The 144179-nt window shown below is 45.7% G+C and overlaps 1 protein-coding gene across 1 annotated transcript; it reads right to left on the minus strand.

Moving 5' to 3' along the window:
* Positions 1-1099: 1099 nt before the first annotated feature.
* On the minus strand, positions 1100-91948 carry LOC119963277 (probable ATP-dependent RNA helicase DDX60). The gene is given in 43 exon segments (XM_038792134.1): positions 1100-2331; positions 3969-4031; positions 4133-4284; positions 10103-10254; positions 12023-12170; positions 14204-14328; positions 14935-15088; positions 19316-19420; positions 21138-21338; positions 26298-26402; positions 33832-33984; positions 36426-36564; positions 39368-39526; positions 43539-43666; positions 44756-44884; positions 46320-46355; positions 46357-46425; positions 48490-48501; positions 48503-48570; positions 48573-48599; positions 50166-50223; positions 50226-50298; positions 51410-51525; positions 53124-53188; positions 53191-53218; positions 55156-55242; positions 55245-55277; positions 60683-60832; positions 61918-62076; positions 63707-63876; positions 65937-66192; positions 67344-67537; positions 67854-67960; positions 68813-68915; positions 72124-72279; positions 76368-76509; positions 77791-77940; positions 81618-81776; positions 81954-82067; positions 84923-85276; positions 88902-89091; positions 91447-91516; positions 91620-91948. Coding segments are annotated over 43 exon segments (5388 nt in total). The 5' UTR covers positions 91843-91948; the 3' UTR covers positions 1100-2225.
* Positions 91949-144179: the final 52231 nt, after the last annotated feature.

The raw sequence follows: 144179 nt of genomic DNA on the forward strand, positions 1-144179 counted from the left end.
AAGCTTTATAGAATGAATGAGTAGCAAAGAGCAAAAATACACTTAACTCTCCAGTCAAGAAACCTATTGATCGGAAACACTAGTTGTCTGGAAATTCTTTTTTGAGTGGAAGCACCTACCCCCACAACATCACTTTGGGGGCGGAAACTTGGAAAATAACAGTATTTGGATAAGTAAAACACATTTCATTACTCCTTTGTAGTGTTTACCCTGGGCCCAGTAGCTCAGTTGGCTGGACAGCTAGTTCATGATGCAGAGCAAGGCCAATAGCGTGGGTTCAATTCCTGTACTGGTTCAGGTTATTCATGAAGGCCCTGCCTTCTTAACCATACCCCTCGCCTGAGGTATGGTGATCCTCAGGTGAAATCACCATCCGTCAGCTCTCCCCCTCAAAGGGGAAAGCAGTCTATGGTCATCTAGGACTATGGCGACTTTACTACAATGCTCCTCAATGTTTCAGGTGAATATTTTGTCTGTGGTGCCTTCCAACTCACATTCTTGGTCATTCCAGAAAATTCAAAAATCCAGAAAGACTTGATTGCAAGCATTTCACACTGGAGGGGTTACAATGTGCATACATTTGCACCCGTTACTGATTCCATGGCTTGGAAAATGTAATTAGAAGTCACAAGGTTATTTCTCCATTTTCCAATGTTATCGCTCCATCAGTTTAACTTCAACAATTGACAACTTTTTTTCGAATGAATGTATGTTGTTCCAGGAGTTCAAATTTTGTTCACTGAATAGGGGTCAAGCAATAGTACTTTTTCATAACTAAAAGTGCATATAACTGAACACAAGTGCTTCACATTCAATCTCAGCATATAGCACCATCTGAATACGTAGTTATTTTGACACCTTGGTAAAACACGTTGTTCTCTTGGGCATAGTGGATATAAACTGGGCTAAAATGAAATAAGTTCACCATAACCCAGTAAGCACTACCCATACTGCAATTTTGACTGGTATCCTGTTAAACTCATATTGGGGTCAATGGACGTTCGTGGAAGGATCTCATTTATTAGCAATTTTTTTTTACGTTGGTTTGAAATAAGCAAAAGACAAATCAAATGTTACAATTAAGCAAATATATCATAAGTCTTTTTGAAACATCTTTATTTGAGCAAAATATTGTTTCAAAAAAGATGCTTTGCTTTTTTTTTAAAAAAAGCTGAAGATGTTTTGCAATTACTCAGTCCTTACTATTTAAATCACTTTAAAACATTAAAAACAAATACCAGAAACTCAAATCATGATAACAAGGTGTAAAATCCCTCTTAAAAGAATGGTTTTGACATTGCTTGTTTTCTCCGAATGGAAGTAGCAGCCAACTCCATGTAACCTTTCTACCCACATAGAACATAGGAATTTAAGACCTGATTATTTGAGACTTGACAGGCTTCTGCCATTGCTGCTCTAGTTCCGGCTATATGTTGAGAGCAGTTAAAGGCCATTTGCCTTCAGGTTCTTTTTAAATAATGTCTGCGTTGTCGAGGACCTGGCTTTCAAGCACAGATCCATCACCCATGTCATGGAAATTGTAGAATTCGAAGTGCAGAGAATTACAAGGATGAAACACAATTGTGCGTGTCAGTACACCAGGTAGCCTTATTACAATGCCTAGATTTGACAAAGAGGAAACACTCTCAACGTCATTGACACTGGTGAATGGAAGATGGGCCAAGGAAGACTCTTCCCCAATTATCTTCCCCTGTGAGATCTGATTGGTTTATGTTCACGGTCAGGAATTCTGCATGTGGGAAATCTTAAGTGCAGACTCAAGTCTCATCACATTGTGGTAGAGTATATTGGCAATTCCAGGTGCTACCAAGTAATACCCAATTTCCCAGATGTTTCAACTGGCAATGATCGTGATAGGCACCTCCCGTAAAGCAGCAAAGCTTTAATCAAAACATTTCCAAGAGAAGGGGGTAAATGTTATGATTAATTCGACTGCAGAGGTTGCATGTTTTGCATTGAAAGTTATTTCCCTATAATGCTGGCCACATTTAATAGTTTGTACATAGTGCAATTAAAGTTCAACGCAATACATTAAATTATCTACTTTTAAATTTTATTTTTCTTTACATCATTGGGCTATACGTTTTCTAAATTTTTCATATGCCCTTCACAACTTGTTTTTGTCATGTATTCAGTCTCCTACATTCAGGAGCAAGAATCCACAAAACATTTGTGGATGAGTTTTTTTTATAATTGCATTGATATTAACTTTTAATCTTTTCGAACTTCTGATAAAATGTATCTTTCAGTTGTTCAAAAGCCAAAACAACAGCATCTTCCTTGTTGTCACACAGTTCCTTGAGAGAGGTGCTAGGAAAAGAGAAAAAGTAGTTTGAAAACAGCAGTGTAACTAACTTTTAAGCCAGCTTTTTAAATTTTGTAAATGGGTGTGACAGGTTTGGATAGTCTCATTAAAAAGGGATTAAATACAGACTTACGCACAACTTTAAAATTTTTTTTTAGAGTACCCAATTATTTTTTTCTCCAATTGAGGGGTAATTTAGCGTGGCCAATCCACCTAACCTGCACATCTTTTGGGTTGTGGGGGTGAAACCCACGGAGACATGGGGAGAATGTGCAAACTCCACATGGACAGTGACCCAGGGCTGGGATTCGAACCCGGGTCCTCAGCGCCGCAGTCCCAGTGCTAACCACTGCGCCACATGCCGCCCGCGCACATCTTCTAAATAAAATCAAAATGCTCTCTGAGCTCCCTCGCTATTGGTTCCAAAGAATGTATTTCAACAAATCCACGAGAATGACAACTGTATTTGGTGCCATTTCCTGCTCCTACCATGAACTAGAAAACTTCATCCACTTTACTTCCAATTTCCACCCTTCTCTCGCCTTCACATTGTCCATCTCTGGACAGCTCCCTCCCCTTCCTCAATTTCGCTGCTGCCATTTTCTGGACATAGCCTAGACTATTCACTCCAAGCCCATTGATTCCCATTGCTTCTCGATACCCTTTTTCCAGGTTCACCTTTGCACGTTTCCTGATAATGTAACCCTCTATAGCAATGCTTCTGACACATCTTCCTTTTGCCTCAACCAAGGATTCGTCCTTTGGTGATGGACAGTACCCTCAATCTTGCCCATACTATTTTGCACACCTGTTCTCACCCCATACCCACTCCCTCCCAGAACCATCATAGGGTTCTGCTTGTCCTCACACTGGCACGACAGCAGGTTGTTTCGAAGTAGATTATTGGCAAATGTTGATTTTTTTTTTATTCTAAAAGGTAACGCTAATGCTGCAAACATGGCACAATATTATATTTTCAGCTGTGTCAGGTTTTAGGCCAAAAGTTGTGTTAGAAATCCTTGAGCAGAACCACACATCTGTCACTACCTCATCCTTAATAATAAGAAAAATAAATTGTTCATCACAATCAAATTATTTTGAAGCAAAGAATGCCACTTGATCACTTTTCTTCCGTGAGATAAATATACCAGAACATGTATAAGCTCCAAAATGCCTGGCAATCACGCAATAAGAGATCAAATTAAGGATTGACAAGTCAGCCCATCATTCAAATTAAGGATTGACAAGTCAGCCCATCGTTCAAATTCAGGATTGACAAGTCAGCCCATCCAATGTGCTATTTTACAGAATTTCCAGCTATTTAGATTAACAGTCAGAAAACAGGAAGCACCATTAATCATGGGCATGAATATGTTCCTTACTTGCATCAAATAACATTTCAAGTGTTGTTTTATCAGAATCATTTTCTAATATGCCTAATGGAGAACCTCTCAAAATCGGCAACACATTCTGGATCAGTGTGCACAACAAAGACACAATCTCTTAAACATTAAAACGACTCATTAGAAATCAACATGCAATGTGACTGCATGAATGACCAAACTGGCAACATGGACTTATATTACCCCTGTAATGTGCCAAAACATCGTACAACATATTAAATGCAGATTCTCCTTCATACCTGATTGAACTAAGAGTTATTTGGAACTCATTAAGGACATTATAGGCTTCTCCCAAGTGCAACCTAAACAGAAAAAATATAATAAGAATTAAACATTAAGTGGGTTGAATTATTTTTTCCATGTTGGCATCATTTGATGCAAATTGTATTGCGGCTCAACTTACATGTTGTCGTTTAACAAAGCCTTTAAAGAACCGTGTCTGTAGAAGTCCAGGGCATAAGCATTCAGTGGCATTCTCCTGCCTTGCTGGTCATACTTCATCAAATTTAACACAGGAATGTTGCTTGAGCTAAGTTCGAGAGTGCGTAAAGCAATCTGCAATGATACATGTCAACAGGTTATGGGACACTGGTTGTTTTCTAACTGACAACTGGATATTTGGGCTCAATTTGATTCAAAAGTGGAACTGAAAGACAAGATATTCACAAAACACAAAAATATTTTCCATCACAATTATCACCTGAACATAAATGGCTTTGCTTTCTCTTCTTCCCCTCCAACTCCATGAAAAGAAATTGCCAAATAACAGTTACAGGCCTGATCAATTCTCTTTTAATATTCTATTAACATCCTTCTGGATTTTATTTTAAAGTAAATTTGTCAATATTTCAACCTCAATTCTCAGTTTCTAGACTGCACCCTTTCCAAAAATTGAAGGAATTTCCATTTATTTTCAATTTGCGCGGTCTTCAGCAGCTATCCACAATACATGCAAATCACTGACAATAGAGCAAACTTGGATCATTAACATGATCATTAACATAATCAGGTACAGTATTATAAAAGCAAATTACTGCGGATGCTGGAAAATCTCAGCAGGTCTGACAGCACCTGTGGAGAGAGAACAGAGCTGATTTAAGTCGGGATGACTTTTCGTCAGGGCTAAATGATATTGATGTCTATATGGTTTGCCACTCGAATCTGAGCCACCTCAAGGATCTTCTGGGAATTTCCTCAGAACCAGTGCTAGAATTTCTGAACTGTGAGCTGTTTTAGCGAGTCAAGTATGTTCCTTTTCACCAGCACTTTAGATGCTCTTATGTTGAAAATGTTTACAGTGCAGGAAGCTTTATCGCTTCTGATGGGTAGAAGTGTGTCGAACTACAGATAACTGTTGGACAATGCTAATTATGAAGCAAAGTTGTTATTCACTCAGAACCCTGCAGCCAGCAAAGATTCAAGAGCTGAAAAGCAGCATGCCCTCCTATCCACACTTAAAGAATCGTTAATAGTAATAAATCAGGTCAAGGGCAATAAATAATGCATATGGACAGTTAAAGAAACAAGTTCACACTACTCCTTGCCCCAGCAGAAACACTCTGTTGCCCAGCCTCACAACCTCCATACATTTTAGTTAATCCAAAACTCAATGTATTTTATTACAAACATGCATAAAAACAAGTTACAGCAAATATGTTCATCCAAATATCTGCACCTAATCTATTTTCTCACAATACTGCTCAGTGCTCCCTGGATGACACCGGCTATCATTCTCATAACATCTCAAATTTAAAATTCTTACCTTCATGTTCAAAACCTTCCCTATGTCTGTAACTCCCTCCAGCCACAAAACCCTCAGAACTGTGCACTCCTCCAACTCTGGTCCCTTAAGTGTTCCCACTTGCTTTACCACCATAGGCAGCTGTGCTTTCAGCCATCGAGGAACATAGGAACATCAGAACTCTATTCAGCTCCTCTCGGTCTGTTACTATTCAACGAGAGAACTTTAAACCAAGTCCATTCACTGCCTTGACCCCAGTGACAAGAATTTGGTTTGCACCATTTTTTGACACGAGTGCCCTGATTATGACCCGCTTGTGCTTGCTGGGGTAAAGGTAGGCAGCATGCCACTTGGTTTACCCGATTGTAATATTGGGACAGGAGGGCTGCATGCTGCTGGCTGCCTCAGCACTGTCTTAAAGACAGTCTGCTGGTGCTAATAAGGAATTGAAAACAAGGAAAATGGAATGCTAAGGCAGAGAGATACCTCTGGGATCACAAATGTTGGACTGGAAGCCCAAGGAGTGCACACAATTAGCAGATGTGTCATAGTGCCACGGGGATATAACAGGAGGCCCTCAAGGACCACCCTCACAAGAGTTTGTGAGCAGGTGCCCAGAGTGGTCAGTTCCCAGTCTGGACCCAAGAGACTGGCAGCAGATCCACAAGAAATCTAATGACTTCACACAGGTTTCCACGGTCAGTGAATGTATCTTCACATATCTATCCATCCACAGCCACAGTCTTCTCACTCCTCAATGCCACACCCCATTCCCTCATTAGTAGTCCCTGAAACTCAAGAAATGCCTAACACCCAGATACAGAACCTCACACAAAGCTTCTGTTGCTTCCATATCCCTCCAGCTATCCAGATTTGGCAAGTATATTGCCCAAACACATCCTGTCACAATTACAATTCCCCAGTCTTCCAGGTCAGGGTGCATATTATCGGTGAGCAGAGCTGAACAGGGACGTGGATGGATGGGAATGAGGCGGGGTGTCTACATCTCCTGAGCCCTATGGAGATTATCTCCACATCATAGAGCTAGCTGAAAAAGAACCTATAGCACTCAACATTGCTGAGAACATCGATCATGATCCATGTTTTGCTTACAGACATGCAAGAACTACCAGCTGTCCAGCCACTGGAGTCCCAGGACCAAAGTAATGCCACAGCACTGATGAAGAAGTTCCCATCACGTCATCTGACACTCACTCAAAACACTGGCTCAATAATGTCTACCAGGGAAGGAAATCTGCCGTCCTTACCTGGCCTGGTCTTCATGTAGCTTCACACCCACAGCAACATGACTGACTCTTAAATGCCCTCTGAAATAGCCTAGCAAATCACCCATTTGTATCAAACTGCTACAGAAATATCAAACTGAAATTGGATGAACCATCCAGCACTGACTGAGGCACTGGAAAGGAGAACGGTGCACCCTGTCCAGTAGAACCTCCAAACTCCTCCCTATTAATATCTAGGGACTCGTGCCAGTACAAGATCTGTCCCACAGATTAGTCAACCAACAACCTGATAGTCATACTCACCAAATCATATCTTATCGCCAATGACCCAGATTCCCCCGTCACCATATCCAGGTATATCCTGTCCAATTGGTAGGGCATCAGAGATGGTGGAACAGTGGTGTACAGTCAGGGGAAAGAAGCTCTAGGAGTCTCAAGGCTTCCGGTCAAAGTTGGGCAAGGAAACTTCCTGCTGATTATAACCAGCCACCCCTCATAAGCTGAATCAGAATCTCTCCCATGTTGAACACCAATTGGAAGAAGCAATGCGGGTGGCAAGGGCACAGAACGTACACTGGATTGTGAACTTCAATGTCTATCACCAAGAGTGGTCAGTAGCTCCACTATTGAAGTCTGTAATGTCACATTTGCTTGGCTCGGCCTGCAGCACGTGGTGAGAGAACAAACAAGAGGAGAAAGACCATCTTGACCTCATCCTCACCAATCAAATTATTGCACATGACAGCATTTGTAGGAGAACCATGGCAGTCATTGTGCAAAGATAAGACTTGGGTACTCTCCATCATGTTGTGTGGCACCAGCACTGTGCTAAATGGGATAGATTCAGAACAGATCAAAACTCTAATCTGCTCGTCCATGAGGTGCTTGGCCATTAGCAGCAGAATTATATTCAGCCAGAATCCGCAATATAATGGCTGTCTATCCCTCGCTTTACCATCAAGCCAGGAGACCAAAATTTCAAAACAGCAGGAGGGCATACAAGAAACGGTAACAGACATACCTACAAATGAGCTGCTAACCTGGTGAAGCTATAACACATGACTGACTACATGCATGGGAATCAGAGGATGAAACATGCATTAGACAGAGGCTGGGATATTCTGGCCATGTTGTTGCGGGACCTGCCATGGGAGATTTGACGGCCTGACAAGTCCATGAACTTACAGCAGGACTGGAAAATCCAGTCCAGTGCAAAATGATCCCACAACCAACAGATTAGATAAAAGCGATGGTCCTGCCACTCCTAGTCATGAATGGCAGTGGCCAATTTAACTAACCAGAGGAGGCAGTTTCACAAACATCCCAATCCTCAATGCTGCATGAGCCCAGCACATCGGTGTGAAAGACAAGGTTGATGCATTTTTGCCTATCTTCAGCCAGCAGCGCCAAGTGCATCATCCATCTCAACATCCTCTCCCAGATCTCCAGCGTCACAAATATCAGTCTTCACCCGATTCGATTCACTCCACATGACATCCGGAAATGGCTGATGGCACTGAATACAGTAATGGTTATAGGCCCTGACAATATCCTGGTGATACTGATTTGTGCTCAAAAACTAGCCATGTCCCTAGCCAAGCTGCTTCAGTACAGTTACAACACTTGCATCTAACCAACAATGTGGAAAATTGTCCACGTATATACTGTCCACAAAATGCAGGACAAATCCAATTCAGCCAATTGCTAAGTCACTGTGTACCCTCAATCACCAGCAAAATTCTGGAAGGTGTCATCAACAACGTCAAGTGGAACTACTCAGCAATAACCTGCTCACTGATTCTCAGGTTGGATTCTGTAAGGGCCTTTGGGCTCCTGCCCTCATTATAGCCTTGGTCCAAACATGGAGAGAAGAGCTAAATTACAGAGGTATAGGGAGAGTGATTGCCCTCGACATCAAGAAAGCATTTGGCTGGATACAGCATCAAGGAGCCCCCACAAGATTGGAAGTCAATGGCAATCAGGGAAAAACACTCCACAAGCTGGAGTTATACCTCACACAAAGAAAAATGGTTATGGTTGTTGGGAGCCCAATCCCCTGAGACATGACTGGAATTTCTTAGGGCACTATCCTAGGCTCAGCCATCTTCAGCTGCTTCAATTTTCTGGTGAAACTGATGCATTCCTTCCAAGCCAATATATCCTAAGGTGGGGCAACTAGAGTTGTACACACTACTCCAAGAGGCGTCCAACCCGGGCTTTATCATATTATAACAAAACTTCCTCTGCTTGTCTTGCAACATCCATAGATACAAAAATAGATCCATAGATACAGAAAGTTTCAGAGTCATTAAAGCAAAGGAGATAGCCATTCAGCCCAATGTGTCCCTGCAAGCTCTCTGTGGAGCAATCCAATTCCCTGCTCAACCTCTGTGGCCCTGAAAGTTTATTTTCAAGTCCCATTCACTTTTTATTTGGAATTACTGACTATCTTCATTTCCACCACCCTTGTAGGGATAAAATTCAATATTACCACTCACTGCGCAAAAACATTCCTCCAATGTACCTTTACTTTTGCAAACCTGGCGGTGTTTGCAGCAATTTCTTGACCTCTAGCGGAAACCCACACCTTCATGTTTTACAATAGCATAATTCAACTTCAAACATTAAACTAAAGGTACATACTTTTAAACTTAGGAGAAAAACAAACTGGCAGCTGGTTTTCTTTCTGTAAGGTGTCAACCACCATGGAAAATTGCACCATCAGTTTACTGTCGAATTCACATTACTTCCTAATTTCAGACTGACTTTCCATAGCCTGATTTTTCTGTTTCAACATTTCATTAGCCTTTTTGATCACTTTTCGTACCTGACTAAATTTTAGCAATGTGTGCCTGGATCTCAAAATCTGTTTGCGCTAACCTTTGACTATTTCACCATTTCATTGATCATTTATTTGGTTGGGATAACCTGACACTTATCAACGTTGAAATTAATTTGCTAGGTTTTCTTTTCAATCTACCAACGTCTCAGCAATTTTATTTTCCAGTCTAAACTACTCACTCTTCAACCAATCCCCCTGCCATCAGCAAATTGGATATGTGGCTCTCCATTGTTAGCCAAGTCACTAGTATAGTAAGTAGCAGAGGACACAGCACAGATCCTGGAGACACCGCTAGTCACCTCCTTTCAATTAGTCTCAGTCTTAATTAAACTCTGGGAATAAATCCCTAAACCTTCTCTGTACTTCTCAGTCCCTCCTTAAACTTTACCTCTGATTAAATTTATGATTACAAGTCCCAAAATCTCCTTTTTGTCTTGGTGTCAAAGCACTTCTGTTGAGTGCCTGGAGTCATTTTACTATGTCAAAGGTTCAAGTTGGTGCAGTTGTAAATATTGCTTCATATGTAACAAAGGAGGAACTTACATTGTCCACATTGTATGTCTTGAACAGATCCAGATTGGTAATCCCAGACAAACATGTAAATGGAGATACAGCTGTTGTTGGATGATCTCCAGAGGCAGTCAATTTAGTTACAAATTCAGTGCAAGTTTGAAGAGATTGAGCATTTTCAAAAGCTGTGGAGAAGGAAAGCCAATGAGTGTTAGTATTGGTCAGGTGTTAGGTTTTCATGCTGTTTATAAATTGCACAGTATTACGCTGCAAGTCAAATAATTGAATTACCAAGTTTATATCTCCAGTATGCTGTTATGTACAGCCAGTATTTAATTTTCAAACAATGGGATTAAGTGTTTGTGTAGTTTTGTTTGAAACAGTAGGATGGTGCGGAAAGGTATAGTTCCACCAATCCCCTCTAAAATGAATCACAAACAATACATTTAAGAAGCGTTATATATTTTTGAAGGCAGGATCAAAAGTGGCAATATAAACTAAATGGTACAAAACTTAAGAGACGCAAGGCTGCACATATACAAATCTTTGAAGGTGGCAGAATAAATTGATACGGCTGTTAAGAAAGCATATAGAATCTTGGCTTCAACAATAAAAGAATAGAGGCTAAATCAAGGAAGTTATTCTAAACCTTTGTAAATTATTGGCCAGGCCTCAGCTGGAAGATTGTACCCAATTCTGAATATTACACTTTATGAAAGATGTTATAAGAGTGCAGAAGATAATTGCTAAAATGGTATCAGTGATGAAGAATTTCAGTTATATTGAGGACTGGAGAAACTGGGATTATTCTCTCTTTAGCAGAGATGATGAAGGCAAGATTTAGTAGGAGCGTTTAAAGTTATGAATGGTTTTATATTAAACAAGGAGTTAGTGCTTCTAGTGGCAGCATAGTCAAGTAGCCAAGAGACAGATTTAAGCTAATTAGGAAAAGAACCAAATTGAGGATTACAAAAAAACCCCAGCTAGTTAGAATATGGAATGCAATGCCTGAAAGGATACAGAAAGCAGATTCAATGTTAACTTTCAAAAGGAATTTGGGTATATAATAGAAAAGGAAACATTTTCAGGGCCATCAGGCAAGAGCAGGAGAGTGAAGTTAAGATAGCTCTTTCAAAAAGCTGGCAGACACAGTTGGGCAAATGGCCAGTTTCTGTGCTGTATAATTTAATGACGTCAAACACACCGTCAACACCCACTCAATAAATTTTACTTTGGCCAATAACTGATTCAGCCACCCATTATAATTCCCTCCCCATTTTCAAAAAAAGCTTCAGGAGAAATCACATAATATGCTACAGAATCGATAATGCCAGCTTTGCGCTATCAACCCAAAGTCAAAATTATCTTCACTTACGGCGATCCACGTAAATTAAAGACATTTTATGTTTTTCTTGTTTTCCAAACACGGTTTCAGCTAAGAGACTAACAGAGCAACTTGTTTCCAGATCTTTCAGCTGTTGCTGTTTATCTCTGATCCATTTATTCAATTGTGGATAGAAGAAATTGAGTTGCTTCTTTCAAAAAACGTCCTTGGGATGTGGACAATGTTGACATTTATTGCTCATAAATGGTGGTGGGCCTTTCTGGAACCAAACAAAGAGGTTTGTTTGCGAGGTTACTTGAAAGTGCATCAAGAGTCAACCTTGCAGTGTTCACGTGCAAGCCAGACAATTGAAGGGGAGAAAGTTCCAGTCCTTGAAGCACTGAAGAACCTATTGCATTGTGTGTGGTTGTGATAATTATTTTTCCCGGCTTTAACCTATAATTTACCAGACTTCTGATGGTGTTTCAATTTCGCTCGGCCAGTACCCAAACCACTAGACTAAATTCAACTGTTTTGTTTGTTTAGAGACTCAATATTACACTCCAATTTGAAACTTAACTGTAGTTAACCCTACAATATAGATAAGGAAAGCTAAATTGTTTCTTTACATGTTTTTGAAAGAGGAAGATGGCATTCTTCCACCATATCAGCTTGACTTGAAGCAGAAAGAAGAAAGCATCCAAATATCTCCTGGATAGTTCTGTTGTATTCATTTACTGTGTCTGCAAACTCTTCTGGAAGATCCTCCAAGAACACCTAAAATATAAAGTTTGCTGTTAGATATTTTCAACAATAATCAAAAGGTGTTTTTGCATTTGGTGTTTGGCTCCTTAGAAGAGTGAAATCTGTGTACATTGCTATCGAACCCAGGATCCCAGGTTAGATTCCCAGCTTGGGTTACTGTCTATGCGGAGTCTGCACCTTCTCCACATGTCTGCGTGGGTTTCCTCTGGGTACTCCGGTTTCCTCCCACAAGTCCCGAAAGACATGCTTGTTAGGTGAATTGGACATTCTGAATTCTCCCTCTGTGTACCCGAACAGGTGCCGGAGTGTGGCGACGAGAGGATTTTCACAGTAATTCATTGCAGTTAATGTAACTCTACTTGTCACACTAATAAAGATTATTATTAATATTTATTATCCTGATGAACTTCACATACACGCTGAAATGTGGGTCTACGAAGCACAAGGGTTGAAACAGGTTCACTTTAGGATTATATATTAGGAAGGATCAAGTCCAAGAGTTTTTGTTTCTTACTTTAACCAATCCCTCTTTCGAAGAAAGTAACTTTATCAAATGCATTTTCCAGAATGCAATTACTTTTGCTTATTTGCACTTAGTTTGTACGAGTTTGCAAACTGAGCTCATTAATGCCAGATGGGAAAATTGTAAGGCAACTTCAAAACATCTAATACACAAAGGGAATCCTAAACTCCTATTAAACCTATGCTTTATTTTATGTAACTGACTTCTTTTGCATTTAGAATTACATAAGCAGAATCTGTGTTGTAATAAAATGCAAAATTTATTGTTGCTAAAATTTACCACAGTCCATGATTTGTTTTTAAAAGTGATAATGGTACTTTCTATTTTGACATACAACGGCAGTATCAAGCAGTCCGAAATCAAGAACAGCTCAGTTAAATGCTCAGTAAGGATTCCTCATTTCCACCGACCAATAACATTCCTTTATCCAAATTCAGCAAAATACTCTTTTGTGTGCCAGTTCCGTATCAATCTGACATTAATTTGTCAAACTGGCCATTTGATGAATTGCCATTATGTAAATCAGAGCAGCCTAGTGTTTTCAACACATGCCTATTAGGTGCTGAAGTTAATCACAATGGAATGGGCCCCCAAACACGGGGGCAAACCGGCCATGACGTACAGGACCCCCGGCCGCATTAGTTGCCATCAGGGCTCCAGTCCCTTTAAAAGATGGGAACTCAGTCAGGAGTGATGATGGCCACTGCTGGGACTGCACTCAGCTAAACTCATGTCGGGATGGACACATCAAGGTGAGTGGGGTCAGAGACCATCATGGCCAGTCAGGCAAGCCCCAGAAAGGGGGCTGGATATTGGATAAAGCCATTGCTGCCAGAGGCCCCTCTACATGCCACTGATGCCTCATTAGGTGGACCACCACAACCCAATCCAAAGCACACAGGAAAGCCACCAGGGTTGGTCAAGTGGTCTTATCAAATGGAGGACCACTCATCCACCACTTGTAAATATCCAGGCAATGGGGGGGTACCTAGGCACTCCAAACCCCACCCTCCAGTGTCATTTTATGAGCCCTCAGGACACGGACCGAAGGAATTGGTAAAATCCAGTGTTAGTAGTTGGTTTATGATGGCAGAAAACAGCCAACAGCAGAGACCTTTGTCTTATTAGAGCTATATTTAAATACAAGGCGGAGAGATAAACGGCCAGTGCAATAAACCACAGCACCAAACCGCCCCTTTCAAATCAATTAATACCAAAAAGAAAATAGAAAAATACTTTTCACTGTACCTCGGCACACGTGACAATAAACAAATCCAATCTAACAAGATACCAGGACAACCTTGGAAGTACTATGGGATGACCACAGATTCCACAGTAGAAATACAGATAAAGCAAACAGATACCCTAGATTGTACACAGGCTGAAAAGCCATAAATAGATTGGTGGAACTGTAAACCATTTAATTCTATTCATAAATTGAGTCTCTTGATTTTTGTCTTTCATATTTAGCTTTAAAAATCATAACCCTCAGAAAACCCTGAATCGTATCACTCTTGCATACCTTTGACTGGCGGAGCATAGACCAGTCTTTTTCAGTGGAACATGCTGGAAGATGTATCCTTCCAAAGAGATTCGCTAACACCAGAAGTAAAGACTCCATTGTTTCATCAGAAAAGCGTTCTGAACCTGTCGAAATATTAACACATACATACAAATTATCAACATTCTGACAGGTTAACAAAACCCTCTGTTCTCACTAGTTGCCATATGTTACCAGGTCCTGCGAAAATAACAAACTTTTAGACACTGCTAATAAATAAACCCAAATAGCAACAATTATTTCTACTATGTCTGTCAAACTATCAAACATGACTATCACTGCTGTCCTCCTGGGGCATGCACCTATTTTGTCCAAGAGGATTGATGTGGGACCCGTTTCTGAACCTTTTGCAACGGTGGTGCTGCATTGACCACCTGGTAGAACACAACAGCAGCGTGGGAATGATTCACCATCTGATTTTCACTTCATCTTATGGTCAGGTACTTCATGAAACAAACAATAAAATATGAAAGACTGACCATCTATTTCAATTGCTATAGTGCAGTACATTGTTGATCATACTTTCTCAATCACTGAGCCAACAATTTAAATCATGGCAACAGCATTGTCAAAGAGTTTGAGAGAAGTGATCATCTTAAAATCGATGTTATTTGCATAAGACATGATCAAAGTTATTAGTGTTCCAATCACATACGTTTCATACTCTGTTGCCGTAAAAGTTGAGATTTTACCTTTTCCTGCTGGTTTCTCGGGCTGACCGCATATCTTGTGAAATAGGCCTTTTACCAGTAAATTGACAAAGACAAAATTTGCTGGTTCGTGATAATGCAACTGGGTCACCAGCTCTGCAAATCCTCGTGGTATGCCATCTACATCCACAAAACCCTACAAAAATCAAGTAATTGTTCATTTTAACTATATTGTAGTTAAGTCACAGGAGTATAGCATCATAATGATGAGAACTAATAATATAATCTTGAATCAATGGAAATATAACAAAAATGAAATGGATAGCATTTTAATATACTTCAGATTCTTTATTTTACATATGAACTAATTTTAAAAGTTGCTAATTTTAGAATTATTCTTCATTAGCTTTTAATGACCTTAAGCAGAGAACTAACAATACAGCTCTTGACATTCTGCTACTTTTGAGTCGCGAAATATTTGGTCCAACATGGTACTGCTACACAAGATGGGGTCCAGTGTGGTCTGCAGTCTTTTCCCGAGCTGCCTTCTCATTAAACAGCAACTTCTATTTATATAGCACCGTAAATATAAAACATCCCAAGGCATTTCACACGAGTATTATAAACCAAAATTTGGCACGAGCCACAAGATTACATTACAGCAGAAAGAAAATTTGGTCAGAGACATCTTAAAAAGAGAGAGAGAGAGAGAGAGAGGGAGAGAAGAGATTTATGGAAGGAATTTCAGAGTTTAAGGCTGAGGCAGCTGAAGGCATAGATGTCAGATATGTCCAAGTTTGTCAGAGTTCAGATATTTCAGACGGTTCAAATAAATTAACGGAATGTGGGTGTCACTGGCTAGGTTAGCATTTATTGCCCATTCCTAGTTTCCCTAAAAGTGAGGACAAGTTGCCTTCTTCAACCGCTGCGGTGTAGGTGCTGTCAGGGTTTTGGGGCTGCAGAAGATTTCGGAAATAGGGAGGGCCAAGGTCATTGAGGGACGTGAAAACAAAAAAGGAGAAAAGACATGCATTTGTATTGTGCATTTCATGACCACGGATGCCACAAAGTACTTACAGTAAATTAAACATTTTTCAACTGTGATTTCTGTTGCAAGGATGAGAATTTTAAAATTCAAGTGTTGCTTAAATGGGACATTGGTAACAGGCAAATGGAATTTGATGCAAGTAAGAACTTGGGCAGCAGAGTTTTAGATGACTATAAGTTTATGGAAGACAGAATGTGAGACCAGGCGTGCATGGGAATAGTCAAGTCGAGAGGTAATGAAGACATGGATGAGGGTTTCAGCAAAGCCGATGAGAGGCATGAACAAGTCAGGTGATGTTATGGAGGTGGAACCAGGTGGCTGTGATGGTGTTGGTGTTGCTATGGGATCAAATCTGACACGAAGATCATGAACAACCTGGGATTCATCTCCAGCTGCCAGGGAGAGTGATGGAATCGGTCGTGAAGCAACTGAGTTTGTAGTGGGTTTCTTCCTTCCATATATTTGAAGGAAATTAGTGCTAGATGTGGGGCAAGCACTCTGATAATCTAACAATAGTACGAGTTCAATGAGATTGTGGAGAGGTAGAACTGGGTATCAATGTACTTACAAACCGTTAAAATATGTCAAGATAATTTCTATAGCTTAGATAAGGACAAGGAAATAAAACTGAACCAAAAACAATGTTGAATAATGGCTACGAAGTTGGAACGATATACTTAAAAAAAGGAAGCTTTGAGGTAATGTACCTACGGTTTTTAGGATTACAGAAAAATTAACAAATTTGATATTCGTTAATATAACAGCAAAGCAATTAGACATGCTTTCAGTGAAATAAGGAATCAAAGGATATGTTGAAATGGCCAGTAAATGTAGTCTTTTCCTACATATAATTTTTTTATTTTCTAAAGAAAAAATTAACTAATTAGACAAAGACAAATTGAACAAGAGTGCCAAATCTTTTTGTGGCAGTAATTTCCCTTTCCATTTTCATCCGAAAAATGGGTCAAAGATAAAGGATACATTTTAGGGGCAGCACGGTGGCCTAGTGGTTAGCACAACCGCCTCACGGCGCTGAGGTCCCAGGTTCGATCCCGGCTCTGGGTCACTGTCCGTGTGGAGTTTGCACATTCTCCCCGTGTCTGCGTGGCTTTCGCCCCCACAACCCAAAAATGTGCAGAGTAGGTGGATTGGCCACGCTAAATTGCCCCTTAATTGGAAAAAATAATTGGGTAATCTAAATTTTAAAAAAAAGATAAAGGATACATTTTATATTCTCCTTGATGAGGGAAAAAATATTATATTGGAATTAATTTGAAACTATAGTAATCCATTTAGAACTGAAGGGGTTTGACTCTCCTATGTCGACCTGTATCACACAAGCTTTTAGCTGAAGTTACTAATTGTAAGACATAATCAGCCTGGGGCTTGTTCTCAGGCAGGAACTCCACAGGCATTAGCTCTCAAGGCCTGGAATAACAATGTGGGTAATTCTACCATTTGCTATGGGCCATGGTGTCTGGAGATATTGGAAGGGAAGCAAGGATCATATAGAGCTGTCCGTCTATTAGAACATAGAACAGTACAGCACAGAACAGGCCCTTCGGCCCTCAATGTTGTGCCGAGCCATGATCACCCTACTCAAACCCACGTATCCACCCTATACCCGTAACCCAACAACCCCCCCCTTAACCTTACTTTTATTAGGACACTACGGGCAATTTAGCATGGCCAATCCACCTAACCCGCACATCTTTGGACTGTGGGAGGAAACCGGAGCACCTGGAGGAAACCCACGCACACAGGGGGAGGACGTGCAGACTCCACACAGACAGTGACCCAGCCGGGAATCGAACCTGGGACCCTGGAGCTGTGAAGCATTTATGCTAACCACCATGCTACCCTGCTGCTGAGGTAGGGATATTGCATCATCCCTACCTCGAGAGGAGGCATTAAACAGTGATTCCTGACAGGAAGGGTGATTGATGGGCACAAACCAGATAACGGACCACCGATATAAATATTAGGATTCAGCATGCATCATCTTTGTGCTGATTGGATGTTAATTAAAGAGGCGCCCACATGTTGTAATTGGTCAACTATACCGATATAACCTAATCAATAGTCATGACTGGATAGATAACAAATGATTAGTATCTGAATTTTGTTTTATAACCGAATCAGAGGTATATCTGTCTGTAAAATTCTTTAATCACTGCTTTTTGGCCTTCCAGTTTGGAACAGCCCAGTAACAGCTGCAATAAAAGCCTGTTCATGACTCCCAAGAGTCTTCTCCTGGTCCATCATGAGCATGAGGGTGAAGTACACTATAGTTGAATAGCTGTATAATTTCCTCACAACACTTGCCCTCACTCTGACCTCCACCTTTACCATTGAACTTCATCAGAACACCACGAGCTTGAGAAAAAGCTCACTCAAGAGCCTTGCGGTCTCAACACGGAGTTCAACAATTTCAGGTAATAATCTCTGCCACCATTTTTATGGATGACAGCTGTTGGGAGAGGATTCTGCACTTCCCATTTAGACCATCTCTAGACCTTTCTTTCATTTATTTATCTGCTCCATTACAGTAAAAGTTTACTTCCCCATCATTACTTTTGTCATTTAATCTCTCCTGCCTTCCACCCTCTTAGTGACCTTCCCATTTGTTCTTTCACCCCTGTGCACTTTCCCCACCTCTGAACTTGTTTAAAACCTGGTACATGCCTAATTTTGCTCATTTCAGACAGAAGTCCTTAATCTGGAACATTAATTCTGTTTCTCTCTACACAAATGCTGCTCGACCTGCTGTGTAATCCCAGTTTTTCAGTGGATCAGGATATCACGGAGAGAATGGTCTCTATAGAATGCCGAAAGGGGAGAGGAAGTAGTGTTTGGCCGTGGCATCGTGCAGGAGGTGGTGGAAATGCCAAAATGATCTGTTGATGGTGAAGGCTGATGAAATGAAAGGCAAGGGCAGGGGTAACCATACCAAATGTCAAACTTTGTAGCACGACTGGCTTCACAACAAATACAACACAAACTCAAACATGGAAACATTTTGAGAATGGAACCCTTTTTTGTGCTATTCCATTATGGGGTGACTGGAATTGACAGCAAAGCCCATATGCCATTAACCCAGGTTTTCTTTAAAAGCACACAAGATTTTTTTTCATTTGGAAAAGATCTAAAAACATTTAGTTAATTTCTTATTTTGAAGATAAAAATTGCTGAAAATATATTTTAAGAGTTATTATAAAAAGATCCCTCAATGATAAGTTCCTCTTAAATGAGAAGCTGAGTCATACAAGCAAGAATGGTTTTTGATTCAATCCTTGGCCTCTGTTGGGTTTGTATAATCTCAACTGCTGGAATCTCATCTGTCGACACTTTTGACAAGACAGCATTAAATCTTACCCCCTTGAGAAGAAACTGCAAACAGGACAGGAAGTACAGCTTCAATACCAATTGTTTCTTCTTGTTATCATAACACAACATAGAGTGCTGCAGCAACGACAAAGCCTAAGGGAAAAAATAAGTGTTTCCAGTTATTGTCAAAATGCATTCACTACAAAAGTATATATCTTTTTTTCTTTTTCTTTAAATTGAGAGCACCCAATTCATTTTTTCCAATTCAGGGGCAATTTAGCATTTCCAATCCACCTACCCTGCACATCTTTGGGTTGTGGGGGTGAAATCCACTCAAACACAGGGAGTGTGCAAACTCCACACGGACAGTGACCCAGAGCGAGGATCGAACCTCGGACCACGGTGCAGTGAGGCAGCAGTGCTAACCACTGTGCCGTGCTGCTCTACAAAAGTATATTTAATGGGTTTAGATGAGCTAAATGTTTTTCTGCGCAGTTCCCTGGTGAATGTGTTGCAAATGTGATTAAATACATTGGAGTAAAAGTTTTATTTCAGCAGCTGATAGTCTGAGACTCATTTAAATTACAGTAAGAAGTCTTACAACACCAGGTTAAAGTCCAATAGGTTTGTTTCAAATCACTAGCTTTCGGAGCACTGCTCCTTCCTCAGATGAATGGAAAGGTGGGTTCCAGAAACATTTATATAGACAATAACCTTGTTGGACTTTAACCTGGTGTTGTGGTGTTGTAAGACTTCTTACTGTGCTCACCCCAGTCCAACTCCGGCATCTCCACATCATTTCAATTAGTAATTGAAAGCCAAAATTATGGGGAAGGAGAGAATCATAGATCATAGAATTTACAGCACAGAAGGAGGCCATTTGGCCGATCGAGTCTGCACCTGCCCTTACAAAGAGCACCCTACTCAAGCCCACGTATCTATCCTATCCCCGTAACCCTGTAACCCCCCACTTAGCCTTTTTGGACAGTAAGGGCAATTTAGCATGGCCAATCCACCTGACCTGCACATCTTTGGACTGTGGGAGGAAACCGGAGCACCCAGAGGAAACCCACGCAGACACGGGAGAACGTGCAGACTCTGCACAGTGACCCAGCCGGGAATCAAACCTGGGACCCTGGAGCTGTGAAGCAACTGTGCTAACCACTATGCTACCATGCTGCCGTGAATCAAGGAAGTGATATTGTATGCCTGCACAGCAGTGCAAGCAACTTTTTCCTGCTAATGAAATATAACACCGCAGTCGTTTCTGTAACTTTGAATGTGACAGCAGCAGGATTCGATTGGATTAGATTTGTTTGTCACATGTACCAAGGTACAGTGAAAAGTACGTTTCTGCGAGCAGCTCAAACAGATCACTTAGTACATGGAAAAGAAAAGAAAATACAAATAAAATACATAATAGGGCAACACAAGGTACACAATGTAAATACATAGATACCGGCCTCGGGTGAAGCATACAAGAGTGTAGCATTAATCAGGACAGTCCATAAGAGGGTCATTTAGGAATCTCTCATAACAGTGGGGAAGCTGCTTTTGCATCTGTTTGTGCGTGTTCTCAGACAGCAACATGCCAAATTTCAGTTATTTAATCATTTTTATCTTGCCCGTGCTTCCCGTTTATTAATTCTGTAACACGTCATGCCCACAAGAGGACACATTCCTTCTGCACCACTCTATCAAAACCATTCATAATTTTAAAGGCTGGGTTTCCCTTTAAGGTATTGCAAACCTGTGGCACAAGTTAGTGATAGATGTATTTGTACCCTAAGAATGCTGCTGTAAAGTTAAAATACAACTTTATATTTCCAAATAATATTGCAATGACAAAAATTCTCCGATAATTAAATACCTTGGCTTTTGCATCCATTGGGTCCTCAGCTTTAGCAACCAGCAGCATAAGACGAAGCACAAGAGAGACAGATAGAGGAAACTGGCCATTAAGTTGGGGAACACTTGCTTTGAGAAGTCTCTGTACTTTGGGCATTGGGACACTGTAAAAGACCACATTACCAATCAAATCGAAACCTCGTCTTCCAGCTCGCCCAGACATCTGAAAAGAGAATATTGGTGTTACAGTGTTATTATTATGCATCTACTTGTTTAAATTCATTGCTGATGTCATTGGTAAGTGCTGTAACGTTATTAGTTGTTGTCACCTATGTATACTGGCGTTAGTTCTAATTCTATTCTGTTACTGTGATTTTGATGTTTAGCTAGCTGCTCCCGTTTTAGAGTCTATATTGTATTTTAAACTTCGTTATTTTTATATATTAAAGAAGATTTACTTTATTAACATGTTTGGACTACCTTTTTGTGGTCAAGTTACCATAATAGGCAAGGTTAGCTGTTACAAATTTAGACTTTATACAGGTATCCCAGTATGATTTTTGAAGTCCCGAAAAGACATGCTGAAGTGAATTGGACATTCTGAATTCTCCCTGAATGTACCCGAACAGGCTCCGTAGTGTGGCGACGAGGGGATTTTTCACAGCAACTTAATTGCAGTGTTAATGTAATCCTACTTGTGACACTAATCGAGATTATTATTCTTTGTTACATAGATTGTTTCAACAGATTAAACACAGCAATTTTCTGGTTTAGTCCATTTAATGTGTTTAGGAATAGGAACTTACCTGGTTCGGATGGAGACTGAAGACTCCATTTCAAGTCAGGCTTCAGGGCATGCTTAGAGCTCAGCAGGGTGATAGGCCATGCAAGCTCTGTTCTGAGTTTTTAAAAACTTAATAAATCGGCCTTCTGGGACATCAGCAGTGAGCCTGTGCGGTGCGAAAAACAAGGATCACAGGACCCAGGTTTGGCGCCATAACTAGGGGAGTCCCGGGACCAAGAGAGGGAACTCAGAAGGAGAATACCCAGGGCAATGTCACAAAAAGAGAGGACCCAGGGAGCAGACCTGTGGTAGGAACCCCTGCGGAGATGGCCCATGGAGTTGTTTGTCTTGCGAGGATGAAGAAAAGCATCCAGGCAGCAAATGTCTTGCTGTTGGCAGGCTCCAAATAGCGAGGGCTCAGAGAAGCCTTGAAGAGCTAAAAGATAGCAGACAGTCATGACTCCACGCTTCAGGGGCATAACGAGGGTGCAGTGGTTAGCACTGCTGCCTCATGGCACTGAGGTCCCAGGTTCGATCCCAGCTCTGGGTCACTGACCATGTAGAGTTTGCACATTCTTCCAGTGTTTGCGTGGATTCGCCCCCACAACCCAAAGATGTGCAGGGTTCAGAACCGGAGTTCTGCCAATGAGTTGGTACTGGAGTGCAACTTCGCTAAGCTAGTGGAACCTAGTCTCACGAGGAGATTAAACCATCAGGGGGTGAGCAGTCGCTGAAGCATTACGAGCCAAATGAGACTGCGGGAAAACCCTCCAGAGGGCTTTTAACAAAATTGTGTATTTCTGAGTGGACACCAACATCTGGGTGGGTTGCTGAAATAACTAAGATTGGGGCGGCACGGTGGGGCAGTGGTTAGCACTGCTGCCTACAGCACTGAGGACCCAGGTTCAATCCTGGCCCTGGTTCACTGTCCGTGTGGAGTTTGCACATTCGCCCTGTGTCTGTGTGGGGTTCACCCCCACAACCTAAAGATGCGCAGGGTAGGTAGCTAAATTGCCCCTTAATTGGAAAAGAAAAAGAATTGGGTATTCTAAATTTATTTTTAAAAAGAATTAACTGTGATTTATATCTTGGTCACATCTGCCATTTATTGTGCAATGCAGCTTGTTCGACCACAGCTTGCCTATTAATTCACATATACCTCATGTTAATTCTGTATGTTAGAGTATAAAAAGTATATTGTAAATTGTTTCATTTTTTAAACTGTGTACAGTAGTTTATTTTGTTTTTTTTTAAAAACTGTGGAATCTCATGGCTTTATTCTCGAAGTACCTTGGATTCTAATTTTGTCTACTTTAACAAAATGTTATCGGTCCCTAACTAGACTGTACCAAAACTTGGGGTTTTGCAGATTGTACCAAAACAGGATAATAACAAGTGGTACAGTTCTGCATTTACTGATCTCTCCCCTCTTTTTAAAAAAAAAGATTATTTTCCATCCTACAACAATTCTCCAACCTGACCACACATAATGCTTGTCCAAATGAAGGATAAACTGCTAATTTCAGGGCCCCTGCCAAATTCACTCCTGAACTCGGGCTTTAAGAACTGCCTCAGAACAACCAAGATTGAAGCTATTTCTAGCTTTCCATCCCTTCATGAAAGATAGACCCGTGGCTCCGTTTAGCACCTCCAGTAATCCAGACCCATCACATCAGAGTCAATTAGTACCATTTGCATTGTAACGGCAGTTATCTTTATGTAGTTGTTCTCGGAAATAAAATCAGGCTTTCCTGTTACACATAGGATATTTCAAACGTGACATATACAGGGGAATTAACTTAAGTTACTACTTAATATGTAAACACCTTGCAGTGTTTATTTGGGTCTTTTCCTAAAAAGGTGAACTTTCAAAACCAAATCTATTTGCCAAGAAAGAACTCGAGAGAGAGAGAGAGAAAAAAAGGGGAATTCACCGAGACACATACAAACGTGGGCTACTCGGTCCTTTCAGCCTGCTCCACCATTCAATAAAACCTTGGCGAAACTGAATGCAACCTCCCGCTGACCCGCAATACTATCATTAATTAGCAGAGCCACCCCTCCACCTTTTTCCTAGCTTCCAGTTCTTCCTAAAAGTCTTGCACCCGTCAATATTCAGGGGCAGTCTATGTCATCCTGCGGCCATGTCTTTGGCTATCAGATTATACTTACTTATTTCCCTTTGTACTATCTGTTCATGTTTTGTTTCAAATACTACATACAGATAAAAAAAGATAGAGCCTTTAGTTTTGTCCTGATAGAATTTTTGTAACTTGACTGCTGTTTTTACTGACTATCTCTTCCTGTCACATTCTGTGCATCATTTCTTATATTAATGTTTTTCTCTCTTGCCTTGTGTCTACTCTTGGTTTACCACAACTTCCCAAATTTCATGCTTGGCCCACTATTTAGCTGAAAACTTTTTACTTCCCTAGTTATGCGATTTGCTAGTCCAAGCACAATTAAGGTGTAGACTGCCCCAACGGGACAGATTCCACCTGCCCCAGCACTGATGCCAGTGCCCTGTTAACCAGCACTCACTTCTCCCACACCAGACTTTGAGCCACACAATAATTTCCCTAATTTTATTTGCACTATGCCAATTTGCACAAGGCTCATGTAATAGCCCAGAGATGATTACCTTTGATGTTTTGCCTTTTAAATTTAGTGCCTGGCTCCTCATACTGACTATGGAGAATCACTTTCCTATTCCACCAATGTAGCTGGTATCTATATGGACAACAAGTGGGCCCTCTCCCTCCTATTGCAAGTTTGAGCAGATGTCTCAAACTGAGAACCAGGCGGGAGACATAGCCTTCTGGACTCTCACTCTTCATTGAAGAGAACAACAATGTTAATCCCCTCAATATACTGTTTCCTGCTGCCACTACATTCCTTTTAAACGGCTTCCTGTACCATGGTGTCATGGTCAGTTTGCTCACCACCTTGCAATCCCCGCTCTCATCAAAACAAGCTAACATAACCTCAAACATGTTGGCCAGAGAAACGGGGTGGTGGGGGTGAAATCTAGCACGGCTGCATAAATAAGGGAAACATTCAGGCAGGTGATAATTGAAGTACAGAGTAGTCATACTTCCACCAGTAAAAGTTGAGTTCCTGGAATGAGCACAGAAATTAAAAGGAGACTTTAAAAAAGCATGGCAAATCTAGGGTTAATAATGGAAAAGAAATGCTTTATCCAAATATAAAAACAGTAAACAAAAAAATAGAAAGAACTAAGATGATGCACGAGCAAAGGCTAGCAAATAATAAGGAAAATGCAATGGATTTTAAAATTAAAATTAAAACAAAATTTGGCAGGGTGTTATAATGTTGAAAGAATAGCAGAAACAATTTGAGTATTTTGACCTGGTTTGCACAGAAGAGTTAGAGCAATTTAACAGGACGGACAAGGAGTTTGTGTTTAAAAAGAACACACTGCAACTCTGTGGAAAAGGCACTGGATCCTGATGAGCATTCTAGGATCTACGCAAAGGAAATTCACAAACAGGAGAACAACTGACTACAATCTTTCAAACATCTTTGGATTTGAAAATGTTACCAAAGCACTGAAGGGCTGCCAGCATAACACCACTGTTTAAGCAAGAGGCGAGTCAAACCAGATAGGCTAAAGTTAATATTAACCAAGTTCCTAGATAACATGACATTGGATAAAATTAAAGTTGACCTAGAAATGCATGGGTTAAAAGGGAACAGCCGAAATGGATTAGTACTTTGTTGGTCAGCAAAAAAGGCAAAATGCTGCAGATGCCAGAAATCTGAAATAAAAACAAAAAATGCTGGACCTACTCAGCAGGTATCTGTGGAGAAAAATGGAATGTTAACTTATATTCTCCACATAGTCTGTCAGACCTGAGTATTTCCAGCATTTTCTGTCTTTACTATGGATTTGTAAACCAGATATGTATGATAAATTTAGTAAGACTCCAAGGAAATAATTGTCTGTACTGGTAAAGGCATTGGCAAAGGTAAATACCATGCATGTCTTTTCATGTGCATGGATTTTTAGAAGATATCTGATAGTGTCAAATAAAGTGCTTGCCAACTGAAATATCCAAGACTGGAGATCAATGCATTTTTATCAGGCAAGAGTATTGAGGAATGTGGAGCCAAACTGGATAAATGTATTTGAAGTAAAGCCATGATCTAATGGCAGAACATGATCAAAAGATTGAATTGGTCTTCTTTTAAAATACTAAAAATTGCTGCACAAGTTTTTGAATAATTTAATCTTGCTCAAAGCTGAAATTATTTTAACTGGGAAATAAGATACTTTAGAAGAAAAAGCCCAAAATCATGAACATGCTTTATTTACAAATTATGACAAATTCCACAACGATATTAAAAAAGAAATTGACCCGAGTGGGTTGTGGGTACCTGTCGGTACTGTAAGGCATCCAGAAATACCGAATCATCAAGAAAGACAACAGTTTTGCATGGCATGTTAATTCCCAAAGCAAGCGTTCCAGTCGCAGTCACAACCTATCGAAAGACAACGTCCATTTCTTAAATTAAATGTAATATCAAAAGCAAAGTTCAATTCGAACAGCTGAATATGCATCTGAAAGCTTCATTCGGCAGCTGAATTTTCAGCATTAAAACTACTGTACTAAAATTGGGCAATTCCATGAACAGACACTCCGGAAATTAAATTGATTTGCCTTTTGTATATCTAACAATCTGTGTGTTTCGGCTTTTCACAGCAGAATAGTTATAAACTGTAAAATGAGCACGGATTACTTATTACAACGGTTTTTCTAAAGTAATTCACACTCCTAGAATTTTCATCACAAATCAATTAGCCAGCACAAGGATAAAAATAGAAAATACATTTTAGTAATTGATTATTTTCTGCTCTACAAAATCAAACTTTAATAAAAGCACCTGAAAAATATATTTGAGATTTGTTACAGAAGGAAAGGTGATAATCTTTGAGAATAAGGATCTGCTAATTATCTTATTATTGGTAACTGAATGAAAACTGAATTGTCACCTAATTGATTCAGAGAAAGCACAGATTTTAACAATAATTTCAAATGTCTATGACTGCTATTTACAGTTGAAAAGGAGGATAACCTACTGAAAGTCCTGAAAAAGTTCAGAGTCTATAGGGACTTCATACAATTAACCAAGTACAGCATCAGTAGAACAGCATAACCAGGAAATTAATGGAACTAGAGTGACAAATCCCCAGGACCTGGTGATTCCCACCCAAGTGTGTTAAAGGAAGTAGGGGAGCACATTGTAGATGCTGCTGTATATTGTAGATGGCCTCTCCAAAGCCAATATCCCCGGTATCGAGGCACTGGTCACACTCAACGAGCTGCAATTGGTGGGCCACATTGCCCGACACACGATTCTTGAAACAAGTGCTCTACTCCAGGCTCTACTCCAGGCTCCACAATGGCAAGTGATCACTAGGAGAGAGGAAACGCTACAAAGATACCCTGAAAGCCCCCCCCCCCCCGACTAAATGCAACATCCCCATCGACACGTGGCAATCGCTTGCCTTAGAACACACAAACCGGAGGAAAAGCATCGCTAAGGTGCCAATCATATGGAGCATTGCGGGGTGGAGCACGCAGGGGCCAAGCATAAACAGCGGAAGGAGAGCGCAGAATCCTGAGCGTCCCACGCATCCACCTGATCAAACACCACCTGCCAAACCTGTGGTTGAGTCTGCAGATCCATGGACTTCTGGTGGCAGCAATGCGGAGCTAAGCCGCACGTTCGGCAGCTCCCGCTTTCGTAGGACTTGTGGGCTCTTTTAAGGGCCCCAAACGGCGCTGATTCAACGATTCCCGGTGTATGAAGGGGTCCGGAGTAATACCCCCCAGGATTTATGGTGCGGACCTGGAGTGGGGCGAGGAAAAAACCGGCAGCAGCTCCCCAGGAAAAGCGGGGGAAGGTGGACAAAATGACGGCCGGTGGAGCCCCCGAGGAGTGGAGGCAGTGGGCGCAGGAGCAGCAGGCGGCCCTTCTGCGCTACTTTAGGGAGCTGAAAGTGGAGTTGCTGGACTCTTTGAAAGTTACTACAAGCTAGCTGCTGGAGACCCAGACAACCCAGGGTGCAGCGATCCTTGAGTTGCAGCAGCAGGCCTCTGAGCGCGAGGATGAGGTCTCGGCCCTCGTGAGGAAGGTGGAGATGCATGAGGCGCTCCACAAAAAGTGGCAAGATCATTTTGAGGAGATGGAGTTTCGGTCAAGGAGGAAGAACTTGCGGATCCTGGGCCTCGCAGAGGGGCTGGACGGGTCGGACCTGCCAGCTTATGTGGCCGTGATGCTGAACTCGCTGGTGGGGGCAGGATCTTTCCATCTGCCCCTGGAGCTGGAGGGGGCCCACAGAGTACTGGCCAGGAGGCCTAAGGCGAATGAACCCCCGCGGGCGGTGCTGGTGCGTTTCCATCGGTTCAGTGACCAGGAGTGTGTGCTGCGATGGGCCAAGAAGGTGAGGAGCAGCAAGTGGGAGAATTCGGTAGTGCGCATCTACCAGGACTGGAGTGCGGAGGTGGCTAAGTGGAGGGCCGGGTTCAACCGGACGAAGGCGGTGCTCCACAGCAAGCAGGTGAAATTCGGCATGCTGCCGCCTGCGCACTTGTGGGTCACCGACAAGGACCGGCATCACTATTTTGAGTCCCCGGAGGAGGCGTGGGCCTTTGTGCAGGCTGAAAAGTTGGACTCAAACTAGGGATTGGGGACTGTGGGGGTTTTTGTATCACTGTTTATGCTGTTGCTGGCTATTCTGTTTTTTTCTTCTTTTTTTCTGCTTTCGGATGGTGTTGGTTATGGTTGTGTGTTTTAAGGGGGGTGTTGGGGGTCTGTTTTTTTGTACGGGGTTGGTGGATGGGTCGGGACTGCTATTTGGGAGCTGCGTTGAGGGGGTGGGGTGTGGCAGTGTGAAAGCGCGGGCTTTCCTCTGGTTTCCCGCGCTGCGGGACGAGGGGTGTGGAGCTGGAGGCAAGAGGCGCGGATATCAGTTCCGTTTTCCCACGCTGGAGCGGTGCCAAGGAGCTGCTGCAGCGGGGGGTGACCCCATATCGAGAGGGGTCGGAGTTAGGGCGGGATCTGCCGGGGTCAGCAGGCTCACGGGAGGGGTCCTAGCCGGGGGGGGGGGGGGGGGGGGGGGAGATACCGGGTTGCTGCTGGATTGGCCAGGGAGGAGCTGCTGCGGGTCGGGGTGAGGTTCTATCGCCATGGGAAACGGGCCGAGTGGGGGTTGCTGGCCAGGGGCGAGCAGTCGATGGGCTATGGCTAGTCGGCGGGGGAGGGGGGCGGGGTGCCCCCTGATCCAGCTGATCACTTGGAACGCGAGGGGGTTGAATGGGCCGGTTAAGCGGGCCAGGGTGTTTTCGCATCTGATGGGGCTGAAGGCGGACGTGGCCATGCTTCAGGAGACTCACCTGAAGGTGGCGGACCAGGTACGTTTGAGGAAGGGGTGGGTGGGGCAAGTTTTCCATTCAGGGCTCGACTCGAAGAACCGGGGGGGTGGCGATCCTGGTGGGGAAGAGGGTGGCGTTTGAGACGTCTGAGGTGGTGGCTGATAGTGGCGGCAGATATGTGATAGTGAGCGGTAAGCTGCAGGGGGAGAGGGTGGTGTTGGTAAATGTATATGGCCCAAATTGGGATGATGCTGGTTTCATGAGGCGTATGTTGGGCTGCATTCTTGACCTGGAGGCGGGGGGCCTGATCATGGGGGGGAGACGACGACTTCAATACGGTGCTGGATCCCCCACTGGATCGTTCTAGTTCTAGGACGGGCAGGAGGCCGGCGGCGGCCAAGGTGTTGAGGGGGTTTATGGACCAGATGGGAGGAGTGGATCCCTGGAGGTTTGGGAGGCCGAGGGCCCCGGGAGTACTCTTTTTTCTCCCACGTGCACAGGATTTATTCCCGTATTGATTTTTTTGTCCTGAGTAGGGGGCTGGTTCCGAGGGTGGAGGATGCCGAATATTCGGCTATAGCGATTTCAGACCATGCTCCGCATTGGGTGGATCTGGAGATGGGGGAGGTGCGGGACCAGCGCCCGCTTTGGCGTCTGGACGTGGGGTTGTTGGCTGATGAGGTGTGTGGGGTATGTTGAGAGGTACCTCGAGGCCAATGATACTGGGGAGGTCCGGGTGGGGATGGTGTGGGAGGCTCTGAAGGCAGTGATTAGGGGGGGAGCTGATTTCCATCCGAGCCCATAGGGAGAGGAGGGGGGGAGGAGGGAGAGACTGGTGGGGGAGCTGCTGAGTGTAGATTGGAGGTACGCGGAGGCCCCGGAGGAGGGATTGTTGGGGGAGCGGCGTAGCCTGCAGGCCAAGTTTGATTTACTGACCACCAGAAAGGCGGAGACACAGTGGAGGAAGGCACAGGGAGCGGTCTACAAATATGGAGAGAAGGCGAGCAGGATGCTGGCGCATCAGCTCCGCAAGCGGGACGCGGCTAGGGAGATTGAAGCAAGATAAGGACCCCCTGCAGTGTGGATCATATAGGCCAATTTCACTGTTGAACGTGGACGCCAAGTTGCTGGCGAAGATCTTGGCCACTAGAATAGAGGACTGTGCGCCGGGGGTGATACATGAAGATCAGACGGGTTTTGTGAAGGGGAGGCAGCTGAACACTAACGTGCGAAGGCTGCTCAATGTGATAATGATGCCGGCAGCAGAAGGAGAGGCGGAGATTGTGGTGGCATTGGATGCGGAGAAGGCCTTTGATGGGGTTGAGTGGGGGTGCTTGTGGGGGGTGTTGGAGAGGTTTGGGTTTGGGGAGGGGTTTATTAAATGGGTGGGGTTGCTGTACGGGGCCCCGATGGCGAATGTAGCGACAAATAGGAGGTCAGAGTACTTCAGGCACTACCGTGGGACGGGGCAGGGGTGCCCCCTGTCCCCCTTGCTTTTTGCGTTGGCGATTGAGCCTCTGGCCGGTTCGGTGGGGTGGAGGGGTCTGGTGCGGGGTGGGGGGGGAGCACCGAGTGTCACTTTATGCAGGTGACTTGTTGCTGTGTGTGGCGGGCCCGGTGGGAGGAATGCCGGAGGTGATGGAGATTCTTGCTGAGTTTGGGAGTTTATCGGGCTACAAGTTGAACCTGGGCAGGAGCGGGCTGTTTGTTGTGCACCCGGGTGATCGGGAGGGGGGGGGGGGGGGGGGGGATTGGTAGGCTCCCGCTGAAAAGGGCAGTGAGGAGTTTTGGGTGCCTGGGGGTTCAGGTGGCTAGGAGTTGGGGGACTTTGCATTAGCTTGATTTTACTGGGTTGGTGGAGCGGATGGGGAGGAGTTTAAGGGGTGGGACGTGCTGCCGCTGTCATTGGCGGGTAGGGTGCAGTCCGTTAGGATGACGGTGCTCCCGAGGTTTTTGTTTTTGTTCCGGTGCCTCCCCATTCTTATTCCGGGGGCCTTTTTCAGGAGGGTGAACAGCAGCATCACGGGATTTGTTTGGGCGCGCGTGACTCCGAGGGTGAGGAGGGTCTTTTTGGAGCGGGGCAGGGATGGAGGGGGGCTGCCGCTGTCCAGCCTCTCTGGGTATTATTGGGCGGCTAGTGTCTCGATGGTACGCAAGTGGGTAGTGGATGGGGAGGGGGAGGCATGGAGACGGATGGAGATGGCGTCCTGTGGAGGCACGAGCCTGAGGGCGCTGGTGGCGGCGCCGTTGCCGCTCCCTCCGGCAGGGTGCACTGCGGGCCCGGTGGTGGCGGCTACCCTCAAGATTTGGGGGCGGTATTGTTTATGTTAATTTATTTTTATTTATTTTGTTGTTCATCGGGTTTGGGGGGGGGGGGGGGGGGGGGGGGCTCGTTATAAGCGTTGTTACGGGTCCGGGGGGGGGGGGGTGTTTATTATTGTTATTATTATTGTTTTGTTGTTATACATTTTTCAAAAATTTCAATAAAAATTATTTTAATAAAAGAGTCTGCAGATCCATGATTGGCCATTCAGCCACCACCCCGGAGTGGAAGCAAGACATCCTTGATGCTGAGGGACTGCCCAAGAGAAGAGATACCCCAACTATAATCTTTCAGAGTTCCCTAGATTCACTCGTAGACCCTCTGGATTGGAAAATTGCACACGTCACTCCACTTTTTAAGAAGGGTGAAAGGGGGAAACCAGAGAATTACAGACTAGTTAGCCTAACATCTGTGGTGGGGAAATTGCAGGAGTCTACAATCAGGAATGAGGTAACTGAACTCCCTGAAAAATTTTCATTGACCAGGTAGGGCCAGCATGGAGTCGTGAAGGGAAGGTCATGCCTGACTAATCTTATTGAATTTTTTGATGAGGTGACTAAGGTAATGGACAGGGGAATGCCTTTGGATGTTATTTATATGGACTTCCAGAAGGCATTTGATAAAGTCCCTCACAGGAGACTGTTAACTAAGGTGGAAAGCCCACGGAGTTGAGGGCAAATTATTGACATGATTATGAAATTGATTGTGAGGCAGGCGACAGAGTGGGGACAATGGGTAATTACTCTAATTAGCAGGAGGTCACGAGTGGTGTATCATAGTAATCTCAATTTGGGGCCTCAATTATTCATTAATGGCTTGGATGATGGCATAGAAAGCCATATATCCAAATTTGATGATACAAAGTTAGGTGGCATTGTAGACAGTCTAGAATGATAGCATTAAACTGAAAGGAGATGTTAGCAAAGTGAATGGGCAAATTTGTGGCAGGTGGAATTCAATGTAAGTGTGAAGTTATCCATTTTGGATCAAAAAAAGATAAAGAGCAGTGTACTTTCGAAATGGAAAGTAGTTAAGTACAGTGGATGTCCAAAGAGATTTCGGGGGTCAGGTGCATCGGTCCTTAAAATGCCAGGAACAAGTGCAGAAATAATCAAAAAGGCCAATGGAATGCTGGCCATTATATCTCGAGGATTGGAATATGAAGACCAAATGTTATGCTGCAGAAGCACAAAATCCTGGCTAGACCCCATTTGGGAGCACCGCAAGCAGTTCTTGGCACCACACCGTAGGAAGAATTTGTGGCCTTGGAGGGAGTGCAACGTCGGTTCACAAAAATTATATCTGCATTACTGGGGTTAAGTTACGAGGAGAGATTACCCATGGGTACTCTTAAAGAAATTTTTAAAAAAGATATTAACTTGGAAAGACAGGGTTTAAGATCAACTATTTTCACTGTTTGGAGATTCTTATGGGCCATAGTCTAAAAATTAGGGTACAACCAATCAGATGTTAGGAAGCACTTCTTCTCACAAAGGGTGGTAGAGGTTTGGAACGCTCGCCCACATACAGCAGTTGTTAATTTTAAATCTGAGATAAATAGATTTTTGTTAAGCAAAACTATTAAGGGTTTTGGGCCAAAGGCAGGTAAAAGGAGTTCGGCCACAGATCAACCATGATCTCATTAAATGGCAGGGCTGGCTCGAGGGGCTGAATGGCCTACTCCTGTTCCTATGATTTTTTCCCCCACTGTAAATAGAAAATGCAGTGTCTCTCTTGATAAGAGTCCAGCTGAAATAACAATGTCAAAACTCCTTGCATGATCTGCTGATTCAGATCCCAATTGAGGACAGTCAATAGTCGTGGACCAGAATACTTATTTCAACACACCGTACAATATAAAAACATGAATTTTCATCCCTCATTAACAGAAATGTCAATACTCTTATGAAGCACACAGTTTCAACCTTGGTTTTTTAACCCATTTTGCTGATCTAGGCCTTGTCAGTGCACTCTTGCCACAGGTCTCTCCCACATGCACCACAAGGGTTGCAAATTAGGCCAAAATCCATACATGCCAGGTACCATCTTTATTTTGGGGATTACATACAGCTTTATGATAGGCAGTCTGTCTGCGACAAACAGGTTAGCAGCAAAGAAGTAGAGAGTAGAGTTTCCATGTCCCCAGTCTTTGCATCCCCGGAGCAGACTACCCCTTTACTAGTTAACTCATGTAAACATGAACACTTACCCTGGCAAATCCAAGTCGAAACAGCATCTCCACAGCTTGCCTTCCTTTACTGTTCAGTGAAGCATGATGAAATCCAATTCCTCGTTCCAAATATAAACGTAATTGATTTGCAGTTTTCACTATTTGCAATCGCTGAAAGATTGTATCCAGAATCTAGTGAAATTTAAAGAATTGGTTAAGCATTATTGAGGCATACAAATTCGTTACCCTACCACGCAATGGTTTTTATTCCAATTTAAAATAAAATTATTAAGATTGGTGTTTGTTTAACCAAGTTTTAGTAAAAACAAAGCTTTCCCCATGGCATTCAGTTTTTGTAACCTGCCTTCATGGGTTTGTTTTTCTATGATAAAAATCCAAATTTTCTATCCGTTTGAACTAGGAATGCTATTTTCAAGCATTCCCAAAAATCTATAGTTTCTCTTTGGATTCTAAAATACTAAGTAAGGAATCTGACTAAAGTACATTTGCTTTCTACATTTATACTATTGTAAACAGAACATTGCTGAAAATGTCACTGAAGCTTTTCCTCTTGCACTCCTCATGGCAAATGCAATAATGCAAAATTTTAAATGTACACATCAATTTATACTACTACTGGAGAAAAGGCAAGTTGGCATCAGTTGAAAAGTCGACATTGATGGCCGAGGTATTACAAATGAGAAAGCAATTGGCTCCCTAAGCTCCCAGCTAATTCGAAAATGGCACATAGACATAGAACATACAGTGCAGAAGGAGGCCATTCGGCCCATCGAGTCTGCACCGACCCACTTAAGCCCTCACTTCCACCCTATCCCCATAACCCAGTAACCCTTCCTAATCTTTTTTGGTTACTAAGGGCAATTTATCATGGCCAATCCACCTAACCCGCACGTCTTTGAACTGTAGGAGGAAACCGGAGCACCCGGAGGAAACCCATGCAGACACGGGGAGAACTCCGCACAGACAGTGACCCAGCAGGGAATCGAACCTGGGACCCTGGCGCTGTGAAGCCACAATGCTAATCACTTGTGCTAATGTGCTGCCCTTTTAAGCACGATGCTTAAACATATTCCTGCCTGTGTATGAATGCAAGTACATCTAGCAAGTTTAAATGAGCCGACTTACAAGCTCCACTGATTGTTTTTTAAAATATAAATTTAGAGTATCCAATTTTTTTCCTCCCAAATAAGGGGCAATTTTAGCATGGCCAATCCACCTACCCTGGATTGTGAGGGCAAGACCCATGCAGATGTGGGGAGAATGTGCAAACTCCACACGGACAATGATCCAGGGCCAGAATCGAACCTGGGACCTCGGCGTCATGAGACAGCAGTGCTAACCACTGCGCTATCGTGCCGCCTCGCGACTGATTATTTTGTTGTTATTGTAGCTATCAGCACATTCACAATTGTTCAGTCAGTGCTTCCCAATCACAGAATCACATCGAAAAGCATAAGTTTTGTTTTGGGTTTTGCAAATGCAGGCTGTTGTGTTTGACTGGCAATGACTTGGCCAATCAGTGTCAACTTGCCAATCTACAAGCTCTTTTTTCTCGTGTAGTATAAATTGAGTGTTTGAAAATTGGCCTTCTTGCATTTTACCTGATGAGTGCAAGACAAAGAGCTTTGGCAACTTATCTCCTTTCCCAGAAATAGGGCAGCACGGTAGCATTGTGGATAGCACAATCGCTTCACAGCTCCAGGGTCCCAGGTTCAATTCCGGCTTGGGTCACTGTGTGCGTGGGTTTCCTCCGGGTGCTCCGGTTTCCTCCCACAGTCCAAAGATGTGTGGGTTAGGTGGATTGGCCATGATAAATTGCCCTTAGTGTCCAAAATTGCCCTTAGTGTTGGGTGGGGTTACTGAGTTATGGGAATAGGGTGGAGGTGTTGACCTTGGGTAGGGTGCTCTTTCCAAGAGCCGGTGCAGACTCGATGGGCCGAATGGCCTCCTTCTGCACTGTAAATTCTATGTAAATCTAAATTCTATAAAATATTCAAGTTCTGTACTCCAAGAAACCGAATACGGTTTTGTCAATCATAAGACATATTCCTTTTCCATCCACACTTTCTAATATCTACCCTTTGTAGTGCATAATCACAAAAACGCTAGCCTATCATTTTAGTAGTTATCTTGTTACTCTTTGTGGAATCTTGTTGGCTGCAAATTGTGTCTTGGGGCAGCATGGTGGTGCAGTGGATAGCACTGTGTCTACGGCGCTGAGGACTCGGTTTCGATTCTGGTCCGGGTCACTGTCAGTGTAGAGTTTGCACATTTTCCCCGTGCCTGTGTGGGTTTCCCCCCACAACCAAAAGATGTGCAGTTAGGTGGATTTGCCACACTAAAGTGACCCTTAATTAGAAACAAATAATTGGGTACTCAAATTTAAAAAACAAATTGTATCTGTTGTAACAGGCATTTAATTTTGGTTTGGGACTTTTTGGAGACATATAATAAAATGCTACAAATCTTTCTTTGAACCCATCAATGAAAATAGTGAGAAGCAAATCAAGAATGACTTAACCATAACCAATATTCAGTAAATACATTAACTGGCGGACATTCAGATCAAGTTGAATATCTGTTGCTAGCACAAAAATAAACTTGCTCTTTACCTTTCGGTCTGCAGCAGTTTCCACTGCATAGGTGCAATCCGCAGGAATCTTTCTCATTTCTTGGAGCTTCTGGTATAGCATTTCTTGTTCAGTTTCTTTCATTACCATGTTGTCGGATACTTGAGACTCTTTTGGATCACTGACACCAAACAAAAAAATGTTTTTTTTGCAACACAATACTTGATTGAACATAAGTCAATGACTGAGAAATATTTCGGAAAACTATATTGAATAGACTAATGAGGGTAACAAAATCTTGGAATCATTTTTCAAACAAATAGTTGCTGCATTAATATAGCTTTGAAAATTAACCACGATGCGCTGAATAACCTGTTACTATAACCTGTCTTCTGATCGAAGCAAGCACAGCGGGTAAATACACTTGATTTGTTTATTCCATGTAGAATAGGAAAGGACTAATTGGTCAAAGTTTTGCTTATGATATATTTTCAGTTACCCATACTGGAAACTGACTGTACTTTTTATTTTAATTCTTAGGATGTGGGTGTTGATTGCAAGGTAGATTCTTTTCCCATTCCTAATTACCCTTAAAGTGGTGGTGGTGAGCCACCTTCCTGAACCATAGCAGGCATACCAAATTACTCCATTGATTGATTTTTAAGTGGGCAGTTAAGAACCAACCCCATTGCTGTTGATCTGGAATCGTATATATACACACATATATATATATATATATATAAAAACTGTAGGGACAACAGATTTCCTTCCCTCAAGGGACATGCGCGAACCAAATGGTTTCTAATAAAAATCCATCAATGAACACATGACTAGATTTTTTAAATCCCAGATTTATTTAATGAACGGAATCTAAACTCCATACTTAGCTCTCTGGATTATTAGTCCAGAACTCTGGATCACTAAACTAACAACTAAACCACCGGTTGTACTGTTCCCAACATATACCGTGGAACAATGATAGAAGACAAAATAAAGGAACTCATCTTGGATACTTTTTGCAATCAGATAATCAACACAATTGAATAACATAGGACTCAACAATTATGACAGGCAACTGGACAGGAAAAGCACAAAGCGTCAAATAAAAGGTGTTGCTGCCTGGTTTGTCTTTTGCATCTTAAATCTGGTCTACCCTCCTTGCTTTCTTGAACCAAAATGCTTCCAGCATACAACTCTTTAGCCGTTGGCCGTTAAGGTGAAAATGGCTGACAGAGTGCTTTCTAACATCTGTTATATTTCCTTCAGGAGACCACTGCTCAGTGTTGACCAGAAAAAAACTGACTGCCAATTATTGGCACTATGTCCTTCTCCAAGTTAAATCCAGCATGGCAATGAAATTCTGGTGATGTTCACATTGCAAGAACGCAGCATGTGGATTCAGCTGAATAGGTAATAGTATTCAATCACATTTGAATGCGATACGGAAAGCTGATTCACCCAAAATAGTTGGGATACTTGCTGTGTTATAAATCAACACCTTTCAACGGAAGGGTGGCTTGGGAAGATGGCTCTGTTTGTGTAAGCCATGTTAGCTGGGGTTTGTGCTCGGGTGGGGTTGTTGGTTATATTGTTGTGTTTCTGTTTTTGTTGACGTTTGATGTTGAATATTGTTGAAATTATAAATGCCGCAATAAAATATTTTCTTAAAAAAAAATCAACATCTTTGTAACCACCTTCTGTGGAAACTGGCAACTGATTAGCATTGTTTGCCCGATGTAAGCAGCTTCCAGGTCTAAGAGCTTGGGACCATATTAAAATGTAGATCATATCTATTAAAGAACTGTTGTATTACTTTCAGCAGAGATGGGGAGATGGGGATATAAGAAATAGAGGCAATTTCAAGTAGAAATGTTTCACAGATTAAATGGCAAGTTTGTTCATTAAAAAGACTACTATAGTTATCATGGGCTGGATACTCCACCCGTTCCGCCACATTTCTGTTTCAGTACGCCGGCGGGATGCTCTGTTACGCCGGTCGGTCAATGGGGTTTTCCCATTGTGGGGTAGCCCCACGCCGTCAGGAAACCCCCGGGTTGCCGGCAGAACGGAGCATCCCGCCGGCGGAGAATTAAGCCCCTTATTTTTGCATATATCCAAATATAACTTGGGTTCAACTGGCCTAGATATTAGATGATACTGTACCAGTTTTTCAAATACAAAAGATCACCCAAGTGTCCAATCTGCAGGGGGGAACAGGGCACAACGCTTATTACACACATAAATGCACTACTGATTATGTTGAAGATGATAGAAAAGTAGCACTCAGCTGACACCTGAAACAGGTTTGCAAATGAAAATCAGAAACCTAACCAATTTGACTGTTCTGAAGGCATTCAGTGCCAAAGACTGTTACCAACCCAAACCCAATTAACCCTTTCCATTCCTCCCAATCAGCTGGCCACTGATGTTTCGCCCTCCTCTCCTGGTCACCGCACTTCCTCTAATTTACATTTCATTGCAATATATTATATATATATATATATATATATATATAATATATATAGAGAGAGAGAGAGAGAGAGAGATAGTATATTGCTTAAGGCTTATTTCGGGCCACTCAAAATTGAAAATCACCAGTGAGCTGCCTGGGAATCAACAGCAGAAGTCTGTTGCTCATCAGTCCCATGAAATAAGTCCCAAGCCCAAATATTGGTTCTGCTCTCCATGCCTATCTGGCACAAAGATCATTTCTCACGTCAGGTACCCATCAGCATGGCGGTCTTCACAACCCACATAATTTTACTCTGCCTTGAGTTCAGTCAGGCAAGACACTAAACCAAACATTGTACTCCATAAGTCACTCCTCAGGTTGTTATATTAATTCAGCACTCTCTAGCGTGGAGTTTGTGTGGTACTGTATCTCTCATTCTCACGTGTATCGAGATGCCTCCCCAAAATGAATAAGATTAAATTTATCAGATTACATTGGAAATTACTAACTTGAAGTGAACAATGATACTTACGATGGTTGCTTTTTTCCAGCACGCTTTGATAATTTTCGAAGCTTATTTTCAAATTCAATTCTTTTTTTTGCGTCATCAGATCCTCTTTTCATCTGTTCCTTGTTGGTGACATGTAGGAAAATCTCTTTGGCTAACCGTTCTACTACAGAAACACTGAACCTATAATTGAAAGTAAAGAAGACTATATTAAATTTCATTTGTGTGGTCTTAACAGGAAAAAAGTGCAATAATTGCCTCGCAATACTGGCACATAGTAACATTTGCATCATTTTGTGGGCAGCGCTCCATATATTAAATTTGTCTTTTCACTTCAACTAGTGCATTGATTCTATAACATTTATACAAAATTCTCACTCCAAAATTGAGCCTCGATTCCCAAAACACAGGTTTAACCAGGGCACTCCTGGTGCAGTAAACAATACTGCCTCTTCCCCAAACCAGCTGCCTCAATCCCATCTTTCACTGTTTGCCTATTTATAGTGTGAAAAGTCAGCCAGCTGTTACCCATGCCCCATGACTCTCTAATGCAGTGAGTTTCCTGAGGGCTTGAATCCAATCGAATATTTTTCGGCAATGCTCTCTTGGCCGGTGGGTGGAGATGAGGGGATGGATCTCCGTAGCCCATGCCGAAATCGGGAGCTGGCGGAGAATGGATTCCGATACCGGAATCGGGGCAGGCACCGGTTTGCAATGCTCCGCCCCTCCAAACCAGCGTCATCGGGCCATGCGCCGCCATAACGTTGTTGTACATCATCGACTGGCCCATCCGCGATGCTCCGCTCCCGATGAGCTGGGTTCCCGACGGCGTGGGTCACGTTGGGAACCTGCTGGGCTGGCTAGGGACTGTGTCCAGCACCACACCCATCCGGGATCGGTGCCACTGGCTGGGACTCTGCTACGAGGGCTGGGGGGGGGGGGGGGGAGAAAGAGGAGGGCTGGGGGGTGGACAGGGGGTGGGCGAGTTAGGGTTCCAGCACAGCTGCCATCATGTTTTTCAACATGTCTGGGGCAGGCCATCAGCCCTGCGCATGCGCAGCCCAGCCATTCTCCAGCCGCTTTCTGCGCAATCTGCAGATGGTTCGTGCGGTTGCCAGTGCTAGCCCCTAACCGGTACAGGAATCGGTGAGGTCTTAGCACTGATTTTTCCTGTTACAAACCACCCGCGAAGTCGCTGTTGGCGCCGGCATTTAGCAGCTGGAATGGAGAATTCCACCCAAGATGTTTGCTCCTCCGGAATTAAGGGCGCACCGAACCCTGCGACAGAAGCCAAAGCCGAACGAACCACCTCGTGCAGCATTCATCAGATTCCACAGAAGTGGGACTAGCAACAGCGGAATATCGACTGAGATGGCTTGTTGATGATGGGGGAAGTTGTCTGGTCTTTTTTGTTATAGGCGATTAGATCTATGGGGGGAATGGAGAACGTGGGACATGGATGGGGGACAGGGATCACAGGCCTCGAGTTTAGTGACGTTTGGGAATTGGAACTTGGGGGCAGAGAGTTAGGCTAGTTAATGGGAGCGGTGTGGGAGGGGGGGGGGGGGGGGTCGGGCTGGGACGTGTTGGGCCAATAGGACGAGCCTCGATGGGTCGAGCATGATTGGTTGGTAGGGGAACGGGGCTAATATAGGCAGAAAGTTCTCTGTCAACCTGGAAGTGGTAATGCCGGACTTGAGGTTGCTGGCAGGGGGTGGGATGCGTGTGAAGCCCCTGACAGGGCTAGTCATCTGGAACGCGCAGGGCTTATGTGAGAAACAGAAGCTGAATTTTATTGGCTTGATGGGGAGGATCAAGGCAGACCTGCAGAGGTGGGACAGTCCCCAGTCTTGGCAGGCCAAGTTCAGTCGGTTAGAATGAATATATTGTCGATTCCGGTTCCAGTGCCTCCAGTATTTCTGCGCTATTGGTTTTTTATGAGGTGAACTGGCTTATTACTGCATTTATCTGGGCGGGTAAGGTCCCAAGGATTCAAGACGGATGCTGCAGTCATGCAGGGGATCTCACGTTGTCAATATATGTTATGTTACTATTGGGCAACTAATGTGGAGAAGGTGCTGAAGTGGTTTGGGGACCTGCGGGCCCTCTGGGTGTGGGTGGAATAGTCAGTTAGGGAAATGAGCTTGGGAGGGTTGGTAATGGCGCCACTTCCGGTGTCACCAACAAAATATTCTACAATTCAGTCGTGATGGCCACACTAAAAATTTGGGGACTGCTCTGTCAGCAATTCAAATTGTGGGCACCCATTAGTGCCAATCACCTATTCCGACAGGCTGGATGCCAAATTTAGTGCTTGGAAGAGAGGGCTGGAGGAGGGGGGAATCTAATTTTGGTAGGTCAGTTCACTAGGTTGGAGGAGTTAAGGAGAAATATGATGTTTTCGGATGCAGACGGATTTAGGTACCCCCAGGAGCAGAGCTCATTTAAGCAGTTTTTTTCTGGCCTTCCCAGTGGTTCAGTCAGCCACCTTGTTGGAGCGGACTTCTCCCTGCACAGGATTGGTGGAGGGTAGTATGTCCAGGATGTACTAACGAATAGCGGAGGAAGGAGTTGGGTTCAATGATTGGATGATGGCAAAATGGAAGGAGTTGGAGCTGACACTAGAGGAATGGGTGTGGCGTGAGGCATTGAGGAGGGTGAATGAGACACGATCTTGCATGAGGCTGAGCCTCATCAAAGTAGTTTACTAAGGAGAGGACAAGCCGCTTTTTTGAAGGGACGGAATGATAGGTGTAGGTATGAGCATTATTCAAGGGACCCCCGCACATCACATGCACCTGTTCTGGTTGTGCCCCAGGCTGGTGGAGTTCTGGGGGATTTTTTTTTTGACACAATGCCGGCGATCCTGAATGTGGGGGTGCAACACGGCCCACTGGTGGCGATTAATGGGATCACTGATATGACAGAACTGCTGACAGGTACGTTGGCTGATGTCCTGGCCTTCGCTTCATTGGTGGCATGGAAGTTTGGGCTGGAAGATGGCTGCACTGCTGAAGGTTTTGGTGTGGTTGGGTAATTTGATGGAGTTTGTCCACCTCAAGAAGGTCAAATACCCTTGAGATGGTCGATTAAGATATTGAATATGCCAACCATTTAGAGTGTACTTTGAAGAATTGGTCACTGCCAGAGTGTATGAATGGTGGGGGTGGGTTGTTTGTTTATAGGAGAGGTAGTCTGGTTTTTTTTGAGGGTGGGGGGGGGGGGGGGGGAGAGTCTTTGTAAAATGTGTTTGTTTATGGAATTTTGTTAAATGTTAGTTATGGTTCAACCCTTTTAGAATCTTTTGTAGGAATGTTAAATATGTAATAAAAATCATTTCCAAAATGTATACAATTCACTCAAATCATACAACACAAGGGGTCAACTGTAATCAATGGAGCACAATAGCTTAGAAAGAGAAAAAGTAGAACCAATGATGTGACTCATTTTATATTTGTGAATAAGAGGTAATTTCATACATTGAATCGCAATCAACTTGCTTTTTAAAGAATTCCTCACATGAACTTGATGCAGAAAATATTAAAACGGCTTGTCATCTCGGAAATGATTTCTACCCAGGTAACAGTGGAATCTGGGTGCAATGAAATGTTGCTGAAGATCAAGAAATTTTAAACAAAACTGAATTGTGGCTATAACTTCACAATTAAGCGGATTCAAAAGAACATTGTTCCAAAACACACCCTGCTCACAAAACTGGCCACACTTGGGGCTAAATGGCAAGATTTTGCTTGTTTGAGAGTTTTGATTGCACCCCGAGATGTTTGACACCATGGCACCATATCCGTATGAACGCTGTGTAAAGAAGTTGACTTGCACTGCTAAGCAATCCACTGAAGCTTGACCAAGTATGTTTCACCGACTGTGGTCAATTTAAATTCAGTCAATTGATCTGTAATTGATCAGCATTCAATTGAAACCATGGTTACGTTCTGCTGTGCTGCAATAATTAACTGAATAATTTCCTCACTTCTGGCAACTGTGCTCCTCTGAAATGATGTTGCAGGGTGTCTTGCTCGCGTCACAAATTGATTACATGGCTTACCTTTATGAGTTTAAGTGTAATTTACATTGGCAAAACCAGTGGAGCATTCAGCACATTCTACCCACGAATGAAATCTCCACATCTTAAAAGATTCTCAATCAATAACAAATATGAAATAAAAGATAAACTTACGAGAAAAACAAAGCTGGAAGCTGGTTTGCTTTCTGTAAGGCTTCAACCAACATGGGAAACTGCTTCACCATGGTCGCTGTAGAATTCACAACACTTGTTGGTTTCAGCTTCTCTAACACTTCCACAGCCTTAGGTAGTATTGAGGAATTATTATTAAAGTGAGATACATACTTTATACACACAAAGAATACATCATAATAGTACTCTAATAATCAAATTTATATTTAATTATTTTGTGAAAAAACCTTTTAGTTAACATTGATTGGGATTATTAAAACAACAGTCTGATGTCTCAGTAGTTAAGGGCGAGGGGTCAGAGCGGAGTTGTACAAAAGATTCTACTGATCTGATGATGGTAGAGGCGCCCTAAAGAATTCTGTACATTTGCGGAGGAATTAAAACGTTGTTTGACAGGAGTCAGTAGTCTAATCAGACCTCCAGGAATTAAGAAAATAATGGCTCTAAAGAACCACAATGCAGCAAGACCAGGTGATTTCCACTTGAGGATTTTAAAAAGGGAGAACATTGGATGAGAAGCTGCAGTTGGTCGAGTCCTTGTCCACCTACTGCCTTACCCCTTCTAAGTGGTTACGGGTTTGTAGGTTGTGGTCAAAAAGGCTTTGATGGGTTGCTGCAGTGTATCTTATAAATGGTACACATTACAGGGAAAAGCAGAAGGAAGGCAGGCGCCGAGGAAGCATGTGGGCTGGGGCTTCCTCAGAGTGACAGCTGCTGTGTAGCAGTCTGAGCGAGCTGCTGACTTGCAAAAATATATCGGTGGTAAAACCAAACCACGAGCGTCTAGACAGCATAATCATACAGACCTCAGTGCCCAGTGTGTACCACAATAGTGCTGGAGAGGGTGTCTTTAAAGCAGGTTTTTTTTCCTGGATGGAGTAGAGTTTCATATGTTTTGGAGCTGTGCTCATATGTAGGCATGTGGATAGTACTCCATCATGCTCCTGATTTCTGCCTTGTAGATTTTGGGGATACAAGAAGCAAATCAATTCAACATGGAAGCCCTCTATTTATCCCATTATCGGTCTGATACATCAAACCAAATTTCAATGGGCACTTTATATTCTACCAGACCGAATTAAAATATGATCAAGTAGACCTGAAGATTTAATCAATATTGCTATTATACAAGACATGTCTTTTTTAAAAAACTTTACTCTGCTTTAGAAATTAAACACAATTGTGTTATGATTGAATACCTGATTCTTCTGCCCTGAAGTGATCCATTTATCCAATTCTTGTTTTAGTTCAGCCTCATATTTCCTGACATCATTCTTTTTAATAACAATTTTATCCTTGAAGCCTTTGTATTCTTCTGGATTAAACTCCTTTCAGAAAAAACACATGGAATCAGATAGAAGTGTAAAGTTTAATTGGAAGCATATTACATTTTTTTTGATATTCTGTAATCCAAAAATCCAGATATTTTACTGAAAGAATTAAGCCACAAGATTCCCTGTTAAAACAAATAATTTTACTGTACAAATATCAAAAGACATTACTAATAACTACCCATATCTTAAAGAGTCAGTTAAATTAAAGATATTTGAAGTACAGTGAACACAAGTACTTATCGGCTCAACTGAACTTCTCAAATTTCCTTCCAAAACTATTGTACCTACATCCCAAAAATACTCCAGTCAGTTACTTATCAAAAATTGGAAGATTATTCACTTGGTCTGAGTACTGTTCCAGAGATTCATACAATGATTGAGATTTCTTGAAACTTCCTACTCTGGCAAGGTTTCTCCTTCAAATCCCCCAAGCATAGAACAATTATAGACTTACAGTTCAACACACTCATTGCTAGGGTCTTAGGAATAGCGACCTTGGTCAGAACTCTCCAGATTTTAATGTTCTTTAACTCTGGAATCTTGTTTATAGGAACTCTCGCTCACTTCTTAGTTGGCCGAGAAGCCCAACTCACTGTTGACAGAGTCCTTCAGTTATAAAAGTTTTAAACCCTGCCCCAAGTCAGATTAACGGTCATCCAGCATGTGCTCCATGAAAGACTGAGCACTTGCCAGGGACAGCAGAGGGAGCGCGGGGAAAGGGAGCATGTACGCTAGGGCTTCCTCAGGGGTTACAGCTGCTACGGAGCTGTATGAGGGAGCTGCTGGCTTGGAAAACATAAATATCAGTGGAAAAGCTATGCCACTGTGTCTGGGCAGCACAACCATATACAGCCTTCAGTCCCAAGACACATTTCAATTTTATTTGAGCCCTGACTTTCATCCTGTCTTGGATTAAGGTTGCAGCTAAAATATAACGGTAGCCTTACCGTTAGGCCCGCCCGCCAACCATAGCAGCAGATGGTCAATGTAAAATCCCAGTCAATTGCTGTTTACTTAATTTAAATTGGCTCATTGTCAGAGGGCGCAGTTCTGACTCGTGCTCATCAACTAAACATATCATGCAAGGGTGCAATGAAACCGAAAGAGAAAATGTTGGAAAATCTCAAGCAGGTCTGGCAGCATCTGTAGGGAGAGAAAAGAGCCAGACCTGCTTGAGATTTTTCAGCACGTTCTCTTTTGGTTTCAGATTCCAGCATCCGCAGCAATTTGCTTTCATTTTATGCCAGGACACCTGCCTGGCACCTTTGCATGCAACTTTGCAGGCTTCTGGGTCAGAGTCGCGCCCGGCCGAGCATAATAAAAATCTGACCCTAGTTATTAAAGGGAAAATAATCTCAACATAAAATATAGATTTTTCCACAGAAGCAAATAGGCAATCACAGTATGTAAATAACTTCAGTAGAAGTACCTGTGCCCGAGGCCATGATGTCCATGTTTCAGTCATTTGTGTCATATAATCGGAGGCACTCTGGAGGAGACAGACTGAGGTCTGAAGGAAAACCATACCTCTCAATCTAATAAGCAAACACAAAATTTTATTTATTGGTTAAATTATTTTTGAATCTACAAGGATGAGATTGGTCCGTCAACTTGGCAGAAAAGATCATAGTGGTGTTTATTTAGCAGTTATTTTGTCCCATTCAATTGCCACAACTGCTCAATTACTAACTAATTGTTTCACTCAGCCAAGGAACCATAATTCTGTTGCAATTTGGCACCTTGTATATTCTACACAAATTACCGTTATATTTCAATTGGTTTATTGCCAGATTGTAGAAGCCATATACAAGCTTTCCCTCGAGGTAAATTTCAGTACAGCATCTCAATTTAACTTACAAGGATACAGAAATTTTAATTTTTCCACAGTGCATCATGCAGACCAAATTCAGAAACAGGACAACATAAGAGTTTTGTATTGAGGGGGAAAATCCTCAAACCTGGTCTCATTAACCAGATGATCCATTTAGGTGATTTACTGGTACACCAGTGAAGTGTTCAGAATGATGAATATCATTTATATTATCCTTAATCTCTGACATTACCAGTGTGGCCACTGAGTTTGCCAATAGTGAATAGAGTTTGCAATGGTGAATTGCAGCCCATTTCACACCCAGCCAATTTTATTTTTTGTTGAAGTAGAAATTTGTGGACCAAAACTCAGTTCTGAACAGGAGGTAGGTTGATTGGTCACCAATGACAACCATCTTTGAGTTAGCTAGTCAGTGGAGTGTTTTCCCAGATTCATATTGTCCTCTTTTTGCGAAGAATCTTTGATGCCACACTTGGCATCAAATTGGCATTTCTGCAACAGTAGTCACTCTCACCTCACTTCTACAATACAGGTCTTGCCCCTGCATGAACCAAGGCTGTAATGATCACTGGAGTCTCAAACACCAGACTGAGCAGATTAACAGTAAGCAAATGCTCCTGATAATAACACACCCCTTCCACTTCTTTGACAATAGATCACAGTAGCACAGTTGCTTCACAGCTCCCAGTTTCAATTCCCAGCTTGGGTCACTGCCTGTGCGGAGTCTGAACATACTCCCCGTGTCTCCGTGGGTTTCCTCCGGTGTGCTCCAGTTTCCTCCCACAGTCCAAAGATGTGCAGGTTAGGTGGATTGGCCATGCTAAATTGCCCTTTTGGGGTTGCTGGGTGATGGGGTGGGCTTGGCAGTGTGCTCTTTCCAAGGGCCGGTGCAGACTTGATGGGCGAATGGCCTCTTTCTGCACTGTAAATTCTATGATTCTACTTCTTTAATGAAGAATAGTATGATAAGGCCAGAATTTGCTGGATCAGATTTGTCTTGTTTTCTGTAGACAGATCATGCCAGAGTAGTTTTCCCTCTGTCATGGAATTGAGGTAGTAGTGCGTGTCACAAGTCTATTTTTAATTGTCATTGCCTCTGGGATGGTTTTCTCCAGACTGGAAGGAGACTACTATACTCCACGTCTTTAAAAAGGTGGACTCCGCTAAATATAGGCCTATTAGTCTGGTATCAGCAGTAAGAAAGGGGCTTTAGGGAGCATGTATGAGGTACTTGTATTGGGGGGGTGGGGGGGAAAAATTAGGCACACAATGTCAGTTACTAAATTAGTGGATTCAGGAAGACAAGTCACCATTGTTCACTAAGACTTTCAAAATGTTTTTGATGAGACATCACATAAAAGACATCTCGACAAGACGAGTAGCGATAGCAATATATTGAGCTGGACTGAGGACCATTTGGAAGTTCTAAAGCAGAAATAATAGTAGGCAGATTTGGATCCGATTGGAAACCTGGCACCAGAAGTGGCCCGCAGAGGTCAGCATTGGAATGATTGCTCTTATTTTTATTAACATCAAGACATTGGTGAGGAAGGATAAATTTTTTATCTGTAGGAGAAGGCTGCCATTTCATAAAACTGGATGCGGATTTCCTGAAATTCTTCAAAGCAAGTGATTTCACCTTGTACTAAGGTAAGCACAGCCTGGTTGGATTGACCAGAGCACTTTTTCCTGTCTGTTGTTACTCCAATGTATCCTGAAAACATGCAGCTTTTTATGGAATTCCGACTTCAATGATTGAAATACTTACATGGTCCACGGTTTAAAGCAGCACATGGATGATAGGAAACAAAGTCAAGCCCCGATTCATTTGAGCTGCACACATACTTTCCAGGTCATTGTATCGTTCGCTATAGACCACTAAAAGAAAATATTGAAAATAAGTGAGCACAGTATGCATTATGTTGACTCTCAAACAGAAACCCATGTATCACACAGTGATTCAATTATTCTGAGATCTAAGACCCATTTGCAAGACCAATTTTCCAGCTCCAAATCAGCACCAGTAATAAGTAGACCAACTGAGGAATGATCTCACCCATGTGTCAGTTTGGATATATGCATTTATTTAGTAAAAAAAGCCCATCAAATTCTGTTACTATATCAGCTCCAATGATTCACATCAACTATGACAGCAAACTCAAAATCCCTAGCTTGTATTAGGTTAATAATATAGTTAGGTTGTTTCAATTAACATGAATCCAGGTGACCCTGCATCATGAATAATGATATCAACCATGAGCATGTTGCTGTTCGAAACTTCAACACCTACCTTGCACCACCCCTCAAAAAATGTTTGAGAAACTTTTTCCCTCACTCTCAATTTAGTTTGTTTGACATGATAAAACCAATTAAATGATAAAGAATACCATAGGTAAGACTGGTCTAAGGGAACACTTATTTGCAATTCAGATAATCATCCTTCACTCTTGTAGTTACTATGCCAAACTAAGACCCTCAAAATGTTTCTGCTACCTGCAGTTTATCCTACAGCTAATACTCCAGATGAGTATCTCAATGTGCATAACATACAACTGGATCCAAATATATTCAGGCAGCTAACAAGTTGTGAAACTTAGAATAAAATAAATTATACATTATCAAAACAAAAGGAATTTTATGTTTATTAATGACATTCAACTCCCTTTCTTTATTCATAAAAGACACAAGACTGAGAAAATTGAGAATTACAGTTATGAACCACAGGCTATTGGAACCAACAGTCGTGTCCTTTTGCTTGACATACTGGATCACCTGGCCAACGAGATGAAGATTGGATAGATGAAGATTGGATAGATGAAGATTGGATAGATGAAGATTGGATAGATGAAGATTGGATAGATGAAGATTGGATAGATGAAGATTGGATAGATGAAGATTGGATAGATGAAGATTGGATAGATGAAGATGGATAGATGAAGATTGGATAGATGAAGATTGGATAGATGAAGATTGGATAGATGAAGATTGGATAGATGAAGATTGGATAGATGAAGATTGGATAGATGAAGATTGGATAGATGAAGATTGGATAGATGAAGATTGGATAGATGAAGATTGGATAGATGAGATTGGATAGATGAAGATTGGATAGATGAAGATTGGATAGATGAAGATTGGATAGATGAAGATTGGATAGATGAAGATTGGGCAGGTGCAATCTTACTGGCCCAATTTCCCTCTATTCAGTGCCCTGAAGATCCAGATGCAGGAACAGGAAAATGGGTCCCATTTAGGGCAAGTAGCCAATCAGGGATGGGCAAACAAAATACTTGTCTTGCCAGCGATTCCCACATTCCATTAACAAAATAGAAACAAACGGTTAACAAAATAGAAATGAAAGGTTCACAGAACAGAAGGTGCTTACATAAGAGCGTTCAGCCATATTTGTGACATAAAAGGGCAAAGCGGAACAGCCATCCATACCTAATCTGACTTTGTAGGATCTTTGATCTCTTGATATTTTCATTTGCTGCTTTTTTTCCCACCAGTAGCTTTTACAGGATTCTCCAATGTCTTATCTGTTTGCTGCCAGTAATTCTTTACCGTCTGAAGCCATCTATTAAAAAAGGCAAATAGGAGTTAAATTGAGAACATTGCTACTTTTCTCCCTCTCAGTTTGTAAAGCTCGATGCCCCTGCAATCACAAGTGGTGTTTATACCTGAAATGGCACTTTGACAGAAGACAACACTGGCAACAGGGTAGGGGAATTATTAGGAAGAGAAAGAGAACATATGATATTATAAGTTTTCTCTTCTTTCTATCCCATTATCGTTCCCACCTAAAAATATATAAAATAGAATCTTTCTTTTCCTTTTCAATTTGGAAACAATTATGTTCAAACTGGTGAAAAGTGCAGTCAGCACGGCTACCAGTTAAGAGTGGGCAGCATGGGTAAAACAAAATTGTTCCTCTAATTTGTAGACAGAACTCAGATCTTAGTGATAGAACAGGAAATATATTCCACGAAATTTAAGAATTATGCAGAAGGAAGCCACTTGATCCAAAGTGCTGTTCTGACTCTTGGAAAAAGCTATCCAGTTATTCCCACTCCACTGCTCTTTCCACTCAAGTATTTATCATAGTCTTACTTATCCAATTAAGTAACTGTTGAAACAGCTTCAACCACCCTTTCAAGTAATGTATTCCTGGTCATTATAATTTGCTTCGCAAAATAACAATCTCTTTGCCTCTTCCATGTGTTTTTTTGCCAATTATCTTTAAATGCACACTCTAGATCTGACTCTCCTCCCAATGCAACAGCTTAACCCTAATTATTTGGTCAAAATGGCAATTTTGTATCTCCCCACAGCCCTCTCTACTTCACCAACAATGATCCCAGCTTCCGAAGTATTCTAAAAGTAAGTGTAAGATCACAATTCCTCAATTCCTAGAGAAACAAATTCCTTTGATTTATTTCCAACAAGTTAAAAAGCAACAGCATTTCACTACACTGGTTCACAGGGTGTAATAAAACATATGGCTACTTGAGATGAATTCAACCTAACAAATGAACAGACATGGATTAATAAAAAACACAAGTCCACAGATACCTTACTTTTCAAACATTTTGAGATTGCAAGATATGTCAGCTAATGTTTTACAGCAAGAAACAAAATATAGTTGTGTTAAAAAAGTAATCCAAGCAAAAATAATTTTTAAAAGTTACTGGGCAAGAGCTTCTGGTTTGCTGATTGTAGCTGATAGAGCCAGGAATGGACAACGAATCATCACTAGTAGATGCTCCCAGACTTCTGCTCCAATCTCTCCACCGAGACAGTGGACCTATAAACACATAGTATAGTAACTAACTCACATAAGATTATTAAACGGCAAAATAAAAATTACGACCAAGAACTTGGCAAGTTTATTTCATTGCAAAGATTTCAAAAGAAAGTCAAACAGAAGGACCCTGGGAGTAGTTATAAATAATCATTTTAGTAATTTGGCTTGGATCATAGAATCCCTACAGAAGGAGACTATTTCGCCCATCGGGTCTGCACAGATCCTTTAAAACAGCACTCTACCCATGTCCACTCACCCATCCACCCTGCCCTATCCCCATCACCTAAACTGTACATCCCTGGACACCAAGGGCAATTTATCATGGCCAATCCACCTAAACCGCACATTTTTGGATGTTTGCCCATAAATATCTCAAGTCAGATTTTTTTTAAAATTTGCATTTTGAGAAATAGGAAGCAGTGATTTTCTTTGAGCCGTTCATAATTATATATTTCTAAAATTCGCAGGGGCTTCTGTTATTTCCAGAATTGTATCATTGCAGTTTAAAAGATGATATTTTTCTACATTATCTTTATTAAGTTGTTTCTATTTTTCTTCTCCTCCCCATTCCTCCAGCATTATTATGGTACTTCATTTAATTAAAAATCAAATCTTGCCAAATGTGGTTTCCTATTTCATTATCTATATATATATATATATAATGATCCATTAGCATCACATTCAACAAGAAAGTGACCAACAGCAGAAAGCATAAAATAGTTTTTCTAAATTCAGCACTGTGTATTGAGATAACAAAGACCTGGGCAAATTTGTGCTTGGAGATCAGTTCAGGCAAGAGCAACTGTGTTTCAAAGTGAATCACTACCCAATTCAAAGTTGCAGTTACATGAAATGATCATGGATTCACTTAAGCATTCTACTTTCACCCCACAGAATTTAAATAGTACTCTATCTGTATAAAATAAAACCCTTCTGGCAGAATTTATTTCAGTTAAAAACTCAGGCAATACCATCACGTGATTACCTTTTCCAAGGTTGCCTTCGAGAACACAAAGTTGCTTACTTCCTCTCCTCAAATGGCAAAATAATCCCAAGACTGGAGTTCCAATAATGGTGATGATTCTTTGTTTGATCGCCTGACATACATAAGCCTACATAACTGGCTGATTACTTGACAAGAAATTACTGAAGCTAAATTTAATCCTGCCACCAACTGATATAAAAACAGACATTTCCAGTAACGTTTGTTACATACCATCAGCAGTGAGAACATAGCCCAGGGACACGGACCAAGCCATTTATCCCTAATCACTATCACCCTGGCGGAGATCAATTAACTCAAAAAAAACATGATAAGTAATCACAACATTTCTAGCCCACTGGATACAATTCAATGTGCTCGGAGTATAATTGAAGAGAATTATGATTTTTCAGATGTTGGGAGTTTGTTTTTGGAGCAGTTCTTTCAATGGAGTTCATGTGCTTTCTGCGTTATTCCTCCCTTCTCACTTCACTCTCAATAATAAGTAGAAGATCCTTCACAGGGATGTGTTGCAAAACCTGTGATTTTAATCTGCTTGTTTCTAATTTAGTGTCATCAAAGTCTTCAAATCACTACAGTTCAATTTCTATCTTACCTCATCAAAAATTACATATTTAAGCTTCTTCACCCAGGCTTGTCGTTGAGCATTAAGGATGAGATTTCTAAACACTGAGGAATTGTGATGAGAATCTGAAACAAACATCGAGATTAAACACATTTAGATTTGACCCTATATAAGCATCTCTGGTCAAGCTCAGATATAAAAAAGGTAATTTTGAACATCTATGACACAAAAATCAGACGTGTTCTATAACAGACTGGCTATGCAGCTTCAGGTCACATCAAAATTGCAAATTAAAAAGGTGCCTGATTTCATTACAGAATTATTTCTAGAGTTCTTTTAGCATGAAGTTGAATTTGCTGAGCTACCGTTTCCTGCGCTGAGGTTTGCAAATGGCAAGTTGTTTTGCTTCAAAGGAGTTTTGGTAACAAACTACACATGCAAATTATGCTGATTCAATGTCTCAAAATATGTTCTCCATTTTCCTTCATGAACTTGGATCAGGAAGCTACAATGACTTTGGTTTGGTTCCTGCTATTTCTTCTAATCTTAGAGGTTAGTATACAAACTAATGTCTCCCATGTGGCTCTGATTGTTTACTTGGTGACCGGCTGAACAATACAGATCAGGGGAAGTTCTAGGTTTGATGCTTGCGTTATGCCAAAATAATTGATTTTAGCCAGGGAAGAAGCAGTTCTATGGTTAATCCAACACAAACAAAAATAATCCAGATTCCCAGCACCTGCTCAATCTCCACTCTTAGATATATTTAATCCAGCTTCTCCTTCGCCTACTCCTGTACATATCCCATACTCCAACTGACCTCTGCTCCTCCTATTCCTGCCCCAGTCCTGATCTCCCCTGCTCGCAGTGAAGCCACTTCCTCTGCACTCTCAAAAGATCCATGCAATATACTCAACCGAAGAACCACTAGGTGCACAGTCACATTTATTTTGCAGTTTGGAAACACACTGAGGAAACAAAATCAATCTACCGTGGGGCAATATTAATAATTCTTCCTTGAAGATTAAACGTGCAGCTAAAAGTTAACAAATTTCCTGTGATTGCAAGAGCCAGTTTCAAATTCTTCAGCTTCCTTCACTTGTGCTATTGTATTTATGAAGCCCTAATGTAGTATGCAAGTTCTAAAATAACCCTGCTATAATGCATCAAAATTATCTACCATTTTGCCAGCAAAAAGCCATTTTGGCTACATTTGGATACTAAAAGTTAGAAATAAATTTTATCATTAGACTATTAAATTCTTAATTTTAGCAGAGACATTAACACCAACAGCAATTTCCAGATCTTGTGACTGATCATATGACACATGTTGCCAGATCAAAGTTGGTTTTGAAATGCTTTCTTTCAAGCAATGCGCAGAATATACTGTGATTGAAGCAATACAATTGGCATTCACACATCTAGTCATTGACTTTGCTGCTCCAGTTTCTTTTGGGAAGAGTGAACTCCATCTGCACAGATGCACGAAGGAAGATTTTTAATCCCTCGCTAAAGATATGGATGCAAAGGTCCCTTTAGCATAACCTGCCCAATATCCCTCCATGGATTCATCTCTACTCCCCAGCATATCAGATACAGGGACTTCCACTCGAGTAGTTGATTTATATCGGGAATGGTGTTGGCAGAAATAATTTAATCAATTCATGCAAAGGCCCGTAAGAACAAGCGCTAAGGGAAAAGAAAAAACACAGCAAAATAAAAAATTACATTGCTGAAACACACATTTTCCATGACCTCAAAAGGTACTCATTCTTTGAATGCCATCTTTAAATTGATGCTCCTTAAAAATAATTGGATACGCCTCTTTGTATTAAGATACAATCTGGCATAATTATAGGAGGAACTTCAAACGATTTTCATCCCTCTAGCTCGAGAAACTAGGAAGTGCAAGTGAGAAAACAACACTAATGTCTCCTGACAACTGTCAAAGAACCAGGACATGTGCAGATAAATCTTATGGAGCTAAGGACGTGGAAACAGAAATTAATTACAAATTAACCATGAGAAATTCTAGCTTATTTATAAATAGAAAATAGAATACCTGGCAATTTAAAGCATCCTGCCGATAGTCTCGTGTGTAAACCCCACATACCACCATTCCATCTGGTAAAGTCTTGCTAAATCGGTTTGTAAAACAGTTGCCACCACTTGGTTCACAAGAGCCTAGTCATTAAAATATAAAACACATTGCACTTGAAATGCATCAATCTTCAAGCAAAAACATGAAAATAATTTTAGACAAGAAACTATTGAGCGAGACCACATTACCAGCAGCACAACAATGATTAAACTTGAATTACTGAACAAAACTGGAAAACAGAACCATCAGTCCTTAGAATACCAGATAAACTAACATTTCCTATGCGTCAGGTGTAATTTTTATTTTTCCTGCCACGCACATAATTTATTCTGGTGGCAATGAATCAGCCACCCAAATACACCCCACACATTTTTCCTTTGCATCAAGTTAAATTTATTCCCATGTTTTAATGAGTCCTTGATGTTGGTTCAGTGTTTTCTGGACACAGCTAATTATTGCATAGTATTTTTTTAATAAACATTTTATTGAGGTATTTTTTGGTGTTATAACAACACAATAACAATGTACATGAAACTATAAACATAGTGCAAAAGCCGTCTCCTTCCCTTCCAGATTCCACCTTTATTAACTCCCTACTCTAAGCTAAACGAAACCCCCCCTTCTGCTGATGATTAATTTTCCACGAAGTCGACGACAAACGTTGCCACCTCCAGGCGAAACCCAACAGTGACCATCTCAAGGCGAACTGGATTTCTCCAAACAGAGAAAGCTAGCCATATTCGATAGCCAGGTCTCTGACTTCGGGGGCTTTTGAGTCCGTCCAAGCTAATAGTATCCGTCTCCGGGCTACCATGGAATCAAAGGCCAGAACGTCTGCCTCTTTCTCCTCCTGGATTCCCGGGTCTTCTAACACCCTGAAAATCGGCGCCTCTGGACTCAGCGCCACCCTTGTTTTTAAAAACCGTGGACATGACATCCGCAAACCCCTGCCAAAATCCCCTAGCTTTGGACATGTCCAAAACATGTGGACATGGTTCGTTGGTCCTCCCGCACATTTTGCACACCCGTCTTCCACCCCAAAGAATCTTCTCATCCGGGCAACTGTCATGTGAGCCCGGTGAACGGCCTGAAATTGTATCAGGCTGAACCTGGCACATGTTGCGGACACGTTGACTCTACTCAACGCGTCCGCCATAGACCATCCTCTATCCTTCCAGCTCCTCCTCCCACTTGTGCTTCAGCTCCTCGGTCTGCGTCTCCTCTGACCCCATAAGTTCCTTGTAAATGTCAGAGACCGCTCCCTTCTCCTACCCACCCTCCGGAAACTACCCTGTCCTGAATCCCCCTTAGCGGTAAGAGTGGAGAAGGATGACACCTGTTTACGTAGGAAGTCCCGCACCTGCAGGTACCTGAATTTGTTTCCCCTCGCCAACCCAAACTTCTCCTCCAGTGCCCTCATACTCGGAAAGTTCCCCTCTATAAACATATCCTCCATCCTCTCAATCCCTGCTCTCCGCCATATCCGGAACCCCCAGCCATACTTCTCGGGGCAAATCGGTGATTATTACAGATTGGGGACCAGACCGATGCTCCCACATGTCTCCTCCATAGGCCCCAGACTCTCAGGGCCGCTGCCACCACGGGGCTGGTGGAATACCGTGCCAGCGGGAACGGCAGAGGCGCAGTTACCAACGCCCCCAAACTGGTGCCCTTGCATGAAGCCGCCTCCATACGCTCCCATGCCGACCCCTCCCCACCACCCACTTCCTGATCATGGCTATATTCGCCGCCCAGTAATAGTTACTAAAATTTGGCAGCGCCAGCCAGCCCGCCCTCCTCCCCGACTCCGCTCAAGCATTACCTTCCTTACCCGTGGAGTCCTGCGCGCCCAAACAAAGCCAGAGATCACTTTGTTGACCACAGAATAAGATGGGGAGACATTGAAACACGAAACAGGAATCTCGGGAGGACCGTCATCTTCACCGACTGCACCCACCCAGCTAATGACAACAGGAGCGCATCCCATCTCCGAAAATAGTCCCTTTATTTGGTCTACTAGCCGGGCCAGATTTAATTAATGCAGCCGGTCCCTTTCCCGCACCACTTGAATGCCTAGGTACCTAAAGCTTCCCCCTACTAATCTAAACGGCAGCTCCCCAATCGCCTCGCCTGGACCGCAAACATCTCACTTTCCCCATATTTAGCTTATACCCCGAAAACCGGCCAAATTCCCCTAGAATCCTCATGATTTCTTCCATCCCCTCTAATGGGTCCGATACATACAGAAGCAGGTCGTCTGCATAGAGCAAGACTCTGTGCTCCACCTCCCCGACCAGCCCCCTTGATGCTCTCAGAGCAATTGCCAACGGCTCTATAGCTAGCTCGAACAACAGTGGGAGAGAGGGCATCCCTGTCCAAAATAGTCCGATATTGTCCTATTCGTCCATACACTTGCCACAGGGGCCTCCTACAGCAACCTGACCCATCAATAAAGCCCCGCCCATATCCGAACCGTCTCAGTACCTCCCACAGATAATCCCATTCTATCCAATCAAAAGCCTTTTCTGCATCCATCGCGATCACTACCTCCACCTCCCTACCTAATTATTGCATAGTTAAAGATTTATATTTATCAATGCTGGATATTCCCATTGGAGATAAATTGAAATCAAGACATCTACTATATAATTTTCATGCAATAATGCAGTCGTTTGGGATACCTGTATTCTGAATGCTATTTTGATTCCAGTCAGGGTGCTAGCGTGTTGCTGAAACATGCTAACACTTATATTATGATGATAGGGCAGCACGGTGGCCTAGTGGTTAGCACAACCCGCCTCATGGCGCTGAGGTCCCAGGTTCGATCCCGGCTCTGGGTCACTGTCCGTGTGGAGTTTGCACATTCTCCCCGTGTCTGCGTGGGTTTCGCCCCCACAACCCAAAAATGTGCAGAGTAGGTGGATTGGCCACGCTAAATTGCCCCTTAATTGGAAAAAATAATTGGGTAATCTAAACTTATTTTTTTTAAATATATTATGATGATAAACCTAATGGCACTGACCATATGACTCAAGTGTCACAAGGAAGAATATCTACTGCTGGGTTGTGGTGACAATTGTCCTTGAAATGTATTCCATTTATATCATAGGAAAATTCCAAAGTTAATTTCTGCAAATGAGTGAGTCTATGAAGCTGAATTAGCACAAGTGAGGAGACACAGGAAGAGGCAACTACTACTGATTAAATTTTTTCTAACTTTCAAAATATAATCACAAAATGTACAAGACCAAACTACCTCAAGAAATTCTAAGTTCCCCGAAAGGCCTAGAGAATTTATTGAGAGGGGCTGAGCTACACAGGAGAATACACTGTTCAAATCTTGCCTGTAACTTAGCTGATCTCAATCAAAGGTGGCAGGATATTATAATTGGTCCTGGTCGCTCTGGATTTTGAAAAGGGACGATTTTACAATTCAGCGAGAGAGAGAGAGAGAGAGAGGGGGAGGGAGGGAGGAGAGAGAAAACTAGAAAAAGACACAAGAGGTTTCATAGATGCTTACAAAGCAAGAGCGAAGCAAAGTAAATATTACAGAGACGGGAGATATTATACTGGGGATTCAGGAAATGGCAGTGAAATTAAACAAATACTTTGTATCTGTCTTCAAATTAAAGAGGACACAAAAATACTCTGAAAACTGTGGGTACCACGGTCCAGTAAGAATATGGAACTTAAAGAAATGAAAGGCTAGTCTGACGTCAGTCATCAATTGCTAGGGGTGGGAGCACTTCCTGCACATGCGTAGATATTCAGGCTGTTTAAACTAAGAAATGCTTTTAAACGCAGCACTTTCAGTTGCAGAATTATGGATTTTTTGCAAGCTTGTGTTTATAACTTTCTCCTTCACAGCAAAATAAGCAAATGGGGGAAAAAAATTGCAACTACTGAGAGCATCTATTTTCAGGTTCTTGCACTGGCAACAATAGATTTTTTCCCTCCAGCAATCAATTAGTTTGGGCACGAGCCAGTCTAGGAAATTAAAACTATATGCTCTCACTGTGAAGCTGCACCATAGATTTATAAAAATCACTGAAATATTTGAGAATAAAATACATACCTAGTATGTGGCTTAAAACCTTGGATTAAGAGTCTGGCCATCTTCCAGGCTGTTTGTGATGGATTGGAATGAGGTTTCCTCAGCCAGATGGAAGCGCTTTAAATAAAATTTAGAGTACGCCATTCTTTTTTTCAAATTAAGGGCCAATTTAGCGTGGCCAATCAATCTATCCTGCACATCTTTTTGGATGGAGGGTGAGACCCATGTAGACATGGGGAGAAAGTGCAAACTCCACACAGACAGTGGCCAGCTTCAAACCCTGTTCCTCAGCGCCATGAGGCAAGCAGTGCTGACCACTACGCCACCGTGGTGCCCCCGAGATAAAAAATCTTACTAATTTTCTTTTCAACTTTGTAATCACAGAGCATCAATCAAGTAGGGGAAAGTCTCAATGAACAGTTGTGTAATAGTAAGAGCCTGGAATTAACACTGCACGATGGAGGTATGCGCTCTATTGAGTGCCCCCTTCACTTGTCCCACTTTGTTTCCTCTGCAGGTCTCCCAGTTATTCGTCAAGGGACAGACATAAAAAATACTGGAATCGTCTTTGTGCCTAGAGAACGTGGCTTGAATTTCTTCCTGTAGTGCTGTTTTGCACTCGAGTCGCAAATATGTATAGGATGGGAAACACTTCGCTGCTGCTTGGAGGTTAAACCTCAAAGGAATGAAGCAACATTAGCCTGTTTTTGATCTTTACTGAAACAAAAACCACAGTAGTATTGTAAGCACACGTTTCCCCAGTCCTTGGGCCTGCCAAATTCACAAACCGGTGGCAGAAACAGCAATGGTGCTGATTTCTCAAACTCCTAGTCTCCCTTATTTTGTCCTGACCAAAGAGAATATCAGAACGACATTGGAGTAAATACCAGAGGAGGTTGCCAGGAACCGATGCTGGAACAGGTTTAATTTCTCTGTAGTAACTGCAGATAAGTTTGGAATGGGTGATCTGTCCAGGTGAATGGAACTGGGCCGGGAGCCAAAGTTTCCGTAGCAATCAATTTGGTAGACCCCTTGGGCTTCTATATTTTGAGACACCATTTTCCACATGTATTCATATTAAAAAACTGAACATTATTTCTCATGTTCTCCAAATTTAAGAACCTTACCCTTTCTCCTACAATCTACAGGTGCAATGGGTCAAGTGCAATCTTCAAATCCAAGCCAGAGACCATCTAACCAACATTTTCACTTGCCTTTGAATGATTAAATTCTGCCATTTTAGGATTGAGTCAGTTTGTGTACAACGATTCATGGGTCATCCCCCCCCCCCCCCCCCCAGAGCATATGTAATTCCAGAATGATCTATTTACAGTGTGAAATTCTTTGTTGTCTAGTCCTATCAACTTTGATCCTTCATTTAGATTATATATTTAAAAGCAGGTTATTTATTAAACACATGTAAATTAATTGTACCTTTGTGGGTGCAATATACACCAATACACCATCATCACTATCTCGCAGAACTTTCTCCATGCAGTAATAGGAGGCATAGGTTTTTCCTGAGGAGGTTGGAGCAACTATCACCGCAGATTCATTGTTGTCCACTGCATCTAGAAGTTCTCGCTGCAATTAATTGGATACAAAAATAACATTAAGAGCATGTATACAATCAGCTCTAAATCATGAATGGCACACATATGGGACCCATGCTCCCAAAAGGGGGATGGATATCAGTACCAGTAAACTCAGGTACATGCTGCATACATTTCCTGATAGCAGTGTGCACCTAACCTTGATAGCACTGGGAGGGGCAAAGCAATGGCTAATTTTCCTTTCTTCCTGCAAGAAAGCACCCATGATCAGGTAATATCAGTGGAGGGATGATGGGAGATAAATTCTAAAACAATGGAAGACCAGATGGCCAGGTTGAAGGTTGGAGGAGTAATTAGAGGTTGGTCTATTCCTCCACTTTTTTCCCCAAATAACAGCACCAAATGGAGTACATCTCATTCAGTAATTCTCAAAATAATTCCCAAACCTTTAAGAATTTCTATCCGTTCTAATGGTGCCTCTCTTCTCCATGATCCTGTAATGTGGTTCCCTATCAGCATGCCACAGAACCTAGAGCACACACTGCAACTCTAACCAGTCCTAACATTGAAAAATGGGTCCTGCCCTGAACCTTCTCAGACAGGGAAATAATCCACAGTGAAATTAAGCAACGCTTCCCCAATCCAGCTCCTGAAAGGAAAGTAATAAAGGATTGCAAACGCTATTTTCCGAGGCAACATTTTATCTCCGATGATTCCTTCTAATCTTTTTCACCGCCACCGAAACTGAACTGGTGTTACTTACGTTTTGAACATTCCTTGTAGATTTTTCTACTTCGTCCCTCTCAGCGAATGCTAGACCTCCACAAAAAGTTGTGAAAGATTTGAAAAACTGACAGCAAGACTTAAAGTAATGCAACAAACTGAAGAGTGTACACATTTGAATTTGGCTTGACTATTCCCCTCAAGCCTATAGCTTCAAAAATTATTGAATCATCTGTATCAATTTAGACTACAACATGGATTTTAAATTGTAACTGGTTAGAGGTCCAATTGTGGTTTGATTTAAACAGCAGCCAACAATATGGTTTATGTTGAAAAGATTAAATGCAATGAATAAGGCATTTGTAAATTTATATAATGATATTTTATAATTACCTGCCATGTGTCTGGTATGAAATGAGTAACTCTGGGATCTGGATCATTCCTTTCATCTCGCAACAAGTAAGGACCCATATATTTCAGCTGGAAACGAGCAGGTTCAACACCAACGGCAAGCATGTTCTCCTTCTTAGGATTTTTAGGACGTGCCTGTTTCTGTTTTGAAAAGCAGTGAGAAGTGTTTTTTAAGTTTGGTAATTAAGCAAATGGTTTAAATTACTATCTGCCACAGTGAATCCTCAACTAAGGAAGGGCATACTTGCCCAAAACAGTGCAATGAAGGTCACAAAACTGGTTTCTGGGATGAGGGAATTGTTCTATGAGGCAAGACTGAGCAGACTAGGTCTACATTTCCCAGAGTTTAGAATGAGATCTGATCTAATTAAAACTTTAAAATTTTAAAGGGCTTGTTATGGTGGCATAATGGTTAGCACTGCTGTTCAGCACCAGGAAGCCAGGTTCAATTCCAGCCTTGGGTAACTGTCTGGAGTTTGCATGTACACCCCTTGTGTGTGTGGGTCTCCTCCCACAGCCCAAAGATGTGCAAATTAAGTGGATTAGCCATGCTGCATTGCCCCTTAGTGACTAAGGAAGGGTCGGCGGGCGAGTGGACCAGGGTAGAGTGCTCTTTAGGAGGGTTGGTGCAGATTTGATGGGCTGAATGGCTCCTTCTGCACTGTAGGGATTCTACGATTCTATGATATGGTAGATGCTGAGAAAATGATTCTCCTGGCTGGGGGAACACGGTCACATTCGCAGAATATGGGGTCAGTCCAAAAATGTCTTCACTCAAAGGATTACGAATTGTGGCTGTTTAGAATTGAGTATAGTCAAGACAAAGGCTGTTAGATTTTTAAGTAATGGGGATCAGTGCGGGCTAATGGAATTGAGGTGGAAGGTCAGCCATGCTCTTGTTGAATGGCACATGTCTTTCTCCAGTTCCCATTTGTTATGCTACAACGTAGCTGTGAAATTCATTAGAGAAATCACTTTCCTCCTTTCAGCCCACCTCGGCTGGGATATAATTTTAAACCTCAACAGCCTCTGGTAATTCACTCAAATGGCCATTCCCAAAACCTCAGCAGTAAGTGGAAGCAGGCACCACAACCACAACTGAGCATTCTTTGATCCTTAGGTGACGTTCAAGTAAGCACACTTGTTGGGCGACGGTCACCGAATACTCAAAAGGAGCAGGAACTCCGATTTTACCTTCCCCTAGCATCTCAGCTGTTGCAGCCAACAGATTAAACACAGAGCAATTGAATCGGGAATCTCTGAATGGTCAGTATTACATCATATAATGGTTTCATCAATAAGGTCATCAAGGCAGCTTTAACACATAAATGCTTTTAAGTACCAAAATGCATGCCTCTTTGGTCAGCTGTTAAAATCAAAATCTGCAGAGTGCAAGCTGTAGATACACAAGCACAATAGTATGTAGTTCTTGATCGAAGGACGCCTCAAATTTTGACTAAAGCTTCAACAATTACAAACTGTGAAGTGTAAAACAACTTAGCCTTTATATAAAATTTACCCCAGTATTGCCAGAAAATATTTGCCACTGTCTTTCTCTCCTTAATCCCCATTATGCGATGTTCTTTTTTTAAAACTTTGTGTTTCTATGCAGGGCTGCAAATTAAACTTTAACATGATTGAAAAAAAAAACAGTTGAGCATTCAGCTTCCTGAATCATGGTTAGGTCCAAACATGAAAAATGTCACAGAAATACAAAGCGAGTGATTCCAAGTTAATTGATTTTAGAGATTGTAAAATAATTTAATTTTACCTGATCAATGTCTGTGATACACTGTGCTAATTTATTAAATCCAAACTCTTTGAGATAACTAGCTATCAGTTTCAGTTGGCTTTTCTCCATCATCTTCTCGTATTTATCCAGAATATTGTGAATTCTTTTCATCACTCGACCTGCTATAAGATTGCTTCGCTTTGAGCTTTCTGAAAAACAAAGTTTAAAATGATCATTTGACTTTTATCTGTCAAATGCTTTTATTCTTCTTGCAGATTTAAAACTCATTTATACATAGGGATAAATGTTATTATTTTGGCAGCCTGGCAGTTTTCCTTAATAAAAATGCACATCAAGAATTGACGTGAACTCTCAAATTGCATAATTTACCTTGAGTTGTACATACATTAATTCCTACATTCAGAGCTACTGGTATGCTTTAGCATGGAACGATTTGTAATGATGCACTTATTCAAGAATTTTGGCATCCAAGAGGTTGCATTGCTAATGAATAGATGAGCAAGGGTGGTCCTAAAGCACGAAATTAGATACATTTGTTCACACAACATTAAACAAGTTAATAAAGGCCCCCATTCCTCGGACACCTTCTCCTTCAAAGGTCTCGCGCCTTATTCTAACCCCTTGGGCTCTCTTTTAAACTCTATTGTCCAACACTCCTCAAAGTCTCACCTCTTTACTTTCCTCTCAGCATATGTTCTGAGCAACCCATTGATTTCAATCCCTATCATAGCTCACCTTGCTTCGCCTCTAAATTATAAAGCACTCCCTCCATAGAAACTCTTCAACCCTTATTCGTAGCTATTCCTTTGACCATACCATCTCACTACATCGGCCATCTCAATCACAGACAGTTTCAATTAAGGGGCACGGTTACAGTCAAGGTCATTCTGATCAATTCCTTATAACCACTTACCTGCTCGAACACAGCCTCCTCTAATGTTTAACTCGTCAAGTCACTTAGAGCTACACTTTTTAATTCTCATCTGTAAAGTCTTTGGTGGTCCAACTTCTGCCATTGTCAATCTGATTACTCCCACGTTCTGACTTGGATGCCCATGACCTGGCAAAATGTTTACTCTCTCCATTCCTGCTCGAGCCCCTGCTACAAGACCCCAACTTCTTTCCTCCAAATTCAAGGGGCACAAATTTGAAAGAACCTGGGTACATAACTGATTCAGCCACCAGATGCTGATTGGGCTACATCACTTCCAGGCTTTGATCACCTTTACAAACCCATTCACTTCTTGAGAACCAGTTTCAAATACTAGGTAACTGCATTGCAAGCCATTTCGTTAAACCCGTTTCCCCTGTCCCTTTAGGCCTCACCTTAAAGTAGGAGGAACTAATGGATTGAAGGTTGAGCCTATCCATTCAACCTCCTCTGCTACATCCATCCTCGTCCCCTTGTCCAACACGCAAAATGTTCCCCAGCATTACCATCCTGCCCACCTTGGAGTTCACATAATTCTCTAGTTTCTTTCCCACCTCCCCTATTGGCCTATCCAACTGGCCCAGTCCCTACTCTCCTAACCACATCCCACTGACCATCTAGTCTCTTCCTGGCACCCATTGTAGCTGATACATAAATAATTAGTGATCCTCAAGCACTATCCACCACCCTTTCAAAGCCAAACATCTTTTTCAAAAAATACCATTGCCTTGCAAACTACAGCCTCATTTTCAGCCTCCACTCTACAAGGTTCTTGAACAACTTACTGCCTCGCCAGATAATGCTTCAGAATCATATTAGCCTCTCGGCAGCCTTTCACATGTTTGGCCTACCATTTTCTCAGAAGGCTCAGCTTCATTGACTGGAACTCTTTACCCATTTGGATCCAATTTTAACTATTTCATCACAGCCATAGCATCACAGCCTTCTCTTTTATCAAATGCAATTCCCTCTGCCTGTCAAAGATCTATCCTCAACTCCGCATCCACCTTCCCCCCACCATGCTATCTCTTGAAGGCTCCAGCCATAATGGGGACACAAAAAACATTCCAGATTAGAAACTGGAAGTACGTATCAAGTACTTGCCCTGGTTAACCTAAAATACCATCAATTGGCAATATCAATCCCAGTGCTAAATGGAAACTGGCACTGGTACCATCTAATATAGGTAATAATCAAATCATATTCCTGAAATATCTGCATTGGCAAGTAGAAGAAAAATGTACATTTCACGAAAATCAGCTTATTCTTTAAACTTAATTTGTCCATTAAGTGTGAAGACAACAAACTTGTTCAGACCTGTCATTTGGCAGTGTTCCACCCAGATTTTAAAGCAGTTTTCAAGCACGTCCATCTCTGCAATCAGCTTCACAGAGTCACCTGAGCATTTCTTCAGAAATTCTTCAAGCTTTTTAATCCCATGGTCAAAGTTTTCCTGAATCATTTTCATGATACTCTTGGATATTAAAGTCCATTGTTCCCTTTGTTTCTGATCTTCCTTCTCTTTCTTTTTCCTTATGTTTTCTTCAGCAATCAGGTCAGCTTTCTTCTTAGGCTTTGAAATAAATGTTAAATAAATATTAGATAATGAAATAAATGTTCAATCCACTTTTAGTTTACCCTACAAGAGGGAACATCAAGGGCAGCACGGTGGCCAAGTGGTTAGCACAGCTGCCTCACGGCGCTGAGGTCCCAGGTTCGATCCCGGCTCTGGGTCACTGTCCGTGTGGAGTTTGCACATTCTCCCCGTGTCTGCGTGGCTTTCGCCCCCACAACCCAAAAATGTGCAGAGTAGGTGGATTGGCCACACTAAATTGCCCCTTAATTGGAAAAAATAATTGGGTAATCTAAATTTATTAAAAAAGAGGGAACATCAACACTCCACACCAAGATTTATATTAGATATGGTAACAGGAAAGTCGCCATAGTCCCAAATGACCATAGTTGCTTTCTCCTTTGAGGGGGAGAGTTGACTGGTGGTGATTTAAACTGAGAATCACCACACCTCAAGCGAGGGGCAAGGTTGAGAAGGCGGGCTTTGATGAATAATTTATCATGTTACAACTAAAAGGAAGTTGTGAATTGCCAGAGAAAATTAGATTCACTGTTGGCCAAAACGGAAGGGCATTTTGCCTTGTACCTCAATAGTACATGAGCATAAATTTAGCGATTCCCTGCTCCCGGCATAACTTCCTACCATTGATACTATGCGAGCAGAGGACCTCGTTGTTCATCCACAATTTTCCATCTAGTGGCCAGAAATCAAGCAAATCATGAATCAAATGCATTAATCACTTCCCAAATATCTAATCAAGCTTTGTGCTCAAAGTAATAAAAACAGACAATAGGGGGAAAACTCAGTGTTTGGCAGTATCTGTGAAGTGAGAAACAGAGTTGACTTTTTCACAGCTGATCTCCCAGAGCTTCTTCCAACATTTTGTTTTTATTTCCAACATCTACAGTATTTTGTGTTTACCGTGCTCAAAGTACTTAACTGTAGAATTTACCTGCCACACCTAAAATAGAACACTTAATGCTCACTAACGCTCCTTGTTAAAAGAAAAAAAAAATATCCATTGGGGCTAATGTGTTTTTTTTAAAATTACTAAATTTGGAATTTGTAAAAAATATTACGAAAGCGATTCCTTAAGCTACAAAACAAAAATATACAAACTGAAATTAAAATGACAAAACATAAAAACTCACAGGTAACTTTTTGCTTTTTCCACTTATGACACTGGACTGTTTTGGTGCTACTGTTGTAGCTCCTTGCACATTGGTAATAATGTTCTTTGTGATATTGCCCTCTAATGTTGATCCGTAGAACCTGTGAAATCGGACAAGCTTCTGGTAGCTTCTGAGCATGCGCTTTCTTACCAGGGGATCATTTGTTTTTTCTCCTGTGCAGACATGAACCCACAAGAATAAAGTCAGAACAGAACATTTTTTGTGAACAGTTTGTTAGGTTAGAATCAATAGGCAGAAACTGCTTTCAACGTAACAAATAAAACACAATTAAGGAAGGGACATTAGACATCCAATGAAAGAAAGCCGCATGTGGCTGCACTGCAGTCTTGAACAGCATATGGCTTTGGCATTTAAAATTGAACACTAAAGAGCCAGATGACCGTGGCAAGTGACATTTTATTTGTGGATTTTATAGGATTAAGGAAACTAAACAAGATTACTTTGCACAAAACTATTAATAAATCTTACCAAAAGTTGATGCTTTGGTCCTTTCATAATCATCAGTGAGTGGCTTATCCAAAGACCAATCCAAAAGTGTTTGGTTTTCAGCAAGTGATGTATCCACAGAACTGTCACTACATTGAAAAAAAATACATTTACATTGTTCCAGATTAAATGGACATACAACACAAACCTAAATTAGATACTTTATAACCTTGTTGAAGTATCACTAATGGTCAAATGTGCAAGTTTGGGCTTAAGGATCAATTTAGAAGTTTCCCACACTATTTCAATCTAAACTTTGTGGTTCCTCAGCTTGCAACGCCAAAAGGTGAAACTAAAATCACCAGAAGCCTATGACACGCATATGTGAATTACAGAATCGAAAAGCCAGATTTAAGTCCCAACTGAAAATTGCTAGATAAGACAAGAATGTTTTATAATAGAACTAGCAGACCAACAATTAGCCAAATTAGTATCCTTACCCAATTCCATCATCTCAACCCTGCTCCAATGCCATCCCCGTCACATGCCTTATCATCTTTCCCATGACACTAACCCATGTGATCTTCCTATATCATTCCCATCCCTCCAATGCATCCCAGACACCCCATGACATTTTCCCTCCCTCCATGCCATCCACCTCATGCTGACCTCATGCATGCCTTATCCCTCCTGGCATGCCCCCATCACCCACCAGTGTCCCCACAAGTCATCCTTTCCATGGCATCACACCCCCGCCACAATCCTTCCACTCCACAGTACCTTTGATGTTGGGCTCCCCATACTTTCTGCTGTTCTTCTCTACCATCACCTGCATCCACCTCCCCCATCACCAATAACTGGTGTGCCTCATACACTCCAGTTTTATGTGTCCCACCCACCTCTGTGTGGGCAAGGCACCAGCCATGAAATGAGCCCACAGACTATTTACTGAGGATAGGCAAAAAATGTGCATCATTATTGTACATTTAAATAGCTCTTACCTGCTTAACATGGGGAAATCCTTTAAAACATCTCCAGCATATTCCTCAACCAAGGGGATGTTTACTGGGGTAAAACCAACGTCAGGAATAACCTCCAATGGAGCTTGAGTAAAACAAAGTGAAAAGAATAATGATACTATCAAATTGTTAGAACTCATTTTTAAAATGCCTAAATCACTTTTTAAAATGTTAATTTTTTATATATTAATGGATTTTGTGTGCAAGTCTTGCTGAAAAAACATTTTATTTCCGTCAAGCCTTCCACAATTTGCAATATCAGTTATGTCTTCATAACATTAAGTACACCAAATTTGGATTCCAGGATAGATGGCACTGTTACTCCCATAACTTTCTAGTTACATCTCCAAGACAGGCAATACCTATGCGATAATTGTGCAACTCACCTCAGAGATACCATAACTCAGCCTTTTGTTCGCTCCCTTGCCACTGTTGCCTAGCACACTTGACTCACCTCAAACCTCTGCTGCAGTAGCTCCTGATGTGAGCTCAAAGCTGCCCCATCACTCTTCTCACCAAATGCTAAAAGTCCAATAAAATCTGTTGCGTATTGTTCAGCACTTTGAAATATTTTGAAGCGGTGAAAGAATGCCTAGACTCAGCCTATTTTCAGCCCAAGAACTTTTTATCAAAGGTTTCCCCAAAACTGATTAAATATGTATTAACTATAATCTATCAAAAAATATGAAACATCTTGCATTTCTGCTCGGGGGAAACACCCTACCACCACATTTTCATTACACATTGTCAACTTTCTCAATCATAAATCCCCAGAGCCCATATTAATGTAACTTGGCCATACTCTAAATACACGTTCCCTGCTGGAGTGAGACTGCAACAGCTCAGTTTTGTCTCTCCCAATTTCTTTGGCTGTCCTGTAAATAAACCCCTCTGCTTCCTAAAATGCTTAAGTTTTGTCATTTAACAATAGAAAACATTAAATCAAGTTTTGTATAAAACCAACGACATTAGTGCATTACTTTAAAATGGGAAATTAATTAAATCTGCATGGCCTGGTTCAATTAGCTCTTCCGCTCAAATCACATTTTATTCAGCGATTAGGCCAGATCTAAACTTCAAACGGAAGCCTATGAAAATGAAGGAGCATTTAAAATGAATATACTCCGTATTGTTTTAAATAATATACATATTTCGATTTGTAAGAGGGAAAATAAACTTCCATAAAGTGCTTTTCAGAGCTCAGGGCACAAAGCATTTCACGACGAATTTTTGATGTGCAGTTATTATTGTAATGCAAGGAAATATGACTGCCAGCAAATAGTGAAATAAAACATTCCTTAAAGTTATGATTTATTTGTCCACCTGCTGAAATTACAAGCAGACAAGTGGAGAAACCCTAATGGAAATCCACTTCCATTGAATGAAGTCAGTCCATAAAAATGGCACATGGTACAGTATTGAGTTTGCTATGTAGGAGTACCGAATATAAAAGATAGTGATGCTCTCAAGTTTGACAAGATGTTAGTGACAGCGCTCTATTATACAAAAGGAATTACATTTGTGGAAAGGAAACAGCCAAAATAAATTAAAGTGATATCAAGAATAAACATTTATTTTGAATAAAGGTTTGAGGTTCGAAGAGTTGTTTCTCTTTTCACAGGAATGGAGACAATTAACGGAATCTAACAAAAGTGTTTTTAATTAGGGATACTGTTGAGGGTGAATAGCAAAAGAGTATTTCCATAAATGGAAAACAAGTAATGAAAGAGCTTTTGTCACAGAATTATCACTGGCAAAGTTTGGAGGAACAGAAGACAACACTCTACGTCCTACGTCCCCCCCCCCGCCCCGGCCATTGGAACATGGATTGCTTTTCCATGAAGTTGCTATAAAGCCAGGGCCGGCTCAAGGCACCGGCAACTCGGGCTGTTGCCCGGGGCGCCATGTGCTAGGGGGCGCCAGACTCGGGTCCCGCGCATGCGCAGTTGGGCCGGCGCCAACCAGCGCATGCGCGGTGGCCGCACTCCCCCAGTGTGGCCGCACTCCCCCAGGGCGGCCCCCCCCCCCCGGTCCGCCCCCCCGCTCGGTCCGCTCCCCCTCGGGTCCGCCCGCCCCGCCCCCCCTCGGGTCCGCCCCGCCCCGCCCTCCCTTCGGGTCCGCCTCCCCCCCCCGCCCTCCCCTCGGCCCCGCCCCCCTCCTCGGGTCCCCCTCGGCCCCGGCCCTCCCCCCCCCGGGTCCCCCTCGCCCCCCCCCCCCCCCGGGTCCCCCTCGGCCCCGGCCCCCCCCCGGGTCCCCCTTGGCCCCCCCCCCCCCCCCCCCCCCCGGGGTCCCCCTCGGCCCCCCCCCCTCTCCTCGCCGCCGCCCCCCCCCCCCCCCCCCCCCCCCCCGGCCCCAAGGGCGCCGAAGTTCAGCTTGCCCGGGGCGCCAGCAACCCTAGGGCCGGCGCTGTATAAAGCAGACAATTTATTATTTAGAAAGGAAATTGATTCAGCATTTGAAAAGAACTACTCTAATGTTCTCCTTCACGCCTCACATCCTTCACTCTCCTACTTATCCAAAATCCTGACACATGCACCGTGTCCTGTACTGAATCTCATTTATCTCCCATCCTGAACAGACTTGCCTGGTTCCATAACCATTGAACACTTTTTTTCTTATCTAGGAATCAGTCATGGCCTTGTTGCACTCCATCTCTGCATCGCTTCCAGCCCTATACCCATCAAGTCCTCAGACTCCATCTTCTAAGTAATTCTACCAGCCCCAACTCACCCATGCATTTAGCCCTACATTAGGAGCTATCTCACAAAAATGTTAGTGTCTAAGAACCTCCTTAATGCGCAGCTCATGATTCTAATCTTGGGTGATCTTTCTTTCCTGATGCAAAGACAAGGGACCATACCTTCGACAGTTACAATTCAATCAAAGTGCAATTTAATTTTTGAAATATTTTCTGGAACAAAAACTTTACTGGAATCAAACCTACCAGTAAATATATTACAAAACATAAAGTAGGTTTAAACTCGATGCGCGGCACGGTCGCACAGTGGTTAGCACTGTTGCTTCACAGCACCAGGGTCCCAGATTTGATTCCCAGCCGGGGTCACTGCCTGTGCGGGGTCTTCCACGTTCACCGTGTCTGCTTGGGTTTACTCCAGGTGCTCCAGTTTCTTCCCACAAATCCCGAAAGATGTGCTTGTTAGGCTTATTGGACATTTTTAATTCTCCCCCAGCATACCTGAACAAGAGCCAGAATGTGGCGACTAGGGGATTTTCACAGTAACGTCATTGCAGTGTAATGCAAGCCTACTTGTGACAATAATAAAGATTATTACCTTCTTTCTGCAGACTGTCATCCTCTTGCACCATAATTTTTGATGTAGCTTGCAAAGGAAAGGCTTCCCCAATGTCGCAATCAGAGGTTAGGCTGGATACAGTGTTCCACAATTGCTTGTAATCATTTTCAATTACTTCTCCCAGAAAACTGGAATCTGTTTAATAGAACAGAAAATGCTCAGCAAGGTAAAATAATGCTATCTTGGTGGTTTAAATATATATGTTATTGGTTTACTCAGTGCATACAAGGTAAGAGAAATTCGATTTTTGATGATGTGCCAATGGGTGTTTGGTTAGGAATATGACAAAATGTTGGCCATTACTAAATTTTAACTGAGTACTTATGTGTTATTTTATTCAGAATATTCACTATATGGGTCGGACTGGTATACTTGGATTTCTTTTATTCTTTCATGAGATGTGGCTGTCGCTGGTTAGGTCAGCATTTGTTGCCCATCCATAATTGCTCTCAAGATGGTAGTGAACTGCCAAGTTGTCAATGTACACAGAGCAGTTAGAAAGGGAATTCTTGGATTTTTAACCCATCAACAGTGATAGAATAAGCAATATACTCCTGAGTCTGGTTGATTTATGGCCTGGAAGGGTTCAGGTGGTGGTGTTGTCATGCACCTGCTGCCCTCGTCCATCTAATGCCAGGGGCTGGTTTAGCACAGTGGGCTAAACAACTGGCTTGTACTGTAGAACAAGGTCAGCAGTGCGGGTTCAATTCCCGTACCGACCTCCCCGAACAGGCGCCGGAATGTGGCGACTAGCGGCTTTTCACAGTAACTTAATTGAAACCTACTTATGACAATAAGTGGTTATTGTACGCTTAGAACCGCCATTGATAAAAGCTTGATGAGTTGCTATATTTATACACATCTAACTCTCAGAATATTAAACAGAATAGACTGCAAGTAGGCTGTGGACAATCTGGCTCATAAGAGGATTCAACTTTCCTCACTCCTTTTTGTGATCACAAAAATGTGTTATGGGCCAGGGTTTAGAGAACCCCAAAGTGTATCATGGAGTTCACCTGACCCACAACTTTTAATAGATTGTGGTATGGGGAGCACACGGCCCACTCTACAGGTTTACTACAGCAGAAATGGAAAAGTATTTTTTAAAGCAACCATTAATTCAAATACAACCCCCAAAGAATACAACACTAAGTAATCCGTAAGCTGTCTATTTAACATCCAGAAGACTTAAAAAACACCTTTTAACAGAAGCACATCAGATTAAAGTCACTACTGTTATTAGTTTTAAATCACCAGGATCGATTTAGAGTCTTTAGGTTACAGAGAGACTCGAATACACCTTCTGGCTGTGAGTGCAGCTATCCAACTCTGAAAACGAAACTAAAACACACCCTGCAGCAAACAGCCTAAAATGAAAGTAAAAAGCGGTCAGACAGCCCAGCTCCACCCACTCTGACATCACTGCAGTAGTAAACACCCATTTCTTAAAGGTACTCTCACTACAGATATTTATATACACACCCATTTATTTATTTTTTGTTAATTCAAAGGCTTTAATTACCAGAGAACCAGACAGCTGCCGAGAAGTGTGCTAACTGCACGCTGCCCAATAAACGTAACCTTATATACAGCTTCCTGGGGGCGAAGCCAGAGGTGGAGTCTCCCAGCTCTCCAAGCCCGGTCTTAAAGGGGCCATCGCATTAAAGGTAAGGTACAGCTATACAGTTACCATTCATCAAATTCACCCCGTTTAAAAAAAACGCATAGTCCGTCGGGGGTGAAGTGGAATTACAAGTTCAGTCTTTTGTGTGGTCTGATTGTCCGTGTTGACCATCTCAGCTCCAGTGGTGGTGCCGTGGATAAGGTCGTCCTCGGTGGTGGTATATCCGGGAGCACAGTTGTCTGAGCCTTTGCCCGCGTTGGAGCGGGGGGACACTGTCGGGGTAGACAGCCGGTGCGGGGTGGGGAGCGTCGGTAGAAGGGGGTGCATCGGTGGGAGAGTCAGTGGGTGCCAGGTCTCGCAGGGAAACGGTGTCCTGCCTGCCGTCGGGGTGCTCGACGTAGGCGTATTGAGGTCTTGCATGTAGCAGTTGGACCCTCCCGACTAGCGGATCTGTCTGATGGCTCCTCACGTGTCTCCGGAGTAGAACTGGTCCCGGAGTCGTCAGCCAACGTTGAAGCGAGACCCCAGAGGTGGACTTCCGGGGGAAGACAAACAAAAGGTTGTGAGGGGTCTCGTTCATGGCTGTACAGAGGAGCGACCTAATGGAATGTAGGGCATCGGGTAGGTACTCCTGCCAGCGGGCGATTGGGAGACTTCTTGACCTTAGGGCTAGAAGGACAGCCTCCCAAACTGTCGCATTCTCCCTCTCCACATGCCCGTTTCCCCGCGGGTTATAGCTCGTCGTTCTGCTCGAGGCGATACCCTTGCTGAGCATGCATCGACGCAGCTCATCGCTCATGAACGATGTACCCCAGTCGCTGTGGATATAAGCGGGGAAACCAAACAGTGTGAAGTTGCTGTGCAGTGCCTTGATTACGGAGGCCAAGGTCATATCGGGGCAGGGGACAGTGAAGGGGAAGCGGGAGAACTCATCGATAACGGTGAGGAAATAAATGTTGTGGTTGGTGGACGGGAGGGGCCCTTTGAAGTCCACGCTTAGTCGCTCAAAGGGCCCAGAGGCCTTTATCAGGTGGGCCCTGTCTGGTCCATAGAAGTGCGGTTTGCACTCCGCACAGATCTGGCATGCCTTGGTCATGGCCTTGACCTCCTCGGTGGAGTAAGGTAGGTTGCGGGACTTGAAATGGGCAGGCCGGGTGACCCACGGGTGGCAGAGGTCATCGTGGATGGCTCTCAGGCGGTCTTTTTGCACATTGGCACACGTGCCGCAGGACAGGGCACCTGGGGACTCGTTGAGCTTCCCCGGACGATATGTAATATCGTACGTATAGGTGGAGAGCTCTATCCTCCACCTCAAAATTTGATCATTCTTTATTTTGCCCCGTTGTGCGTTATCAAACATAAAGGCAATCGACCGTTGGTTGGTGGCGAGGGTGAACCTCCTACCGGCTAGGTAGTGCCTCCAGTACCGCACGGCCTCCACTATGGCTTGTGCCTCCTTCGCGACTGCAGAGTGCTGAATTTCCGAGGCGGTGAGGGCTCGGGAGAAGAACGCTACTGGTCTGCCTGCCTGGTTGAGGGTAGCAGCCAGAGTGACGTCTGATGCGTCGCTTTCTACCTGGAAGGGAATGGTTTCGTCCACCGTGTGCATGGCGGCCTTGATGATATCGGCCTTGATACGGCTGAAGGCCGACTTGGCCTCAGCCGTCAGGGGAAAGACCGTGGTTTTAATGAGTGGTCGGGCTTTGTCCGCATATCTGGGGACCCACTGGGCATAATAGGAAAAGAGCCCCAGGCACCGTGTGAGTGCCTTGAGGCTACGGGGGAGGGGGAGTTCCTTAAGGGGGCGCATGCGATCGGGGTCTGGGCCTCGGACCCAGTTTTCCACAACGTAGCCGAGGATGGCTAGTCGGGTTGTGTGGAACACGCATTTCTCTTTGTTCTATGTCAGATTGAGGGTCCGGGCGGTCTGGAGGAACTTCTTCACTTTTGTGTCGTGGTCCTGCTGGTCATGGCCGCCGATGGTGGCGTTGTTCAAGTACCGGTATGTAGCCCGTAAGCCGTACTGGTCCACCATTTGATCCATCGCCCTTTGGAAAAGGGAGACTCCGTTTGTGGCGCCAAAAGGGACCCTGAGGAAGTGAAAAAGCCGACCGGCTACTTCGAAGGCCGTATAGGGGCGGTCCTCTGGGCGGATAGGGAGTTGATGATAGGCAGATTTACATACCCATTTATAAACACCCATTTCTTAAAAGGTACTCTCACATGACAAATGGCAATGCTATTTTGCACCATTAGGCAGACTTACAACAGTTGAAACCAGTGTTAGCACAAGGATACATAGAGATGAGATGAGGTGCCAACACACAAAGAGAGAATGCAAAAATAAAAGTAAGACCACTTCCGATTTTTAAATAGCTTCCAACAGTCCAATAATGTGTTTTTGGCTGATTCTGTTGGGTACATGGAACAGGCACTTCAAAGGGAAAAGGAGGAAAATGATAAGTTGGAAAGGAGGAGTTCTAGTTCAGGCACAGAAAACAAATTATGGAGCCTGTAGCACTGAAGATGCAAAAGTCTAAAATTCCAAAAGTAATCAAGTTAAAAAAGTGATAAAGTAATTTGCTTGTAAAAATGTTACCTGTATGATCTGTCATTCTACTGCAATGAGCCACTCTTGTTAAAAGTAGTTTATCACTCAAATCACATAAATGCACCAGATCATTTTTCCAGCTCTTTGTGATATCCAGGTTCTTTAGAATATAATGTTCGTTCATATTTAGCTGCAAATTAAATATAAAAAATGTGGTTTACGGTTTACATCACCATTGCTCTCAGTTGTAAATAAAGCCACCTCTATGGTGTGAATATTTTTCTTCAAAGTGTTCTGTTGGAAAATGCAACTTGTTTCAAATGCTGTTTCTACATATTCCCATTGCTCTCCACAGATATTTTGCAGTCTCAGAGGGATTGTTAAATTGGGCGCAGCTTTCGGAAGAAACAGGGTTAACTCTCAGGCCAAGGCAACTTTCACCCATTAAGTCTAGACTGGATTTAAACCTAGATCCTACAGGTGAAATATCAACATCTTACTCTGGTTATCCTCTAATTTTAAATTAGATGATGCAGTAGACATCAACGATATACAAATGACATTTTGTGGTACTATTCACAAATATCAAAGTGCTTTTATATGAGCTGTGCCTATTTTTCTGATGGAAACTGGGCACAAAGCATACTAATTTAGGAGACGGACTACCAACACTCAATCAACACTGTCTAATCAATGGAATATCTTAATACGGTGTCAAATGCCATTGAAGGATTATGTTTCAAAATTAAAGTTGCTCACATAATAGCTCTGGAAATTTTTACATTTTTCGGGGGGGGGGGGGGGGGTCAAAGTAAGCATAGTTGTGCCACACAGCTCAGAATAGGAGCAGTCTGATTTTCCAACCCCACTACACAACTGAAAGCTGCAGCTCACCAGAGGCAAATAAATCAAGTCCAGATCCAAAATATGTTGGATTTTAGAATGGCTTAAATGGACAGAAGCTATTTTTAGATGGTGGTTTTAAGTTGAATCTGGTGCAACTGTTATCAAACTGATCTTGGTCGAATACTTATGGGAGGATCAGTAGGTAGATTTATACTAATGTTTACATTTTACACTGACAATTTTATACAAGCGGGATTTGGTTTAAACATGCAAGATCAATGCATAAAATTAGAATTGAATCTGGTGCGAACACATGATTATCAAAAATAGTATTTGCCGGTAGCTTTAATTAGCAAGATGGTGTATGTTTTGAATCTAATGCCAATAGATAATGGTCATAAAGCATTGCGCATTTTCAAAAGGGTTTAAACCACATTTGGTTTAAAGATAATTTAGTGCAAATAGATCATTAAAAAATACTTGGCTAATTAATACAGACAGCAGGAAGAAACAAAACTTACATTTGCATGCCTCACGTTACAACCATATATTTCACAGCCAATGAAGAACTATACCACTATAATTTTCTAATTTTGAAATCTACTAAATATATTTTTATACTTACCAACTGCAGAAAATCTGAAGCTGGTTTTACCCATTTTAAATTGACTTTCTTCTGGGCTCGTTTAGTCAACGGTAAGTGAAGCATTAAGGCCACATGTGCACAATACATTCGGCATATATCTGCTGCCTCTTGAAATGTTAAACGTTCATCCTTTTTAAAGCACAAATGTAAGATAATAAGTACATATTAAGCTCAGCTCTATGAATAATATGAGTTTGAATGCTAACTGTTACACGGCACAGATTTATAAATTAATACGGTAAAATGCAGAACCCATACCTGTCAGCTACAAAAATGTTAGTGCTGAGAAGCATCCATTATGGCAATATCAAAGCAACAAAACCATGTGTACATAGTTTTGAACAAAATTAACATGAGAACCAGTCATAGAAAATAACATCCCAAATGGAGAATTCGCTGGAAGTGACATCATAAGGATCAGAGACATTTACATCGAAACCACAGCCTTGATAATCTTTCAGCGGTGCTTTATGCCTAAAGATGCAAATTGAGCCATGTATTTTAACAGTATGTCCCGTCTTTCAGAAGGAAAAAAAAATCCCGATAATTTTCACAACTGAAATTAAAGCCAATAAAAGGAGACAACACTAAAAACTTTAATTGTGATTATTAAAAATTCTGATTGGTGGATGAGAAGTAAATATTCAAGGGTAAACACAATTCAATTAGATTGCAGGTTTGATATGCAGGTTTGAAGTATTTCTATGAAAGTAATAGCAACTCCTATTTGTGTAAATTTCACTTTGAATCAAAATGCACTCAGCTGAGTTAACAGTAAACACTACAATTAGTCTTCTCATTTCTGGGTTCAAAGGGTTTAACCAGTTTAAAAGGGTTTAAAATGAACCCGTGTTCATTCTCCTGAAGTCTGTCCAGCAAATCTGTACATCAGCCCACAAGAGGTAGCCATCATTCTGCAGTTGAATAACCTCTCAGCACTTAAGTGGTCAAAGCTTACAAGGGTTGGCTGGTGTCTTCAAGGAGTCAACTTTTTGCGGGGAAGAAAAAAAAATTTGATTTGTTAAGTACTTGGAGAAAATGGGCAATTGGTAAAGCTGGAGCTGTGTGTGAAATATTTGGTCACTGTACTGAAGCAAAACTGAATTAGTTTTTATGTACAGGTTTCTGCTTGATTTTCCAAGTTACTACGACCAGAGGCTCAGGAACACTGTTCGCTTCCAAAACATCTGCTAATACAGTACACTTCTGCCAAATTGCTGTTTTTAAAAAATCCATATTGACAATGGCACTCAAGTCACAGAAATAAATTTAGACGAATGCTGACTGAAATATCTGACTAGATTTGAGCTAATAACTGATGCAGAATGAGAAACTGACCAGAAAGGAAAACTAGTCCAAGGTCATTAGAGATCACTTAATGTTGATTACGCAGTAAAACTAAAGCAATCTAAGCCAGTGATTTGGATGGCACCTCAGTTTTTCCATGAGACATCTTAAGCAGGAATACTAACATTTAAGTAAATAGAATGATCCGAGCTGCAACAATCTCCAAAATTGCTAATAGCCTTGTGCATAACGATGAGAAAATCTCAAGATGGCTGGGTAATGTATATCAGCTAATGCAGGTATCATAATCAGAAAGTGATCTATAGTGGACACATGAGAATAGGATGGGACAGCACAAATTTGGTTGTCATTTTCGTACCCTAACTGCAAAAGTCGAGCATTTTTTAAATGTGGAAATGTACACGAAAGCAGCATTAAGGTTTGGAGACATACTTGAAATGACTTCAGCTGCTGCCCAAACTAACTGCACATCAGTATAGAAAAATCACGAGGAACAAAAGTCCAAATCCAATATGGTAATCGCTCATCCTGTGAACCTTTGCATCATCATAATAAGCGGCTCAAATTCTACTGATCAGTCCATTAACTATCAAACAACAGTGTCGACAGCACACAACTGGCTACCTTTCAGTTAAAATTCAAACTATTTTAGTCCAGCAATAAACCTTGTAAAAACAATTAGCTGCTTACCCACAAGGTGGATTCTACAACCTTAAATTAATTCACATTTTCACATTCTAGACTAATTAAGGATAATTTTACAAAATTACTTTCAAACTCTACCTTTCCACCTGCAACATAACCCACCTTCACTGTTATCGCAGGCCATCAGTGGCTGAAACTCACAGTGGAGTGTTCCCTCCAAGTTCCATGTACTCCAAAAAGGATCTCTTAGAGGGCTTACATCCTCCAGAAACTTCAGTTCATACAAAACTCTGGCTTGTATCCTATCCATACAAAGTGGCACTTTCCCATCAGTCATACCTGCCTCTCTCACTAACCACTGTGCTCACTGCCCAGCTCCAACTCTGATTTTAAATGTTTACCATCATTACATTCTTCCACAACCACCATCTCCTGTACCTCCAAAACCTCAACCATGTAACACCGCACCCTGATCTCTCTATTTCATTGATGTGCTCTTGTAACACCCACTCCTTTTCTTTTCTCCATCAATGGAAGTTGTCTCTTCAATCACTGGCCCATTCTAATTTCTCCACTAATTTTTTCCAACTCTCTCCTGCTTGAAGAACATAGAACATAGTAAAGCACAGAACAGGCCCTTCGGCCCTCGATGTTGTGCCGAGCAATGATCACCCTACTCAAACCCACGTATCCACCCTATACCCGTAACCCAACAACCCCCCTTTAACCTTACTTTTAGGGCACTACGGGCAATTTAGCATGGCCAATCCACCTAACCCGCACACCTTTGGACTGTGGGAGGAAACCGGAGCACCCGGAGGAAACCCACGCACACACGGGGAGGACGTGCAGACTCCGCACAGACAGTGACCCAGCCGGGAACCGAACCTGGGACCCTGGAGCTGTGAAGCATTTATGCTAACCACCATGCTACCGAACGTTCCAGATCTACCTCTTTAGCTCAGGTATAAACCATCTCGCTCAATGCCTCGTTTTTTCAGCTGTGCATGAAGTTTCCTCGTACACCTAAAGGATCTTGAGACTTTTTTTTAATGTTAAAGATTATGTAAATAAAATATTTGACCAGAGCTCCACAATAAATGTTACATACATGGTTTCTCTGCCGGTATTTCATGTAACCTTCTTGAAAAACTGCACATGCTGAGTAGCAGTTGCAACACTTCTTGCGTTACTAGCATTAAAACAGTGTTCTTGTTGAAACCATGCCGATTACTGACTAATTGCATAGCCACATTACTGTACAGAATGGGCTTGGTGACAGAGTAGGCAATCATTAAAGTCAATAATCTACATGGTTTTGCACTGCATTGGATGCAGCTTTTGTTTCAGCTCACTGAAGTTTATCTCAGCACTGAATAAGTACAGACTTTTGAAAGAACTAAAATTGCTGGCAGGTGAGACTTGTTGAAGTTTCCCATTATTTGGCCAACTTTTCAAGCCACTTGCATCACTTACTTTCCTTGGCAAATATGTGATATTCACATTAAAGTTATGAATGCTTGATGGGAAGAATGCTTGTTGGTATCATTTATACAGAAGTGGGAGGGCAACATCAATATTGAACAAACTTTACCGACTCAGTTCTTCTAATGTTTGCTTATACCAGAATGATTAATTTAACAAACTATCTGCTTAATCCCTTCATTTATTCAATTCAGGTTTAACATGTCCATGTTTTTACTCTAAAGGTCTAAGCAGATGTGCTACACAAGAAATTCAATCTACTTGAGACCAGAGGTAGAGTATAGTCAAGCAAATTGTAACCTGCCACAATAATGGAAGGAAGCAGAAGCTTACAAAATATACTTAAATAGTCTAAAGGGATAACTTACTTTACTGCAAGCAGTTTCAGTTCCTTTATGGTTTTCTTCATTTTTCAACATGCGCATGTAACATTTGAGAGCCACTGAACAAGAAACAACACAGACAGACCTCCTTATATCTGACCCATCTGGCCACAGAGACTGTAACTGAGCAAAGTCCCGCTGCACCTGACAATATACAATAACCAGAAATTTAGATGTTTACAATCCAAACATGTTGCTGCAAAACTTTTATATTTAATATGGCACGGGTTTCATTTTCAAAATTGAAGTAATTGTTAACTTATTTTACTTTCCAACAGTTTCTACCAAGCAATTGTCAAAAGTATTTAAATTAGTCAATACCTCGTCTGAGACACTCTTGCTATTTTGGTCACCTCCAAGTAACTGCTTGGTAACGTGATTTTGAGACAAAAATGACATAATAGCCCGGAAAGCAGGTTCCATAGCTTTTTGGGTCTAAAAGTGGAAAAAAGGATCAAGCCATTTTACTTTAAAATCAATGAAATATGATAACATTTTTGAAGGTAAAGTAATGTAACAACAACTGGTATTTATTTAATACTTTAACACTACAGAATGCAGCATGATGCTTCACAGTATATTATAAAACAAGACTTGACCGAGTTACCTAAGGAGACATTGGGCCAAAGATTGCATGGATTGGCAAATTAGGTTAGATTACCACTCAGCTCCTTTAGATTTGCCCAAATTTGAAGCTGTACATTTCCCACCTGGACCCAATCTAGGCCTGGTGAGAAATATGCAGCTTACCAGCTCCTGGAGTCCTTTCAGCGTAGGGCAGCAATGTCAGGGGATGAGAAGCTTTGCAGCTTTGACAAAGGGTCATCTGGACTCGAAACGTTAGCTCTTTTCCCTCCCTACAGATGTTGCCAGACCTGCTGACATTTTCCAGCATTTTCTCTTTGGGAAGAGAAGCTATGCCCCCTTTTTACAATGCTAGCTGCTGGAAACCAGTAAGTTTAGAGACCCCAACTACTTTATCATGAGACAAGTACGTTGGATGGGCTGCGAGGGGGTCTTTAATCAATGGGCGAGGCGTTGACCAGAAGTTGTGGGGAGTCTATCAGAGGTTTGTCAGGACGGACAGCTGGCTGGGGGGGTCAGAGTAGTGGGGGAGCATAAGATACTGCAGGATGTGGGAGAAGGAGGAGAGAGTAGGGTGGTAGTGGTCCAGTTGTGGGAAGGGTTGGTCAGTACCAGTTACCCAGGAGTTAGGCATGGTTTTAATCCTAACTTTTCCCAGGTAACTATTCAGCTGAGAGTCAACCATCTGAACTCTCCAATATAAATCCAGGTGCAGGGTAATTGAAAAACATCCCAGGCCATTCCCATGCAGACCTTGCACAGGGATATCTGGGGAGATCCTCAGCATATCTTCAGGAGTACCTTGGGAGTATGACAATTTGGGAAATGAAAGTTCTTAGCATGAGGGTAGATGACCAAACGCTTGGACAAAGAGGTACTTTTAATGAACATTACAAAGAAGGAAGGAAACAGGAGGAGTTTTGGAATTGAATTCAAACCTTGGGGCACAACCAGCTGAAGGCAAGTCAACCAATGGTGAGATAATTATAATCAGGATGCCGGAGGTAAGAATTAAAGTACAGATTTACTGGAGGGAGGTTCGTGGACCTTCAGACCACTGAGATAGGGAGGATCAAGACCATGGCTGGTTTTGAAAACAAAGATGAGAATTTAAGATTGAGGTGTTGGTTAACTAGAAGGCAATGTAGGCCAGTGAGCACAGGGACAATGGGCAATTAGGACAGTGTAGATTAAGACACAGACAGGCGAGTTTTGATGAATTCAAATTTGGGGGTAGAATATGGAGGGTTGGCCAGTGTCAGATGCACTGAAACTGGGTGGGATTGGGTGGCAACAAGGAGGGAGAAAATGAGAGATCTTCGTGATGGGATGGATACTCAGTCGAAAGCTCATCTGTGGGTCAAATGTGACACCAACTTCTGGCTCATGCTTAGACTGTTGCCAGGGAGAGGGACAGAATCAGTAGCCAGGATAGAAATGGGACCGTAGATAATTTAGTCTTTCAAAATATGTAATTGGAGTAAATTTCTGCTGATCCACTATTGCTGGACAAGCAGTGTGACAAATCAAAGACAATGAGGAGTCAAGACAGGTGGTGTGGTCAAGTAGGGTGTCACCATTAAAACCCATTTTGAGACTGTGTCTGAGTGGAAACCTGATTGGAGGGATTCACATATGGAACCAGGAAAGACAGGCATGGATTTAGGAGCTGACAAGGGGAGTTAGAGATGGGTTACGAAAGCAACGCTCACATTCCAATAATGAATAAAAATATTCAAGAACTCGGATGAATAAAGGGAGGTTAAAAATGGGCGAGTAGGGACAGTACGGTGACGCAGTGGGTTTGCCCTGCAGCCTCACGGCGCCGAGGTCCCAGGTTCGATCCCAACTCTAGGTCACTGTACGTGTGGAGTTTGCACATTCTCGCCGTGTTTGCGTGGGTTTCACCCCCACAACCCAAAGATGGGCAGGCTAGGTGAATTGGCCACACTAAATTGGCGCTTAATTGGAAAAAATTAATTGGGTATGTTAAATTTATCATTAAAAAAATGGGCGAGTAGTTTGAAAGGACAGAGGGGTCAAGAGTTGATTGTTTCTGAGGGTGAGGCATATTTAAGTAAAAAGCAAGCATATTTGAGAAGGAAAACTGTTAACAATGTGCAGCTAACCTGGAGCCAGGAATGGAAGTTGGGTACATAGAACGCACAACATACAGTGCAGAAGGAGGCCATTTGGCCCATCAAGTCTGCTCCAATCAACTTAAGCCCTCACTTCCACCCTATCCCCATAACTCCTCCAAACCTTTTTGGACACTAAAGGCAATTTAGCATGGCCAATCCACCTACCCTGCACGTCTTTGGACTGTGGGAGGAAATCGGAGCACCTGGAGGAAACCCACGCAGCCACTGGGAGAACGTGCAGACTCCGCACAGACAGTGACCCAGCGGGAATCAAACCTGGGACGCTGGCGCTGTGAAGCCACAGTGCTACCGTGCTGCCCTAGTTAGCAATTTGATAGGAAATGGGTTGAGGAAGTAGGCAAGATATGGAAGACAGTATAGGGGGGAGATTGAGAAACTAGAAAGATAGAAAATCAAGGCTAGGGCAGGGGGGCATTAGAGGAAGCTTGACTGATCACCCAAGGAAAGAGAGGCTGCTGATCCTAAGATCTCAATTTTAGTGAATAAATAAAAGCAGTCTGACTGCCAATGAGATACCTGAAGAGTTTATGAAGAGATTATCACCTTTTTACATCTTGTAGCAGCAGCTTTGCTGTTCACGTAGTATCCATAAAGTCTGCGAACATCGGAATGCATTCCAGACGTCATTGCAACATTTATTTCATTCCCCAGTGTGTGAAAAAGGAACATCTTCAACAGGTAGCTGGACATGCCCTTATTGCCTGCGAACGTGAACGCCTTGTCACTGATCATTATGAAATATGGGTACTTTTCCCTCACAAATTCTTGCCATTTTGAAGAAAAACAGCTGGAGAATTCGGTGAAAATGGGAATTTCTGTGTTGTTCTTCAGATGAAGAATTAATGCAGTTCGCAATGAAAGATGGTAGGAGCTCCGAACCCACATACACTCGGCATCCTGCAAACAAAAAAAGCAACGAAAATGTATAAAGGACATCTTAAGTTATAGTTTCGCAACAGGTTTTGGACTTCAAAATTGTATAACTGTATGTTCTCCAAGTTTAAAGATGGTTGTTCGTGACTGATGGAAATTTTCAAATTTTACTGCTCTTCTTTTGTCAACACAAATTTTACCATAAATCACAAGCTTATTGAAAAGACACAATGCAAGAAAGAAAGAAATAACTTGCACTCATAAGGCACCTTTCACTTGCTGTGGACATCACGATTCTTTGCAGCTAAAAAAAATAATTTTGAAGTGTAATCAGGTAATGAGCATCTCCAATGAGCGTGGGCATACCTCCACATGAACTGCAGCAATTAAAAAGCAACAGCATATCACTACCTTCTCAAGTGTAATTAAGAAAGGGCAACAGATGCTGGCCTTGCCAGCGATGCTTGCATTTGATAAATGAATAAAAATGTCGGCAACTATGTCGGCTGTTCTAGCACAACAAAGTCCCACAAAAACAATGATGAATGACTAGATATTGTTTTCAGCAGAATACTGATCTTTTTGCCAAATTGCCTTCACTAGTGAAGATACAAATGGCTAATCCTTTGTTACCCCTACATATTGTGATGTTTTAATCACCTAAGCACAAAACAAGTAATCTTAAAAATCAGCCCAGCTGGAATCATTTAAATAAAACGAGGCTGTGTTTCTGTTGTTCTGGCATAGGTAGTTGTATATACCCTTCACTGACATCTTTAGAAATATAAAACCTAGAATGTGGGCGCAATATCTGCAGTACCATGGTGGCATTGTTGTCTCACAGCGCCAGGGACCTGGGCTCGATTCTGACCGCATGTGACTGTGTGGAGTTTTGCACATTCTCCCCATGTCTGCATGGGTTTCCTCCGGGTGCTCCTGTTATCTCCCAGTCCAAAGATATGCAGATTAGGTGGATTGGCCATGCTAAATTGCCCCTAAACTTCTCGGTGATGTGCTCCTTCAGAGAGCTGGTACAGATCCGATGGGCCAAATGGCCTCCTCCAGGCTGCATATCTTGTGTTGTGTAGGAGTTTCTGGCAACATGGTGCAGGTATCAACTGGAGATACATCTGCAGTGTCCACCTATCTGTCTCTTTCAAGTTAGGCCTCCTTCTGAATGGTAGGGATTCTATGAAACTGATACCTATTCAGACTGACAGCCTCGCCTCAGTGGGAGCACTCATCTTTGAGTGAGGTTATGGGTGTAAGCCCAATTCAGCGGTTTGAGCATATAATCCAGGCTGGCACTTGGTAGATTGTTGATCAGTGCATAGTGAAATAAACATATTTATAGCAGCCAAAATAGGTGACACCTATGCCGGAACTGCGCTTACTACTGCCCTACAATGCTGTTCCCAGAATTTGATGGGACAGTGGGAAGGTGCCTAATTTGGAAGAGACAGACGGGTGAAAGTGACACTGCAGATCTATCTCCAGTTGATAGCTGCACCACGTTGCCAGAAAATCCTGCACAACAGAAGATATGCAGACTGTGCCAGGCCCCGGGTAGTGAGTACACTCGCACTCAGACGTTGGTGCCCTAAACACGAGAACTGTAATGAGTAGATGGAGGTTTCACCCCTTAAGGAAAATCCCAGGAAATTGCAGAAACCTGGTACAGCCGGTGGGGTGAGCAGTCTCAGCAGAACACTATAGGAAGACATCAGGTATTTTGGACTCAAAATAATTTTCAGTTCTTTTTGCAAAATAATTTGGGGAAAATGATAGAGGAAGAATTTCATGCGCAACAAACATGACCAATTAGGAAAAGTAGATGAAAACCGCTTTTAAAACGTCCGATGTGTTTTTGGCTGAAGGGGAATGGTAGTCAAAACACTAGGGAGAAATTTCTGCAATCCAGGTCATGCCAGGAGACTTTCTTGGGCATCTCAACCATCAGTGCAGAGTGAGATGGTTGCAAGCCAGCATCCACATCCAAAGAAAATGGATACTGTTATATTCTGGCCTGGAATACCCCTTCCCCGTGCAATAGCATTATCAGCTGTGTTCAAAGTCATCCTTGTAATGTTGAGATTGACCACTTATGTAGAAAATCATAGCCATCAATCCATATAAAATGGGAGGCTTCAATCATTTGTTATTGACTCAAGCCTACAAAAATTATGTTGCAGTAATAATAGGAAACAACAACTACAGTAGGCACCCAGTGTAGTGTGATCTGAAAGTCAGAAACATCCCAAGCCCGGGAATTAAATATACAATATTAAAAAGGGACCATTGCAAGGAAATCACTAAAACAAATGGACTGAGATGAAGAAGCTCAGTGACACTTCAGTAAAGATCCAATGAAACACCTTTGAAGGAATAATGCTGAGGGTACAGGTTAACACATTTCTAAAACCAAACAACATACCCACCAAACAAATGGGGCTTCAAGTCGGTTAACAAATGAAACTGAAATGAAGAGGGAAAGGTGGGGGAAACACGAGAATAAATAGAAGGAAATGCAGAAACAAATTGGGTAGATAGCTCCAGGGGCAAAACAAAACATTGCCAGAGAGGTTAAACATAATAGCAAAAATTCACCAAGAACTACAATAGTAAGAGGCCGTAAAAAGGTGAGAACCATAAAAATGTAAACAAGCTTGGAACAGAGAATAGAAAATGGTGAACATTCTGATGGATTACATCTCAGACCTATTCACTAAGGAATGCAACGAGCCCCCCTCAAATGAGTTAACCCAAGTGAAACAAAGAGACCACAGTATTGATGTGCAAACCTTCTCCTGCCTTCCCCAACCACGAAAATTATGGTTGTTTATTCCGGTGTTGAAAGGTTAGGTGAATTGTGATGCACTATCATTGAGTCACTGCTCACTAGCGAATTCTAGTAGATTGCTGCCCATATCCAAAATGGGCAAGTCAACTGCAGACCCATTGGTCTTTTAATTAATTCCACTGAATGGAACAAATTAAGAGAAAACTTGGAGGCTTTCTTTAAAGTTGTTTCAGCAGTATTGCAATCAAGAGACTGGAGTGTATAATGTAGGTTGCCGCTTCAGTGCAGTATTGAGTAATCATTGTACTATTGGAGGTGCTGTTGTTTGGATGAGATGTATCTCTTAGGAGTGGATATAGGCAATCCCAGGTACTATTTGAAGCGCAGGAGAATTCACATGGTGTCCTGACTAACACCACAACAATAAGCTGCTGTTTACGGGTTCTGGCTGTGTACAAATCAGTTGCTGCATTTCCCATTATGCCACCAGTGACTGCATTTTTGAAAGGACATTCAGTGAAGTGCAACCAGGGAAAATGCTGGCAAATCTCAGCAGGTCTGGCTGCATCTGTAGGGAGAGAAAAGAGCTAACGTTCTGAGTCCAGATGACCCTTTGTCAAAGCTGTGAAGTGAAGGACCTTGGTTTTTCTTACAAGTTATGAAAGGTACCACAGAAATGCAAGTTATTTCTTTAATTGGCGGCATCCCGAGATTCAGTTGACTTTCACGTATCTCTTTGCACCACCACGGTGTGCTCTTAAACATATATTCTAATTCAGTTGTGAAATTTATTTCAGTAAACACTGAACACATGAATCATTGCAAATGTTTTCCTTCTGATTTACGTACCTTGAAGAACACAATTACATATTTTGCTCCTTTCTGAGTGATGTCAAATAAAAACTGCTCCACCAAATAGAAAAAGTGCAAATTCTGCCCCTCACAAAAGCTGCTGTCTAGTGCGTGCTCAATCATTAATGAATCCCCATCAATCACAAAAAATTCAGACTCCACTGAGTCGTGTAGCAAACTGGTACATCTGAAAGAAAAGTCAATGAATAACTTTACAAACATACAATTAAATAACTTAAGTCTAATCAACTCTGGGAACCAACCTAGCTGAATATTGTGAGCAGGACACCATTGTAATAAGAGTTTGTGTATGGGCAGTACTTTTTTTTTATTCCTTCATGGGATATGAGCATCACTGGCTGGGCCAGCATTTACTGGCCATCCCTAATTGCTCTTGAGGGGGCAGTGAAGAGTCAACCACGTTGCCGAGGGTCTGGAGTCACATGTAGGCCAGACCCGGTAAGGATGGCAGATTTCCTTCCCTAAAGGACTTTAGTGAAACAGATGGGTTTCTACGACAATCGGCAATTGTTTCATGGTCATCATTAGACTTATAATTCTAGATTATTATTGAATTCAAATTTCACCATCTGCAGTGGCGGAATTCAAACCCGGATCCTCAGAGCATTACCCTGGGTAAAAGCAAATTGGGTCAAAGCAGATACCCTGGGTATCTGGTTTACTAGTCTAGTGACAATACCACTATGCCACCACCTCCCAAGAAGAATTCAATAAAATTCCACAAAAAAGGACAGCTAGCAAAAAACAAAAAAAGAGCATGGACTAGAATACACGTTATTAACACAGGTAGGAAATTGGTTTGGAGGGAGGAGACAGGGAATAGAGACAATGGGTACATATTCAAATTATCAGGATACAACTAGTGATGTCCCCCATAAATCTGTAGATGTAGATGAGAACAAAGATTGAACAGTGTGAGATCATCATCATTGAACCCAAAAGATAAATCAAAGTATTTTTAAATGACAAGAATGTAGGAAGAAACTGTGGAAAAACAGAAAGATTATGGGTTCCCAAGTATAGAATTCAATAAAAGCTAGTTGACAGGTACAAGAAAATAAGGTTAATGGAATGTTGGCCTGTATCTCAGGGGATTTGGGACACAAAGATGTGAAAACTATGTTAGATACCTAGAGCTCTGGTTAGACCAAACCCACACCTCCCCATTCCGGGTATGTCAGACCGGATTCACTGGCATCGGAAAGGATGCAGTGTAGATTAACCAGTGATACAAATTTACATGGTTAAATTAAGAGGACAGATTGCATAGTACAGGTGCATTTCCTGAACATTATGTGGTAATCTAATTGTGGTGTTTAAGATGATTAAATAATTTGATAGGGTAGATAAATGGAAATTATTTTCCTCTGCTGGGAAGGGACAGAACAAAGCAATATAACCTTAAATTTAGAACAAGATCAGACAAGTGTGATATGAGGAAGCACTTCTTCCCACAGGGTAGTGGAAATCACAACTTTTGTTCCCTAAAAACTACCGAGGCCTAGTCAATTAATTTTTTCCCCTTGGGCAAGGCAAACGGTTAATGAACCAAGGAAAGTAGTTGTGAGTTAAAATACACGTCAACTGGATACAACAGGCTTGAATGGTGTGATCATCTTCTGCTGCACTTAATATCAAAGCACTAAGACATTGTAGCAAAAGTTTGGAAATTAACACCAAATATTTTTTAATGAACTTAAAGGCTGTTCTATGATTCATTTATTATCATAACAAAGTATAGAATACTTCATGTATAAATCCCATTTTTAAACTAAATACACTGAAAATCACTTATTTGCATCATGTGCCAATTTCCAGGGAAGTGCTTTTGCTTGAATGGCTGGTTGAGATTATTACTCATCCTCAACTTTGTGAGCGGCCATTTAAAGGGGGGGGGGGGGGGTTGTATAACTAATCTTGGCAACATGAAATACAAGTTATGCTTTTAAAATAGTTTCGGTGTGGCACTTTGCGACCACGCTTCTATAAGAGATGCAACGCGTTCGCAGCGCCACGGGCTCGAGGTACCTCTCCCGAGAGCGATGAGGCGACAAAAACAAAAGATTGAGGGATGGTGAATTTGCAACTGTTGCGCGGCTGCTCCCTCCCAGAAAGGTCAAAGTGACTACAACGCCACGTTTTAAAATGATGCCGAGCAGCCCTGCTGGCTGGAGTCGGATTGCGAGCAGTCACAAGCAGCATTCCCCCCACTTTCCTCTGATTTGTTCCAACACTTCCGCAAATAGCCCTTTTAACAAAGCGTTTGGAAATGCGGTCAAACATGTGGCCGGCCGCCTGTGATCGCTGACTTGCCACGGGGTGGGGCCCCCACTCACCCCCGGGCATCGAGATGAAGCTTCACCTCAGCGCTGGCGAGGATTTTGCAAAGATGCCATTTTGAGAGTTTGATTGAAATTATGGCAATTGTTGGAGAAAATCCTCTTTCACCAGGAGGATGCCTCTCCATCCTCCCTCGGCATCTTCCACAGAGACTGGGTGAAAAAGGAAGGTTTATACTCACTCGGCCTTGGCAAGTTTGCTCAGCACGATGTTGGAAACGTTGTTGAGAAATTTCACCTGCCTCTGCAGCTCTGCCCCCAAAGAAAAGAGAAAAGACAATAAATAAAACACACCATCGATGCTGAGCCCGAGCCCACACCCGCCCTCCCTCCTCACAGGCCGCCCTCTCCTCACCCGCCGGCAGCTCCGTGTCTGCCCCCAGACATGGTTCCAGATCGGCCTCAGCCTCATCCAGCCCCAGGCCCGTCTCCTCTTCAGCGGAAAGGTCGGAGAAGGCCTCCTCCTCCTCCTCTTCACCCTCCGCCTCTTCCGAGCCGCTCAGGCTCTCGGCCTCCGACTCCGAGTCGCTGCTGAAGCCGCTGCTTCCCTCCATCACGTCGGCGTCTCCAGAAGCCATTCTCAACGCCACACAGTCTGCTCCACAGAAATGGCAGTGACCCAGCCCCGAATCCTGACTGACTGATCAGCGATGCCGCTCTCTACCGCCACTCCCGCTCGGAAAGGGAGTGCGCCTGCGCGGAGCCCCACTGCGCTGCAGCGTCAGAGACAACCCTGCACTCATCCCTCCCACGCTCACCCCATCCCCACTCCCATCCCTCCCACACTCACCCCATCCCCACTCATCCCTCCCATTCTCACCCCATCCCCACTCTCATCCCTACAAACTCTCCCCATCCCCACACTCAACCCCCCCCACTCTCACCCCTCCCACACTCACCCCATCCCCACTCCCATCCCTCCCACACTCACCCCATCCCCACTCTCATCCCTCCCACACTCACCCCATCCCCACTCAACCCACCCACACTCACCCCATCCCCACTCTCACCCCTCCCACACTCACCCCATCCCCACTCCCATCCCTCCCACACTCACCCCATCCCCACTCTCATCCTTCCCACACTCACCCCATCCACACTCTCATCCCTCCCACACTCACCCCTTCCCCAGTATCATCTTCCCTCCCACACTCACCCCATTCCCACTCATCCCACCCACACTCACCCCATCCCCACGATCATCCTCCCTCCCGCACTAACCCCATCCCTCCCACGCTCATCCCATCCCCACTCTCATCCCATCCCCACTCTCATGCCTCCCACACTCACCCCATCCCCACTCTCATCCCTCACCCCATCCCCACTCTCATCCCTCCCACACTCATCCCTTCCCCAGTATCATCTTCTCTCCCACACTCACCCCATCCCCACTCTCATCCCTCACACACTCACCCCATCCCCACTCTCATCCCTCCCACACTCATCCCTTCCCCAGTATCATCTTCCCTCCCACACTCACCCCATTCCCACGATCATCCTCCCTCCCACACTAACCCCATCCCTCCCACGCTCATCCCATCCCCACTCTCATCCCATCCCCACTCTCATGCCTCCCACACTCACCCCATCCCCACTCTCATCCCTCACACACTCACCCCATCCCCACTCTCATCCCTCCCACACTCATCTCTTCCCCAGAATCATCTTCCCTCCCACACTCACCCCATCCCCACTCCCATCCCTCCCACACTCACCCCATCCCCACTCATCCCTCCCATTCTCACCCCATCCCCACTCTCATCCCTACAAACTCTCCCCATCCCCACACTCAACCCCCCCCACTCTCACCCCTCCCACACTCACCCCATCCCCACTCCCATCCCTCCCACACTCACCCCATCCCACTCCCATCCCTCCCACACTCACCCCATCCCCACTCAACCCTCCCACACTCACCCCATCCCCACTCTCACCCCTCCCACACTCTCACCCCTCCCACACTCACCCCATCCCCACTCCCATCCCTCCCACACTCACCCCATCCCCACTCTCATCCTTCCCACACACATCCCATCCATCCCACACTCACTCCATCCCCACTCTCTCCCCTCCCACACGCACCCCAACCCCACTCACCCCATCCACACTCTCATCCCTCCCACACTCACCCCTTCCCCAGTATCATCTTCCCTCCCACACTCACCCCCATTCCCACTCATCCCACCCACACTCACCCCATCCCCACGATCATCCTCCCTCCCGCACTAACCCCATCCCTCCCACGCTCATCCCATCCCCACTCTCATCCCATCCCCACTCTCATGCCTCCCACACTCACCCCATCCCCACTCTCATCCCTCACCCCATCCCCACTCTCATCCCTCCCACACTCATCCCTTCCCCAGTATCATCTTCTCTCCCACACTCACCCCATCCCCACTCATCCCGCCCACACTCACCCCATTCCCACTCACATCCCTCCAACACTTACCCCATCCCCACTCTCCTCCCTCCCACACTCACCCCATCCCTCCCACACTCACCACATCCCCACTCATCCCTCCCATTCTCACCCCATCCCCACTCTCATCCCTCCCAACTCTCCCCATCACAACACTCACCCCCCCCACTCTCACCCCTCCCACACTCACCCCATCCCCACGCCCATCCCTCCCACACTCACCCCATCCCCATTCCCATCCCTCCCACACTCACCCCATCCCCACTCAACCCTCCCACACTCACCCCATCCCCACTCTCACCCCTCCCACACTCACCCCATCCCCACTTCCATCCCTCCCACACTCACCCCATCCCCACTCTCATCCTTCCCACACACATCCCATCCATCCCACACTCACTCCATCCCCACTCTCTCCCCTCCCACACTCACCCCAACCCCACTCACCCCATCCACACTCTCATCCCTCCCACACTCACCCCATACCCACACTCACCCCATCTCCACTCCCATCCCTCCCACACTCACCCCATCCCCAATCCCATCCCTCCCACATTCACCCCATACCCACACTCACCCCATCCCCACTCTCACCCCTCCCACACTCACCCATCCCCACTCCCATCCTTCCCACACTCACCCCATCCCACTCTCATCCTTCCCGCACACATCCCATCCATCCCACACTCACTCCATCCCCACTCTCTCCCCTCCCACACTCACCCCAACCCCACTCACCCCATCCACACTCTCATCCCTCCCACACTCACCCCATACCCACACTCACCCCATCTCCACTCCCATCCCTCCCACACTCACCCCATCCACACTCCCATCCTCCCACACTCACCCCATACCCACACTCACCCCCATCCCCACTCTCATCCCTCCCACACTCACCCCATCCCCACTCCCATCCCTCCCACACTCACCCCTTCCCCAGTATCATCTTCCCTCCCACACTCACCCCATTCCCACTCATCCCACCCACACTCACCCCATCCCCACGATCATCCTCCCTCCCGCACTAACCCCATCCCTCCCACGCTCATCCCATCCCCACTCTCATCCCATCCCCACTCTCATGCCTCCCACACTCACCCCATCCCCACTCTCATCCCTCACCCCATCCCCACTCTCATCCCTCCCACACTCATCCCTTCCCAGTATCATCTTCTCTCCCACACTCACCCCATCCCCACTCTCATCCCTCACACACTCACCCCATCCCCACTCTCATCCCTCCCACACTCATCCCTTCCCCAGTATCATCTTCCCTCCCACACTCACCCCATTCCCACGATCATCCTCCCTCCCACACTAACCCCATCCCTCCCACGCTCATCCCATCCCCACTCTCATCCCATCCCCACTCTCATGCCTCCCACACTCACCCCATCCCCACTCTCATCCCTCCCACACTCACCCCATCCCCACTCTCATCCCTCCCACACTCATCCCTTCCCCAGTATCATCTTCCCTCCCACACTCACCCCATCCCCACTCCCATCCCTCCCACACTCACCCCATCCCCACTCATCCCTCCCATTCTCACCCCATCCCCACTCTCATCCCTACAAACTCTCCCCATCCCCACACTCAACCCCCCCACTCTCACCCCTCCCACACTCACCCCATCCCCCACTCCCATCCCTCCCACACTCACCCCATCCCCACTCCTATCCCTCCCACACTCACCCCATCCCCACTCAACCCTCCCACACTCACCCCATCCCCACTCTCACCCCTCCCACACTCACCCCATCCCCACTCCCATCCCTCCCACACTCACCCCATCCCCACTCTCATCCTTCCCACACACATCCCATCCATCCCACACTCACTCCATCCCCACTCTCTCCCCTCCCACACTCACCCCAACCCCACTCACCCCATCCACACTCTCATCCCTCCCACACTCACCCCTTCCCCAGTATCATCCTCCCTCCCACACTCACCCCATTCCCACTCATCCCACCCACACTCACCCCATCCCCACGATCATCCTCTCTCCCGCACTAACCTCATCCCTCCCACACTCATCCCATCCCCACTCTCATCCCATCCCCACTTCCATCCCTCCCACACTCACCCCATCCCCACTCTCATCCCTCACCCCATCCCCACTCTCATCCCTCCCACACTCATCCCTTCCCCAGTATCATCTTCTCTTCCACACTCACCCCATCCCCACTCATCCCGCCCACACTCACCCCATTCCCACTCACATCCCTCCAACACTTACCCCATCCCCACTCTCCTCCCTCCCACACTCACCCCATCCCTCCCACACTCACCACATCCCCACTCTCCTCCCTCCCACACTCACCCCATCCCCACTAATCCCTCCCATTCTCACCCCATCCCCACTCTCATCCCTCCCAACTCTCCCCATCCCACACTCACCCCCCCCCACTCTCACCCCTCCCACACTCACCCCATCCCCACTCCCATCCCTTCCACACTCACCCCATCCCCATTCCCATCCCTCCCACACTCACCCCATCCCCACTCAACCCTCCCACACTCACCCCATCCCCACTCTCACCCCTCCCACACTCACCCCATCCCCACTTCCATCCCTCCCACACTCACCCCATCCCCACTCTCATCCTTCCCACACACATCCCATCCATCCCACACTCACCCCATCCCCACTCAACCCTCCCACACTCACCCCATCCCCACTCTCACCCCTCCCACACTCACCCCATCCCCACTTCCATCCCTCCCACACTCACCCCATCCCCACTCTCTCCCCTCCCACACTCACCCCAACCCCACTCACCCATCCACACTCTCATCCCTCCCACACTCATCCCTTCCCCAGTATCATCTTCTCTCCCACACTCACCCCATCCCCACTCTCATCCCTCACACACTCACCCCATCCCCACTCTCATCCCTCCCACACTCATCCCTTCCCCAGTATCATCTTCCCTCCCACACTCACCCCATTCCCACGATCATCCTCCCTCCCACACTAACCCCATCCCCTCCCACGCTCATCCCATCCCCACTCTCATCCCATCCCCACTCTCATGCCTCCCACACTCACCCCATCCCCACTCTCATCCCTCACACACTCACCCCATCCCCACTCTCATCCCTCCCACACTCATCCCTTCCCCAGAATCATCTTCCCTCCCACACTCACCCCATCCCCACTCCCATCCCTCCCACACTCACCCCATCCCCACTCATCCCTCCCATTCTCACCCCATCCCCACTCTCATCCCTACAAACTCTCCCCATCCCCACACTCAACCCCCCCCCACTCTCACCCCTCCCACACTCACCCCATCCCCACTCCCATCCCTCCCACACTCACCCCATCCCCACTCCCATCCCTCCCACACTCACCCCATCCCCACTCAACCCTCCCACACTCACCCCATCCCCACTCTCACCCCTCCCACACTCTCACCCCTCCCACACTCACCCCATCCCCACTCCCATCCCTCCCACACTCACCCCATCCCCACTCCCATCCCTCCCACACTCACCCCATCCCCACTCAACCCTCCCACACTCACCCCATCCCCACTCCCATCCCTCCCACACTCACCCCATCCCCACTCTCATCCTTCCCACACACATCCCATCCATCCCACACTCACTCCATCCCCACTCTCTCCCCTCCCACATCACCCCAACCCCACTCACCCCATCCCCACTCTCATCCCTCCCACACTCACCCCTTCCCCAGTATCATCTTCCCTCCCACACTCACCCCATTCCCACTCATCCCACCCACACTCACCCCATCCCCACGATCATCCTCCCTCCCGCACTAACCCCATCCCTCCCACGCTCATCCCATCCCCACTCTCATCCCATCCCCACTCTCATGCCTCCCACACTCACCCCATCCCCACTCTCATCCCTCACCCATCCCCACTCTCATCCCTCCCCACACTCATCCCTTCCCCAGTATCATCTTCTCTCCCACACTCACCCCATCCCCACTCTCATCCCTCCCACACTCACCCCATCCCCACTCTCATCCCTCCCACACTCATCCCTTCCCCAGTATCATCTTCCCTCCCACACTCACCCCATTCCCACGATCATCCTCCCTCCCACACTAACCCCATCCCTCCCACGCTCATCCCATCCCCACTCTCATCCCATCCCCACTCTCATGCCTCCCACACTCACCCCATCCCCACTCTCATCCCTCACACACTCACCCCATCCCCACTCTCATCCCTCCCACACTCATCCCTTCCCCAGAATCATCTTCCCTCCCACACTCACCCCATCCCCACTCCCATCCCTCCCACACTCACCCCATCCCCACTCATCCCTCCCATTCTCACCCCATCCCCACTCTCATCCCTACAAACTCTCCCCATCCCCACACTCAACCCCCCCCACTCTCACCCCTCCCACACTCACCCCATCCCCACTCCCATCCCTCCCACACTCACCCCATCCCCACTCCCATCCCTCCCACACTCACCCCATCCCCACTCAACCGTCCCACACTCACCCCATCCCCACTCTCACCCCTCCCACACTCTCACCCCTCCCACACTCACCCCATCCCCACTCCCATCCCTCCCACACTCACCCCATCCCCACTCTCATCCTTCCCACACACATCCCATCCATCCCACACTCACTCCATCCCCACTCTCTCCCCTCCCACACTCACCCCAACCCCACTCACCCCATCCACACTCTCATCCCTCCCACACTCACCCCTTCCCCAGTATCATCTTCCCTCCCACACTCACCCCATTCCCACTCATCCCACCCACACTCACCCCATCCCCACGATCATCCTCCCTCCCGCACTAACCCCATCCCTCCCACGCTCATCCCATCCCCACTCTCATCCCATCCCCACTCTCATGCCTCCCACACTCACCCCATCCCCACTCTCATCCCTCACCCCATCCCCACTCTCATCCCTCCCACACTCATCCCTTCCCCAGTATCATCTTCTCTCCCACACTCACCCCATCCCCACTCATCCCGCCCACACTCACCCCATTCCCACTCACATCCCTCCAATACTTACCCCATCCCCACTCTCCTCCCTCCCACACTCACCCCATCCCTCCCACACTCACCACATCCCCACTCATCCCTCCCATTCTCACCCCATCCCCACTCTCATCCCTCCCAACTCTCCCCATCCCCACACTCACCCCCCCCACTCTCACCCCTCCCACACTCACCCCATCCCCACGCCCATCCCTCCCACACTCACCCCATCCCCATTCCCATCCCTCCCACACTCACCCCATCCCCACTCAACCCTCCCACACTCACCCCATCCCCACTCTCACCCCTCCCACACTCACCCCATCCCCACTTCCATCCCTCCCACACTCACCCCATCCCCACTCTCATCCTTCCCACACACATCCCATCCATCCCACACTCACTCCATCCCCACTCTCTCCCCTCCCACACTCACCCCAACCCCACTCACCCCATCCACACTCTCATCCCTCCCACACTCACCCCATACCCACACTCACCCCATCTCCACTCCCATCCCTCCCACACTCACCCCATCCCCAATCCCATCCCTCCCACATTCACCCCATACCCACACTCACCCCATCCCCACTCTCACCCCTCCCACACTCACCCCATCCCCACTCCCATCCTTCCCACACTCACCCCATCCCCACTCTCATCCTTCCCGCACACATCCCATCCATCCCACACTCACTCCATCCCCACTCTCTCCCCTCCCACACTCACCCCAACCCCACTCACCCCATCCACACTCTCATCCCTCCCACACTCACCCCATACCCACACTCACCCCATCTCCACTCCCATCCCTCCCACACTCACCCCATCCACACTCCCATCCCTCCCACACTCACCCCATACCCACACTCACCCCATCCCCACTCTCATCCCTCCCACACTCACCCCATCCCCACTCCCATCCCTCCCACACTCACCCCTTCCCCAGTATCATCTTCCCTCCCACACTCACCCCATTCCCACTCATCCCACCCACACTCACCCCATCCCCACGATCATCCTCCCTCCCGCACTAACCCCATCCCTCCCACGCTCATCCCATCCCCACTCTCATCCCATCCCCACTCTCATGCCTCCCACACTCACCCCATCCCCACTCTCATCCCTCACCCCATCCCCACTCTCATCCCTCCCACACTCATCCCTTCCCCAGTATCATCTTCTCTCCCACACTCACCCCATCCCCACTCTCATCCCTCACACACTCACCCCATCCCCACTCTCATCCCTCCCACACTCATCCCTTCCCCAGTATCATCTTCCCTCCCACACTCACCCCATTCCCACGATCATCCTCCCTCCCACGCTAACCCCATCCCTCCCACGCTCATCCCATCCCCACTCTCATCCCATCCCCACTCTCATGCCTCCCACACTCACCCCATCCCCACTCTCATCCCTCACACACTCACCCCATCCCCACTCTCATCCCTCCCACACTCATCCCTTCCCCAGTATCATCTTCCCTCCCACACTCACCCCATCCCAACTCCCATCCCTCCCACACTCACCCCATCCCCACTCATCCCTCCCATTCTCACCCCATCCCCACTCTCATCCCTACAAACTCTCCCCATCCCCACACTCAACCCCCCCACTCTCACCCCTCCCACACTCACCCCATCCCCACTCCCATCCCTCCCACACTCACCCCATCCCCACTCCTATCCCTCCCACACTCACCCCATCCCCACTCAACCCTCCCACACTCACCCCATCCCCACTCTCACCCCTCCCACACTCACCCCATCCCCACTCCCATCCCTCCCACACTCACCCCATCCCCACTCTCATCCTTCCCACACACATCCCATCCATCCCACACTCACTCCATCCCCACTCTCTCCCCTCCCACACTCACCCCAACCCCACTCACCCCATCCACACTCTCATCCCTCCCACACTCACCCCTTCCCCAGTATCATCCTTCCCTCCCACACTCACCCCATTCCCACTCATCCCACCCACACTCACCCCATCCCCACGATCATCCTCTCTCCCGCACTAACCTCATCCCTCCCACACTCATCCCATCCCCACTCTCATCCCATCCCCACTCTCATGCCTCCCACACTCACCCCATCCCCACTCTCATCCCTCACCCCATCCCCACTCTCATCCCTCCCACACTCATCCCTTCCCCAGTATCATCTTCTCTTCCACACTCACCCCATCCCCACTCATCCCGCCCACACTCACCCCATTCCCACTCACATCCCTCCAACACTTACCCCATCCCCACTCTCCTCCCTCCCACACTCACCCCATCCCTCCCACACTCACCACATCCCCACTCTCCTCCCTCCCACACTCACCCCATCCCCACTAATCCCTCCCATTCTCACCCCATCCCCACTCTCATCCCTCCCAACTCTCCCCATCCCCACACTCACCCCCCCCCCACTCTCACCCCTCCCACACTCACCCCATCCCCACTCCCATCCCTTCCACACTCACCCCATCCCCATTCCCATCCCTCCCACACTCACCCCATCCCCACTCAACCCTCCCACACTCACCCCATCCCCACTCTCACCCCTCCCACACTCACCCCATCCCCACTTCCATCCCTCCCACACTCACCCCATCCCCACTCTCATCCTTCCCACACACATCCCATCCATCCCACACTCACCCCATCCCCACTCAACCCTCCCACACTCACCCCATCCCCACTCTCACCCCTCCCACACTCACCCCATCCCCACTTCCATCCCTCCCACACTCACCCCATCCCCACTCTCTCCCCTCCCACACTCACCCCAACCCCACTCACCCCATCCACACTCTCATCCCTCCCACACTCACCCCATACCCACACTCACCCCATCTCCACTCCCATCCCTCCCACACTCACCCCATCCTCACTCCCATCCCTCCCACATTCACCCCATACCCACACTCACCCCATCCCCACTCTCACCCCTCCCACACTCACCCCATCCCCACTCCCATCCCTCCCACACTCACCCCATCCCCACTCTCATCCTTCCCGCACACATCCCATCCATCCCACACTCACTCCATCCCCACTCTCTCCCCTCCCACACTCACCCCAACCCCACTCACCCCATCCACACTCTCATCCCTCCCACACTCACTCCATACCCACACTCACCCCATCCCCACTCCCATCCCTCCCACACTCACCCCATCCCCACTCCCATCCCTCCCACACTCACCCCATCCCCACTCCCATCCCTTTCACACTCATCCCATCCACACTCTCGTCCCTCCCACACTCACCCCATACCCACACTCACCCCATCCCCACTCTCATCCCTCCCACACTCACCCCATCCCCACTCCCATCCCTCCCACACTCACCCCATCCCCACTCCCATCCCTTTCACACTCATCCCATCCACACTCTCATCCCTCCCACACTCACCCCATACCCACACTCACCCCATACCCACACTCACCCCATCCCCACTCCCATCCCTTTCACACTCATCCCATCCACACTCTCATCCCTCCCACACTCACCCCATACCCACACTCACCCCATCTGCACTCCCATCCCTCACACTCACCCCATACCCACACTCAACCCATCCCCACTCCCATCCCTCTCACACTCACCTCATCCCCCCCACACTCAACCATCCTCACTCTCATCCCTCCCACACTCACCCCATCCCCACTCATCCCTCCCACTCTCACCCCATCCCCACTGTCACACCCCCACACTCACCCCATCCCCGCACTCATCCCTCCCACTCTCACCCCATCCCCACTCTCACCCTCCAGCAATCACCTCTTCCACAGTCTAATCCCTCCCAGACTCACCCATCCCCACTCTCACTCCTCGCACGCTCACCCTATCCCCACACTCATCCCTCCCACACGCATCCCATCCCCATTCTCATCCCTCCCACTCTCACCCCATCCCCACTCTCATCCCTCCCACACTCAACCCATCCCCTACTCACCCCATCCCCACTTTCACCCCATCTCCACTCATCCCTCCTACAGTCACCCTATCCCTGCACTCATCCCTCACACTCTCACCCCATCCATGTACCCATCCCTCCCACATTCACCCCATCCCGGCACCCATCCCCCCCCCCCCCCCCCCCCCCCCCCCCACATTCACTCCATCCCCACACTCATTCCTCGGACGGTCACACTACCCTCACAATTATCCCATCCCCACATGCACCCCATCAACAAACTCATCCCTCCCACACACACTCCATCCATACCCGCACTCAGCCCTCTCACTCTCTCCATTCCTGCACTTGTTGCTCCCACACTCACTCCATCCATCCCTGCACTCAGCCCTCTAATGCTCATGCGATTCCTGCACTCATCCCTCACACACTAATCTCATCCATCCCCGCAGTCATCCCTCTCACACTCACTCCATCCACACCCTGACTCCATCCACACACATTCCTGTTGTAAGCGTCCTTCCTGTTCCTTCTTGTTTATTCCCTATGTATTCCCTTATTTCCCCAATCTTTTATTTTTGCTGTTACATTTTTGATCCATGAACGATCTATGGACATGTGTCTTTAATTTGAATTCAAGCAAAAGGAAACCTTTAATCAAGCAGAGGATTTCAGTAGCAGGAGAGATTAGTGATGACTTAGTTTGATTGATTTAGCTGGTGGCCAATGAATTGGCCTAAAAGGCAGTTCTCTGCCCGATAACAGGTGGCAATTGGACCTGTTCCCAATTAAATGTTTCAGAGACCTAAAGAGCTTTCCATTTTGCTTTGGGTGAAGGGAGAACCCCTTTCTTCTTCTGACTCTGTTTTCTCCAAAAATAACCAGCTAATTCTCACCAAAAGGAAACCAATTCTTTCTGCGGAAAAGGCTGATGCAAGCAAAATACAGAATCTGATAACTCTTTCTGTAGAAAAGGCTGATGTGAAACCAAGGGCCTTTCCTGGAAAATCTGTGAGTAAGATATTACTAACTACAAGGAAGATCATTACAGGGTGTAAAGCAGGGACTTTAATCCACTTTCATGCTGTGGAGAAAGTGTACTAAAGAATCATCTGAAGCAAGGACTCTTCTGTTTTGACCTGAATTCCTATTATCTTTACCCCTTTCCAGTGTTGCTCTTTTTATGATATGATATTATGTCACAACAGCGTCGCCAATACCGTGGGTATTCCTATTTGTCGTAGTGAACCGCAAGCCTTCCCTTATATCGATCAAATGACCACACAAACAGTTAGTCAGTTTAAAAGATGGTTTATTTACACAAGGATCACTTCAACATGCAAACATAATATCTACTACTAGTTAAACTACATCTATCAATTACAGTAATCTATACTTAACTTCAGGGTGACCGGCGCTGTGCAAATGGATAAAGGCCTTTACCTGGATTTCACTTGGCTGGTTTGAAGAAAGTGGCTCTGTCTCTGCTGGGCTCATCCATCAGGTAGCGATCATTGGTCTTGAACTTGGCTGGCTGTTCCTGCTGCAATTGGGCTGGCACAGGCCAGATCCAAACGAGACAGAACACATGGCTGTGTCCCCTTTTATCCCTCTGGGATTTCGTTCACTTTGGGGCGGTCCTTGATCTTGGACCCAGTAGTTCGACAGGGCTCTGATCACTACCTTCGATTTTGGGCAATAAAGGGGTGGATGCCTTGGTGGCTGGGCGGGTCCTTAGCGGTCAATGACCTTGGCAGTTGGGCTCTCTGAGTAAAGGGAGAGGCAACTTTAAATGCTTGATTACCTCATCTTTTGCATTTTGTCAGGTGATGTTAACTGCAATGTTTTTGCCAAATCTAACAGTCTGCTTTTAGTCTCTGTCCGTAAGGTATGCATGTGACCGTCTCCACCCCCCAAAACGTCTGAGCCTCTGAAAGAGCCATTGTCCACAACACACTCCCCACTTAAACTAGAATACCACACCTGATAAGCAACCACAATATGCTCACCCCTCACTGTCTTTAAGTTCACTAAGCCAACCCAATAGATAGACTTTTATCCCCCTCGCGCCCCCAATTTATTATGGGCCAGGGTTTAGAGAACCCCAAAGTGTATCATGGAGTTCACCTGACCCACAACTTTTAATAGATTGTGGTATGGGGAGCAAACAGCCCACTCTACAGGTGTGGTACAGCAGAAATGGAAAAGTATTTTTAAAAAGCAAAACAATGTTTATTCTATGAACTCAAGTTAGCCTTTTTAAAACATACAGTGAACATCTTAGCAACCATTAAGTCAAATACAACCCCCAAAGACTACAACACTAAGTAATCCTTTAAGCTTTCCTTTTAACATCCATACGACTTAAAAACAAAACCTTTAACAGAAGCACATCAGGTTAAAGTCACCACTGAATACATTTATAATTCTGAATTCACCAAATGATCAAGAGACAGTCTTTTCATATCCAAGAGATCAACAGTACAGCTGCTCTGTCTGACTTCAGTTCCCACACTGAAAATGAAACTATAAGACACCCTGCAACAAACAGCCTCAAACAAAAGTAAAAAGCTGACAGACAGCCTAGCTCCACCCACTCTCTGACATCACTGCAGTAGTAAACACCATTTCTTAAAGGTACTCTCACTACAGATATTTATATACATACCCATTTATAAACACCCATTTCTTAAAGGTACTCCCACACGGCAATACACAGAAGAGGAATCTACGTGTATACCAGAGTGTTATAACCGTAAAAGTGATGTCTTGATGAGAAAATGGAGACCTTTACATATGCAGGCCAGCTGAAAAGTGGGCAGAAGTTCATCAAGAAGTATTGCCAGTAGGGTATAGAAAGGAGGAGTTTCGAGTTGCACATGAGGTACCAGTGGGAGGTCATTTGGGAATAAGGAAAACTCAAGCTTTTCCAGAAACATTTTTATTGGCCTGGACTATATAAAGATGTAATTAAATTGTGTGAATCATATCACACATGTCAAGTGATAGGGAAACCTCAAGCAGTGATAAAAACCAGCACCCTTAAAACCCATTCCAGCATTTGAGGAACCTTTTACAAGGGCCCCAATTGATTGTGTCGGACCGCTTCCTAAAACAAAAAGTGGGAATCAATATCTTTTGACTATAATGGATGTGTCTACTAGTTTTCCAGAGGCCATTCCAGCATGTAAGTTTTCCTTCTATCTGGCATTTTTACCACATAATTCACCTCACTTAAGTAACATTCAATCTGATAAGGTCCCCAAACTGTCTGATGCCTGCCCTGTGCCAGCTCCCAAATCCCCCACCCGTTCTCCCTGGCGCAAAAAGGTGATTGCCCTGTATTGGGGCCCAAACTGAGGCGTTCTCTTCCCCCCTATGCCGCCTCCACTGTCCCCAGATTTTGAGGGACGCAACCACCACCGGACTCGTGGAGTACTTAGAAGACAACAGTTATTGAGGAGTTTCAGACACCTTCAAAGTGACAGGAAATAATGTGATTTCTTGGCATGAGTGGATTTGATCGAACATTTGTGAAAATTTTTCATAGCGTGATTGCTCCACTGATGGACTTGCTGAAGAAACGTCAAAAATTTCAGTGGACAGCAGACTTTCAACAGGCATTTGACAGCCTGAAAGCTGTGATAACGAATGCTCCTGTGTTGGAGAATTACAAGGGACTCTGTGATCAGATTGAACTGAAGTATCTAACTTTAAAGAGAAATGCTGAGGCATAGAGAAATGGACGGATTGTGCAGAGACCTTCTTGTTCAAAGAGACTGTCAATCAAGACGGATTTCAGTTGGAGGGAGAAGAACAAAAATGGACTATATTATTGTACCTGTTTACGTGTATTTTTTTTAAACAAAAAAGTATATACACTGTGTACATTTCTTAAAGGATAGTGAAAAGATGAAAAATGAAACTATCTTGAAGTTGATGGTTTTTTTTTTCTTGGGGTGAGGTGTCAGATGAGAGTACCTTTAAGAAATGGGTGTTTATAAATGGGTATGTATATAAGTATCTGCAGTGAGGGTACCTTTATGAAATGGGTGTTTATTACTGCAGTGATGTCAGAGAGTGGATGGAGCTGGGCTGTCTGACCGCTTTTTACTTTCATTTTAGGCTGTTTGCTGCAGGGTGTGTTTTTGTTTCTTTTTCAGAGCAGGATAGCTGCAGTCACAGCCAGAAGGTCTATTCAAGTCTCTCTCTGTAACCTAAAGACTGTAAATAGATCCTGGTGATTTAAAACTAATAACAGTAGTGACTTAATCTGATGTGCTTCTGGTAAAAGGTATTTTAAGTCTTATGGATGTTAAAAGGAAAGCTTAAAGGATTACTTAGTGTTGTATTCTTTGGGGGTTGTATTTGAATTAATGTTTGCTCAGATGTTCACTGTATGTTTTAAAAGGTTAACTTTAGTTCATAGAATAAGCATTGTTTTGCTTTAAAAAATACTTTTCCAATTCTGCTGTACCATACCAGTAGAGTGGGCTGTGTGCTCCCCATACCACAATCTATTAAAAGTTGTGGGTCAGGTAACCTTCATGATACACTTTGGGGTTCCCTAAACCCTGGCCCATAATAGTACAGTTGATTACCAACTAATATTATCTAAGCTACTCTCATGCTGCTGGCGAATATCAAAAAGAACTTATGTACAGTGCAGAAATTTTAAAACTGCAGCATTACATTTCTACTTAATTTGGTAATGTTTACAGAGTACATGGTTTTAATTCTTAGCAGCAGTTAATACATTTGTTCAGTTTTGTTGAATTCCAAAGGAGGGGGCTCGGACTGTATATATCGGGGACCGGGGGGCTTTTGCTCACTATTTATGGAGACGAAGTGTCTGAATGACACTGTAGATTATTGCAATTACTAGAAGGGTCTCTACTGTGTATGAAAGGGAGTTCCATTTGGTAATGTTTTCGCACCAAGTGGGGGTTTCGGTGTCTGTCTTTGTGTGTGGTGTGGTGTCTGGACTAGGGTTGTCATATTGTGTGGTAGTGTTCGGGCCTGGTGTGGTGTACATTAAAATAGTCCGTTGCATGCGCAGTTGCAGAAGTCCAGCGATGATCAAAACACATGTCAGCAGTCCTTGCTTCATCCTGCCTTCTGTCTTCCGTCTTCCGTGTATTCCTGGGGGTGCAAGCTCTGTTATTATCTTCGGTTAATATCTCGTTTTATATGTCTTTCTCTCCTTACTCCAATTACCCATTATGATCGTCACCATGTGTGACTCCCTCATTTTTTTTTGAAATAACATTTTGAGACACAAGAAATACCAATTTTTAAGTGCAGAGATTCTCGCAGCTTGTGGTCGATGTGGGGAGTGGGTGGACAATTTCTCCGACCAGTCTTTTCTTTATTGCGACCAGTGGTGGTTGAGGCTCTTCTTAACCAGCCAAATTTTAGGGTGGCCAGTTTTATAAAGTTTCTTCATCCCAGGGTCCAGAGGTAGTTCGCATGTCGCAGCATATGTGGCAATCAAGTGTGTCATGTGTGTAAACAGCAGGTGGGGAGTGACCTAAGGGTCGCGGAAGGTAAAGGAAAGAGGGGGTGAGTGTACAGAGCGTGGCAAAGGACATTCTTTAAACCACAATAAAAGAGAAGAGAAGGGGAAACTAAGACCTGCCAAGAACAGCGTAGAGTGTAGGGAACCATTTCAGAGTACTCAAAGTGATGGGAACATGAAATGGGCAGCAGCAGGGCAAGAATGGGTGGAATCCCCGGGTAGGGTGGTGATCAGTGCCGTTGCTCCACTACCCGAGCTTAACTGACCGGATGCAATTGGGGTCCTCAAGTAGGGCGAGGATTAGTACCGTTACTCCACTACTTCGGGTGACTGAAACGAGCGGAAAGAATTAGTAGTCATGTGAGATCCAACAAGTGTGCCTTTAACGGCCATTGGTCAGTAGACCGCGTCTGTGTCTCTGTGAGAAGAGTAACTATGACTGTATCAAGAAATTGGGTGTCAGGCCGACATCAATTAAAACCATGTATTGGGAAGAAAAGAAGAAGGGAAAAGGCGGGCAGGCTCCATCAGAAATTAGGACACCTTAATACTTAGGTGGTGTCTCTTTCTCATCATCTGGTCACCTCAGGGTTCTGTACCAAACAGCATTGTAAAAACATAACCGAAACGAGAGTCAGTATTTGAATCATCACCATCTTCCGGTTGCCAGACTCATGTCTGTTGTTTCTGTGCCATAGCCGCGTGGGCCGTCGAATAATCTGAATCATCGTGTCTTACCAGTCTACAAGAGTTGTCGTGGCGCCAAAGAGGGTCTTGTTTGGTGTGAGGCGTAGGGGCGGTGGAAGTGGAGGGCAAGTTACTGTCATCGGGTGGTGGCTGTGGCGGTGGCTGCGGAAGGGCAAATAGGGGGCCAAAGATATCTGAGTTGTTGTTCAGGGGGCTGGGGTGACTGGGGGCAGAGAGATTGCACCAGTGGTCAGGGATAGTAATCAATTCGGGGAGGCTGTCGCTGGAATCAAGTTCAAGGTGAAAGTCTGTACCTGTGGGAGGAGACAAGTTCGGATCTGTGGGCGTGGACATGCTGGCATGGCTGGGGAAGGGTCGGCATAGGGGTCGGACTAGGTTGTCGATGGGCGGGGCCGAATCGTCTCCTATTGCCAGAGAGATGTGGTGGGAGTGGCTACATTGGGATCTGTAGACTTTGAGTTGGTTGATGTGGAACCAGTTTTGCCATTGGGGTATGTTATCTTGTACATGGAGGGGCTCACTTTGTCCGAAATGGAGTAGGGTCCTGCAAATTTGGGGGAGAGGAAAGAACTGGAGTTGTAAAGGGAAACCATTACTTGCTGACAGACTGTGTACTCTACCGGGTGGACGATGTTGTCAAAGCAGGCTTTATTCTGCTTCCTTCTCGCGCCTAGTCGGACAGCTGCAGCGAGCTGTGCTGCTTTAATATTTTCCGTGACTTGTTGGACTGCCTTTTCATGGGTGAGGGCGGTTACTGTGGGGCTTGCCAAATCGAGACCGATTAAATATTCAATTCCCATCATGGGTCGTCTGGTCATGAGAGTGTGTGGGGTGAAACCTGTGGAACTGGAAACGGTGTTCCGAATGAACTTAAGGGCAAATGGGAGAACTGTGTCCCATGTGGTATTCTGTTGCACCATCTTCCTAATGGGCGCTTTTATAGTGCGATTCATTCTCTCAACTATGCCACTGGATTGGGGGTGATATGCTATGTGGAATTTTTGCCTGATTCCAAAAATCGTTCAAACATTTTGCATGACTCTGCCAGTGAAGTAGGAAACTTGGTCTGACTCAATGCTGCGGGGGAGACCCCAGCGTGTAAATATCTGTTGGGTCAAAATCTTAGCAGTGGCCTTTGCTGTGTTTGTCCGTGAGGGAAATGCTTGTACCCATTTAGTAAATGTGTCGATTACAATCAGTACGTACTTGAAAATATTTCTGCAAGGGGGGAGGGGGCCAATGTAGTCGAGTTGCAAGTTTGTCCAAGGGCCATTAACAGGTCGGGTGTGACGTAATTGTCCTTTCTTTGAGTACCATTCGGGATTGTTTTGTGCACAGATAAGGCAATTCTCTATATAATGTGTTACATCGGTTTTTAAATCAGGCCACCAACACAAAGGTCCTAAATGGGCAATGGTATTGTCTATCCCCTGATGTCCGTGTCTGTCATGAAACTGCGAAATGAGCTGATTTCTGTCCTGGGCGGGGACCACATAACTTCCGTCTTTTAAAACTATGCCATTCTATACCATCAGTGCGGCCTTCCATTTATCATAGATGGCTGGGAAGGTGCCGTCTAAAAACCTGTTTGACGGTGTTGTCTGCTTTTTGGGCCTGAGATAGATCCTCAATGTTGGTCTGAGAAACCTGGACTGAGTGTATCGGTTCGCTTTCGGGGGGGCTGCCAAAAGTGACCATGGCATGATCCTGCCTTGGCTAAGGCGTCTGCCTTTACATTACAGGGTGGGGACGAACGATGGTGGCTTCTCAATTTAATGATGTAGCTACCGAAGTTGGCCATTCCCTAAATACAAAATGGAGGAACGCAAAGCTTGCAGGTTAAAATGGACAATGTTTGCAGGCTGCACCAAGCAAATGTGGATTCTGTCTGCTAAGAGAGCAGACAGCACCGAAACGAACATTCCGCATACTAATGAGGCAATCTCCGGGATAGTTAGCATAGTAATGGAACGATCCCAGAGACAATGGACACAAATGGGGAAGTAACTGCAACATTGTATAGGATACCATACACCCCGGCACCAACGGGGTCCGAAAACAAAGCACTTGAAAGCCCGCCCAGTAGCCAAGGAACAGCCTCAGTATTGGGGGGATTCAAACATATCGATTGGGAAGGGACCCAATCGAATCCGAGCAGGTAAAGGGGTCCGCCCAAAGGGGCGCGGATCCCTGGGACCTATAAAAGACAGGTCCCACACTTAGTTCGTTCTTCTTGTCCAGCTCTCCTCTCCTTCTGAACCAGCCCTCCTCTCTGGACCAGCATTTCGACCAGCTTTGCCAAGAAGACCTTGAACGAGAGAGAGGAGAGGTTTGGGGACAGCAGCCGCCAGTAAGTAAGTCTCACAACGATCGCTACCAGAGATAGACACTCCTCACCCCTTTTTAACCTGTACCAACCTGAAGTCTGCAGACCAGAGCAGAGCAAGAGGCCTTGTCCCCTGATCCGGCAGTTCCTTCGAGATAAGTATTTGTTTATTTAGCGGTAGGAATAGTTTAATCCTCTTAGCGTGTGCATGGGTAGGATTATAATTGTATTATAATAAACTCAGTTGTTTGAACTTACTAATTGGTGTATGGTTTTATTGCTTTGAATTTAACCTTGAAACTTGTGGCGGTATCTTAACGATACCTGGCGATTCCAGAGCTAAGTAACGAAACAGAGCCAAATTGAGTGTTAAGCACACTCACCCAGAACGAGCAACAATGATACCGTATGTGCGGTCTGAGGCTGTCTTGAGAATGGGCTTTAACAATGGAGCAGAGGGTTGGGGTTTACCATCGGCTGATATGAAACCTTACAATTCCCACAGATGCAGAAATTCTGTTAAGCTATTGCACACATACAGACTGTCCGAATGTATGTCTGCGGGGGTTGGAAAACAGTCGGGGTGCTGAACTACATATGCTATGGCTGCGAGTTCTGCTGCTTGTGAACCTCGGTGGCCGGGCAATTTTAAATCCACTGGATAAGGCCAGTAGAGACAGTGGACATCCCTGCGCGTCTTCTACATAAATTCCACAACCAGTTATTCTCTTTCCATTGTCGATCATGGAGGAACCATCTACATAAATTTTTAAAGCATTCCCTATGGCCTTGGAATTCCGTGCTTTACTGCCTGCTCATGGGTGTAGTGACTTTGGGATAAAGGGTCCAGTGTGGTGTTGGACTGATATGAACTGGCATTCATGTGGGGTCCCTGCATATTGGAGATTATCGGCCAGAAATATGTGGGTCTTGGTTCGTTTCATGGTAATGCCCCTGTCTTGTAACAGTAGTGTCCAGCGAGCTGCTCTGATTTGGCTGACTGAACTGTCCTTTCCTCTACCATCTAGTAATAGTTGTGCGGGGGTGTGCTCGGTCAATATCGTTACTGGGTTAAGGCCTATGATGTAGGCGAAATAGTGTACTGCTCAAAAGACTGCAAGCAAGTGCTGGTCGCAGGCTGAGAATCCTTGCCCGACGAGGTCTAAAACTCTTGAGGCATAGGCTATGGGTCCTAAGCGATCATGTCGTTCTTGCAGGAATACTGCTGATAGGGTTCGGTCGGTGGTTGCCACTTCGATGGCATAGGGCGAGTCTGGGTCTGGAACTTGTAAAGCGGAGGCTGTGCCTAGGGTGCATTTTAAATCTTCAATGGTGTCTGTGTGCTACGGAAGCCATTCCCATGGGATGTTCTTTTTAAGGAGTTCTGAGAGTGGGGCTGCTTTTGTGGCAAAACTATCTATATGATTCCTACAATATCCTACTAAACCTTGGAATGACTGGAGTGCAGTGACGTTTTGGGGCAGGGGCAATTTAACTATCGATTTGATTCATTTCTATTCAATTTCTCTCTTCCCAGGGTTGATGATAAATAAAGATAAATAAAGGCACAAATAAAGAACCTTTCCTTTTAAAATCTGGGCCTTTTTGGAGTTGCCTTGTATCCGATGGATTGCAGGAGGCCAAGTAATTCCGATAGGAGCTGTACATGCTCCTCTTTTGTGTCTGTTTGCAGGAGCAAATCATCCACATATTGTATTAGGCTTTCGGGTCGGGAAAATTTGGAAAGTCCGTTGGCCAATTGTCGGTGGAGAATGGAGGGGGAGTTCTGGAATCCTTGTGGGAAGCATGTCCACGTGTACTGCTGCCCTTGAAATGTAAACGCGAACTTATATTGACAGGCCTTGTCTAACGGAATGGACCAAAAGCCAATGCCGATGTCCAGCACTATGAAGTACTTTGCCTGTACTCCCTGCTTGAGCATGATCTCGGGTCTCGTGGCAACGGCGGGGGCTGCTAAAGGGGAAAGGGGTTACCTTGTAAAGTTCTCGGTAGTCGATCATTAATCGCATTGAACCATTGGGCTTTTTTACGGGCCAAATTGGGGCATTATTTGTGGACGCTACGGGCCAAATAACTATGAATAACCTTTGATATCTCATCCTCCGCTTTCTGTGGGAAACCGTATTGCTTCTGCGGTTTTGGATCAGGATCTGAAATTGTGACCATACCTGGGATCTTCCCACAAATGTGTTTGTGTTGTGCAAACGAAGCTTTGTGTTTTATGAGGACTTCTCTAATCGTCTGGTCTGCACTAATTGTTTGCGGATTAAACCAATAGTCTCTTACTGAGCAAATCCTATGTTCATAATCCGCTACTGTGAGTGTGGCGGGGGCCCTCGCTGTTTTGGCCATTCTCCATACACATTTGTTGACTGGGTAAAACGAAAGCTTATAGGAGCTCACACAATCGATGCCTAGAATGTGCTTGGCTGTTTGGGGCAAGTTGACTAAAACGACGGGGTGCCTGGTGCTAATGTTCCCTGTCTGGATGGGTACGGGAGCTGTGATGTATCCTTGTTGTACGTTGCCGGTAAATCCACGAAGGGTGATGGCGTCTGTGGCGGGCCATTTGTCACGTTGAAACATGTTGGAGGAGTTTAAAGTGGTACGGGGTCCAAAAGAAATTCGACTGGTTGTCTCCGGGACTATGCCTGTGACTACTGGTCTGCCTGATTTGTCCCACACTGTGTCGCAGACCCAAGTTGGGGAGTCCGAACACTGTCAATCTGTGGAATTGACCGCTAAATCGCCTGAACGGGCGCTAACAGTATGCATGGGCCTAACATTGTTCCTAGGCTGGGGGTTTGGTTGTTGGTGTCGGTGCTGGTTTGGGGGCTTCTGTCGGCATTTGCGGGCGTAATTTCCCATGTGTCCACAATTGTAACAACTTCGTGGTGCCTGTGCTCTGGGCTGCTATCCCCCATGTCCACCCTCGTTTATCCATGCTGGGTCCAGGCTAGTTCTAACTGGGTCCATATTTGCTTCTATCTCTTCCTGATCTGCCTGTCAGTGTAGGGATTGTTCCCATGCTCTGGAAAGTTGTTCTAATATCCACACTTCATTGTGTGTGTGGTCTGCGGGGTCGTAATTCACACAAGCCTTTTGACATGCTTCTGTAGCGTGCGAGACTAAAGTGCGGGACCATTTAGTGGTGTCCTCCTTATTTCGGTGTGCACGGTTCAATTGTCCATAGACTGCCGTGAGATGAATCCAAAGGCGACTTGCAAATACGGTCGGATGTTCTCCCTTCTTTTGCCTCCAGTGATTTAAACCCTCGGCTGGATCTCCTTTGTTATACCCGATGGCATCCAATATTGGTGTTTTCATTTCCTGTAGGGTTCCTCCTGCTACATTTTGGGGTTCAGGCAAAGCTGATCTGACAGACTGGCTGAGGCTCATAACTATGAGTTTGACTTCCTCTCTCTCGTCTAGGCCGTACATAACTTTTTTTTGGAGCACCTCCTCAAAGAAGCTGTGCGGGTCTGCGGTGGGCTGGAATGGAATAATTTTCATGCAACCCTCTCTCAACTGGGTTATGGATCGTGGGGTGGTGTAAACGATATAAGGCTCATCCTGATCCGATGAGTTGCGCTGCGTGGTAACCAAATTCATGGGGCTTGAATTATGAGGGGGGTGGGTGCTGCCTGTGCAGTCGGTGCTGCGGGTGCTTTCCTTTTCGGGGTGTGGGGGGTTCGATTCTGATTTCCTGTATCCTCAACATATCTCTGGGCGCTTTCGTTTAATTCTTGCCAATCGGGAGCATCTTCCTCATCTAAATTCTGGCCAAAAGTATACCTAAATCCATTCTGCACTGAGAGCAGTGACTAACTTCTCTATCTGTTGTTGGCATTTTGCGTGGTCTACTGTACTCTGTCTGTTCTTTCGTGGAGTGCTCGCAAAGCTGCTTTTAAAGCCACGCATTGACTCGTTAACTGTGCTACCTGCTGTTCTGTCTCTTCACGTACCAGACTGCGCCCTGTGTATCTTGGTAGGCTTTATTGTAGTTGGTCTGAAAGCTGCTAAGGTGAACTAAACAAGATTGGTGTGCACGTTTCACATCAGCCATCTCCTTATCCTTAGCTGTTAACTGTTCCCAGAGTTACTCGATTCTATTTTTGCTTTCGCTACTGTTTCCCTCCTTCTTTTCTTCCTTCTCAATTAACTGCCTAGGGAGCGTCTTAGGACCTCCTCTGTGCCTCGAAACTGTGCCAAACAGAACACTATTGCCATCAACTTTTGGACCTTTGCTACATTTTTCTAATGGACCTCAGTTAGGTTGTCCCACCAAGTTTGTCCTATGCTTCCTGGACCTGACTCATCGTTTGCACAAAAATTGGACCAAAGGTGCCATCCTTTCCCCTTTAAATGCTTCTTCAACTCTTCCTCCCACATGGGGCATTGCTCTGCACTGTTGGTCGCTGCGATCTCGAGTTCCTGTGGATTCATTAAGATCCATCGCTTTAGTGACCATTGTTTCTAATATCTCTTTTGCTCTACCTCCAATATCTCTTGCTCTACTTTTAACTTCTCTTTCCCTGGACTTCCGGTGGCGGCAATGCGGAGCTAAGCTGCACATTCGGCAGCTTCCGCTTTTTTGGGAATTTTGGGCTCTTTTAAGAGCCCGCAACGGCGCTGTTTCGACTTTCCCCCGGGGGGGAAACACAGCCAGAGTGCCCAGCAGCCAGTGGATGGACTGGACTCGCAGTGGAGTGGTCCAGAAGTCGGCATTACCACAGAGAAAGGCAAGAGGCAGAAAAAGCAAGATGGCGGCAGGTGGGGAAGCAGCAGCAGCGTGGTAGCAGTGGCCGTGGGAGCAGCAGGAGCTGCTTCAGCGCTCCTTCAAGGAGCTCAAAGCCGAGATTTTGGAGCTGTTTAAGGCTTCGCTGGACAAGCTGGTGGCGACTCAGACGGCTCAGGCCGTGGAGATTCGGGAGCAGCGGCACAAGGCTTCGGAGAATGAGGATGAGCTTTTGGGCCTGGCAGTGAAAGTGGAGTTGTGGAAGTGGATTTCATTTATCGTCTTGTTATAACCTTGCTGTCTGTATGTAATATTAAGGGTCTGAAATATATCTGTGATCCTCAAGTAAAAATATGTTAAAGGGTTGAGGGAATGAAATGAGAGCAGAACTCTGTATCTGTTAGTGCAGAGACAGCAAAGATGAGTGTGTAAAACCTTGTCGACTGAGACAAGGGACATTGGAATGTGAAAGAGCTGACTCAGGAGCATGAGAGGGAAGGAGATAAGGAAGGTTATTCTTCTCCCTTGTAGACCTCCAACATGCCTTTTTCGCTCTACCACTCGATCAATCATGCCAATATCTTTTTGCATTCACTTATAATGGCCAACAGTATACTTGGACACGTTTGCCTCAAGGTTTTATTCACTCTCCCACTCTTTTCTCCCGCTGTCTCCAACTACAATCCCTCTCCTTCTCCCAAGGCTCCACTCTTGTTCAGTACGTCGACGATCTCTTGATCGCTAACCCTACTGAGGAGGGATGTCGGGCCGATACTCAACTTTTACTCAATTTTCTGGCCTCCCTTGGTTACATTGTCTCTCCCTCGAAAGTTATGATTGCTCAACCTACTGTTAAGTTCCTAGGTGTTAGGATATCTGCCACCTCTCGTTCCTTAGATCCAGACCGGATCCGCCCTATCTGCGATTTCCCACCCCCAACGACTGCCAAGCAGCTCCGTCAGTGGCTGGGCATGGTCAATTATTGCCGTCAGTGGATCCCAAATATTACTTTGGATTCCCGCCTCCTTACCCCTTACACCAATGAACCCGATACTTTTTCCCTTTCCCCGGAAGCCGCACTGGCCTTTAACCGTCTCAAGACGGCCCTCCTCCAGGCCCCTGCCCTTGGTCGACCCTTATACGATCGCCCTTTTCAGCTCTATTGCACAGTCCTTGCCGACTGCGCCACCGCTGTCCTGACCCAACGCCACGGCGACCTCTGTCGCCCGGTCGCATACTACTCCTCTAAACTCGATCCGGTAGCCCTTGGCTATCCTATCTGTACCCAAATCTTGCAGCTATCTACAACAGCCTGCAATCAGCTGCTAATATTACCCTCCAACAAGATATCACTGTCTATAGTTCCCATTCTGTTACAGCTCTTTTGGGACAGCTACAAACCCAACATCTCACGATGGCTCGTCAGAATAAATATGAGATTGCTCTCCTTAATAACCCGAAAGTCCAGTTTGCCCACTGCACCACTATCAACCCTGCTAACTTTTTGACGTATCCTCCCGCGGACATGCTTGACCCAACTCATGACTGCCTACAACTGTTGCGAGAGGTCTCCTCGGTCCGAGACGACCTCTCCGACATACCCATCCCGGGTTCAGATTGTTCCTTTTTCACCGATGGTAGTTCTTCCATCGGCGAAAGGGGGGATAGACAATCTGGCTGTGCAATCATCGATCAAGACGGTGACGTAGTGGAAGCAGCAGCATTTGAAGTTCCCTTTTCTGCCCAACAAGCAGAATTGTTTGCATTAATACGAGCGTGCATATTGGCGAAGGGAAGGAAGGTTAATATTTATACAGATTCCCGATACGCCTTCGGGGTAGTACATGATTTCGGGCAATTATGGAAAAACAGAGGCTTTCTAACCTCTGCTGGTACACCCATCTCACACCAGCAGTTAGTAACCCAGTTATTGCAGGCCCTTATGCTCCCAGACAAGATAGCGGTGATAAAATGCGCAGCCCACACAAAAGGCACGGGACTGGTGGAAACGGGCAACAGGCAAGCGGACGAGAAGGCAAAAGAAATTTCTAAATCTGGCAAAATAATGGTGCCTAGAATGATGAGGCAGACTAAAACCCCCTCGGGAAAGTCCCCCTCTGAAAAACCAATGCCAACCATTGCTGACATAATCCAAATGCAGGAGGACGCTCCTGCAACTGCTGTAAATATGTGGAAGAACTTAGGATGTATATATGATAACGAAAATAAGCTGTGGGTCACCCCGGTAGGACAAACATGTATGCCCGATGCATTGGCAGCCTGGGTGACCGAATGTGTACACTTTGCAACTCACTGTGGCGCTCGTGCCACAGGGGACATATTGTTAAAAAGCTGGTGGCACCCACGACTGCAAGAGATGGCCCAACAAATTAGCAGTCGGTGCCTAATCTATCAACAGCACAACCCCGGTAAGGCCGTCCCCTGTGATCCTGGCACAACCCCCTTACCTGAGGGTCCATTTGAGACCCTACAAATGGATTACATTGAGTTGGAAAGATGTCAATGCTATAAATATGTGTTAGTCATTGTGGATACTTTTAGCAAATAGATCGAGGCCTACCCGACTACGGATAACAAGGCCTCGACAGTAGTTAAGGTGTTGATGCGAGAAATTGTTCCGCGATTTGGAATCCCAGCCCGGCTGAGCTCTGACAATGGTCCCCACTTCATAGGTCAAATCAATAAGGAATTCTGTGCTCTGCTAGGAATAAAGCAACAGTTTCATTGTGCCTACAGACCACAAGCCGCTGGAGTGGTGGAAAGGGCTAATCAGACTCTAAAGACTAAACTTGCTAAACTACAAGCAGACACTGGGGCCACTTGGCTCAAACTCCTGCCTTTAGCACTCTTCCAACTACGTGCCACTCCCGCAGGAAAAACTCGCCTAAGCCCAGCGGAAATACTATATGGAAGACCCTTTCGAACGCCCTGGGACAGCAGTGTTCCACGGAATGTTCAATTTCATTACGTGACTACCGAGATGGCTAATTATATATTAGCACTAATTAGAATTTTGAAAGGATTACATTCCCGGGTCCGTGCCACCTAGGAAGAGATCCCGTCCATTACCCATGACATCTCTATCAACCCTGGGGATTATATCCTAATCCGAAATTGGACACGTAAAGGTTTGGAACCTCGATGGGATGGTCCCCTACAGGTTCTACTCACTACCCCCACTGCAGTAAAAGTGGAGGGGCGAAACGCATGGGTACATATGCACCATTGTAAGTTAATTAAGTATCCATGATGTTTTAAACTTTTCCTTTAAGTCTTAGGGACACGGACACCAGGATGAAGTTCCTCCTCGTCGCCACAATACTCGCCACGCTACTCTCCTTCACTGCATCCAGAGGGGGGAGATATCTACCTGGGGGCCGACGTCTACCTCTGTGCCGAGAAGAGACCTCACGATATGGAACGACGCCAGATCTCCGATGGATCACCACTCCTGGCCGCACCTGTACGACCATCGACGACCAGCAGCCTCGATTCCTGACTATGCAAATGTCTCTGATCTACGATCGCCACGCTTGCCGGTGGAACTACCGGTGCACCAAGAAAATCAGGCTGCAAGGTCCTGACCGAAGGACTATTCTCACCCACCCGCCTTCCAGGAGGAAGCGGGCAACGCACCATGTAACTGCAAATTCATTTTTGTTTATGTCTTATGTTTATGCTAAGAAAGTGAATGTCTCCTCTTGTTGGGTATGTACACATGTCCCCACCCATGCCCATGGAGGCGTTCCCTTGGTGCCTGTTCCTTTTCATTAGAGCAGACGGCTGAATGGGTTATATTCCAGAACAGGACAGTATCTAATCACCTTGCCTTACCAACCAGGTTCTCCCAGTCCTCCTCTGTTAACCACAGGAAAGCAGCCCAGGACTGGCGAAGCGCCGGTTACCAGTTACGTGCTTTTACTGGTTGGCGACAGCCACCCTACTCATCAGATCACACACCCCCGTTCTTTCATATTCAGAACCCCCAGACCGGATCAGTCTGCTTACTCCGGGAAGTAAAAACCCCCGGAACCCACGTGTTAGGATCTAGTTCATGTAACTACACTCTTGGTTTTTCCAATTGGAAAGGCTTCGCCCTCATTAATAACATTGCTAACCATACAGGGGGTCCTGACTGGACTCAAATATGGACCTCCTCGATGGTAACTAGCCTCTCACCCTATAATGGCACCTACTTTATTTGTGGCCGTAAGGCCTACCCCTGGCTCCCCACTAATTGGGCAGGGTCTTGCTACCTGGGTTTCGTTGTTCCGGGCATTACGCACTATCCGCAACTCGGACATCATCCCCTCCATCGGGCCCAGAGGTCAATACCACCATGGGAGGTGGTGACTTCCCTCTTCTGGCACCAGATAGGCGCCATCTGGTCCCTCAAGAAGTACGAGCTCCTCCGCGACATATTGGAACAGGTTGCAAACGACACCGCGGAGGGACTTAGTGAACTCAGTGCAGAGTTAGTAGCCATACGAACGGTAGCCCTACAGAATGGCATGGCCTTGGATTACTTACTGGCCAAGGAAGGGGGCACCTGTGCTGTCATAGGGACCGAATGCTGCACTTACATTCCTGACAGTTCAGAGAATATCACGCAGTTGGTGGCCCATATCAGAGATGGAGTGCAGCGCCTGTGACCCACCAGTAATGATGACTGGTGGAACTGGATGTGGTCCAGTTCTTGGGCCACTTACCTGTTCCACGGGCTTATTATCTTCGTTGCCCTCTGTTTGTTGCTCTGTATCATAGCTACCGGTGTGAAATGCCTGTGCAACCGCTTAGGTGCTGTTGCATTACCACAAATGCTTCAGAAATCCGCCCCAGACGAAAAGGAAAAATTGGTTCAACCTGCCCCCGACCTACATGAGGAGATGGCGTCCCGCCAGAACCCAGTAGAGAAGGAATTCCTCCGCCTCGCTCACATTTCCACCTAACATATCTTGAGTGTTATATGATCATGGAATGATCAGAGGGGGGGATGTGGAAGTGGATTTCATTTATCGTCTTGTTATAACCTTGCTGTCTGTATGTAATATTAAGGTTCTGAAATATATCTGTGATCCTCAAGTAAAAATATGTTAAAGGGTTGAGGGAATGAAATGAGAGCAGAACTCTGTATCTGTTAATACAGAGACAGCAAAGATGAGTGTGTAAAACCTTGTCGACTGAGACAAGGGACATTGGAATGTGAAAGAGCTGACTCAGGAGCATGAGAGGGAAGGAGATAAGGAAGGTGGACCTGAGGGACAGATAGGATAAGAAAAACCGTTAGCAGCAGCAGTTGCGTCATAGTCACCACCCTACCTTAGGATAATAATTCCATATAAGTACATGTTCTGGATCCTTGCCAAATCATTGGTGTATCTAGGAATTTAAGGGGACCACCTCTAAGCTGTGATTGTATAAAGAGGCAGTCCATACGTTGGGACTTTGGCACTTCTCGAAGGTGGTTCCCCGACTACTTAGAGATTTGTCCCGGCCGTGAATAAATGAATATTCGTTACTGACGTGTTCGAGTGTTTTACTTCTGGACTGACGGACGGCTATGTGAAAGCGCAATTCACAGAGTCGCACGAGGCACTGCACAAGAAATGGCAGGTGAGGATGGAGGAGATGGAGAATCGCTCCCGCCGGAAGAATCTGCGGATTTTGGGCCTCTCGGAGGGGCTGGAAGGTTCGGATTTGGCGGCCTATGTGGTCCTAATGTTAAATTCGCTGATGGGTGCGTGGTCATTTCGTGCACCGATCCAATTTATTATACCCCTCCCAAGTCAGAATCCACCACCTTATGCACCACCAACCAGCATATAAACCCCCGGCCATGAGTACAAGGTCGAGAACAAGGGGAGGAGGGGGACCATTCATGCAATTGGTCCAGTTAAAGGAACAAGTGGGAGAACAATTAGACAGTCTTTTCCAAAATCTGGATGAGGACGAGAATTTCCCGCCTCCTCTTCCACCAGCCCTCGACCATCCCTTACCCCCACCACGACAGATGCCAATGCGCCAGGTGCCAAATCCTACCTATGACCCTGTTGCTCCCGTGGGCAACCCTAATGCTGAACGTACCATGAATATTTATGTCCCGTGGAAGCCCAATGAGATTATGTCCATACTAGCTGGAATACCAAATCGAAAAGAGTCCCCTGCTGCCTTTGTTGACCAACTCCAATGTACAATTCGTGTATATGAGGCCGAAGCACGGGACTTATGGGCCTTGGTCCAGCAGGTCTTGCGCCCAGAAGAACACGTTCGCTTCTGCAATGTCTTACAACAGAAGAATCCTACTATTACCCTCCCTGTGTCTTTAGCGTCCCTTAACGTGCTCCACCAGGCGGACCGGCAACGCCAAGATGCAATTCTTGCTGCATTAAACACTACCCTTCAAAAGCCTGTGGATATTACCAAAATACTTGAAACCAAACCCCGCAAGGATGAGGAAGCCGACACCTTTTTAGAGCGTTTTAATGAGTCCTACCATAACCAGGCCGGAGACACTAACTACCGTGCTGGCAATAACAGCCCACAGTATTGTGCCATGCTCTTGAGCTGCTTGCCCACCTCCTTATCGGATGCGATCAAGACTAACAATATGGATTGGTCCGATAATAGTCCCACCCAAATGGCACGAGCTGTGAGGTACTACTGGAAAAACGGCTCACCTGAGGGTCCGTCTAAAGCAACCCCTAAAATTAAGACTGAGTATGTCCTTAGAAAAGACGTCCAGGAGGTACCAATACCCTCTCGGGCGCCTGATAACACAGGCCACCAGACGGAACCCCAATTCTGCGCCCCTGGTTGGGTGACCCCACAAGGTAAAGGATACACCTCCCATCCAAACGGGCCCCATGCACCGCTCTATGGCCCTCCGTATGCCCCTCCGGGAGCAGCGTCGGCCTATGCACCGCCCCCACCATATTCTTATGCCACACCCTACCAACACCCCTCCCATCCCCCACCACCCTATTGTCCACCGATGCCGCCCCAAGCAGCACCTACCCCCACACAACCACCACAACATGCAAGGCTCTGTTATAGTTGTGGTCAGCCAGGACATTACGCTCGTAACTGTTACTCAAACCCTAATCGCGGCAGAGGGGGTCGTGGAGGTGGAGGACGGGGCAGAGGAGCGCCCGCAGTGGCTGCTCCAGTCACTACTCCGTTCACTCAAAATAACCCCTTCCAACAATGCTGATTGTCGATGTTGCCTTCTCGTTTAACCTCCCCTGACTCTGAGCCTGTTCTCTCTTTAACCATTTATGGTCACTCCTATCCGTTTCTCATAGACACAGGGGCTACCATGTCTTCCGTACAGTCTCACCTCAACCTTCCCCTCTCATCAAAAACCCAACAACTATCTGGTTTCCAGGGACAGGTAGCTAGTTACCCCATTTCTTTCCCTGTGCCCGTTTCCTTCCACGGCTACACCCTCCAGCACCGATTTATTGTTACAACCGGACTAGATTGTAATCTACTGGCCCGAGACCTTCTCTGTGCCTTTGGAATACATCTTGAATGTGGGGATAACGGGATCACTGTCCATTCGCCCAGCATACCACGCCAGTTAATCACTCATGTGCACCCGCAATGGTGGGCACTTCATTTGATGCCTGAGCGGTTGTTCCACGTCACGCTGGCCTACGATTCGACCGGAGCCGACGAGGGCCTGGTCGACTCTTACAGCCCTCATCTTGAACAAGAATTCTCAGTCACCCTTTTTGCTTCTGTGAGCGGGCCCCAAGGGACTGCGGATGCGGCACAGGTGCCTACCTGGCTATGGCGCCAAGACGGGTACACCGCCCCGCACGTCACCCGCCATGTCCATTACCCCCACCATGCTAAGGATCTAGGGCCAATGGTCCGACAGGCATTGGACCAGTCTGACCCCTCTCTTCTGGAACCCCAACTCCTCCCTGGCGGTCTTACCATTACATACATGTCACAACCAGCTACATCCCAGTCCATTCTTTTACACCATCGCGCCCAGACCGATGCGACTGTATCTCCCCACGTATGGGCTGCGGATAAGTTTGATGTTGGTCTCGTCCCTACCCAGCCTATCACTATTCCTCTCCTCCCCGATGTTCAACTCCCCTCGATCCGACAATATCCCATTAAGGCTCAAGCTCGCCACTCCATCGATGCACTCATAGCTAAACTTCTCGACCAGGGCATCCTGGTTCCTTGTCAGTCTCCGTGCAATACCCCCATCCTAGCGGTGCCCAAACCTGGGAAACCGGATCAGTACCGCCTCGTCCAGGATTTACGTGCTATCAATTCTATTGTTCAGCCTCTCCACGCCCTTGTTCCTAACCCTGCGCATATCTTAGCCCAGGTTCCTGCAGACGCACTATTCTTCTCCCTTGTAGACCTCCAACATGCCTTTTTCGCTCTACCACTCGATCAATCATGCCAATATCTTTTTGCATTCACTTATAATGGCCAACAGTATACTTGGACACGTTTGCCTCAAGGTTTTATTCACTCTCCCACTCTTTTCTCCCGCTGTCTCCAACACCAACTACAATCCCTCTCCTTCTCCCAAGGCTCCACTCTTGTTCAGTACGTCGACGATCTCTTGATCGCTAACCCTACTGAGGAGGGATGTCGGGCCGATACTCAACTTTTACTCAATTTTCTGGCCTCCCTTGGTTACATTGTCTCTCCCTCGAAAGTTATGATTGCTCAACCTACTGTTAAGTTCCTAGGTGTTAGGATATCTGCCACCTCTCGTTCCTTAGATCCAGACCGGATCCGCCCTATCTGCGATTTCCCACCCCCAACGACTGCCAAGCAGCTCCGTCAGTGGCTGGGCATGGTCAATTATTGCCGTCAGTGGATCCCGAATATTACTTTGGATTCCCGCCTCCTTACCCCTTACACCAATGAACCCGATACTTTTTCCCTTTCCCCGGAAGCAGCACTGGCCTTTAACCGTCTCAAGACGGCCCTCCTCCAGACCCCTGCCCTTGGTCGACCCTTATACGATCGCCCTTTTCAGCTCTATTGCACAGTCCTTGCCGACTGCGCCACCGCTGTCCTGACCCAACGCCACGGCGACCGCTGTCGCCCGGTCGCATACTACTCCTCTAAACTCGATCCGGTAGCCCTTGGCTATCCTATCTGTACCCAAATTCTTGCAGCTATCTACAACAGCCTGCAATCGGCTGCTAATATTACCCTCCAACAAGATATCACTGTCTATAGTTCCCATTCTGTTACAGCTCTTTTGGGACAGCTACAAACCCAACATCTCACGATGGCTCGTCAGAATAAATATGAGATTGCTCTCCTTAATAACCCGAAAGTCCAGTTTGCCCACTGCACCACTATCAACCCTGCTAACTTTTTGACGTATCCTCCCGCGGACATGCTTGACCCAACTCATGACTGCCTACAACTGTTGCGAGAGGTCTCCTCGGTCCGAGACGACCTCTCCGACATACCCATCCCGGGTTCAGATTGTTCCTTTTTCACCGATGGTAGTTCTTCCATCGGCGAAAGGAGGGATAGACAATCTGGCTATGCAATCATCGATCAAGACGGTGACGTAGTGGAAGCAGCAGCATTTGAAGTTCCCTTTTCTGCCCAACAAGCAGAATTGTTTGCATTAATACGAGCATGCATATTGGCGAAGGGAAGGAAGGTTAATATTTATACAGATTCCCGATACGCCTTCGGGGTAGTACATGATTTCGGGCAATTATGGAAAAACAGAGGCTTTCTAACCTCTGCTGGTACACCCATCTCACACCAGCAGTTAGTAACCCAGTTATTGCAGGCCCTTATGCTCCCAGACAAGATAGCGGTGATAAAATGCGCAGCCCACACAAAAGGCACGGGACTGGTGGAAACGGGCAACAGGCAAGCGGACGAGAAGGCAAAAGAAATTTCTAAATCTGGCAAAATATTGGTGCCTAGAATGATGAGGCAGACTAAAACCCCCTCGGGAAAGTCCCCCTCTGAAAAACCAATGCCAACCATTGCTGACATAATCCAAATGCAGGAGGACGCTCCTGCAACTGCTGTAAATATGTGGAAGAACTTAGGATGTATATGATAACGAAAATAAGCTGTGGGTCACCCCGGTAGGACAAACATGTATGCCCGATGCATTGGCAGCCTGGGTGACCGAATGTGTACACTTTGCAACTCACTGTGGCGCTCGTGCCACAGGGGACATATTGTTAAAAAGCTGGTGGCACCCACGACTGCAAGAGATGGCCCAACAAATTAGCAGTCGGTGCCTAATCTGTCAACAGCACAACCCCGGTAAGGCCGTCCCCTGTGATCCTGGCACAACCCCCTTACCTGAGGGTCCATTTGAGACCCTACAAATGGATTACATTGAGTTGGAAAGATGTCAATGCTATAAATATGTGTTAGTCATTGTGGATACTTTTAGCAAATGGATCGAGGCCTACCCGACTACGGATAACAAGGCCTCGACAGTAGTTAAGGTGTTGATGCGAGAAATTGTTCCGCGATTTGGAATCCCAGCCCGGCTGAGCTCTGACAATGGTCCCCACTTCATAGGTCAAATCAATAAGGAATTCTGTGCTCTGCTAGGAATAAAGCAACAGTTTCATTGTGCCTACAGACCACAAGCCGCTGGAGTGGTGGAAAGGGCTAATCAGACTCTAAAGACTAAACTCGCTAAACTACAAGCAGACACTGGGGCCACTTGGCTCAAACTCCTGCCTTTAGCACTCTTCCAACTACGTGCCACTCCCGCAGGAAAAACTCGCCTAAGCCCAGCGGAAATACTATATGGAAGACCCTTTCGAACGCCCTGGGACAGCAGTGTTCCACAGAATGTTCAATTTCATTACGTGACTACCGAGATGGCTAATTATATATTAGCACTAACTAGAATTTTGAAAGGATTACATTCCCGGGTCCGTGCCACCCAGGAAGAGATCCCGTCCATTACCCATGACATCTCTATCAACCCTGGGGATTATATCCTAATCCGAAATTGGACACGTAAAGGTTTGGAACCTCGATGGGATGGTCCCCTACAGGTTCTACTCACTACCCCCACTACAGTAAAAGTGGAGGGGCGAAACGCATGGGTACATATGCACCATTGTAAGTTAATTAAGTATCCATGATGTTTTAAACTTTTCCTTTAAGTCTTAGGGACACGGACACCAGGATGAAGTTCCTCCTCGTCGCCACAATACTCGCCACGCTACTCTCCTTCACTGCATCCAGAGGGGGGAGATATCTACCTGGGGGCCGACGTCTACCTCTGTGCCGAGAAGAGACCTCACGATATGGAACGACGCCAGATCTCCGATGGATCACCACTCCTGGCCGCACCTGTACGACCATCGACGACCAGCAGCCTCGATTCCTGACTATGCAAATGTCTCTGATCTACGATCGCCACGCTTGCCGGTGGAACTACCGGTGCACCAAGAAAATCAGGCTGCACGGTCCTGACCGAAGGACTATTCTCACCCACCCGCCTTCCAGGAGGAAGCGGGCAACGCACCATGTAACTGCAAATTCATTTTTGTTTATGTCTTATGTTTATGCTAAGAAAATGAATGTCTCCTCTTGTTGGGTATGTACACATGTCCCCACCCATGCCCATGGAGGCGTTCCCTTGGTGCCTGTTCCTTTTCATTAGAGCAGACGGCTGAATGGGTTATATTCCAGAACAGGACAGTATCTAATCACCTTGCCTTACCAACCAGGTTCTCCCAGTCCTCCTCTGTTAACCACAGGAAAGCAGCCCAGGACTGGCGAAGCGCCGGTTACCAGTTACGTGCTTTTACTGGTTGGCGACAGCCACCCTACTCATCAGATCACACACCCCCCGTTCTTTCATATTCAGAGCCCCCAGACCGGATCAGTCTGCTTACTCCGGGAAGTAAAAACCCCCGGAACCCACGTGTTAGGATCTAGTTCATGTAACTACACTCTTGGTTTTTCCAATTGGAAAGGCTTTGCCCTCATTAATAACATTGCTAACCATACAGGGGGTCCTGACTGGACTCAAATATGGACCTCCTCGATGGTAACTAGCCTCACACCCTATAATGGCACCTACTTTATTTGTGGCCGTAAGGCCTACCCCTGGCTCCCCACTAATTGGGCAGGGTCTTGCTACCTGGGTTTCGTTGTTCCGGGCATTACGCACTATCCGCAACTCGGACATCATCCCCTCCATCGGGCCCAGAGGTCAATACCACCATGGGAGGTGGTGACTTCCCTCTTCTGGCACCAGATAGGCGCCATCTGGTCCCTCAAGAAGTACGAGCTCCTCCGCGACATATTGGAACAGGTTGCAAACGACACCGCGGAGGGACTTAGTGAACTCAGTGCAGAGTTAGTAGCCATACGAACGGTAGCCCTACAGAATCGCATGGCCTTGGATTACTTACTGGCCAAGGAAGGGGGCACCTGTGCTGTCATAGGGACCGAATGCTGCACTTACATTCCTGACAGTTCAGAGAATATCACGCAGTTGGTGGCCCATATCAGAGATGGAGTGCAGCGCCTGTGACCCACCAGTAATGATGACTGGTGGAACTGGATGTGGTCCAGTTCTTGGGCCACTTACCTGTTCCACGGGCTTATTATCTTCGTTGCCCTCTGTTTGTTGCTCTGTATCATAGCTACCGGTGTGAAATGCCTGTGCAACCGCTTAGGTGCTGTTGCATTACCACAAATGCTTCAGAAATCCGCCCCAGACGAAAAGGAAAAATTGGTTCAACCTGCCCCCGACCTACATGAGGAGATGGCGTCCCGCCAGAACCCAGTAGAGAAGGAATTCCTCCGCCTCGCTCACATTTCCACCTAACATATCTTGAGTGTTATATGATCATGGAATGATCAGAGGGGGGGATGTGGAAGTGGATTTCATTTATCGTCTTGTTATAACCTTGCTGTCTGTATGTAATATTAAGGTTCTGAAATATATCTGTGATCCTCAAGTAAAAATATGTTAAAGGGTTGAGGGAATGAAATGAGAGCAGAACTCTGTATCTGTTAATACAGAGACAGCAAAGATGAGTGTGTAAAACCTTGTCGACTGAGACAAGGGACATTGGAATGTGAAAGAGCTGACTCAGGAGCATGAGAGGGAAGGAGATAAGGAAGGTGGACCTGAGGGACAGATAGGATAAGAAAAACCGTTAGCAGCAGCAGTTGCGTCATAGTCACCACCCTACCTTAGGATAATAATTCCATATAAGTACATGTTCTGGATCCTTGCCAAATCATTGGTGTATCTAGGAATTTAAGGGGACCACCTCTAAGCTGTGATTGTATAAAGAGGCAGTCCATACGTTGGGACTTTGGCACTTCTCGAAGGTGGTTCCCCGACTACTTAGAGATTTGTCCCGGCCGTGAATAAATGAATATTCGTTACTGACGTGTTCGAGTGTTTTACTTCTGGACTGACGGACGGCTATGTGAAAGCGCAATTCACAGAGTCGCACGAGGCACTGCACAAGAAATGGCAGGTGAGGATGGAGGAGATGGAGAATCGCTCCCGCCGGAAGAATCTGCGGATTTTGGGCCTCTCGGAGGGGCTGGAAGGTTCGGATTTGGCGGCCTATGTGGTCCTAATGTTAAATTCGCTGATGGGTGCGTGGTCATTTCGTGCACCGATCCAATTTATTATACCCCTCCCAAGTCAGAATCCACCACCTTATGCACCACCAACCAGCATATAAACCCCCGGCCATGAGTACAAGGTCGAGAACAAGGGGAGGAGGGGGACCATTCATGCAATTGGTCCAGTTAAAGGAACAAGTGGGAGAACAATTAGACAGTCTTTTCCAAAATCTGGATGAGGACGAGAATTTCCCGCCTCCTCTTCCACCAGCCCTCGACCATCCCTTACCCCCACCACGACAGATGCCAATGCGCCAGGTGCCAAATCCTACCTATGACCCTGTTGCTCCCGTGGGCAACCCTAATGCTGAACGTACCATGAATATTTATGTCCCGTGGAAGCCCAATGAGATTATGTCCATACTAGCTGGAATACCAAATCGAAAAGAGTCCCCTGCTGCCTTTGTTGACCAACTCCAATGTACAATTCGTGTATATGAGGCCGAAGCACGGGACTTATGGGCCTTGGTCCAGCAGGTCTTGCGCCCAGAAGAACACGTTCGCTTCTGCAATGTCTTACAACAGAAGAATCCTACTATTACCCTCCCTGTGTCTTTAGCGTCCCTTAACGTGCTCCACCAGGCGGACCGGCAACGCCAAGATGCAATTCTTGCTGCATTAAACACTACCCTTCAAAAGCCTGTGGATATTACCAAAATACTTGAAACCAAACCCCGCAAGGATGAGGAAGCCGACACCTTTTTAGAGCGTTTTAATGAGTCCTACCATAACCAGGCCGGAGACACTAACTACCGTGCTGGCAATAACAGCCCACAGTATTGTGCCATGCTCTTGAGCTGCTTGCCCACCTCCTTATCGGATGCGATCAAGACTAACAATATGGATTGGTCCGATAATAGTCCCACCCAAATGGCACGAGCTGTGAGGTACTACTGGAAAAACGGCTCACCTGAGGGTCCGTCTAAAGCAACCCCTAAAATGAAGACTGAGTATGTCCTTAGAAAAGACGTCCAGGAGGTACCAATACCCTCTCGGGCGCCTGATAACACAGGCCACCAGACGGAACCCCAATTCTGCGCCCCTGGTTGGGTGACCCCACAAGGTAAAGGATACACCTCCCATCCAAACGGGCCCCATGCACCGCTCTATGGCCCTCCGTATGCCCCTCCGGGAGCAGCGTCGGCCTATGCACCGCCCCCACCATATTCTTATGCCACACCCTACCAACACCCCTCCCATCCCCCACCACCCTATTGTCCACCGATGCCGCCCCAAGCAGCACCTACCCCCACACAACCACCACAACATGCAAGGCTCTGTTATAGTTGTGGTCAGCCAGGACATTACGCTCGTAACTGTTACTCAAACCCTAATCGCGGCAGAGGGGGTCGTGGAGGTGGAGGACGGGGCAGAGGAGCGCCCGCAGTGGCTGCTCCAGTCACTACTCCGTTCACTCAAAATAACCCCTTCCAACAATGCTGATTGTCGATGTTGCCTTCTCGTTTAACCTCCCCTGACTCTGAGCCTGTTCTCTCTTTAACCATTTATGGTCACTCCTATCCGTTTCTCATAGACACAGGGGCTACCATGTCTTCCGTACAGTCTCACCTCAACCTTCCCCTCTCATCAAAAACCCAACAACTATCTGGTTTCCAGGGACAGGTAGCTAGTTACCCCATTTCTTTCCCTGTGCCCGTTTCCTTCCACGGCTACACCCAACAGCACCGATTTATTGTTACAACCGGACTAGATTGTAATCTACTGGCCCGAGACCTTCTCTGTGCCTTTGGAATACATCTTGAATGTGGGGATAACGGGATCACTGTCCATTCGCCCAGCATACCACGCCAGTTAATCACTCATGTGCACCCGCAATTGTGGGCACTTCATTTGATGCCTGAGCGGTTGTTCCACGTCACGCTGGCCTACGATTCGACCGGAGCCGACGAGGGCCTGGTCGACTCTTACAGCCCTCATCTTGAACAAGAATTCTCAGTCACCCTTTTTGCTTCTGTGAGCGGGCCCCAAGGGACTGCGGATGCGGCACAGGTGCCTACCTGGCTATGGCGCCAAGACGGGTACACCGCCCCGCACGTCACCCGCCATGTCCATTACCCCCACCATGCTAAGGATCTAGGGCCAATGGTCCGACAGGCATTGGACCAGTCTGACCCCTCTCTTCTGGAACCCCAACTCCTCCCTGGCGGTCTTACCATTACATACATGTCACAACCAGCTACATCCCAGTCCATTCTTTTACACCATCGCGCCCAGACCGATGCGACTGTATCTCCCCACGTATGGGCTGCGGATAAGTTTGATGTTGGTCTCGTCCCTACCCAGCCTATCACTATTCCTCTCCTCCCCGATGTTCAACTCCCCTCGATCCGACAATATCCCATTAAGGCTCAAGCTCGCCACTCCATCGATGCACTCATAGCTAAACTTCTCGACCAGGGCATCCTGGTTCCTTGTCAGTCTCCGTGCAATACCCCCATCCTAGCGGTGCCCAAACCTGGGAAACCGGATCAGTACCGCCTCGTCCAGGATTTACGTGCTATCAATTCTATTGTTCAGCCTCTCCACGCCCTTGTTCCTAACCCTGCGCATATCTTAGCCCAGGTTCCTGCAGACGCACTATTCTTCTCCCTTGTAGACCTCCAACATGCCTTTTTCGCTCTACCACTCGATCAATCATGCCAATATCTTTTTGCATTCACTTATAATGGCCAACAGTATACTTGGACACGTTTGCCTCAAGGTTTTATTCACTCTCCCACTCTTTTCTCCCGCTGTCTCCAACACCAACTACAATCCCTCTCCTTCTCCCAAGGCTCCACTCTTGTTCAGTACGTCGACGATCTCTTGATCGCTAACCCTACTGAGGAGGGATGTCGGGCCGATACTCAACTTTTACTCAATTTTCTGGCCTCCCTTGGTTACATTGTCTCTCCCTCGAAAGTTATGATTGCTCAACCTACTGTTAAGTTCCTAGGTGTTAGGATATCTGCCACCTCTCGTTCCTTAGATCCAGACCGGATCCGCCCTATCTGCGATTTCCCACCCCCAACGACTGCCAAGCAGCTCCGTCAGTGGCTGGGCATGGTCAATTATTGCCGTCAGTGGATCCCGAATATTACTTTGGATTCCCGCCTCCTTACCCCTTACACCAATGAACCCGATACTTTTTCCCTTTCCCCGGAAGCAGCACTGGCCTTTAACCGTCTCAAGACGGCCCTCCTCCAGACCCCTGCCCTTGGTCGACCCTTATACGATCGCCCTTTTCAGCTCTATTGCACAGTCCTTTGCGACTGCGCCACCGCTGTCCTGACCCAACGCCACGGCGACCGCTGTCGCCCGGTCGCATACTACTCCTCTAAACTCGATCCGGTAGCCCTTGGCTATCCTATCTGTACCCAAATTCTTGCAGCTATCTACAAAAGCCTGCAATCGGCTGCTAATATTACCCTCCAACAAGATATCACTGTCTATAGTTCCCATTCTGTTACAGCTCTTTTGGGACAGCTACAAACCCAACATCTCACGATGGCTCGTCAGAATAAATATGAGATTGCTCTCCTTAATAACCCGAAAGTCCAGTTTGCCCACTGCACCACTATCAACCCTGCTAACTTTTTGACGTATCCTCCCGCGGACATGCTTGACCCAACTCATGACTGCCTACAACTGTTGCGAGAGGTCTCCTCGGTCCGAGACGACCTCTCCGACATACCCATCCCGGGTTCAGATTGTTCCCTTTTCACCGATGGTAGTTCTTCCATCGGCGAAAGGGGGGATAGACAATCTGGCTATGCAATCATCGATCAAGACGGTGACGTAGTGGAAGCAGCAGCATTTGAAGTTCCCTTTTCTGCCCAACAAGCAGAATTGTTTGCATTAATACGAGCGTGCATATTGGCGAAGGGAAGGAAGGTTAATATTTATACAGATTCCCGATACGCCTTCGGGGTAGTACATGATTTCGGGCAATTATGGAAAAACAGAGGCTTTCTAACCTCTGCTGGTACACCCATCTCACACCAGCAGTTAGTAACCCAGTTATTGCAGGCCCTTAAGCTACCAGACAAGATAGCGGTGATAAAATGCGCAGCCCACACAAAAGGCACGGGACTGGTGGAAACGGGCAACAGGCAAGCGGACGAGAAGGCAAAAGAAATTTCTAAATCTGGCAAAATATTGGTGCCTAGAATGATGAGGCAGACTAAAACCCCCTCGGGAAAGTCCCCCTCTGAAAAACCAATGCCAACCATTGCTGACATAATCCAAATGCAGGAGGACGCTCCTGCAACTGCTGTAAATATGTGGAAGAACTTAGGATGTATATGATAACGAAAATAAGCTGTGGGTCACCCCGGTAGGACAAACATGTATGCCCGATGCATTGGCAGCCTGGGTGACCGAATGTGTACACTTTGCAACTCACTGTGGCGCTCGTGCCACAGGGGACATATTGTTAAAAAGCTGGTGGCACCCACGACTGCAAGAGATGGCCCAACAAATTAGCAGTCGGTGCCTAATCTGTCAACAGCACAACCCCGGTAAGGCCGTCCCCTGTGATCCTGGCACAACCCCCTTACCTGAGGGTCCATTTGAGACCCTACAAATGGATTACATTGAGTTGGAAAGATGTCAATGCTATAAATTAGTGTTAGTCATTGTGGATACTTTTAGCAAATGGATCGAGGCCTACCCGACTACGGATAACAAGGCCTCGACAGTAGTTAAGGTGTTGATGCGAGAAATTGTTCCGTGATTTGGAATCCCAGCCCGGCTGAGCTCTGACAATGGTCCCCACTTCATAGGTCAAATCAATAAGGAATTCTGTGCTCTGCTAGGAATAAAGCAACAGTTTCATTGTGCCTACAGACCACAAGCCGCTGGAGTGGTGGAAAGGGCTAATCAGACTCTAAAGACTAAACTCGCTAAACTACAAGCAGACACTGGGGCCACTTGGCTCAAACTCCTGCCTTTAGCACTCTTCCAACTACGTGCCACTCCCGCAGGAAAAACTCGCCTAAGCCCAGCGGAAATACTATATGGAAGACCCTTTCGAACGCCCTGGGACAGCAGTGTTCCACAGAATGTTCAATTTCATTACGTGACTACCGAGATGGCTAATTATATATTAGCACTAACTAGAATTTTGAAAGGATTACATTCCCGGGTCCGTGCCACCCAGGAAGAGATCCCGTCCATTACCCATGACATCTCTATCAACCCTGGGGATTATATCCTAATCCGAAATTGGACACGTAAAGGTTTGGAACCTCGATGGGATGGTCCCCTACAGGTTCTACTCACTACCCCCACTACAGTAAAAGTGGAGGGGCGAAACGCATGGGTACATATGCACCATTGTAAGTTAATTAAGTATCCATGATGTTTTAAACTTTTCCTTTAAGTCTTAGGGACACGGACACCAGGATGAAGTTCCTCCTCGTCGCCACAATACTCGCCACGCTACTCTCCTTCACTGCATCCAGAGGGGGGAGATATCTACCTGGGGGCCGACGTCTACCTCTGTGCCGAGAAGAGACCTCACGATATGGAACGACGCCAGATCTCCGATGGATCACCACTCCTGGCCGCACCTGTACGACCATCGACGACCAGCAGCCTCGATTCCTGACTATGCAAATGTCTCTGATCTACGATCGCCACGCTTGCCGGTGGAACTACCGGTGCACCAAGAAAATCAGGCTGCACGGTCCTGACCGAAGGACTATTCTCACCCACCCGCCTTCCAGGAGGAAGCGGGCAACGCACCATGTAACTGCAAATTCATTTTTGTTTATGTCTTATGTTTATGCTAAGAAAATGAATGTCTCCTCTTGTTGGGTATGTACACATGTCCCCACCCATGCCCATGGAGGCGTTCCCTTGGTGCCTGTTCCTTTTCATTAGAGCAGACGGCTGAATGGGTTATATTCCAGAACAGGACAGTATCTAATCACCTTGCCTTACCAACCAGGTTCACCCAGTCCTCCTCTGTTAACCACAGGAAAGCAGCCCAGGACTGGCGAAGCGCCGGTTACCAGTTACGTGCTTTTACTGGTTGGCGACAGCCACCCTACTCATCAGATCACACACCCCCGTTCTTTCATATTCAGAGCCCCCAGACCGGATCAGTCTGCTTACTCCGGGAAGTAAAAACCCCCGGAACCCACGTGTTAGGATCTAGTTCATGTAACTACACTCTTGGTTTTTCCAATTGGAAAGGCTTTGCCCTCATTAATAACATTGCTAACCATACAGGGGGTCCTGACTGGACTCAAATATGGACCTCCTCGATGGTAACTAGCCTCACACCCTATAATGGCACTTACTTTATTTGTGGCCGTAAGGCCTACCCCTGGCTCCCCACTAATTGGGCAGGGTCTTGCTACCTGGGTTTCGTTGTTCCGGGCATTACGCACTATCCGCAACTCGGACATCATCCCCTCCATCGGGCCCAGAGGTCAATACCACCATGGGAGGTCGTGGTTATGGCGGGTGTAGCCATATGGTCCGTTGAAGCGATCCCGGGTCTTTGCTCACTTGAGGGGGCTGGGAGCGGATGTGGCTATGCTCCAGGAGACGCACCTCAGGGTTATGGATCAGGTGAGGCTAAGGAAAAGGTGGGTGGGACAGGTGTTTCACTCGGGGCTTGATGCAAAGAACTGTGGGGTGGCAATTTTGGTGGGTAAGAGCCTGTCGTTCGTCGCGTCCAAAGTGGTGGCGGATAGTGCAGGTCGATATGTGATGGTGAGTGGGAGACTTCAGGGGGAGCGGGTGGTCTTGGTTAATGTTTATGCCCCCAACTGGGATGATGCGGGCTTCATGCGGCATATGCTGGGCTTGATCCCAGACCTGGAGACAGGGGGATTGATTCTGGGTGGGGACTTTAACACGGTGCTGGATCCGGCTCTGGACCGCTCGAAGTCTAGGATGGGCAGGAGGCCGGCAGCAGCCTCGGTGCTGAGGGGGTTCATGGATCAGATGGGAGGGGTGGACCCTTGGAGGTTTTTGAAGCCGGGGGGTAGGGAGTTCTCCTTTTTCTCCCATGTTCATAAGGCGTACTCCCGGATTGACTTTTTCGTGCTTAGCAGGGCGCTGATCCCGAGAGTGGTGGGGGCGGAGTATTCGGCGATAGCCATTTCTGATCATGCTCCACATTTGGTGGACCTGGAGCTGGGGGAGGGGAAGGATCAGCGCCCACTGTGGAGGTTGGATGTGGGGCTTTTGGCAGAGGAGGAAGTGTGCGGGCGGATCCGTAGGGGTATAGAGGGGTATCTGGAAACCAATGACAACGGGGAGGTGCAGGTTGGGATGGTTTGGGAAGCGCTAAAGGCAGTAGTTAGAGGGGAGCTGATATCTATTCGGGCGCACAGGGAGAGGGGGGAGATGGTCGAGAGGGAGAGGCTGGTGGAGGAGATGGTCAGGGTGGATAGGAGATATGCAGTCACCCAGGAGGAGGGGCTTCTGAGGGAGCAGCGCAGTCTCCAGGCGGAGTTTGACATTTTAACCACCCGTAAGGCGGAGGCACAGTGGAGGAAGGCACAGGGGGCGGTGTATGAGTACGGGGAGAAGGCAAGTCGGATGTTGGCTCACCAGCTCCGAAAGCGGGAGGCAGCTAGAGAAATTGGGGGAGCCAGGTGGGAACTTAGTGCGGGGTGGAAAGGACATCAATGGGGTGTTCAGATCCTTTTATGAGGGGCTGTACCGGGCGGTACCCCCCGGGGAAGCAGGCGGGATGGACCGCTTTTTGGATAAGCTGGAGTTCCCAAGAGTAGGGGACGAGAGGGTGGAGGGTTTGGGGGCCCCAGTTGAGTTGGAGGAGCTGGTGGAGGCGTTGGGAAGCATGCAGACAGGGAAAGCGCCGGGGCCTGACGGGTTCCCGGTGGAATTTTACAAGAAATTTTCAGATTTGCTGGGCCCGCTGCTGGTGAGGACCCTGAATGAGGCCAGGGAGGGGAGACCACACAACCAGTTAGTCAATTCAAAACAATAATAATAATAACAGGTCTCCCAACTTCCTAATGCCCGCCCTGTGCCACCCCAGGAACCCGCCATCAATGTTCCCTGGGACAAACCGGTGGTTCCCCCGCAGCCGGGCCTCCACCGAGCCCCCCACTTCCCCCCTGTGTCGCCTCCACTGCCCCCAAATTTTGAGGGTAGCCGCCACCACCGGGCTCGCAGTGTACCTCGTTGGAGGGAGCGGCAACGGCGCCGTTACCAGTGCCTTCAGGCTCGTGCCTTCACAGGACGCCATTTCCAGCCGTTTCCATGCTGCCCATCCATTACCCACTTCCGTATTATTGAGACGTTAGCCGCCCAATAGTACCCAGAGAGGTTGGGCAGCGCCAGCCCCCCTCTATCCCTGCCCCGCTCCAAAAAGACCCTCCTCACCCTCGGAGTCCCGTGCGCCCAAACAAATCCCAGAATGCTGCTGTTCACCCTCCTAAAAAAGGCCCTCGGAATGAAAATGGGGAGGCACTGAAACAAAAACAAAAACCTCGGGAGCACCGTCATTTTAACGGACTGTACTCTACCCGTCAACGACAGCGGCAGCATGTCCCACCTTTTCAACTCCTCCTCCATCTGCTCCACCAACCTAGTAAAATTAAGCTTGTGCAGAGTCCCCGAATTCCTAGCCACCTGAACCCCGAGGTACCTAAAACTCCTCACTGCCCTCTTTAGCGGGAGCCTACCAATCCCCTCCTCCTGATCTCTCGGGTGTACAACAAACAGCTCACTCTTGCCCAGGTTCAATTTATAGCCCGAGAAACTCCCAATCTCCATCACCTCCGGCATTCCCCCCACCGGGTCTGCTACATACAGCAGCAAGTCATCTGCATACAGCGACACTCGGTGCTCCTCCCCACCCCGCACCAGACCCCTCCACCTCCCTGACTCCCTGAGAGCCATGGCAAGAGGCTCAATTGCCAACGCAAAAAGCAAGGGGGACAGGGGGCACCCCTGCCTCATCCCACGGTGGAGCCTGAAGTACTCGGACCTCCTCCCATTTGTCGCTACACTCGCCATCGGGGCCTCGTACAGCAACCTCACCCATTTAATAAACCCCACCCCAAACCCGAACCTCCCTAACACCTCCCACAAGTACCCCCATTCAACCCTATCGAAGGCCTTCTCCGCATCCAATGCCACCACAATCTCCGCCTCTCCTTCTGCCGCCGGCATCATTATCACATTGAGCAGCCTTCGCACGTTAGTGTTCAGCTGCCTCCCCTTCACAAAACCCGTCTGATCTTGATGTATCACCCCCGGCACACAGTCCTCCATTCTAGTGGCCAAGATCTTCGCCAGCAACTTGGCGTCTACATTCAGCAGTGAAATTGGCCTATATGATCCACACTGCAAGGGGTCCTTATCTCGCTTCAGGATCAGGGAAATCAGCGCCCGTGACATCGTCGGGGGCAAAACTCCCCCGTCCCATGCCTCGTTAAAGGTCCGAACCAACAGGGGGCCCAACAGGTCCGCGTATTTCTTATAAAATTCAACCGGGAACCCATCCGGTCCCGGCGCCTTCCCCGACTGCATGTGGCCAATCACTCTGACCAGCTCCTCCAACTCGATCGGCGCCCCCAGTCCCTCCACCTGCTCCTCCTGCACCCTTGGAAATCGCAGCCTGTCCAAAAAGCTCTCCATTCCCCCTCCCACCACCGGTGGCTCCGACCGGTACAGTTCCCTGTAGAAGTCCCTAAAGACCCCATTGACCTCTGCCCCCTGCCGCACCACATTCCCACCCCTATCCTTCACTCCACCAATCTCCCTAGCCGCGTCCCGCTTGCGAAGCTGATGCGCCAGCATCCTGCTCGCCTTCTCTCCATACTCGTAGACCGCTCCCTGCGCCTTCCTCCACTGTCTCTCTGCCTTTCTGGTGGTCAATAAATCAAAATTGGCCTGCAGGCTACGCCGCTCCCCCAGCAATCCCTCCTCCGGGGCCTCCGCATACCTCCTATCCACACTCAACAGCTCCTCCACCAGTCTCTCCCTCTCCCTCCTCTCCCCCCTCTCCCTATGGGCTCGTATGGAGATCAGCTCCCCCCTAATCACTGCCTTCAGAGCCTCCCACACCATCCCCATCCGGACCTCCCCAGTATCATTGACCTCGAGGTACCTCTCGATACATGTTTGTCTGTCCTGTGTGTGTGTGGGTAGAGTGAGGAGATCGTAATGACCACTTTACATCTATTTAGTGGGTCCGGCGCCCTCTGCTCCGCCCTCCCATTCTCCGATACCCGCAGCACGGAATCACGTGGGCGAGGTTCACTTGTGGTCCCTGCAATCGTGAACCTGACGTGTGTGGTGATGTGCCTATGGGCTATGTCGAGATGGATGGTATGCGACCTCCAACCAGCAGGTGGCGGTACAGACACAGCATGTGGTCTCTAGACCAAGGTTATGTGACCTGTGACTCCGATATAAGGGGAGACACATCCGACCATCTTCCCGAGAAGATTGAGAAGGTAATAAGACATGCATGAGAATTATCAGTGCTGGGTGCAAGTTCCAGAGGAGTAGTTAGCAGACTTCATGATAATGTGCTCTGTGTCAGATTGCTATCTTACCACACGAGACTCTATGCAAAATTCTGTTTTGGATAAGTCGCTCTGTTTGGTGGATTCCTACAAAGTACAAAGGACCAAACATAATATGGTACCACGAGTGCTGAAGATTTAAAGATAGTGACAGCAGTGATAGTGTTAGGCATTCAGCTTGAAGACCGGTCTGGTGAACTGCAACCTGAGATGACCCACTGTGTAAGAAAATGTTGAAGCTCGAGATGGACGGACTGAGGGCCCCCCACCAGCTTCAGATGTCTGGTGACATAGGTGAGAACTGGCGGCTGTTCAAATAGCAGTTCGAACTTCATGTTGCACCCGTGGGCCTACAGGCCCAGCCTGATGAAAGGTGAATCGTGTTGCTGTTAACTGTGGGAGATCCACAAGCGCTCAAACTGTACAACTCGTTTGTGTTTGATAATGAGGAGGATCACAAGAAATTTGATGAAGTGATGAAGCACTTTGATAAGCATTGTTCCCATTAGAAGAATGAAACGTTTGAGCGCTATATGTTCCGTACGCGAACCCAGAGACCTGGCCAATCATTTGACAGCTTTGTCATGGACTTGAGGCTAAAGGCCCAGTCATGTAACTTCCTGAAATCTTCATTATACCGCGACCAAATTGTCTTTGGTTTACTTGATTATAAGCTTTGGTCGATATTGTTGCGGGAGGAAGATTTTGTGTTGGAAAAGACGCCAACATGGAAGAAGAAGCCAGCGCCATTAGTGCTGTTACACAAGTCATGAAGAAACATGGTCTCAATGCAGGTGGCCATTTTAAGCGGCCGACAGGAGCCTCTGCCACCATCTTGTGCCAAAAGTGTGGCACTCGACATGCCCTGCGGCAATGTACGGCCTTTGGAAAAGTTTGTTCCAGCTGTGGCCGTGTTGGGCACTTTGCAAGGCAATGTTTTACGTGTTCCATGCACGAGCGGTGCATGCAGTGAATGAGTTAAACACTGAAGAACAGTTTTTCATTGATCTTATCATGGTGAGAACCAGAAAACTCTGAGAAACAAAATGATGAAAACAAAATCGGAACAAAGAATGAAGATAATAAGAACACTCCGAAAACCTTTATGTCCGTTTGCAAATTGAAGGTAATGCTGAATGATGCTTTCATTCATTGTGACTTTGACCCTAAAGTGACGGTCAACCTCATGAGTCAACATGCTTTGCAAAAGCTAAACGTGCAGCGGGACTTTGCTGATCGGCAAGGGCTGATGGTAGACTTCGGAACAAAAACTCTGGAGTCGGAACAGAAACTCAGGAGACCTTTGATGTTTGAAAACTACGGCTCTCAGTGGCAGGCATGAAGCATGCAATACTCTTTCATATTGTTGACCTGGATATGGACTCAGTGTTTGGGGTAAAACTATGTGAATCCCTGAACCTAGTTGAACAGCTAAATATCCTAAAAGATAGCTGTTCACCTGAGCAAAGTGAATCCCTGCAAGTCATTATGGTGTACACCGTGTATGGGAATTTAGAAGAAATCCTAGCCGAGGACGACAAACCAGACAAGAGGACGGAACTGCCGGTCAGAATTCCGCAATTCTGGTTAACAGTCTTGAAGAACGTGCACAGGCTCAATGGCATGATAAGAGAACATGATGAACTCTTATTAAAGCATCTGCAAGATATGAGTGTTAAACGGACAGAGAATGGAAAGCCGTGGAGCTTCACTCTGGAGTTTACATTCGGGCCTAATGATTATTTCATGAATGAGGTGAAATGAAATGAAAATGAAAATCGCTTATTGTCACGAGTAGGCTTCAAATGAAGTTACTGTGAAAAGCCCCTAGTCGCCACATTCCGGCGCCTGTTTGGGAAGGCCGTTACAGGAATCGAACCGTGCTGCTGACCTGCTTGGTCTGCTTTCAAAGCCAGCAATTTAGCCCTGTGCTAAACAGCCTCATGCCCCAGTGATCACTAAAGTGTATCAGTTGGACTCATAGCTGCTAAAATCGTTCTTTGCTGAACCATAAATCTTTGGCTGCACAGGCTGCAAAATCGACTGGGGGAGGGCAAAACTGTAACAATCAGAACCATCCGAACAAAACCAAAGTACAAGAGTCAGAGCACTCCAAGAACAGCGACAAGAACTATATCAAATGAATCGTTCTTCAACTTCTTCGATCCCACGGAAGTTCCGCAGGGGGGAATTTTAAGGCAAGTTTCGGCGGCCAAACAAAACACTGATTTTGAAGTTGGTGCTCTATTTCGTGAACAAATAATTCCGTATGCGAAGTTACATTTTTCAGGTGAAAAGACTGACGATGATGCTGAATCAGATATCTGTTCGAAGTTGTCAATGATGATGCAGAAAGTGATGACATGGACGGTGAGATGGATGACGAACACTATGAGCTGCTTGCACGTCTCTTCTCCAGAAGCACAGATGAGGCTCCAGAGGCATGGCTCCTGTGGTCTGCAAGCAATGCAAGGTGGTCACGGGGGACGCCCAGACCGCGCTGGACTCTGTGGAGAGCAGGAGTTTGGAGATGGCGCATGTTGAAATTGAAGCTGCTGATACAACCAAAGATCAGGTATTGATTGAACCAGAGACGCAAGAAGCATCCCAATCGTGGGAAAACTGGCCTCGGAGGTATGTGGTGACCCGTTGCAAGTCGTTGAAAGGGCTCCGGTAATTTACTCCAAAGCAGTTGACGACACTGATGACGAATGCGAGGACATAGATGAAGCTGCTGATTACAGCGATGTGGAGATGTGCAGCTCCACAGACCACTCACACATTTGCGAGTTTGATCCAGAAGATCCAGTGCCTGGATCAGCTCAGCCAGAATGTATAGTCATTTCCAGTGATGGAGAGCAAGTCACCAATGCTCAAGCATGCCAAGAAGAGATGAATCCGACAACCCCAGTTCCATCCTTCATGCCACACTAGAAACTGAGGTGATCCAGCATGGCGATGAGGCCGCAGAAGTTGGAGTGGTTACACCATCCAGAGATGATGTGATGCCTAAACCTCTGCAAACAACTCAACATACAACAACACCCAGCACCATGCCAGAGGCAGCTACAAAGAAAAAAACACCAAGAGACACACCAAAATACAACACCGTGCCCTAAGAGAAGCAAGACGCCGGCAAATAAACCAGTCTCTGACAGAGATGGGCAACAGTTCGAAAGAATAAGACCTGTACAAAGGAAATTAACACTTGTCAGGCATGGCATGTTTATGGACACTTTAGAAAAACTGGTTAATTTTACCAGCTACATATAATGAATGTAAAAAAATTATCTTAATATTTTCTGAGGAAGGGGGATGTGGTGATATGCCTATGGGTTATATCATAGATGGATGATGTGCAACCTCCAATCAGCAGGTGGCGGTGCAGACACCTATGCGGTCTCTAGACTAAGGTTATGTGACCTGTGACTCCGATGTAAGGGGAGAAACATCCGTCCGCCTTCAGAAGAAGATTGAGAGGGTAATAAGACATACATGTGAATGGTCAGTGCTAGGTGCAAGTTCCAGAGGAATAGTTAGCAGACTCCATGATAACGTGCTCTGTATCAGATTGCTATCTTATCACACGAGACTCAATAAAAGATTCTAGTTTGGACAAGTTGCTGTGTTTGGTGGATTCCCTCGTGAAATACAAAAGACCCACACTCACCCCATCCCCGCACTCATCCCTCTGTACACTCACCTCATTCCCGCACTCATCCCTCCTCACACATGCCTCATTTCCACACTCATCCCTCCTCACACGCACCTCATCCCCGCACTCATCCCTCCCTACACTCACCTCATTCCCGCACTCATCCCTCCTCACACTCGCCTCATTCCCACACTCATCCCTCCTCACACTCACCTCATTCCCGCACTCATCCCTCCCCACACTCACCCCATTCCCGCGCTCATCCTCCCCACACTCACCCCATCCTCACACTCATCCCATCCCAAACTCACCCTATCCCCACCCCCACCCCAGCACTCTTATCCTATCCCCTCACTCAATCCCCTCACACTCACCCCATCCCCGGACTTATCACTCCCCACACTCACCTCATTCCCGCACTCAT

Source organism: Scyliorhinus canicula, chromosome 3, assembly GCF_902713615.1.
Source record: "Scyliorhinus canicula chromosome 3, sScyCan1.1, whole genome shotgun sequence".
Taxonomy (NCBI): domain Eukaryota; kingdom Metazoa; phylum Chordata; class Chondrichthyes; order Carcharhiniformes; family Scyliorhinidae; genus Scyliorhinus; species Scyliorhinus canicula.